We start from the raw sequence: 144,179 nt of genomic DNA, 5'->3' as shown, positions 1-144,179 counted from the left end.
CCACTGCTGCTTTCCTGCCTTCACAGCTGCCTCAGGCTGCTTTGGCTCCTCCCACACCTCCCGATTCCCATTGTTCCAAGGCTCTTCTGCTTCCTGCTAGTGGCCACCCTTCCAAGACAGCACTGTTTCCTCCCAAACTTGCACACAGACCCACTTTATTCTAGGTTACCCTCAGCACAGTTGAGGCCAGGCTGCAACTACGAATGAGACTTTATTAAAAAGTGGAAGTAGCCGGTGTGATTCTAAGAATGACTTGGGCTACAACATGGCTGCCTGAGTCTTCATGTGGCTTGCTTTGTGGACTCCGGGCAAGGCAATCCCATGAGACAAAGGAGTCCTTCCACAGACCGTTTGTCTAAGATTTGGCCACTAGTCTGGAACAACGCCACATGTAAGCCCTCAGAGTTGGGTCTTGGCTGAGTGTATCCAAACTGAGTTCAGTTCTTCATCTACAGGTGTTTCCTGTAGAGTCTCAACCCAGAATTTCTTATGAGAATCTAATTTAAGGAGAGCACGCTGAATCAACCATAATTCAGAGAGGTACTATAACTTAAATTCACACTCAGAAAAGAATAATTTATCCCCAAAGAATCATGTCTTTCAAACATGACCCATAGTTAAAATATCCATATACATACACACACACACACACACACACACACACACACACACATATATATAGTTTAACTACACGTCCCATAGTTAATATATGTGTGTGTGTGTGTGTGTGTGTGTGTGTGTGTGTAGTTTAACTACCTGCAATACATTTTGATTACTCAATTTCCAGGTACTGGCATGTGGGTCATTTCCAGCCTGGCACCTGTTTGTAACTTGCAATCTAAGAATGGGTTTTATGTTTTGAAATGATCAGTTAGATCGAAAGCAGAGTAATATTTCATGGCCCTGGAAATTATTTGGAATTCCAATTTCAACATCCATAAATGAAGTTCTGTTGGAATGCGGCCATCTTTTGACGTCAGTTTTTCAATGGCAACGCCACTGGCATTTTAAGGACTGAATTATTCTTTGTGGTGGGCATTGTTCTTTGCACTGCAAGATGGTTGGTCTCATCCTAGCCTTTACCCATTAGATGCCTGTACCATCCCCACCCCAGTCATTGCATCAGAAATGTATCCAGATATTCTCTGTGGGGCAAAAATGTGTAAGACAGAACCACTGGTTTGTGGCTTGCCCACGGCTGCTTCGGGGCTACAGGAACAGAGCTAAGTAGTTGTCACAGAGACAGTCTGCCCTCAAAGCCTAAAATATGTACATATTATATAGCTGTTTTTAAATGTTTATTTATTTTTGAGAGAGAGAGACAGAGTGTGAGTGGGGGAGGTGCAGAGAGAGGGAGACAGAATCCATAGCAGGCTCTAGGCTCTGAGCTGTCAGCACAGAGCCTGATGCAGAGCTTGAACTCATGCACTGTGAGATCGTGACCTGAGCTGAAGTCAGAGGCTTAACCTACTGAGCCACCAGGTGTCCTTACATATTATATAGCTTTTTATAGAAAAGTTTGGTGACTTCTGCTTTACTTCTATTCTATTCTATTCTATTCTATTCTATTCTATTCTATTCTAAATTTCTTTAAATAATGCTGGCCATGACTTACTAAACTGATTTCACTGCCCACTAATAAGACTCAACTTGTGGTTTGAGAAACCCTATTCCCTTTTTTTAAAGTTTATTTATTTATTTATTTTGAGAGAGAAAGAGAGAGAGAGAGTCAGTGCTAGTGTGTGCAAGCAGGGAAGGGCAGAGAGAGAGGGAGAGAACATCCCAAGCAGGTTCTGCATTGCCAGTGCAAAGCCCAAAGTGGGGCTCAACCCCACTAACTGTGAGATCATGACCTGAGCCAAAATGAAGCATCAGATGCTCAACCAACTGAACCACCCAGGTGTCCCTGAGAAACCCTATTCCTAAGCTGCTCTGAAAGGAACTATATTGATTATTAGATAAGAACATATGCCTACACCCAAGCTTGGGTTCATATTTTGACCATGTTGCTTAATACTTGTGTGAACTTGGCCAAGTTACTTGATCCTTCTGAGCTTCTAGAACCACATACATAAAGTGGGGATGATAATAATAATAATAGTTACACAGTTAATTTTTGTAAAATGATTAGAATGGTGCCTTGGTAAACAATGAGCATTAGTTGTTTGCTACTCTCATTGGTGTTTGCATTGTTCAGGGTCTTCCAGAGAAACAGAACCAAAAGGATGGGTAGATAGATGGAATGAGATTTATTTAAAGTAATTGACCCATGGGATTGTGGAGGCAGGCAAGTCCAAACTCTGAAGGGTGGGTTCACAAGCTGAAGACCCAGGAAAGATCTGATGTTACAGTTCGAATCTGAAGACCATCAGGTTGAAGACTCAGGAAGAACTGGGGCTGTGGTTCAAGTCTGGGAGCAGTCTGCTGTAAAGTTCCCTGTTACTCAGAAGAGGTTAGTCTTTTATTCTCTTTAAGCCTTCAAGGTATTGGATGATGCCCAACCACAATATGGAGGGCAATCTCTTCAAAGTTCAAGATTTTAAATATTAATCTCATTCAAAGACACCTTCACAGAAACATCCAGAAATATGTGTGACCACATATATGGGCACTGTGCCCCAGCCAAGTTGATGTGTAAAATTAACGATTGCATAGTTACCATCATGTCATGGTAAAATAAAGAAAAGTGATAATTTTTCAGAATACTGAAGAAATTGGGAAAGGATTGGAATATCTACCTGAGGTTTGCTTAGAAGACTCATTATTTTGAAATATAATATAGTAACAATAAAAGTAAAATACAAAATTATAGGGAAGATGTTTTGAATTTGCATAAAAATCACAAATAACTTCTCTCTGAATTTCTGAATGGGAAACTTGAGTTTGCTTCCGTGAGCACAACAGTTTTACTCCGGGTTTTTGGTTGAAATTACTATGAACAATTCCTGAGGCACAAATTTGAGTACTAATTTGAAAATGAATTTTTACAACATTCCTGTGTTTAAAGGAACTGAAATTAAATTTAGAGAAAGGATATGGAAGCTGGTTTTCCTTCTTTTTGACGAATTCAAGATTGAGATTTCTCGTTATAACAAAAATGGACTTCCGATTCACTCTAAGGTTTGCCCATCATGCATTTCAAACTCCGATGAACCTCTAATGTGCCGAACATTCACGTTAGGCCGTCGGGCTGCAGGTTAGACATCAGTAAAATGATAATCAGACGAAAGCTACAGATGTATGTGGTAAATATGAAGGAAGATTCGGGAACCTACATGGAGCTACATTTTCCAGAAACTCCACCAGCCCCACCTATTTACCAACTCTTGCTTGAATGCATCCCCATGGACACGTACCTGTCATCCAGCACCATGGTCCCTCATCCACCATGGGGCTGTGGAAGTGGTTGTTCAGGTGCCTGGCTTGGGCCACACTAGCATGTTGCTCTAAGGCAGAGAACAGAACTGTGCTTGTAGGGCTCAGTCTCTGTGGGGTCCATGGGACATGCCATGAGACCCTCTCTGTGTGAACTGCATGCTGAAAGATGCCGCAGGAGGCTGTCCACAGTTGGAGCCTTACCAGGCCAGGGGAACCAGCAGCCCTTTCTTCGTGGCCATATTTCTTGGCACAGCTCTACTCCACCTGCTTTTTTAATTTTGTCACCACTGTTTCCCTAGCAGAATGCCTGCTACAGAGTAGGGACTTAGTTACATTGTTGAGTGAATGACTATAAACCGTCCAGTATTTTATGTTATCATATTCATCCTTTTCTCAGCAGAAAATCTTTGCTTTGTCTTTGCATGTCTAAAATGCTGACTGACATTCACAGCAGAGCTATTTACCAGAGCCCAAAGCTGGAAACAACTCAGCCATTGAAGGATGAGTGGGTTCTGAAATGTGGTCTGTCCGTACAAATGGGATATTATCCAGCCTTGAAAGCAAGTAAGATTTTTCTACATGGTACAACACAGATGACCTTAAAGACATCACATTAACTGAAATAAAAATAAAAGGATATGACATGTTTTAAAAGCACTACATAGGGAAGAAAGGCAAAAAAAAAGAGAGAAAATAAATAAATTATCTAACTTAGTAGCAGTTATATTTGTGTGGTGAGGCTGGCCAAATATGATTTAAAAAAAATTCCATGATTATTAAAAAAAAACTACTAAAAAAACCCACAAAAAACAAAACAAAACACACGAACAAAAAAACCTCTATGGGCCACCTGGGTGACTCGGTTGAGTGTCTTGACTTTGGCTCAGGTCATGATCTTGTGGTTCGTGAGTTCTAGCCCCTTGTCGGGCTCTGTGCGGACAGCTCAGAGGCTGAAGCCTGCTTCAGATTCAGGGTCTCCCACTCTCTCTGCCCCTTTTCCCCGCTCGCGTTCTCTCTCAAAAATAAATAAACCTTAACAAAACAAAACAAAACAAAAAAGCTTCAGAGTGTCTTCAGAATGTCCAGTTAATTCTTTACTGTCCTTTTCAAGGACAGTAGCTCTCCTCTCGTTTTATTTTTAATTAAGGCTGGGATTTGAGAAAAAACCTGTTTAACCTATTTATTATTCATTTTTGGCCAATAACACAGTTTTAAGCATTGTCTGGTCAATGTCTAGACTTCAAGGATTTAATTTACTATTTGCTGATGTAAAAGATCCATCACCACTCCTGCCCCATATCTTGATTTGCCAAATTTTATACCTGAGGGCCCTGTGCCATGAATTTTTCCACCTGATGAGTTGCTTCTAAAGGTTTTTAGGAGGCTGTGGTCCTCTGGATCCTTTGGTCTGAAAGAATGTGCAGGGGGCAGAGGGAAGGAGGAGAAAAGGGGAATCAGGCTGGGGAAGTTATATGCTAACAGTTTTTATATAAGTTTGTTTTGTAAAATTGAGATCCAGCTAATACTATGGCACATATGTAAATAGCTATGTGGGAAGGTTGAGAGCATAAGGATCGTTGACAACATTGATAATGGACTGTTAATCTTGTCCCTATAAGATCAAGAAAATATTGAGCTGAGAGGATCACTGGATATGAAGTCAAAGAGTGGAGTTTTAGACTCTACCACTAACTTTCACTGTGATCCCCAGAACCTAACTTGCTTCTAGGAGGGCTTCATTTTCTTCATTAATAAAGTAGAATTATAGCCATTTATTAACAATGAAATAAGGGTTATTTATTGAAGTCAAATAGTAGAGAGATTTGTTGGCATTTATTATAACTATTAATCAAAATAACCAGAAAGATAGAGTCTGTATCCTTTGGGAATTTCCAACCAAATAAAACATGGCTAATATATAAATGACTACAATTTATAACAACATAAGAAGCAAATGGCTTAATGGAGGCTCAAAGGAAAGAAGGAAGGAAGAAAGGAAGGAGGAGATAAAGGAGGAAAAGAAAGAAGGAAGCTTCATACTGGATTAAGGGTGTGAATGGTTTCATGGAGAGGGAGATCCTTGAGATTGGCAGTGAAAGTAGGAGTTGGATGTCTAGTCATGGTGGGGATACCAGGTGGTGAGCATGGTACAAGGAAGGGCACAACGATGTGACAGAAAGGATCTGATTTAGCTGAAATTATAGGAACTGTGAAGGAAAGTGTTGGGGAAATGGATAGAACAGATAGAGTCAAATTATGGCCTCATCAGTTTGGGGAGTTGGGCATTGTTCTTTCTATTGCAAGAGGGCAACACTTATAATGGGTAGGGCTACCCAACTGGAGAGCGGGCTTAGTGGAGGATGGTCAAGAATGAGGAGTGACTGCGGGTTAGGGATCTAGTAGAATCTAGTGGAATGGCCTGGGTAAGAGGAGAGTGATGGCCACATAATGAGAACCACTATCTCTGTTAAGCTCTTACTACCTTCCAGGAACATTATGTGCCTTATTTCATTTCATTCTCCACTGCAGGCACTGCTGTTTAACCTACTGTTACGTTGGAAGGAACTGAAACAAGAGTTGTCATTTTTTTTAATGGTATGTGGTATATTTATTTTTAAAAGATCCACCTATAAATGGATCCCCAGAGTTCAAACCTGTGTTATTAAAGGGTCACCTGTATTTTAGGTTCTGTTATAATATAGAAATGTATTATATATAAATATATAAAATATAATACATTAATATTACAGTATATAACATATTATACAACATATGTAATCTTCGATATTCTTACTGTACACAGTATTTTACAGTCCATTGAATTTTCTTTTTTAAAATATTTATTTATTTATTTATTTATTTATTTATTTATTTATTTACTTTTGAGACAGAGAGAGACAGGGAGGGGAGGACCAGAGAGAGAGAGAGGGAGAGAGAATTTCAAGCAGGTTCCATGCTGTCAGTGCGGAGCCTGGTGCAGGGCTTGAACTCAAGAGTCATTAGATCATGACTTGGGCTAAAACCAAGAATTATATGCTTAACCAACCGAGTTATCCATGTGTCCCTATCAAATGTTAGCTTGCAGAGTTTATTACATAACTTAGAAATGTGTATATGTTTCCTCACCCTAACCTATGAAAGTTGACTATTGTGATTATTAGCTTCTTTTATCTACATTCACAAAGTTTACTTTTACTTGACTGGTGTAAGCCTTAAATATAGCTTTTTCAGTGTTTCCTTTTTCTTCTAGTTAGAAGTTCCCACATTTTGCTCTTTAGTCAAAATACATTGTTTTCTTTTTGTTCAATAGCCTAATTTATTCTCCACCCCCGCCCACCCCCCATCTCCCTCCTTCCGCTCCTGTCTGTCTCTCTCTGTCTTTCTCTTCATATCTAAATTGTTGCCACAGTATCACTTTATATAATTAGATGCCCCAACTGTAAATAAAACAGTTTGAAATAACGCGTTCAAGATCAAGGGCTGGTGTTCAAACCAAGAGGTGTCCGCATGCAAGACAGACGTTCTTCAACAGAGCGAAGATGGGAATTACAGCCTTTCCTACAGCTTCTGACTTTTATAATTAATTTAACCTCCTGGGCTTGCCAGATTTTGCTAAATTTGGAGTAAACTTTTATTTTGTTTTGTAGGTCAGAGGACCTCACTGCAGCAAGACAGGATAGCAATCAAGAAAATGATAATGCCAGAAAGTGGCCCTCCACCCTGCACCGACTTACAAAGGAATTGCCCACCCCCAGGGTCAGCCCTTCTTTGCTGCCTCTCCTGTGACAGGCCCTGGGACCTGACTTTCAGAGTTGAACAGCAATCATCACTTGGGAAGTTTTCTTATTTAAAATTGCCTTGATTAATTAGCTCCTCTGAAACTTGTTTAGGAGTGAAATAAATACTTTCTTTCAAGTTCGGTAATTGCCGATCTCTGAGCGCCCAATCAATCCTAATAATGCCCAAGGCATCTTGTTAGAAAGTCACAAAATTGGGTCTTGAAGCCTCAGTCTCACACTGGCAAGAAGAGTTTGTTAGCATTTTGCTGCAGTGGTTTCTCTGAAGATCTAATTACCGATTGCTCAGGCTTCAAACGCACTATCATAAAGTTTTTTCAAGTCACAAGAGATGTTAGAAGTGAAAACAACCTTAGACATAACCTGGGCTGAGCCCTTTCTTTGTCAAGTGAGGAAATTGATCTCCTCAAGGTCGTGGGGTTAGAGGCACAACTCTGTCAAGAACCTGATCTTTCTGATATTTAGAGCAATTATTCTTTGTGGAGCAGCATTATTCTTGTTCCTGAAAAAGGAAGGAAAGGAAGAAGGAAGTCAGGGCAGAAGGAAGATAATGAAGGAAGAAAACTCAAATAGCTGTCACACCGGGAGGGAGTAGTAAACATTTTATGATTAACTCATGGCTATTTCCAAAGGATCTTCCATTAAAAAAAAAGACCATTATGCTCTTTTGGAATTTTAGAAACTCATGATAGAGCAATAAAAGAATTTTTTGAAAGAGAGGCAGCACTTCCTGGTACTTCCTGATGAAGCTAACAAAGGGAAGGAAATAGTTTTGAACTCTCAGGGAAATAATGACGCTTGCCTTTGCCTCTACTCTGTTCTCTTTTCTACCCATTTTTTGAAAAATTGAATCTTTCTTGTGAGAGATATTTGATTGATATAACTCTCTTGAATAGATATAGCTATGGAAATATATTTTATGTGTTTTCTTATATATGTAAACATTGCACACACACACACACACACACACAATACAGCAAATATATGACAGAGCCAACATACTAGCCTGGGGAGGGCAAAGTCCTAGAACCATGAGATGAGAAGTTTAAATGGATATTATAGTGCTGAGGTTCTAGACAAAAGTGAGAGAGTTGCAGTAAAAAGGCACATGGAATTATGCAAAAGAGCCATAAGGGACCCTGGTCTTATAGCATATGCATTCATCCACTCAAAATAGAATAGAGACATAAATGTAAGACCCGGAACTGTAAAAACTCCTAGAAGAAATAAAATAGGGAAAATGTTCCTTGACACTGGTCTTAGGAATAATTGTTTGGATATGACATCAAAAGCACAGAAAACAAAACAAAAAATGAACAAGTGAGACTACATCAAAATAAAATGCTCCTGCTCAGCAGCTTAAACAATAAACACACTGAAAAGGCAACCTATTTATTGGGAAAAAATATTTGCCAACCACATTATCTGATGAGGTTAACAACCAAAATATGTAAGGAACTCGAACAACTCAATGGCAAACCAAACCAGACAACAACAACAAAAATTTAAAAATAGGCAAAGAACATTCATAGATATTTTCCCAAAGAATACATACAAATTACCAATAGGTATATAAAAAGATATGCAACACCACTAATCATCAGGGAAATGCAAATCAAAGAGGTGCTCTCACCACACATCTGTTATGATGGTTATTATCAAAAAGAGAAAAGATAACAAGTGTTGGCAAAGATGTGGAGAGGAGAGGACTCTTGTGCACTTTAAGTGAGAATGTAAATGGTTATAAGAATTATGGAAAGCGGTATGAACTTACTCTAAAAATAGAACTACCATACAATCCAGCAATCCCATTTCTGGGTTTCTACCCAGAAATAGAAACCAGTTCTTCTACCCCTTCTCCTTCTTTTTGTTCCTCTTCCCCTTCCTCCTCCTCCTCCATCATTCTTCTTCTTCTTCTTCTTCTTCTTCTTCTTCTTCTTCTTCTTCTTCTTCTTCTTCTTCTTCCTTCTTCTCCTTCCTTCTTTCTTCTTCTTCTTCTTCTTCTTCTTCTTCTTCTTCTTCTTCTTCTTCTTCTCCTTCCTTCTTTCTTCTTCTTCTTCTTCTTCTTCTTCTTCTTCTTCTTCTTCTTCTCCCTTCCTTATTTCTTCTTCTTCTTTTTCTTCTTCTTCTTCTTCTTCTTCTTCTTCTTCTTCTTCTTCTTCTTCTTCTTCTTCTTCTTTCTTCTTCTCCTTCCTTCTTTCTTCTTCTTCTTTTCCTTCTTCTTCTTCTTCTTCTTCTTCTTCTTCTTCTTCTTCTTCTTCTTCTCCTTCCTTTCTTCTTCTTCTTCTTCTTCTTCTTCTTCTTCTTCTTCTTCTTCTTCTTTCTTCTTCTTCTTCTTCTTCTTCTTCTTCTTCTTCTTCTTCTTCTCCCTCCTCCTTTTTAAAGAGATGAAAGTTTATTGAATACCCTGCAAGTGACTAGTGGGCAGGAGAGACTGCGACAAGGCAGTGGTGAGGGGCCACAGTCGTGGGCAGAGTGAGGAGGTGTGGGAAAGTATGAAATTCTCCATGTTTTGGTTACTGTGCCTGGTTGTAAGTAGCCCACTGGTTAGTTAGGTCTTATGGCTATTTCAAGGTGGCTCACTTAATGAGCCTATTTGCCTTCAGCTTGGTGGTCCCAGTGGGCCCTTTTGCCTTACTCAGGTTTCCATTGCTCAAGCCTGTTGCCTAAAAGTGACCTCCACATTCCCCCCTGACAGCTTGACAATTGACAAATCTTTGGCATTTGGGTGGGAGTAGCTTCAGTAGCTTCTTCCTGCTGAATGTGGGGGGGGGGGTGCAGAAATGTCCCTACCTATGAGTTAACATTGGTAAGTTAGGGAATTTATAGATACGAGTTATGAAAGGCAGAGGCAGCTGAATCCAGGGTAGACAACATGTCTTAATCTCCCTGAGTAGAAAGGATCATCTATTAGCTAAAAGATATGGCAGTGAAAGAGTTTCAGTACCAGGTGGAGAGACATCAGAAAAGATAACAAAATAAGATTATTATTATTATTATTATTATATAATTATAACATATATTATGAAATACATAATATATGATATTATAATAATATAATTATAATATAATGAGCAAAGGAAGCCCACACTGCAGCATTATTCACATTAGCCAAGACTTGAAAATAATCTAAATGTCCATCAATGAATGAACACATGAGGAAATAGTGATCATATACATTTAGTTTTAAAAATGAAAGAGATACCATCATCCATAGCATGGTTGAATCTGGAGGATATTATGCTAAGTGAAATAAGCCAGACATAGAAAGGCAAATAGTGCATAATTTTACATATATGTGGGATCTGACTTAAATACGAAATCTAAAAAATGTCAAGTTCTAAGAGGGTATAACATGGTTAAAGGGGCAGGGATGTTAGGGAAAATGGAGAGATATTGGTCAAAGAGTGCAATGTTTGATTTACGTAGGATAAGTGAGTTCCAGAAATAGGATATACAGGATGGTGACTATGGTTAGTAATACTGTATTGTATATAGGAAATTTGCAAAGAGGGTAGTTCTCAGATGCTATCACTAAACACACAAAAATGACAACTGTGTTAGGAGATGGATATGTTACTTAGCTTGATTGTAGTTATCGTTTCACTGTGTGTGTATACCAAACATCATGTTGTACATCTTAAATATACATAATTTTTTATTAAAAATCAAATTTAAAAGGTGTGTGGAGTTTTATTTTCTCATTTTACAAATCATAAAAAAATGTTAGTACCTTTCCATATATATTTGGCAATGGTTACACTATTTATTGTTCGGTTTAATGCTTTTATATTGAAAAAATAATATATGTTCATGGTAAATATTCCAGTAAAGCATATGAATGAATCCACAATAAGAAGTGATCACAACCTAGACCTGCAGTTTCCTTCTTTAAATGGATCGATATTAATAGTTCTGGGTTGTTTTCCACAAAGTTTTTATCTTCGTAGGGACACACATGTATATATCTTTGCATACACTGGCAAATGGAAAGATACCATATACATTGTTCTGTGCATTGCTTTTTTTTTAAATTTTTTTTTCAACGTTTATTTATTTTTGGGACAGAGAGAGACAGAGCATGAACGGGAGAGAGGCAGAGAGAGAGGGAGACACAGAATCGGAAACAGGCTCCAGGCTCTGAGCCATCAGCCCAGAGCCTGACGCGGGGCTCAAACCCATGGACCGCGAGATCGTGACCTGGCTGAAGTCGGACGCTTAACCAACTGCGCCACCCAGGCGCCCCTGTGCATTGCTTTTTTTAATCTAAGAAACAACTCAGAGGTTATTATGTTTCAGTGTATTAAATAATCAGTTAACTAACTTCATGAATATTTATCAAGTACTCATGTGCCAGGTGCTACGTAGAGGGCTATGCCAGGGCAAGAGTATAGTACATTAGTGAGTAAAAACAGATGTAGACCCAGCTTTCTTGGAGTTTATGGTTTAGGAAAGAGACAGGGAAATACATAGTCACAAATTCATGTAAATTTTATAGCATAACAAGTGCTATAAAATAGGGACTCTTGGTCATGGATGCTTTGGAAGGTATAGATTCTATAAAAGTTTTGGAGCAGCAGAGCCTAATGGAAGGTGCTTCTTGTTGAACAGATGTATGCATACGCTGAAAGGTGGTATTGCTTTTATCCAGCACAAGGCATCAAAATTCTCCCTGATAAGCTGAAGTTGGAATATATTTTTTGGCTGTCCACATATGGGTAAATATTTGTATAAAAAGGAAAAATTTTAAATATTCATTAAAAGTGTCATTAATTACATTTCCTATATTTTAAGTCCTGGCAAAACAATTTTTAATTATTTTTTATTTCAATGATATAGGTAATATATCTATGGATGCCTCTTGCTAAAAAAGAACGCAACATTGAGGGGTGCCTAGGTGGCTCAGTTGGTTAAGCATCCGACTTCGGTTCAGGTCATGATCTCACAGTTCATGGGTTTAAGTCCCGTGTCAAGCTCTGTGCTGACAGCTCAAGGCTGCTTCAGACTCTGTGTCTCCCTCTTTCTGCCCCTCCCCTGCTCACTCTCTCTCAAAAATAAATAAACATTAAAAAAATTTAAAAAGAATCCAACACTGAAGTAGAGAGAGGAAAAATGAAAATCCCTCAATCTTCCACTTCATATTTAACCCCCTTCAAATTCAAGATTCTTGTTATGAGATAGCAAGTACCTTCTCCTAACTTTTAAAATAGACTGTTGTTTTAGAGCACTTATAAACTTACAGCAAAATCGAGTGGGAACTCCAGGAGATAACTGCTTTTTGACACACATTTTTCCCTTTACATTTGCCTGAAAAAGTTGTATTAAAATATCTGCTTGTTGGGGCCCTGGTAAAAAACCAACTGGGTTGGGGCCCAGTTGGTTAAGCCTCTGACTCTTGATTTTGGATCAGGTCAGGATCTCATGGTCGGTGAGTTTGAGCCCTGCATCAGGCTCTGCACCGACAGTGTGGAGCCTGGTTGGTATTCTCTCTCTCCCTTCTCTCTCTCTCGTCCCCTACCCTGCTTGCTGTCTCTCTCAAAAAAAAATAAATTAATAAACTGAATTAAAAAAAATAAAATATCGGCTTGTGTTTACATTTCCCACAATTAAATTATCTTCCTCGGAGGTAGGGACTACGTTTTTATTTGCCTTTGATTTTTAACATTTGCAAAGCTGATGTAGTTGCCACATTTTAAAAACTTATTTGTTTGATTATTTTTTACTGAAGTATAGTTGACACAGTGTATTATATTTATTCAGTTTTGAAATGAGTGACACGACTCTTTTAGTAGGGATAGGCTAGATTATATTACATTCCATGTCCTTGGGACACATCATCTTTGCACTAATTGGTGACTTCAAGAAGCCAGGTTCCTTCCCTCTTTTGGTGTCACCATCACCAAAACAGGATAAATGTTGTGTATGAGGTTTTATGGACAGAAATAAGAACAGTGTGCCTCACTGTTGTTCACATCCCGCTGTTCCGAATATAGTCATGTGATCCTGGATCAACTGCACAATAGGCTGAGGGATGTGGTCTTCAGGGAGAATCTTGAACACTTTGAAGCTCATCTGTGTTCTTCTTAATGAACAATGATGCTGAAATTAGAACTCTTGCTCTAGCAGAGGCAGATAAATCCATTCAGGTGGGGGGGGGGGGGAAAGGAAGAAAGAAAGAAGACAGAAGGTTAAGTAGTAGGACTTGTAAAACATACAAAGTGCACTGTGACAAGTTCCCATTATACTGATTCTGCCATTATCTATCTTCATGGTCTTGGGCAAATCATGGAAGTTGCGATAATCACACGAAAGAATTGCTTTCCTCTGCAGTTGTGACAACCTGAACTAAAAGCACCACAAGGACCAGGAGTCGTTTTACTTTGTTCATGGTTGTATCTCTAATGATTAGCACATACTTAGATAAATGGTTCATAGGCACTTCTCAGTAAATATTTGGTGTATGGCTAAATGGGATGTAAATTATTTCTGACTCTGTTTCCAATGTGGTCTAAAATCAAATCCGTGAAAATTAAAAAGTGAAAGTTGGCTCGAAGTAATTTTATTCAATTATTCACCTCTGAGCACTGAGGTGTTCCTTCTACCATGAGACTGGAATGGAAGAAGTAGGTTCTGGAAAAGGGCATTATCAGGGCACATAAATTTAGAAATGTGGCTGTGGACACATATGTGGTTCAGGGAACATTCAATGGACAAGAGAGACACAGACTCCCTTAAAGATAGAAAGGGTTTTATCACTCATCACTCTCCTTCTCCAGCTTCCTGCCCTGAGAAAGGAAGCCATTTTATAAGTACATTGTGCAGAATAAGAGTTAACCATTCACAAATACTGACGGTCCTTATGACTTGATGAAAGAAGATACCAAGCAAATGTCCATGAAATGCACGAACATGGGAAACAAAACTAACATTTTCTAATATATCGTAATAAAGTATTTGATGGAATGGATCTTGAAAAACAAAGACTGTGAAATGCTATACAGAATTTTGACTATGTACAAATTCATACATGAAACCAATAAAAAATTTAATATTGAGAGGTGCATAATATTTCCAGCACTCCGTTACGGTTATTCATGGCTCATTCAAAAAGGGTGTTAGTTTCACAAAACCCTCTGGAGAACTTCGTGGAATTTTTCAAAGGTTTCTCTTAATCTGTGTATCTCAATCCTCTTCGAAGATCTATTGGATCGTCATCTATTTTGCTTTTCCTTTATTTAATTGCTAAATTGCTACACATCAGATCCTCATGGCTGAATAGATGCATCCACAATTAAAATATGGCAATTTTCTCCTGTGATTGGTTTTCATTATGGCTACAATGTATCCTCTGAAGATAGCATGACGAAGTAAACCAAACTCTGACCTTCAAATACATTGATCTTTTGGTTGGGTAGGCTAGCTATTATGAAGCAGAGAGGTATGTTTGAGTGTTTGGTATTTCCTCAGTTGTTATTTCTTCGAATATTTTTTGTGTTAGGACTTCTGTTGCTTAACATAACCATGCAATGATTGGGATTTGGATCGTAAATACATGTCATAGAATGTCTGTGTATATATTTCATTTCTCTCTTCATCCAGGCTCAACGCCTCTTCAATTTGGGAATATCATAGCAGAGCTTCCTTTTTCTAGTGGGTGGTTGATGGTATTGTCAATTTGTCTCCTCGCTTTCTTGTCATTATACTCTCCTCAGGGTGCTACAGGGTGAAACTTAACAAAAAACTAGTTATCAATTTCATGTTACCAGAAAATCTACAATTTCTAAAATTTTAGCGCCTTATCTCCCCAAGAAAGATGTAAAACTCACTGAAATGTTCAAAACAGAGAAATTAAATAGAAACAATATTAATATTAATTCAAAATTTATATACTGATTATTATGTATGCTAAACAAGGTTCTTAATACTTGGCATGCATTGACTGACCGAATGAGTCACAGGCTTAAATGAAGTTGCTGTTCTTTTTCTGTTTTTTAAAAACACTTTTATTTCTTAAAGAAATGTTGTCTCATACTTTTTTCATTTTTCTCCACTGCGTGGTATTTAGGATATTTCTCCCCTGCTCTACACAGGTTTTTCTCTCTTTGACTTGTTCCAAGTTTGAGTGACATAATATCCAGAAAATGTTGAACCCTGTGCCTGGTATCTTGCAAACACTTAGAATTGTAACTATTCCTCTAATTAAGAGTTGAAGATTCAGGACAAGTGTCCCTGAGGACAGGTCCCTGATGGAACCGTGAGTTACTGATGTTCCACACTGTAGTTTGTACAGAGTACCTAGCACAAAATGCAGGGACTGACTAATTGTGTTGATGGGAGGGGGGGAGGTGGGGAATGACAAATGTTAACTTTTGACTCGAAGCATATGGTCTGAGTAGAAGCATGCAAGAACATTCTAGGCACAAGGAACTGCAGGCTTGGATCCAAGCAGAGGTGGTAAGGGTGCAGGCTTTTTCAGGCAGCAGCATGAGTTCTGAGGGTCAGCGTCATCAAGGGCATGGCAACGGTGAGTAGCAGAAATGGCTGAAGAGGAAGGATGTAACTTATGACCCTTTGTGTCTTGCATCGGACCTTGACACATTATCAAGTTGCCCTATTGGTCTGAGGTTCTTGAAATGGACAGGTGATTTACAATAGGGTCACAAACAACAACAGTAACAGTTTTTTTTCTGATTTAGTTTCTACTTATACAAGTGCTAATGACCCTGCTCTAATCTGGCCAGTCACATTTTTGGGGGGGGTATCTCCCCCATCATGCAAGAGTCTCTTACTAAAGTTGAAGAACTCATTCAGTGAGAATGATCCTATTCCTTCTTTCTATCCTTCCAAAAAATGGTCTCTGGCCCCTCATTCTTGACACAGTTGGGCCAAGAAGCTGTGTCTTTTTGCAATCTCTGTATGGTTTCTAGCAATGCTAGGTGCTCTTTGATGTTTTCTGTCTCTCCCTTTACATTAGTGCCCTCTCCAATCTGTGCTAATTTGGGGACATTTTATTATTATGCCTCCACAACACTAGTCATAGTGTATAACGTCATATATTTATTTGACATCCCTCCCCCAAACTGCAGTAATTTCCACAAGAACAGGCACTGTATGTCTATTTTAATTTTTGCTTATTTTTTTAAAAAATTTCGATTGATATTTATTAAAACCTTTATATATGTTATCTCACTTCATCCTCACAACACTTATATGGGGAAGACAAATTATTTCCATTTTATCGATAAGAAAACTGAGGTTTGGTGAGTTTAAGTGCCCTGCTCCTGGTCATACAATTAGTGAGCAGTAGACCTGGGGTTCACACTTAGGCAATCTCTGTCCTGGGTTTGCTTTTTAACCCTCATAAGTTCACTTAAGTCCTTACCTTGGCTCATAGTTGTATCTCTTTCAACATCTAATTCAGTGTTGGATACACAAGAGTTGCTCAATGGATATATTTCAAATGGATGAATATAATTATGGTCTGGTGTAGAGATAAAATTTGCTGTCTCCGTGAGGCTTTGCTTCTGTTTCTCAATTTTAATTTCTCAAATGCTCTCAATTTCCTTGTTTGCAAACTGGCACATTTTATTAAGTTGTTCTCAATGTGCTTCAGAGCTAAAATTCAAAGGCCTTTTCCTTATTGTCGTTATCACCATTAACATCATTTCGGACTACAAGTAATTCTTGAGCATCTATTATGTGCAGACAATTCTATTGGTTATTCCTCTCTGCCAAATTCTGTTTGATCTCAAATACATCAATGAAACTCACAAAACAAATGGACTTTCCAGGTCAATTGGGCCAAATATATTTGTGATAAATGATCTCTCCCTTCTTTATTCCAGAAATAAAACTGAGCACTGTAATTGTTCACCTGGAACCAGAAAAGCGTATGAAGACTGGCTTTTCGTGGCATAGCCCCAAGGGAAGATCAGGCTTATATTTTGTCCTCCCATTGTTACCACTGAAAAGAGGATTCCTGTGGAATGAATAGAAGGCACTTTTTTTTTTTCCCATAAGATAATGTGAGAAATTCTGACTTGAGTTGAACTTCAAACAAAATCATTATTTATTTTCAGGAAGTAAGTATTGTGTTTAACTAGAGGAAAATGGTCAGGAAATCACTATATGGACCAACCCTCCCCACCCCACCCCCCTTTCTTGATATAATCAAACCAAAGAATAATTTGACTTTGTGAAATACAACAAGGTTTTCTTCCTTATTAAATATATTTGATGAGAAAAGCTGAAACGTTTCCAAATGTCTTATCTTTAGTTCCTGTCTTTTTCAGTGGAACAGGCAATTAGATATGTACGTGATGGATGTTTTTATTCTCAGGAACCCTCTGTAGCTAGATGTAGTTGTGTGTAGCCTGCCTCCTTATATCTTGCAGGAAACTTATTAGCCCTTAAAGTAGGTCAAAGTACAGGAATTAACTTCAGCCAATGTTTTCATGACCTGAAAATGTTTCCTTTCCTACATTAGGCAGTGCTTGGGATAGGAGTTCCTTAAGAGAAGTACAAGTTTATCTATGATCTCTCTACCTATCGTCTACCTATCATCTATCTATCTATCACTCTATCTCTCTTTCTATCTATCTACTCTATCTCTACCTATTTGTATGTAATCTATCGTATCTATTTCTCTATCTATCTGTACCTTTATCTTTATCTATTTATATGTTTTTTCACTTGCTTTAATATCTAAGATCTTTATACAGAAATATAGATATAGATATGATGGAAGGTACATTTGGCCTGGAGGGGACTGAGAATTAAGAGATCAGTTCCTTGTGGATGACCACTCTCAGACACATCTACCTCTTAGAAAGATCTCCCTATTACAGGGAGGTGTTTGAGAGCTGGGGATGGGGGACATGTTTTGTTTCTGCCCATCCCTTGGCTCTAACAAGGCTATAACCAGCTTTAAGTCTACGAATGAACACAGGTAAGGGTCAGAAAAGCTCTTTATTGTGTGTCTCCCTATATAATAACACTATTCAATATATTATGCATTCTATTTCACTCACTCTCTTCACAAGGATTCTTGGAAGAAATCATTTCAAAGTTGGTAACAAGAATGGTGATGTTTTGCCCAAACTCTTGGTTGATTTACCTGTCTTTTGGATGCTACTAATTTTATAGATGGGCTGCTAAAAAGTTTCGAGTCAAGTTTGTTGTCCCTACAGAACAGTGGGTAGGACTTTGTGCAATAGGTTCCATCCTTGCCTCTATGTTATGTCCTGGTCTTGTTTTTCCTTTGCCTTTTCTTATTTTATTATCTCATTTACCTGTGTCTTATATATCACCCTAAATGCCTTCGACCCTTTTTTTTCTCAATTTGTAAAAGTGGGGACGTACATATTCACATATGTTTATATTCATATATGTTTATTTTACATTTTAATAACTGGAGAGGCAAACAGGAGAGTTGGGAAAGAAAAGCCTCTTGCAATTCCCAATAAAATTCTGCAGTCGAGCCCAGCAATTTACCGGCTTGTATAAAAGCCACATATTGAAGAAGGGGAGGTTTCTTTGTGAGAACAAATGAAACTCTAAGGAATCATAGCATAGGTGCAATTAGAAGTCTTGGGAGGTGAAGCAAATTTTTCTGAAGGACAGATGACTGAGGTGAAGAAATTGTGAAATCATAGAGAACGCAACACATGATTTTAACGTCCAGCTTTTAAAGTGCTTAAGCACATCTGTGATCTCTTAACGGCTCCCTGAACTAAGGAGGGTAGGTGAGACAATAGAGTTTTGCAGCTTATCAGTTTATTTAACATTGTCAGCAGCAGGATCAGAACTCAGGTCTCTTGGTTCTTGGTCTTAAGCCGCTTTCAGGAACATACTTTGTGAAAATGACAGCCTTGAATTCTAAGGCAATTAAAGTGTCACTTAGTCCAAGCTTCTTTTGCTTATTACCAAGAATTCCTACTTTGACAATAATTATAGCATATGTATGTATGTATGTGTTTGTTTATGTATTTTAAAGTTAAAAAGTATAGATTCTTACCATAAAATAGATACAATTCCAAGAGAACAATTCTTTATTTTTCTAGCTCAGTTGTAAGTCCGTCACCCAGCATCTGAGCAAAATTAAGTTTTTTAATTTTTTCCCTCAAGCATAAGAGATTTCTATTTATTGCTTTCAAGGAAATCATAGTAAATATATTTCCAAGGATGTTCCAAAATATGCTTAGACTAATGAAAGTATGCTTCTTCATGTAATTCTCTAGTAAAGACAAAAGGAGACAATGACCAGAAGAAAAACCAGATCCCTCCTTCAAGCTGCCTTTTTCACATCTTTCACGGGGTGCTCAATCACCCCAAGTGCAAAGAGAAAAAAGAAACAGCTCAATTGGAGTTGGAGGAGAAAGTCATTGAAAAATCCATGGTGACAGGGAATAAAAGGCACAGCACGGTGAATATAGTAAATGGTATTTTAATAGCATTCTATGGTGACAGATGGTAGCTACATTTTTGGCAAGCCTAGCATAAGCTATCAATTTGTTGAATCACTATGTTGCACACCTGAAATTAAGGTAACACTGTGTGTCAACTTTACTCAGAGAAAAAAATACGGTGACACACACTACGTGATGAGCATAGTAACCAAACTCCCGAGTCAGCATAGCACTGATTTCTCTGTTACCTAAAAAGAGTGATATCCACTGTAGCATGAACATATCTCACAGTGAACAACGTATATGCATCAGTTGGGTTTTTCAGTGATCTCAAATGGCAAATGATAGAAGTTGATATACTGAAATGCTGACATAGTTATTCATCTTTCCACAGAAAAGGAACATAGACACCCCACATCGATGGATGAGAAAAATTTCACCAGAGTGAAAGAGTTTATACTTCTAGGGTTCACAGCAGACTTGTGGTTACAGAGAGTACTCTTTGTCATTTTCCTCACCATCTATGTCATCAGTCTGTCCGGGAACATCACCCTGATTTCTCTGATCGGTGCTGATTCTCAACTCCACACACCCATGTATTTCTTCATTGGAAATCTTTCCTTCCTGGATCTCTGGTACTCTTCTGTCTATGCCCCCCAAATCCTCATGACCTGCGCTGCGGAAGACAAAAGCATCTCCTTTGCTGGCTGCCTTGCTCAGTTCTTCTTCTCGGCTGGGCTGGCATACAGTGAGTGTTACCTGTTGGCTGCCATGGCTTACGACCGCTACACGGCCATCTCCAATCCTCTGCTTTATTTCCAGGCAATGTCTTCGAGGTTATGTACTGGTCTTGTTGCAGTTTCATACTTTGGTGGCTTTCTTAACTCAACCCTCATTACCAGTGAGACATTTACCCTGAGCTTCTGTGGGAACAATGTCATTGACGATTACTTTTGTGATCTACCTCCCCTTGTAAAGCTGGCCTGTGACGTGAAGGAGAGCTACCAGGCTGTGCTCTATTTCATACTGGCCTCCAATGTCATTACTCCCACTGTGCTCATCCTTGCCTCTTACCTCTTCATTGCTGCTGCCATCTCAAAGATGCGCTCCACCCAAGGCCGCCTCAAGGCCGTCTCCACTTGTGGCTCTCACCTGACGGCTGTCACTTTGTACTACGGCTCTATTCTCTTCGTTTACTCCCGACCAAGTACCAGCTATGCTCTAGAAAGGGATAAAGTGGTTTCAGTCTTCTATACTGTGGTCATACCAATGTTGAATCCCTTGATTTATAGCTTAAGAAATAAAGATGTTAAAGATGCCCTGAAGAAAATGTTAGATAGGGCAACATTTTCTTAAATGAAAATCTTGGGGAAACACGGCTATATCTTTTTTCTAGGTTATTCCCATGTTACTGTTACTAGCTTAGACTCTCAGGAATGATGAAAAGAAGCCAAAAATAAAATTATTGGATAATGGAGAAACACTAGACTGCAATTGTCTTTTTATGTTGGTGCTAATGTATGTGGATACGTGCTTACAATAGATGAGGCTGGGGCATTTGGAAAAACTGCTATGCCTGCCAGCTGGGGACAGAGTCCAAAATTCCTGGGATTCTGAGAAGATTGAAGGAGAACAGTTTTGTTTTGTTTCGTTTTTTAAATTTTCACTTGGCAGTTCATAAGTTACCTGTAAGTATATTTTAATCTCTAAGTGGGAATAATAAAATTGGTTATAGAATCAGCGTGATGATTAGATGGATTGAATGACTTACTTCAAATCATGTAGTTCATAGGGGAGGAAACAGGAATGCAAACCCAGAACTTCTGACTCCAAGGGTTCTTGCCCCATTTGTTGGGAGAACAGAGTTGGGAAGTTGTAAATAAAAATTATATTGTAAAATAGCTTTAGAAATAAGTTTAACTTTTCTTTTCTCATTTCCTTCCTTCCTTCCTTCCTTCCTTCCTTCCTTCCTTCCTTCCTTCCTTCCTCTTGCCATGATACAAAGATGTTCTTGGTGATATACACAGGAAAGAACAAATATCTTAGAGTCACAGTGAGCTTCCAGTGAAAGAGTATTTTCCTCAACAATTAGAAGAACTGAGGGCAAAAGAATAGCAGTTATACAGAGACAAAAGTGGAGATACAGATGGAAATAGATAAATAAAGAGATAGATTTCAAAGAGGTTTATATCCGCGAGAAGATTTATAGTGAAAATCTACTAGGGGAAACAATAATCGACAGCCGTTAGGGTTCTGCGATTGTTTCTGCTTATTTGCTGGTTCAATGTGATAAATGAATTAGTGAGAAATTAGAGAACATGTAAACATGACTTCTCACATTCCTAATTTTAAGCCTAATTTTAACTTTACATATAAAATGTGAATTTGTACCACAGAAAAAAGCCCTACTGTTGGTAACCAAGTATATTCATTTGCTAGTGTTGCCAGAATGGGTGGCTAAAACAACAGAAATGTATTTTCTCACAGTTCTGGATGCTAAAAGGCCAAGATCAAGGTGCCATTGAGGTTGATTTGTTCTGAGCCCCCTTTCCTTTGCTTGCAGGTGGCTACCCTCTTGCTTTCTCCTCACACGGTCTTTTCTGTGTACAAGAAGCCCTCTTTGCGTGTCCAAATGTCCATGTTTTCTTTTTGTGAAAACATGGATCAGTTTGGAGTAAGAGTCACCCTCAACATCTCATTTTAACTTAATCACTTCTATAGAGGCTCTGTCTCCAAATACACATTCTGAGTTACCATTAGTCAACATGTGAACTTGAGAGGGTTGCCATTTGACCCATCATATCAGGGCTTAACAGGGGGTTCCTGGTGAATGAGACAGGGAAATGTAACCTGGAAGCCTAGTGTAGACAAGGAATCATAGTAGATTCTCTGGCAGTAAATATATATGTGTGTATATATATATATATATATATATATATATATATATACACATATATATGTGTGTGTGTGTGTGTGTGTGTGTGTGTGTGTGTGTGCAAATGATACACTCTAAACATTTTTAATTAGAACATTTTGGGGAGTTTCTATTATCAGACATGTTTATGATTATATTGTGACTTCATGGTAAAAGAGTGAAATTTTAATACAATATTTTTCGTCATATCCTAATTACTATATCATCCTCATATTCTAAGCAAACTCTAATTGATTCTTTAGAGACTGAGATAGATATTGCTAGGCTGTTCTGTGGCAGAGGTCTCAAAGGGCTGTTGAGAAAATACATATATTGGCTCCAACAAAGCGTGCCAAAATATCAGAGGAGAGACAAAAGCCTGTAACTTCCAGCATCTGTCCTTCCTGACCAAGGGTAAGCAACTGGAACCAGGGGCAGTTAAGTGGTTTGGCCTCTCATTGGCCTCAGCTCAATTAGAAGGCAGATACAGAGTTTGGCATGGCTCTTAAAGGATTATGGTTATGCCAAATACCACACACACACACACACACACACACACACACACACCCCTAAATACAATTCAGATTCCACTAATGGCATGCCTAACCTTCATCTAGAATTTGAAGGTCAGTCTGGTAATTATGCCGAGTCATTGCATATTCACTTACACAGTGAGGTGAGCAGAGGAGAAGAGAGTTGACATGCTTTTGGACTCTAGTGGTCATGGCACTCTGTGCTGTGCAAGCTAATAGTGTGTAATATTTTCACTTCTTGCTCCTCATTTTCAGGTGCTAGAGGGACACATTCTTCCCCTAAATTTTTAGTGTTCCAGTGAAGGGAGGAGGGAACAGGAGAATACACGTCTTGAGAAATCATTCTGTATAGGCTGCTTTGGCATGATTGGCTCGGACTTCTTCTGTGTCTTTTATTTCACATTCATACTTTCATTGCAATTTATTTCAAATTCAAGATAGATTGTGGCGAATCTTGATGGTTATGAGTGTGATGGTTATGAGTCTTTCTTTAATTATCTTCTTGCTAAGTGATACAGTACTCTGAGTCAGAAAAGTTCAGTTGAGGGTAAATTTGTCCTGAGTAGTTTGTACTAGGTTAGAAGTAGACAATATTTTGAGGAAAACAGCTTCAAGATATAAATATAATTACTCATTTATTCATTCTAGAAATATTTATTAACTGTCAATTAGTTGCTGGAGACAGTTCTATAAGCTGGATGCAGCAATAAACGAAGTAGAAAAATCACCTTACTGACCTGTGTCTTGCATGCTGGTGGGGAAAAATGGACTCTAAACAATATTCAGGAGTTAGAAGATGACACTAGGTCTTGTGGAAAATAGAACAGAGTCTGCGCTCACACCCTCATCTCTTTCAAGTCCCATTCAAATGTCATTTTCTGACAAAGGCCCATCCTCATCCCTCTATTTTAAATCCCACACCCTGTAACCAGCAACGTCCATTGTCTTGTTTTGCTCAGACTCTGCTCTATTTTCCCCAAGACGATTTGTGTTGGTGTAAAGGCCAAAATCCTTAATATGGCTTCCATTAGGCTTTGTGAGCTGATAACTTTTCTGGCTCACCCACTCGTTCCATTTTCCACTCTGTCTTTACTTAACCTCTCAGCTCTTTGGGCTCACCAGTCGCTCTCTCATGTGAGGGCTCCGATATATGGAACTGCTCTCCTCTCTCTCCTTAGCCCTACAAGGGACTGGCACTGGGGTCACTTCTCAGGTCTCAATTTCAATATCTCTGCTTCTGTGAAGACTTTGGTCAGTAGACCAAAAAAATTATTATTTTTTTCAGTAGAAGAGTAGTAACAGGCGCTGTCAGATATTTTCATTTGTATCCCAAATTATATTGTATTAAAAATGAGCTTAATAAGGCACAGGTATTTTTCACTGTATAGACACATGATAACATAGCAGACGAAGTTCAGAGTAACTATTGAGACCGTGGACATCAGCCACAGGTTTTTATATTTCAATGTAGTAGCCATAGGTCACTGCCAAGAAAGCTATTACTTAAGCTTGAGCCAATTCAGAAAAAAGATTAGCGTACCAATGAACACCAACATAGCACTATAAACGTGAAGCTTCTGGGCTGTGAGATGTGAGATTACTAAAGATAAGTCAATTATGTGAGTAATTTAGTTTGGTTGACGTCCTAAATAAATGAAGACAAGTGATGAGAGAGGGTTGTAAGAGTAAGTTAAGCTCACTGATGGAGGCAATATACGACTAAAATATTTCTCTCTGTGCTAATGAGATAAGATCCATTATATAGTAATAGATGGAGAAATGAATGATCTTTAGGATTCCAAGCTTTATCTACCACAGTGTCACTGATTAGGTCATGTCCTCTCTGAACATTGTCAGCTACATTTGAAAGATCAGAACGCCTAATATTTAAAGAGTGAGATACCTCCCTTTCTAACAAGCAGGAACAGTAGATCTTGGGGTAGAAAGTTTGCATTTGCAGTTTATAGAGTTATAAACCACTTCGGGCTTAGCTCAAAGGAAAACGTTCTGAACATGGAGGTAAATCACAATCGTTTTTCAGTTTTAGCTTTCTCCCACTACCGTGTTATCTAAGTGACGGTCAGCTGGCTACTGGGGCATTAGCCCCAATTCTGTATGGTATTTTTTTTCTGCAAAGTTTTTATTTAAATTCACCTTAGCTAACATATAGTGTAGTATTTGTTTCAGGTGCATAATATAGTGAGTCATCACTTACATATAACACCCAGTGCTCATCACAACAAGTGCCCTCCTTAATGCCCATCACCCATCTAGTCCATCCCCCCCCCCCCACCTACCTCTAGCAACCCTCAGTTTGTTGTCTATAGCATGTTTTAAGTTAGAGTCCTCCTTCTTTAAAAACTTTTTATTTATTTTTGAGAGAGAGAGAGAGTCAGAGCATCGCTGGGGAGGGATAGAGAGAGAGAGAGAAGAAGACACAGCATCTGAAGCAGGCTCGAGGCTCTGAGCTGTCAGTGCAGAGCTCAACATGGGGCTTGAACCCACAAACTGTGAGATCATGATCTGAGCTGAAGTTGGAAGCTCAACCATCTGAGCCACTCAGGGGCCTCAGACTCCTCCTTTTTAACTTCTCCCTCAGAGCTTCAAAATAACTTGGAAGAATTCATGGCTTCTCAATAAATCCTTCACACCAAAAATTGGTTTTTTCCTAATGTTCAGCATTCACTATATCCAAAAATACCTTAGGTATTTATATAAATCTCACATCAATAAAACAAAGTGGGGGAAAACATTCTGAAAAAAAGGATTCTTAAAGATATTTTTATTAAGTCAAGAAATTCAGTTTGCCAGAGGATTATAATGTTGCCTTGGCTAGGAAAGCAAAAAAAAAAAAAAAAAAAAAAAAATTACTTACAACAGACATAAATGGCTTAACAGCTGAGGGCACATACTCTTGATAAAGAAAATTCTGGGTTCAAATACCAGCTCTGCTATTGACCAGTTCTATAACTTTGGAATTATTTCTTAAACTTCATGAGAATCACAGTAGTACCTACTTTCAAAAGTTGTGGAAAGGATTATGTGTATTGAGATTAGGATTTAAAATATTAACTGACACCGAGTAATATGTACATATGCATATATATATAAGCATATATACATACATATACATATATACACATATGTACACACACGTGTGTGTATATATATATATACATACATATACATATATGTATATATACAGTATGTTGGTATTTGTATAACCATCAGCACAATGCCTGACATGTAAATTCTCAATAATATTTGAAGGATACAGAAATTTTTTGAGCACACACTATGTACTTAACATTGGGTTGGGTATTTTCATGCATGTTTCCTTCAATCAATCCAATAACCTGTTGGGGGCTTTATTTTTCTTGTCTGTTTGGTAAGACTAAGGGACTTGCCCTGCATTCAACAATTACTAAGTGAAAGCCTTACTAATTTCACAATCAGATTCTAACACCAATTCCCGTGGTCTTCCCAAGCGACAGACTGAAGTTCTATCATTCTAGGCAATCACAAATAAAAGTCCATAGATGTCCTAGTAATTACTGACTTAACTTATACCTTTGTTTATTTATTTCAATAGAAAAATCACAAAGTGATTTTTTTTCCTCCTCAAAATCTTTACCAGGCTTTCTCCTCTGTGGACATGGAAGTAGGAAATCGCACCCTTCTGACTGAATTCATCTTGGTGGGTTTCTCAGCAGACCCACGGTGGCAGCTGATTCTATTTGGAATTTTTCTGATACTCTATTTGATGACTTTGTCGGGGAATATGACCCTGGTCATCCTAATCCGGGTTGATTCCCGCCTGCACACGCCCATGTACTTTTTCATCGGCAATCTGTCCTTCTTGGATTTTTGGTACACTTCTGTATACACTCCCAAAATCTTGGCTAATTGTGTCTCAGAAGATAAACGTATTTCCTTGGCTGGATGTGGCGCCCAGTTGTTTTTTTCCTGTGTTGTAGCCTATACTGAGTGTTATCTCCTAGCAGCCATGGCCTATGACCGGCATGCTGCAATCTGCAACCCACTACTTTATTCAAGTACTATGTCCAATTCTCTCTGTACTGGACTCGTTGCTGGCTCCTACTTAGGAGGACTTTTAAACGCCATAGCCCATACTGCCAACACTTTCCGCCTGACCTTCTGTGGTAAAAACATCATAGACCACTTCTTCTGTGATGCGCCACCATTGGTAAAAATGTCTTGTACAGATACCCACGTCTATGAAAAAGTCCTCTTGGGTGTGGTGGGCTTCACAGTCCTCTCCAGCATCCTTGCCATCTTGGTTTCCTATTTCAACATCCTCCTGGCGATCCTGAGGATCCACTCAGCCTCAGGAAGGCGCAAGGCCTTCTCCACCTGTGCCTCACATCTCATCTCAGTCATGTTCTTCTACGGATCCTTGCTCTTCATGTATTCAAGGCCAAGTTCTACCTACTCCCTGGAAAGAGACAAAGTAGCTGCTCTGTTCTACACTGTGGTCAACCCATTGCTCAACCCTCTCATCTACAGCCTGAGAAACAAAGATGTCAAAGAGGCCTTCTGGAAGGCAGCACAAACCATAAGGCCACAGAGATGAAGGTTATCTTTTTGCAGATTGTTCTTGTTGCATAATTTTCCAACTCACTGACTTACATTTATATATATGTTTCTAATCATTGCAATTTTATGTAAATACAACAAATTATACTCAAAGCAATGTCACACTGAGGAAACTACTCTTTAAGTGTTTGCTATTATTTTGTGTGATTAAACTATTTCACATCTATTAAGATTGGGTTGATTGATGTTTCACAATATTGTGTCTTTGCTTCTTCTTAAATCTAGATTTACATAAAACTTCTCTTGATTATCTTTGGGGGAACCTTGGAAAGACAAGAGAAATTGAATAGTTTTTGTGCATGCAATTTGACTTTGAACTTTGGCAAGCAAATCGCTTTTCTTTTTTAATTTTTTTAATGCTTATTTATTGTTGAGAGAGAGAGAGAGAGAGAGAGAGAGAGAGAGATTGAGAATGAGATAGAACATGAGCAGGGTAGGTGCAGAGAGTGAGAGACACAGAATCTGAAGCAGGCTCCAGGCTCTGAGCTGTCAGCAGAGCTCAACGCGGAGCTCGAACGCATGAACTGTGAGATCATGACCTGACCCAAAGTCAGATGTGCAAGCAAATTGTATTCTGTGGGGAAAAGATCTAGAATGGTTAAACCTCTGGAAATTTACTGAAGATTTTACAAATATTTATTTTTAGTAAGGCATTCTCTCACTATTTCTTCATAAAGCTCCAAGTGAGTAGACAGAAAATATCCTTCTCAACCTTGTGTCTTCTACATCAATTTAATATTGGGCAGTATGTTTAAAAGTTGCTTAGGACAAGCAAACAAACGAACAGCCAAAATATTTTCTCTACGTGTTTGGAGAGATATGTGTCTCTGGAATTGTGGTGTATCGCCCCAAAAGAGTGGTCTCTCCATGGAGAATAGGATGAGTACTCTGCTTTCCACTCCTTCATTTCTACCACTGCACACTCCCCATGACGGAAAAGATGAACACCAAGTGGAACAAACCAAACAAATAAATAAACCCACAAAAGCCCCACTGTCTTCTAGACACAATTTTTCTCCCCCACCCTCAGAAGATTTTAAGCACAACGAAACTTACAGCTGAATATTCAGAACATGGCAGAATTAGCTGATTTTTTTAAATACTCTTTACAACCACAGTGAAAATTAAGGATTATTAACTACATTTGACAAATGAATAGCCTGTGACTCACAAGTTAGTACTTTATTATTGAAAGACTATAGCTACTGTTGTAGGGAGCTTATTTATTTATTTATTTATTTATTTATTTTTAAGTGCATTTATTTAAATTCAAGTTAGTTCACATACAGTGTAGTCTTGGTTTCAGGAGTATCACCCAGTGATTCATCATTTACGTATAACACCCAGTGCTCATCCCAACAAGTGTCCTCATTAGTGCCCATCATCCATTTAGCCCATTCTGTCACTGATCTCCCCTCCAGCAACACTGAGTTTATTCTATGTATTTAAGAATCTCTTATGGTTTGCCTCCCTTTCTATTTTTATCTTATTTTTTCCTTCTCTTCCCATAGCTTCCTCTATTTGGTTTATAAATTCTACATATGAGTGAAGTCATATGATGTTTGTCTACTGACTTATTTCATTTAGCATAATACATTCTAGCTCCATCCAAGTTGTTGCAAATAGCAAGAATTCATTCTTTTTGATCGCTGAGTAATATTCCATGGCATATATACACCACATCTTCTTTATCCATTCATCAGTTGGTAGACATTTGGGCTCTTTCCATATTGTGGCTATTGTTGATAGTACTGCTATAAACATTGGGGTGCATGTGCCCCTTCAAATCAGCATTTTTGTATTCTTTGGATAAATACCTAATAGTGTAATTGCTGGGTCATAGGGTAGTTATATTTTTAATTATTGAAGAACCTCCATACTATTTTCAAGAGTGGCTGTTTGCATTCCCATCAACAGCAAAAATGTTCCCCTTTCTCCACATCCTCACCAACATCTGTTGTTTCCTGAGTTGTTCATTTTAGCCATTCGGACAGGTGTGAGGTGGTATCTCATTGTGGTTTTGATTTGTGTTTCTCTGATGATAAGTGATATCGAGCATCTTTTCATGTGTCTGTTAACAATCTGGATGTCTTCTTTGGAAAAGTGTCTCTTCATATCTTCTTCCCATTTCTTCACTGGATTATTTGTTTTTTGGGTGTTGAGTTTGATAAGTTCTTTATAGACTTTGGACTATAGACTATAACTTTGGGTTATAGACTAACCCCTTATCTGATGTGTCATGTGCAAATATCTTCTCCCATTCCATTGTTGCCCTTTAGTTTTGTTGATTGTTTCCTTTGGCGTACAGAAGCTTTTTATCCTGATGAGGTCCCAATAGTTCATTTTTGCTTTTGTTTCACTTACCTCCAGACACAAAACTTGTAAGAAGTTGCTGTGGCTGAGTTCAAAGAGGTGCTTCCTGTTTTCTCCTCTAGGATTTTGATTGGTTTTTTGTCTCATATTTAGGTCTTTCATCCATATTTAATTTATTTCTGTGTATGGTGTAAGAAAGTGGTCCAGTTTCATTCTTCTGCATGTCACTGTCCAGTTTTACTTCACTATTTGCTGAAGAGACTGTCTTTTTCCATTGAACATTCTTTCCTGCTTCTTGAAGATTAGTTGGCCACATATATGTGTGTCCATTTCTGGGTTCTTTCTTCTGTTCCATTGATCTATGTGTCTGTTTTTGTGCCAGTGCCATACTGTCTTTGTGACTACACTTTTGTAATATAACTTGAAATCCAGAATTGGGATGCCTCCATCTTTGATTTTCTTTTTCAACATTACTTTGGCTGTTTGGGGTCTTTTCTGGTACCATAAAAAATTTCAGAATTGCTTGTTCTAGCTCTTTGAGGAATTCTGGTGTTACTTTGATAGGGATTGCATTGGATTTGTAGATTGGTTCGGGTAGTGTAGACATTTTAACAATATTTACCCTTCCAATCCATGAGCATGGAATGTTTTTCCATTTCTTTGTAACTTCTTCAATTTCTTTCATAAATTTCTATGGTTTTCAGCATACAGATCTTTTACCTCTTTCATTAGGGTTATTGCTAGGTATGTTATGTGTTTTTTTTTTTTTTTTTTTGGTTGCAATGTAAATGTACTAAATGCTCCCAAAGACAAAGGGTATCAGAATGGATTAAAAAACAAAACAAAACAAAACAAAACAAACAAGATCCAGCAATAAGCTGCTTACAAGAGACTAATTTTAGACTTAAAGACACCTGCAAATTGAAATTAAGGGGATGGATGACCATCTATCATGCTTGTTAATGGATGTCAAAAGAAAGATGTAGTAGTGATACTTATATCAGACAAACTAGATTTTAAAACAAAGATGGTAACAAGAGATGAAGGAGGCTATTATATCATAGTTAAGGTCTCTATCCATCTAGAAGACCTAACAATTGCAAATATTTATACCTCTAATTTGAAAGAATACATATATATAAATCAATGAATAACAAAGACAAAAAACTGGTTGATAATAATACAATAACAGTAGGGGCCTTTTACCTCACTTACAACAATGGACATATCCTCTAAGCAGAAAATCACAAGGTACAATGGTTTTGAATGACACACTGGACCAGGTGGACTTAACAGATATTCAGAACATTTCATCCTGAGTACTCATTCTTCTGAGTGCACCTGAAACATTATCCACAATAGATAACATACTGGGTCACAAATAAGCCCTCAACAGGTACAAAAATACTGAGATCATACAATGCATATTTTCAGATCACAATGCTATGAAACCTTTCAATTACAAGAAAGAAGTTGGAAAACCCTCAAATACATGGAGGTTAAAGAACATCCTATTAAAAAAGGAATTGGTTAACTAAGACATTAAAGAATAAATTAAAAAAAATACTTAGAAGCCAATGAAAGTCCAAGATAGTCCAAATACTTTGGGATGCAGCAAAGGAAGCCCTAAGAGTAAAGTAAATTGCAGTTCAGGCCTATCTCAAGAAGCAAGAAAAGTCCCAAATAAACAACATAACCTTACACCTAAAGGAGCTAGAAAAGGAGAAGCAAATAAAGCCTAATGTCATCAGAAGTGAAATAATAAAGATTAGAGCTGAAATAAATGATGTAGAAACAACCAACCAACCAACCAAACAAACAAAAAAACCAGAACAGATCAATGAAACTAAATGCTGGTTCTTTGATAGAATAAACAAAATTGATAAACTCTTAGCCAGACTTGTCAAAAAGAAAAGAGAAAGACCCAAATAGATAAAATCATGAGTTAAAGAAGAGGAATCACAACCAACACCACAGAAATACAATTATAAGAGGATATTATGAAAAAATATATGCCAATAAACTGGACAATCTGAAAGAAATGAACAAATTCCTAGAAACTCATGCACTCCCAAAACCAGAAAGAAATAGAAAATTTGGACAGACCTACAGACCTATAACTAGTAAAGAAATTGAGTCAGTTATCAAAAATCTAACAAAGAGTCCTGGACCAGGTGGTTCCCAGGGGAATTCTACCAGACATTTAAAGAAGGGTTAATACCTATTCTTCTCAAAATATTCCAAAAAATAGAAATGAAAACTTCCAACTCATTCTATGAATCCAGCATTAATTACCTTGATTCCAAAACCAAACAAAGACCCGTTAAAAAGAAGAATTATAGGTCAATATCCCTGATGAACATGGATGCAAACATTCCCAAAAAGATACTAGCAAATCAGATTCAATGCTACATTAAAATAACTATTCACCATGATCAAGTGGGATTGAATCTGGAAGGGATCTGCCCCTTCCCTGGCTGCAGGGCTGGTTCAATATTCACAAATCAATCAATGTGATATACCACATTAATAAAAGAAAGGATAAGAACCATATCTCAATAGATGCAGAAAAAGCATTTGACAAAATACAGCATCCTTTCTTTATAAAAACTCTCATGAAAGTAGGTATAGAAGGAACATATCTCAACATCGTAAGGCCATATATGAAAGACCCACAGCTAATATCGCCCTGAATGGGGAAAGAACTGAGAGCTTTCCCCTAAGGTCAGGAACATGACAGGGATGTCCGCTCTCACCACTGTTGTTAATCATAGTACGGGCAGTCCTAGCCTCAGAAATCAGACTACAAAAAGAAGTAAAAGGCATACAAATTGGCAAGGAAGAAGTCAAACTTTCACTCTTCTCAGATGACATGATACTCCATGTGGAAAACCCAAAAGATTCCACTAAAAAACAATTAGAACTCATACATGAATTCAACAAAGTCACAGGATATAAAATCAAAGTACAGAAATCAGTTGCATTTCCACACACCAATAATGAAGCAGCAGAAAGAGAAATGAGGGAATTGATCCCATTTACATTGTAATGGGCACATTTATAAAATGCATTTAAATTAAAATTTTAGGACAAATATGTGTATTCACTTCAGCATTTGTATTGTCTCTGACACTTTTGATCTTTCTTTTCCTCTGCATTCATCAAATAATGCCTCACTGCCTTCTCTTTTCATCACACTATTCTTAATATTTTTTTAATTCTTCTATTACAGAAACTCTGGATAGCATAAGTCTCCAGAATTTCTTCACATTCCCATAAAGCACAGTGTGCAGGGGAAAAAAATAGGTAATCTTAGGAGAGATAGCAAAGTAAAGCTTCATCTTTTGTGATATTATAAGCAACATATGCATTTCTATTTTGCATTAAAACCCAATGCTGCTTTTTAAAACACTATGTTAATATTAGATTGAACCAATATTTTATAATATATAGTCTGATCACTAGAGTAAATCAAACTAATATAAATAAAGCTTTTTCACTGGATTTCTTTGAGTAGAAAAAAAAAGGTGGTTTTTGTTTTGTTTTTAAATTTTTTTAATGTTTATTTTTGAGAGAAAGAGAGAGACAGAGCACAAGCGAGGAACGAACAGAGAGAGAGGGGGACACAGAATCCCAAGTAGGCTCCAGGCTTGTGGGGCTGGAACCCACGAATGGTGAGATCATAACTTCAGCCAAAGTGGGACACTTAATCGACTGAGCCACCCAGGTGCCCCTTGTTTGATTTGGTTTGGTTTGGCTTGGTTTTTGTTTTTTAAAGCCAGTTTCTCAAGCTTCCCCTGAAGCAATGCATTTTCCCTGAGCACTGATTGAGAAATATATGTCAATTCAGACTTCCAAATGTGTTAACCGAAAGAGTTTTTTCAGAGCCTCTTTCACATCCTTATTCCTCAGACTATAGATCATGGGGTTCAACATAGGGAAGAGCACAGTATAAAATGTGGACACCATTTTGTCCCTCTCAAGGGAATAGCTGGAACTTGGGCGAGAATAGATGTAGAGAATGGAGCCATAGTACAAGGTGACAGAGACCAGGTGGGAGGAGCAGGTGGAGAAGGCCTTGCGGCGGCCCTGGGCGGAGCGAATTCTTAAGATGGCAGCGATGATGAACAGGTAGGAGGCGAGGATGAGCGTCGTGGGGGTGATAACATTGGAGGCCAGGAGGAAGTAGAGCACAGCCTGGTAGCTCTCTTTAACATCACACGCCAACTTCACCAGAGGTGGGACATCACAGAAAAAGTCGTCAATGACATTGTCACCACAAAAATCCAATGTGAATGTGTTGCTGGTGAGTATTATTGCATTGACAAAACCTCCAGTGTAGGAATATGTAACCAAACAGATGCACAATGTCCTTGACACGGACTGAGCATAAAGCAGAGGGTTGGAAATGGCTGCGTAGCGGTCATAAGCCATGGCAGCCAACAGGTAACACTCACTGTATGCCAACCCAGCAGAGAAGAAGAACTGAGATACACAGCCAGCAAAGGAGATGCTTTTGTCTTCAGAGATACAGGTCATGAGGATCTTTGGGGTGTAGACAGAGGAATACCAGAGATCCAAAAAAGACAGATTCCCAATGAAAAAATACATGGGTGTGTGCAGCCGGGAGTCGTTACAGATCAACACTATGAGGGTGGTATTCCCTACCACAGTCAGAGAGTACACACCAAGGAATACCCCAAACAGGACCAGCTGCATCGTTGGGTCTGTGGTGAAACCCACCAGAATGAACTCAGTCACTGTATGATTGCTTCTTTCCATGACTTAAGGAGATACCATCTACAAATGAAAGAGTGAAGAGTTTAACACCCTCAGCCGATACTACAGGAGATCCTTCTCTGTGATAGGACTGCGAGATGTGGTCAAGGTTATGGATTTTAGGGTAAGGGATATCAGAACAGGAATCTTGCCTGGCTAGGGCAGGTGATGGGAGTTTTTGAGTCTCAAAATATTCATTTCAATGAGATGCATTTAACAATAGGAAAGCTTGAGTGATCTTGGGAGCTTATTCATTTTTTTAAGAAAATAGTTCTTGAGCCCCAGGTTCCATCTGAGCATTGGGATATAGCAATGAGGACAATAGGGCTGACCCTTATTCTATGGAGACTTTATTTAGAAGGGAGGCATACGTAATAAATAAACAAATAAGTGTAGAAATATTTTCAGTTAATTTTAGAAATATTAAGAATATAAAACTGGATGGTGGAGTGAAAATGAATTGGGAGAGGAGCTAATTAAACTTAGACAGTGAGAGGAAACATTCCTTTCAAGTTGTTCAAAGTCCATGGGAGATGGGAAAGTCCCCGGGGTTTGGAAGGTGGTGACATTTGAAAAACGGCACAATATACGACCCCAAAATATGGCATTTTGGCATATTTTTCTTTTTCATTAATGTTGTAGCATGTATCATTACTTTGTTTTTATTGACAAATAATATTCCTTTATATAGATATACCATATTATTTTACCCATTCATCAATTGATGTATGTTTTACTATTAGTAATTTTTGCCAATTATGAATAATGCTGCTATGAACCTTCCTGTAGAAGTTTTGTACAGACATGTGTTCATTTATAATTGCTGAGTCACATGGTGTATCTATATTTAACATCTCGAGAAACTATAAAACTGTATCTCAGATTAGCCCTGCCGTTTTTCAATCACATCGGCAAAGTACATGCATTCCAATTTTTCCTTATTCTGATACAAGTTATTGTTTTTTTGATTTTAGCAATCCTATTGGGTGTGAAGTGGTATAATATTGTGGTTTTGGTTTACATTTTCTTTCTTTTTTTTTAATGCATAATTTATTTTTGAGAGAGAGACACACACACACATACAGTAGGAGCCAGGGAGGGTCAGAGAGAGAGGGAGACACAGAACCTAAAGTAGGCTCCAGCACAGAGCCTGACATGGGGCTCAAACTCGTGAACCACGAGGTCATGACCTGAGCTGAAGTTGGATGCTCAACCCACTGAGCCACCCAGGCACCCTTGATTTACATTTTCTCAATGACTAATGATGTTAAGCATCTTGTCAAGTGCTTATTGGCTGTTTATCTTCTTTGGAGAAAAATATTCAAATCTTTGCTCATCTATTAACTAGTTGTGTTTTTTTTTGTCTTTTCTTTGTTGAATTGTAATACATCTTATATTCTGGATACAAGTCTGTGATCAGATATATGATATGCAAATATATTTTCCAATTCTCTGTTATCTTTTTATTTTTTTCATGGTCTCCTTTGATGTACAATAGTTTTTAAATTTCATAAAGTCTGATTTATCTTTTTTCTTCTTGTTTGCTCTTGGTGTCTTATTTAAGAAACCATTGCCTAACCCAAGTTCATAACAGTTTGCTCTGTTTTATCCTAAGTGTTTTAGTTTTAGTTCTTACACTTAGGTCAATGATCCATTTTGAGTTAATTTTTGTATATGGTGTGAGATAGGGGTCCAACTTCATTCTTTTGAGTATGCATATCTAGTCCCAACAGCATTTGTTGAAAAGACAATTTTTTCCCCACTGCATTGTCTTGGTACCCTTGTCAAAAATCTGTTCATCATTATATGTTTCCTATTGTCCTTGTAACAAATTACTTTACACTTAATGGGTTTAAACAACAAAAATATATTATCTTGCAGTTTTGTAGATTAGAAAGAAATCCAACATGGGTCCAACTGGGCTGAAATCAAGAGGTAGGCAGGGCTGTATTGTTTTCTGGAGGCTGTAAGGGAGGATCCATTTCCTTGTCTCTTCCAGCTTCTAGAGGTTGCCCACATTCCTTGATTCATGGTTTCCCTTCTCCATCTTCAAAGTCAGCACCATTGCATCTATATGGCCAGTCTTCCATAGTTACATCTTTTGGCTCTCAACTCTTGTCTCTTTGTACTTTTAAGGACTCTTGTGATCACATTCAGCCCAGGTGATTATCCAGGACTATCTATTTTTTTAATCAATTAATTAGTTTATAACAAGATTTAATGTACATTTATTCTTAACATATAGAACATACAAATATTTTTTACTGAATAAATGATATTCATTAAGCCAGAGGAAAAGGAGGAATTTACATGAAGTTTTTTTCTCTACTTTTTTTTTAACTACATTATCTTGAAATACGGCTGTGGATTCTTAACACTGAAAAATCTGTGAAGCTGTGTTTTTTTCCTTTTAGTTGCATTTTTTTTTCCTTTTTTGCTTGTCCTGGTAACTGTTTTATAAATCAATCACTATGCAACCATTTCTACGTCTTGAGATTCATGAAGAAAGTTGTGGTCAGCTGCTCTCTTGAAATACAGCATGACTTCATACATACAGAAACTTGTACATTACCCTCTTTTCTTCTTTTTATTTTTGTTTTTGTATTTTTTTCTCGTGTGTGTGTGTGGGCAGGGGGGGACATATGGCCCTAATGAAAAAGAAACTAAAAATTCTGTACTTAAAAAAAAAATGAAGGTATATTTAATGTGCAACTTGTATACACATCACAGCCAATAAGCAGTAAAAATAATTTTTTTAATGATTATAGGAATTGTAAAGAACTGTCATGTAAAAGGTCAATGGGTAACAGACATGACAACAGTGGTGAGATAATCAGGATAATCTATTTTAAAGTCAGGTGATTTGCAACTTTAATTTCCACTTCCATGTACTCTAACATATTCATGGATTCCAGGGATTAGAACATGGGCATTCTGGGGAGACTTTCCCCTACCTGCCAAAACCAGAGTGTAAAGATTTATTTCTGGGTTCTCCATTCTATTCTACTGATCTTTATGTCCATCCTTCTGCCGGCACCTCGCTGTCTTAGTTACTGTAACCTTACAGAAAGTTTTGAAATTGCTCTTAGCTTTCCTCTTTAAAGTAATTCTTGGGGCCCCTGGGTAGCTCAATCGGTTAAGCATCTGACTCTTGATTTCAGCTCAGTTCATGATCTCATGGTCTGTGAGACTGAGCCTCAGGTTGGGTCTGTGCTGTCAGCCCAGAGCTTGCTGAAGATTCTCTCTCCTGTCTGTGCCCCTCCCCCGTGCATGCTGTCTCTCTCAAAGTAGGTAAATAAACATTTAAAAAAATAAAATAAAATAATTTTTATCTTCCTTCGGCCACCCCATATGCTTTAGTTCTCTTCCACAGTTGCTTCTCTTTGTTCAAACTTGCGTAGAAAAAAAATTAGGTTTTCTCCCTTCTTGAGATCTTCATTTCCTTATGAGCACCACGTCCTGTAATATTTATATTAAATATATTGTATGCTTTTGTTCTGTCAGTCTGTCTTATGCCAATTTAATTCTCAAGCCCAGCCCAAAACCCTCAAGTAAAATTTTGCCTCTCCTACACAGTTTTCTTCCACAATCACAGACAGAGGAGCCTTTGGCACGTTTATCATGAGTCCCAGTGAGACAAACAAATTGAGAATCAGAGAGAAATTTCAGAGTGGAGATCAATACATTAATCCATCTGGTTATGTCAGGTAACAAAATATGTGATGTCATCCTAAGTCTTTTAGGTCTAAAAGCCTGGGACTTAACATTATTCTCTAGATTTTATAACTAGCCATGTACAATGTTTAAAAAGACACTTATCTGGGGCGCCTGGGTGGCTCAGTCGGTTGGGCGGCCGACTTCAGCTCAGGTCATGACCTCACGGTCCGTGGGTTCGAGCCCCGCGCCAGGCTCTGTGCTGACAGCTCAGAGCCTGGAGCCTGTTTCAGATTCTGTGTCTCCCTCTCTCTGACCCTCCCCCGTTCATGCTCTGTCTCTCTCTGTCTCAAAAATAAATAAATGTTAAAAAGACACTTATCCCAGCTTGATATCGTTTGTAGTAATAATTCTCAATTTTATCACATTCAGAAACTTCCACTTTAAAACAAACATTTAAAATACTTTCTTTTTACGGTCTTAAAATGAAATTTGCAATTAATATAACCTATGTACAACATATGTGTGTGCACGTATATAAAATATGCCAATTCGAAGGTAAAGCGATAAAAAAAGAAAAGTAGCTCATAATGTAACTCTGATAATAATTATAGGATTTATTCCAAAATAATGTGAATTTCAATATGTAAATCCTGGAACACTTGGCGAAATAGAATCATCACATATGTATTAGTGATTCAGATATCAAGAGTGACATTTCTATTAGTGGTAAGATTTTTTTGACAAGGTGAATAATTCTTGATAAAGTTCCAAACAAAATTAATGGCAATCTTCCCTCAATTTTGAATTCTTAGGCGGGTTGACTTATAGTAAAACCTTGCAAAATATAGTGTATACTTGTAAAGTGGGGTAGATGTCAGACTGACGTAATTATAAAGATCTTTTTTCAAAGCACAAATGTCCATCAAGACACCAGATGTAAAGAGTGGGACAGTTGATTTGGTTGGAAGTTCCCCATACATGCAAAATATTTTCATCCTTGTCTGCCGCTTATTATATAGGGCCTGTGATCTTTGTGACAGTCAAGAATCCAACCACACATTTCGAAAATGTGCCTTAAAGGATGTTATCACTCTGGGAAGAAACTCCACTACTCCACAGCTTTGTATTTTACTTTGTAGACTTTTGTACCTTTTTTTTTTTAATGCTTATTTATTTATTTTTGAGAGACAGAGAATGCAACCAGGGGAAGGACAGAGAGAGAGAGAGACACAGAATTAGAAGCAGGCTCCGGGCTCAGAGTTGTCAGCACAGAGCCTGATGTGGGGCTTGAACTCACAAACCGTGAGATCATGACCTGACCTGAAGTCGGAGGCTCAACCGACTGAGCCACCCAGGTGCCCCACTTTGTGACTTTTGTAGGATTCCTCTGGGAAAATGTGAAGAAATGGAAAATAACTGGAGAATATCTGAGTGGTAAATTTCCACTTTTCATGGGCCTACAGGGTTACTGGGGCCACACAGAGATAAGAGCCCATTAAGATATAAATTTCATGAGAGCAGGGATTATTGTCTGTTTCATTCATTATTATATGCTTATAACTAGAATAATATCTGATATATAATAGACACACAATAAATATTGAAGGAATGAATGAATGCATGAGGAGCCCTGAGTTGGAAAAAGAAACAAACCAAAAGAATTGCTTTTCTGGGTGGCTTCTAAGAAATATCGGTGATGTTATTCTCACTCTTTATCGCTGGAGTCTGCCTGCCGTTGCAATGTTGTGAATCCTCCGGGAGTTGCAATGTGTTGCCTAATGTTACACATTTAAGGAGAGGAGCTGTAAACAGATCTACTCTGCATGCTGATGCCAGTGCAAAAACAAGTAAGGCACACGTTTCCTTGGGTAGAGAGACCGGCCTGAAGAGTTGAGTTCTATTTTTCCGACCAGACCACAGTCATCTGGCTAATTAATTGCTAACCAGCTAACATGTTATTCTTCCTAACTAAAGTTATGCTTTCCTATTATACCGTAAATCACATATTTCCACCCGTAATTACTCGAATATAAAGTGTGTGTTTAGAGAGATCTCCTTGAATTCTTCTCAAAAATGCCATCTGATGCTATGCTTCGTTAAAGCATTTCAAGCGGGAAGAAATTTGACCTTTTTTGGATGCCCTTGGCCTTCAAGAATCTCTAATAATCTCTGCTACTTCATTCTGTTGCCCCAGTAGCTCTGTAGATACTAAGAATGTTTTTCTTTCCCTTGTCCTTTCCATAAATGCTGATCACCTTTTTTTTTTTTTTTGGTCTCATACTAAGATATGCTTTTTCTTCCTGTGAAGTCAGCAGTTTCAGAAGCTACGATAGGAAGGTGGTGAAGATACTTCAAAAGAGGCTTTCTCTTTAGCATTTATGATATCTTAGTATGCATATGACCATTGCCCTGGTTGTGAGGAACAAGAGAAAATTTCCATCTACCTCTAACATCTGGATCAGACAACTTACCTAAAATTATCAGCGACACCGTCATTTCCACGGGATTCAAATTGGCTGGCCTCAGGCACTTTTATCTCGCTTTCCGAATCCCCAGAGTTGTAGACTCCTGTAACCTCTCAGGATTTCATAAGCTTGAGAAATAACAAAGAAGACAATTAAACAAAATTGTGTGTTGACAAATTGGGTATTATTTAATATTGGAGAATTCATTTTTTGAGACTGGGATTCCCTGGTGAAAATGTAATCAGTCATAACTTGCATTCTCATTTTCTCTTGATTTGAGTAGAAGATAAACTAAGCCTATATGTGCACATATATTACATGTAAAATATATATTAATATACATACATCTGCATATTAAAGCACCTATGCTCAACAATACTGATATTTTTGTTAAGTGTTGAATACCTTTCTTTTGTCCTTCCAAATCCATTCTCCATCTTTTTAGACTCCTCTTTTGCTCTAGGATACTCAGCCATATTAACTGTATCGGTGGGCTTCTTTGTTGTCTGTCTACTTCATGGATTTAGCCAGTGGTTATCCTTGGTGGGGAACAGAGTGAGGTCCGAGTGGTTTTCTCCGTCTTCGTTCTTGCAAAGATGCCACAGCAGGCTGCATCCCTAGACCTGGATCATAACTCCTGCCAGGTGACCCGTTTCAAAGCCCTTCCTCCGTTACTCAAGACTTTTCTGACTTCATGCAAAAATAAAAAAGGTGATAGATAACTCTCAGAAGTTACTGGTTTTAGAGTTAGTACACTATTCTTTGGGAGTTCCTTATACCATGTGCATTTCTTTGTAATAATCCCTTTTTAAACCCTCCCCAAATTAATCAGTTTATGTGTCCATCTGTTACTTGCCAGATACTGGTCCTAAAAGTAGTATCAGGAGATAATACAATTGGGATTGGGTTGTTCATGTATTTGAAGGTTGGACAGATAAACCCATCGTGGTGGGAAATGGGACAGCGGTAATCTATTGCATTTAGTAGCATCAAACTTACTTAAATGATCACCAGTGGCATCATGGAAAAAAGGACAGGCAGAGGGCAAGGCATTTTTTTCTGTGGCACAGAGGCATGCAAATAGACATTATAAATACCACGTGGTGATTTGGCTTCTGCTGCAATTTAAACCTAGACTATCTAACTAAAACACAAACAGGTAGCCAGAAGGCCATATTGCAGTGAATAACTCTCAGAGACAAGATGGCAGCAATTTCCAAATATACCACAAACTTTAGGTGGTACCCGAGTATTTTGCTCAGACATTTGTGGCAATGTCTCATGGATTGGGTGGTTCTTCAGATGTGACGCATATGGGAAACCAACCAAGGTGAAATTTGTCTTGCCAATAAAAGTATTTTGTTTTTACTCGGATAAAAACTATTTCGGGATGTTCTAATAGGGAAATACAACTTACAGAATTCTCTGACCTAAGCTGGTTTACAGCCACTGAAAACATTGACTAATGGTGAGGCACGGTTACTCTGAGGAAAGCCCCTGAAACTGAGCCAAGGTTTACACCATACATCTTCCTCCAAGACTTCTTGTGAATGGCTTGCAGCCATTTATGATGGTAATCCCACATTAGGAAAACAGAAGTACCCAGATCTTGTGTGGGATGTTAGATATGGTTCTGAACTGACACTAATCTGCAGAGATGGAAAACACCTGAGGTACATACTTGCCAGGGACAGTAATTCAGACGACATCAAAGATAACTTTGGCCTGAATGCATCTTTCAGTAGGTCCGGGGGAACTTGGCATACAGCTGATCGTTATTTACCCAGACCCAGAAATAATACTGTTATAGATATACAAAGTGAAACATTTTAGTTACATTCGCTAGCTCTTGGAATGAAGAGTTATTAAATTCTTCATTCTTGGAATGAAGAGTTATTAAATGAAGGTTATTAAATTCAAGCTTCAAGGGTCAAGTAGAAGCTGAAATTGCTCTGCTAAATCAGTAAAGAAAATTGCAACCTGAGGGGAAGTACAGAGATTAGTGTTTCCATCAAAGACTTGGAAGATACATGGGGGTGGGGATCCCAATTCATTACTCTTAAATCTTTTTTTTTTTTTTTTGGTCTGGGGGGAAAGGGATTGAGAATCTGCAAGGTGGAGATCATGAATGAGCACATTACGCATAGACATTTGGAGATAAGATGCAGAAAACAGTAATATTCCCCTTGCAAAATAAAATGGAGGGAGTCATTTTGCATTAAAAACAATTTGGAATCCTTGGCCTCCTCGGTGGCCCAGTCGGTTAAGCGTCCGACTGACTGTAGCTCAGGTCTCAAGATTTGTGGGTTTGAGCCCTGCCTCAAGCTCTGTGCTGACATCTCAGAACCTGGAGCCTGCTTCAGATGCCGTGTCTCCTTCTCTCTCTGCCCCTCCTGCACTCATGCTCTGTCTCTCAGAACCAAATAAACATTAAGGAAAAAAATTGTATCCTCACAAATCTGTACTACTGAACAGGCTCACCCTGGCAGGAAGCAGATGTCACCTGTGAGGGATAAACACTGTGTTTCGACATCACTGAGTTTGTGGGAGGGCCTGAGAGACTGGTTGGTTTCATTGTACCTGCAGGTGATAGATTTTGTTGGAAGACGTCGTAAACCCCTTGCGTTCACACATATGTACATGATTCTACCCACACGTGCATGTATTGGTTGGGAGGCTGCCACAAAGCAGGTGGCTGACGTGACATGCTCTGTGAACGTTAGTCCACTTTTTTCTCCACACACTCCAGTTTCTGCTTCACAGGCCCTTGCACAAATGGCAAGAACAGCTGGAATGGCTTAACAAGATGGCTTCTTCACCAAGACTGATTTGGCTGCTTCTGCTGTTAGGTATCCCAAATGCCAACAGCAGAGATCACAACTGTGCCTCTGATATGCCGTCATTTTCTGGAAGGATTGTGAATCACTTGGGTAGCAGGGTGATTTGGTTAGACTGCGTCTTCCTAATCCAAAAGTATAAAGTTAATGGCTTTCTTTCCAGGAATAATCACATTTTGGGAGATTTATTGGCTTTATCCACCCATTTCCTGCCAGTTTTTTTTTCTTGCCAGCACCTGTAGATGTAGCCTTTTTCATGAACATGATATGTCACCAAACATTGCCTCTACCAAGAAAAAAAACATTAAATGGCAAAGGAATAGTAACAATTTCCTCCAATCCACAGAAATAATTGGCTTTACTTTCTGCCCCAACATTCGGAAGCAATTGTCCTGATCAAATCTTTAAAAGGCTAGATGAAAGCTCAGTCGCGGTTGGTAAGGTGTCCTCGCCTGTTTTAAAACAGCGGCCAGGAGATGGCTTCATTTTTCCCTTATCAAGAATGTACATCTCTAGGAACCAAGGGGACGAGGTTGGCACGGTGCCTGTGGTGGCCAGGAAAATGAGCCTTTCAAACTCCAAGTATAGCAAGTAGAAGGTCCTGGCTGAAATACATTCCCTCATTTGTATCAAGGTCATGCTCCCCACAGACTGCTCCCAGCTGATGGCCGAACACAGCAGGGATATCAAGGTAAGACTGTCTCTCTTAGGCACTGGATTCCTTTGATGGCTAATTTTGGCTCAAGTACCTCCTAGTAACTTTAATGAGCTTATCACAGATGGATCTAGGTCTAGGACGCCTTTTCCTCTCTTTCCTTGCCTCTCTTCTTCACTTGCGTTCAGATTTGCCTTGTTATTTAGTGGTACTTCTCACTTCTGGCTCCTTGCCATTTTCCCTTACACAAGCACACCTATTTCCCCTAATAAAATCCTGGGACTCTTAATTCTATCTCAGTGTTTGCTTCTTGGAGGGCCCTGACTACCACAACTTCTTTTACTGTGGCATAAAACAGCACACAAAAATTTAATTTCCCTACTCATAACTTTATACGCATTATATTTGGAATCAGCGTCCACAAGGGTGGAATACCCCAAAGGAACACCCAAATGCCCCAGAGGATTTAGCGTTATATTTCATAGTATCCCCTGGGCCTTATCTTTCAAAGGAAAAGTACTGCAACCAAATAAAAAGAAGATGACCAAAGGCTCAGACCTAATAGGAAGAAAATATAGACAGCTTACCCGCTAACTCTCATCCAGCTGAGGTGTTGAGAAAGAGTGAATGAACCAGAGTAATGCAAGAAGTGAGGTAGAAAGTTGACTTTTACAAAATATTGGATTTATTAAAATGTGTTTATCGAAATAATACATCTTAGAAAGCACTTTCTTTTAAACTTCAAACTTCACTTGTGATTTGAGTAATGAGACTCCCTTAGGAATACGTAGTGTAATTATAAGTTACTATGGGAGATTTTGAATGTTTCACAGTCATGAACTGCAGATGAATCATTCCCTCTGTGATTAAAAAACCTTCCTGCCAAACTTAAAAATATTCGAAAACATTTCCTGAAACACCAATGCCTCATATTTAATTACATGTGTATTATGTGTATAATTACATGTGTATTTGTATGTCTCTCTAAGATTATTCCTAGCTATGCTTTACCTTCTTACTAGGGCCTTACTGGTGTCATTTAGGCTTGATTCTGGAGTCGAGATACTTTTCCGTACACATTATGACTCTACAATTAGGCCAATGAAAATTAACGGTATCTGGGTATACCAATTACATTGGTAATTATTTGGAGAAGAGGACTTGATTGCTTCTCCTCAAAGGATTAAAATAGGAGTTCTTGATAAGGAGTTTGAGCATTTTTATCGCAGTTAAAAATCGGGATTTGTGACATTAGGATGTCTTTGTTTTGTTTTGAGAGAGAGAGAGAACACACACATGCATGTGAACGTAAGTGGGGCAGGGACAGAGAAAGAGGGAGAGAAGGAACCTTAAGCAGACTCCATGCTCAGCACGGAGCCCGACACTGGGCCCAATTCCTGAGATCATGATCCTAAGATCATGACCTGAGCCAAAATCACGAGTCAGAATTTGAACTGACTGAGCCACCCAGGTGCCCCAACATTAGGATGTTTTAAGAAGGCTTATTGAATGATGTATTTTCTAGCTTCCCTTGATCAGCATGCAACAACTGACTTTCTGTCACTGTAATACACCGATCAGATCTGGTAAGATTACTCCAAAATAATATGATTTATAGGAATTTTACTATTTTTCGTGAGAAATAGAGATTTTTTAGACAATGAGAGTCTGAGTTGGCATACATAGCTTTCCATTTTAGAACACTGTCAAAGTCAAACATGTTGGATCAGTCTTTTCTACTCTGCATGGAGCTCTTACATTTTGGGGGACTGCTTGCCAGAATTTCACTTTCTTGCATTTTTATCTTTACCACTGCTTATCCCAGTAGAAACAAGAATATATTCGTGTTTCAGCGACATGAGTTATATTTACACCACCTCACTTTTAAAAAATCAAAATTAGATGCAACTCATCATATTTACCCTTTTGCTTTATTGCTACCTGTGTGTATCACCCGTACAAGTCTTTAAGTAGTGGGTAGTCATAGACTTTTATTTCTCAAATCGGTTCATCTTACTGTAGTTATTATTCTTTTTCATAATAATTGTGTTTTGATGCTCAGGATGTCACAATTTGGATGTAGAAGTCCTTGCAACTTCATCCTTGTAAAATAAAAGAGGAACTCTGGTAGGTATACAGAAATTTACAAAAATCGTATCTACGGAAACTTGACTGGTTTTTCCTTAATTGAGGGACACATGTAAGAAACATGGATTGGAGAGGTCTTGCTTGCTGAATTTTATTGTGCCAAGTTATTTCATGGGTGACTCTAGATCGTTGCACTAATGCTTGGGGGCAAAAAGTACATATATAAATGCTTAAGAAATTCTGTTAAGGGAATAGAAAGTGATAATTTTAACTAATTCATTGTCATAAAAAGATACTAAAAATTAACTTAGCACATTTGTTCCTGTTTTTAGAAAATAAATATTTAGATACTATTCTATATATATCAATCAGCCATAAATATTCTCATGCTAATGGAATGAGCTGTTTTCTCACATTATGAAAGTAGAGGAGAGTTTTTGTTTTTAAGATTTTTATTTGTTTTTAATCTAAAGTAACATGAAATTCAATACAAGTTCTTATATTTTATGTTTAAATTCTGTCTCCTAAGTTCCCCTAATTTTCTCTTAGGTCTCTTGAATTGACATGTATCAGGGTGCAAATTCTTTAACTTGCATTGTGAGAATTCTTCATCATGATGGAACACGATGGCAGCTCTTCTTGAAATATAATACCTGATCAACAATTGTCTTTGCATCTCCTCCGAAAGAGAGAGTCTTGATTTATTTAATGAGTTTATCCAGAGCCTCTTTTACATCCTTATTTCTCAGGCTATAGATCATGGGGTTCAACATGGGGAACACCACAGTGTAAAATGTAGAAACTATTTTGTCCCTGTCCAAAGAATAGCTAGACTGGGGACGAGAATAGATGTAGAGAATGGAGCCATAGTACAAGGTGACAGAGATCAGGTGGGAGGAACAGGTGGAGAAAGCTTTGAGGCGGCCCTGGGTGGAACGGATCCTCAAGATGGTGGCAATGATGAACAGGTAGGAAGCGAGGATGAGCACTGTGGGGGTGATGACATTGGAGGCCAGGAGGAAATAGAGCACAGTCTGGTAGCCATCTTTTTTGCCACAAGCCAACTTCACCAGGGGAAGCAAATCACAAAAAAAGTCATCAATGACATTGCCACTACAGAAGTTCAAGGCAAAAGTTCTTTTGGTGATAATAGAAGAGTTAATAAAGCCACCAAGGTATGAAGAAGCTACCAAAGATGCACATAGCTTTACGGACATAGCCTGAGAATAAAGCAATGGCTTTGAGATGGCCATGTAGCGGTCATAAGCCATGGCAGCCAACAGGTAACACTCACTGTATGCCAGCCCAGCAGAGAAGAAGAACTGACATACACAGCCAACAAAGGAGATGCTTTTGTCTTCAGAGATGCAGGTCATGAGGATCTTTGGGGTGTAGACAGTGGAATACCAGAGATCCAGAAAAGATAGATTCCCAATGAAAAAATACATAGGTGTGTGCAGCCGGGAGTCTTTACAGATCAACACCATGAGGGAGGTATTTCCAACCACAGTCAGAGAGTACACACCAAGGAATACCACAAACAGGACCAGCTGCATCGTTGGGTCTGTGGTGAAACCCACCAGGATGAACTCCGTCGCTGTGTGATTGCTTCTCTCCATGGCTCACCTAAGAGGAGAGAAAAATAGATTTCAGCTTGCCTTATTGTGCTGAATAAATGGAAAATATACCGAATAAATGAATTATATATACTAGAGTTTAATTTTTAATTTTCATTTTTTTTTTAATCTCCTGACCATTTCTCTTCCCTGGACTCCAGACTCACAGATCCAAATCCCTACTTAGCATCTTTTACAGGAGTTATACTGGAAATTTCAAAAAATACTGAATTCCAGCAGTCCTTCCTCAGCCTGTTTTGCTCTCAGACTTCTCCATTGCTGTGGAGAAGTAATGTAAATGGCGTTATCCCTTTTTAGGGAAAATCAATTACTACTCTCGACTCTTCTCTTCCTTTTACACTGTAACCAACTAATCAGCAACATCTTGATTCTACCTTCACAATGTATCTAGAACCTGAAGAGTGTTTCCAAGCTCCAGTGGTTGCTAGGCTAAAACCACTCTGACCTCTCATGGGTGTTACCACAGAGCTTCTAATGGTTGCCCTGCTTCCTCCCTCCTTCCATCCTTACCCCACTTGGCTCTCTGAAAGAGGCAGGCAGAGTGATCCTGCTAAAAGACCGGTTAGGCCATGTTACTCATCTGCTTCAAACACTTTGGTGATTTCTCAGCTTATTCAGGGTAAAGCCAAAATCCTTACAAAGGTGGACTGGCTTATTGCCTCTCTGCTTCTGACTCCTACTGTCCGCTCCAACCAGGCCACCTCTTTTTAATTCTTAGAATAAACAGGGATACTCTGAGGCTTTGGAACTGCTTCTCCGCATTGCTAGGATGCTCTTCCTCAGTCTGTCTTTATAGCAAACAGTTTTCAAGTGTTAATCACCACTGAAATTACCACCGTTTAGATGTTCCTGATCACCATATTGCAAGCTACTCCCCCGGCATTTCTTGCATCCCTTTCGTGCTTTATTATTCTCCCTAGCACTGCTCATTATCTAATGTTATGTACGTCTTTTCTCTTCTCTACAATGTTTTTAAAAAAGAAACAACAAGCCAAAGAAAGGGTTGTTTACCCCCTGGGAAGCAAATCAAGATTTAATTACCGTTTCAACATACCCTAGGGATGTGACCTTTAAATTTAAAAAATACATACATTCTTGACAGAGAGAGAGAGAGAGAGAGAGAGAGAGAGAGAGAGAGAGAGAGAGAGAGGCAGAGCATGAAAGGGGGGCAGGGCAGAGAGAGAGAGAGATGGATACTTAGAATCTGAAGCAGTCTCCAAACTGTCCCCACAGAGCCTGACATAGGGCTCAAACTCATGAACCATGAGATCATGACCTGAGCAGAAATTTAGAGGCTTACCCAACTGAGCCATTCAAGTGCCCGGGAATGTGATCTTTTCTTTTAATGGTCATTCTGAAATTCCCCAGATCAGCACTAGTGAAGTCGTCTGCATGACAAAAGCCCTATTTTTCCCTTTTCCCCAAAAAAGGTGTTCTTGCCTAACACAATCCTTTCTTTCTTTTGCTAATAACTTCCTTGCCCCACCCTCCTTCCTACAAAAATGTTCCTTTCTGGGCAGCTCCTGGGAGCCTCCTTGTACTTGCTGGCTGGGTTGCTACTTGATTCGTGAATCTTTTGATAAAGCCAATTAGACCTTCAACTTTACTCAACTGAATTTTGTTTCTCAACAATATACCCTTTCCTGCCTGTTTTTGATGGAAAAAAAATACCAATTCAATGTTTATCTCATATTCACATGTAGGTTATTATGACATTTTATAGGCTGTTTTAAACGTGACACTTAATGCAAATGGAGAACAGTTGTACAGCTGGGCAAAATCTTTGAAAACACAGATCCATGAGACCTAGAAGAGAGTTTCATGTGGGAAATGCTTGAAAACTCCCGGACTCAATCTTCAACTTTCAACTTATTTTCTTTCTTTCTTTCTTTCTTTCTTTCTTTCTTTCTTTCTTTCTTTCTTTCTTCCTTCCTTCCTTCCTTCCTTCCTTCCTTCCTTCCTTCCTTCCTTCCTTCCTTTCTTTCTTTTCTTTTCTTTTCTTTTCTTTTAAGTTTATTTATTTATTTTGAGAGACAGAGAGAAAGAGGGAGAGAGAAAATCCCATGCAGGCTCAGCACTGTTAGCACAGAGACTGATGCGGGGATGAAACTCAAGAACTGTGAGATCACGACCTAGGCTGGGGTCAGATGCCTAAGTGACTGAGCCACCCGGGTGCCCCTCAGCTTAGTAGCTTCTAGTTTGATCGTTCTCTGGTTGTCATCATTATTTCAAAATCTGATTGTTTCTAAACCTAATGGTGAACAATATTCAATATTTTATTTGGAGTCAAGCACTGTTGTTAGTGTTGCATGTACATTACTTTACACATTCTCATAACATCCATCAGAGGTATATTGAGAGATTAATAGCAGCAATTTACAGACGACCAAGTTCGGTGCAAATAAATAGCTAGTAAGTATACAATTAGTAAGTGGTGTTGTCTTACTCCAGAGACTGCTAAGCCATCTCCTTTCATATTTGATATTAGTTAACAGTTGCTTGTGGGATCCATGGGTCTCTCTTTTTTTGGTTATAACACCTTAACTCCAAACCAATAGGACAATGCTGACAGATTCAGATGCTGTCACACGTCGGGTCAGGTAAATGCTTCTAAGTAATACCCAAATCACCTGGCAGAGTCCTTTATCTCATATTTACAGGCAATCCTGATTATGAGCATAGAAACCATCTACTTACCTTGCCCAGAACCAAGGCACTTAAACTCACAGGCCTGAAACTCAGTCACAGCCAACAAAGGACCATGTTGTAGATCCAAGTATCTTATATTTGCTCAGGATCCCCAGTGTATTTGATTCCTCAAACACCTCAGGGGTTTAGGCTTTGAAAGTGACTAAAAGGCAATTAACCAAAAAGTGTATTAACTTTTGTAGTAGATTCTTTTTTTTTTTAATTTTTTAAGGTTCATTTATTTTTGAGAGAGAGAGAGACAGCACAAGAAGGGGAGGGGCAGAGAGACTGGGAGACACAGAATCTGAAGCATGCTTCAGCCTTTGAGCTGTCAGCACAGAGCCTGCTGTGGAGCTCGAACTCAGGAACTGTGAGTTCGTGACCTGGGCTGAAGTTGGGAGCTTAACTGAGCCACCCAGGGGCCCCTTCATGTAGTAAATTTTTATTTAGTGCAAAAAAAAAAGGGAATGGTTTTAAAAGTAATCATAATTATTGTAATATTTTGAGAAACTACTCTTTGTAAAACTCCTTCACGGGAACTTTATTTGATTGTCAAACAACTTTATGAGGTAGGTATTACAGTTCCTATTACAGACAAGAAAATAGATCCAGAATACTTAACCAACTTCCCCAAGGCAAACTTGGAAGTCAGATAAGTCAGGATTTAACTCAAGGCAGCATGACTATAAAATTCATAGGCTTTCCCCTATACCAATGTGTACTTTGGAGAAACATAATCTTTGAGTATCTATTCAGCTATGACCATAAAGCTTTAGAAGAGGACTTTATTATCCTGAGTGTTTATACAGATGGATTTTGCAACAAATATCTCCAGTCTCATTTTTCATCAACTTGTTACTCAATTTTTAAATGACAAGAAAGGTGTCATCTTGTATTGTCCCTAAAAGCAACATGTCAAGTTTTTCCATTATCATCCTAACAATATTTGCTGAATATTTAGGATTTCCCAGGCACTCCACTGAGTGTTTTATTGTATTTTTAAAATTTGTTTTAGCTTATCTATTTATTTTCAGAGAGAGAGAGATAGAGAGAGAGAGAGAGAGAGAGAGAGAGAGAGAGAGAGAGAAAGTCAGGGAGGGGAAGAGAGAGAGGGAGAGAGAGAATTCTAAGCAGGCATTGCACTGTCAGTGCAGAGCCCTATGGGCAGCTCACACCCATGAAGGATGAGATCATGACCTGAGCTAAAACCAAGAGTCTGATGCTTTACCAACTGAGCTTCCCAGGTGCCTCTCCACTGAGTGTTTTAAAAGTCATGTCAGTTTAACCTTCATGATGATCTTGTGAAGTAGGAGTGATTACTATTCCCATTTTACAGATGAGCTATTTGAGATAGAGGAAAGAGTGTACATACTTTGTTCAAGGTTACAAAATTTGAGGCTTAGAGAGGCAAGATTCAAGTTCTGTCACTGCATATCATCCATCCCCAAATCTACATAGCTATACAGCATTTACTATGTTCTAGATGCTCTGTCAGGCACTATGGACAAGAGAGAGAACTAAGGGATGGACCTGATTTCAAGAAAGGTGTAGTTTATTGGGAGAAACCCAGTCTTTGAAAACAAAGAATCGCCATAGGTTCTAATTGGATTATCTATCATCACTGATAGTGGGAGGCAGGCCAGACTGGAGAGCTGGGGCGGGGCAAAGAGGGAAGTGTTATGTGTATGTGCTATGGTAGGTTTTACACATGAGGGAGGAACATATTTCTTGGCTGAAGATGCATGGAGACTTACCATGTGTGAGGAAGGGATTTCTGGTAAAGAAAAAGAACCTACAATCAGCAAGGTATAGAGGCAGGACGTGGAATGGAGAGTGGAAAGTTGTCCAAAGTTTGTCAAATCTGTCCAGAGTGTCTTTTTGTTGGAATGATGTTAGATGAGATTGCACAAGGCTAATGCCACACTCAGAACATTCTTGAAGACAATGGCTTAACCTGGACCGGTGTTAAAATGCTTAAAATGTTAGAGGCTATGGCAAAAACTTGGTGGTGTTCAGGAGGCAACTAGCACTGCCTGAATCAAAATGTGCCCAGCAAGTACAAATAATGAATGCATAGATACTCCACTCCACCCAAAATTCAAGATCAGAAAAATGAAGAGAGGGTGGCCCTCCTAAAAGCGAAAGTGATGAGGGGCACCTGGGTGGCTCAGTCGGTTAAGTGTCTGATTTTGGCTCAGGTCATGATCTCCTGGTTTGTGAGTTCAAGCCCCACGTCGGGCTCTGTGTTGACAGCTCAGAGCCTGGAGCCTCCTTCAGATTCTGTCTCTCTCTCCTTCTCTCTCTGCCCCTCTTCCACTCACTTGCACACACACACACACATTCTCTCTCTCTGAAAAATAAATAAACATTAAAAAAATTTTAAAAATGAAAGTGATGACTGGAGATTATAAAGCAAATCAGTGGGCATGGCTGAGTCAACAGTCAGTGCTTCTGACTCCATGTTCTGTGTTCTTTCTACTACAGTAAATTCCTGCTAAACATTCCCCCACCATGACAAAATCCGTCCTCCTTTTAGGCATTTTTTCTGTTAGTCATATCATGAAGAGAAGGGGCAAATAACTCTTGACTTCCCAAACTTCATGCCCTAACCCACCCAGTCCTCCGATAAAGATGATTGGTAACCTAGTGAGATGGGGCGTGGGTGGAATGGAGACAGTTTCATAGTGCAGTGGGACATCGGTACCCCAAGGGACACATTTTGGCTAGGGATGTCTATGTTTCTCCCCATGAACTCTGCACACTCACATATATGCATACGCTTCATTTGCAGTTCAAAGGATGTTCAATTGTGAGATATTTACACTTGCTGTTCATTCTGCTTAGAACATTCTTTGCCTCCTTTAGCTGTGCAAAATATATCATCTTCTTAGAAAGGTCTTTCTTGATCACCTTCTTCAAAATTGTGCCCTGTGCACACCGCTCCCCCCTCCCCTCCCCCCTCCCCTCCCCCCCCCCCCCCAGCACTTTCTATCCCTTACCCTGCTTTATTCTTCAGAGCAATTACCATCTGGGTTACCATACAATCGACTATGTTATTTCCTGTCTGTCTCTTTCCACTAGGATGTGAATACAAGAAGGGCTTGTTCTGTTGCTTGTTTTTTTTCACTGCTGGATGCCACTGCTTAAAACAACATCTACCACAGAGAAGGCATGAATAATATTAGCTGAATGGATGAGTAGACAGACTCCTCTAATTCTCAGAAGCATGTCAATGAAATCCACATTCTGGTTTGCCTTAATGATGGCATTTAAGCCTTCGAGGACTTCTTTGTCATTCCACATGACCTGTAATCACAGAAATCTCTGAGCATTCTGTGCTAGTCACAGGCATGCAAAGAAAAATCAAGGACAAATAGTCAAAGAATACACAGTCTGACCACTGAAATACATACATTAATGGCACTTCAAAATAGAGTGTATTCGTGAGAGGGAGGGTTGTTTCCATTTAAGCAGCAAATTCTTTCATGTTGAAGAGCTACAAGGAGGCATGTCTTTGAAATGAAAGGTGGCCACGATTTGGACGGTAGTCCAAGCAGAGACAGCACTGGGCCTTTGGGCTGATGACAGGGAGTCAAGTTTGATTTTACTGCTTACAGTTGTTGGAAGACCTTATGCAAGTTACTGGATTATGCCAAACCTTGTAAAACAAGACTTTTAGATAGGGCTGTTGTAAAGACTGAAGAATATAATGTTTTTAAGCTGGTATTGGAAGGCCGGGCACATGAAAGATGCTCATGATGTCAGTGGCCCTCCAATTCAGAGAACTTAACTATCAACTGCTATAGAGCTCGGCTGTAGTTTCTCTTAGACAAATTTTAGTAAGTCAGATCTTATTAGAATGCCATTATTAGAACTTACTAGAACTGTTATTAGGCCAGCAGTCCTCCTTTACAGAGCTGTGAAGATGAAATGAGCTAATATATATTTGTGCAGAGGCATTTTGCAGGAGAGCATATCTGGGAAAGCAATATGGGCTCTTGAGCGTGAAATACGGGGTCACACAGACTTGAGCTGAGTTCTAATTCCAATCCTTTATAACCTGGTCACCTTTGAACCCTTAGTTAATCCTCCTGAGAATCAATTTCCTCATGTGTCGTGTAACACACTTTTTACCTGAAATAATGCATTTCTATAAGATTATGCAGATATTTCTGAAACACAATGTATTTTTAAGGAAATTAGAAGGTATTTGACATCCGATAATGGCTATTAGGGGTTGAGCATTGAATATTACATTGGTTATTGATGTCATATGATTATGAAGTAGCAGGATTGTCAATATTATGCAAAAGAGTAAAGAGAATACAATTGGTGGCAATATAGCCCCTCATTACCTTTGCTGTTTTCCTCTGCTAGTCAAGCATACTCTCCTCGGGCACGAGCCTCTCTTGGTGACTCTGGCTGTCCTCCCTGTTCTGTTGACTTCTTTATTTCTCTGTCTTACGCACCATTGCTTTAACAATAATTATGGATGTTTTGGGTCATTGGTATCTTTGGGAACCTGAACTCTGTGGGTCTTGAAAGTACTCAAACCTACAACACACACATGTACAACAAAAGAGTGCACATATTTCCATTGTGTTTCCCTGGAGATTAAACATGGACTGTAGGTCACAGGTTCAAGTTTTACTTTAAGAAAGGACTTCTCTGCTGGCCAGTCTTATGCAGAGGCTACGGCAAGCTGCCAGTAAGCATAAGCTGTTATCTAACATTCTTTTTAAATGGATCTTCTGTCTTTCCATTCCTTGGGAAAAACATAAGTTTTAGAAGAAATTACACTTCTCATGATTTGCTTTGAACCTGAGTCTAGGGGGTTCTCTTATTCTGCCTCTAGGGCTCTTGAGGGCCTCACAAAAACTTACTTCTTTGGGAAACAGTCTCAAAGTTATTTTTTTTTCCACTTTTGTGTCAATTATATAGTTTTATTTTTCCATTTCTTCCTTTATTGCAAATTTCCCTTTATCACCACAAATAAGAGAAAAAGCTGTCTTATTTATTTATTTTTTTCCTCTAGCTGTTTCAGAAATTGCTATAAAATGAAGATAGGGCACGAAAATGAGGCTTTGGACTTCCTACCATATATAACAGAATGTAAACAGCTATTGAACTGTTGTGGGAAAAAAATAAATTTCTATGACAGCAGGAATCACTGAACCGCACAACTTATCAAAATGCATGGCAAGACCCTATTCCAACATTCTAATATTCAAGTCAGTCAGCTAGTTCTCGAATTTTCTACAATAGTTGGTAGATCCTGTTAAAAGAAAACCATAGGCCCCAAATGGAGTCATTTATGTTAAGGCCCCATGTCAGCAACCAAGATTCGATACCTAACCTAACTACAGTTTCAACTCTACTCCCCCTGCATCAGAAGGTAACCTTCAACTAGTCAGCGTGAAATTACCTGGTCAGCATTAGTGAGATACTCCTCCGGATAGACTCCTTCTCTCCATTCCCCATAGGAAGGTGACCTTGCCTAAAACAATATATTCTTTGCTAATAGTTTCCCTTTTCTACCTCCTTCCTACTTTTAAACACTTCTTTTCCTACAGCTTGACAGAGCTCCTTTCTATTTGCAAAGTGATATGCTAATTCATGAATCATTTAAAAAAGCTAATCTTTGATCTTTCAAATTACTCAGCTGAATTTTTGTTGTTTCACAATCTCAGGGGGTTTATATCCATGGAATTCCTCATGGTTTTGAAGCTTGGGGGAATGGCAGACAAAGCAATTAAAACTATGCATGGGCAAAGTCAGGTCAACCTTATTTAATAAAGACTCAAAAATGTTTTTTTAGAGACTGTAATTCCCCAGTGATAGATTTATTTGACCATAGTTTTTCTTCACATTCTATATTGAGTTTTGCTGAATCCATCCATATATGTAAAACAGATATGATCCATATATATAAATATAATATATATATTTATATTTATATTATTTATTTATTTATTATTTTATATTTTTATATTTATATATTATATTTTATATTTATATTTTATATTATTTATTTATTTATAAAATATTTATATATAATATTTATATTATAAATATAAATATTTATAAATTTATAATTTATATAAAATAAAATAATATAAATATATTACGTATTATAATATAATATAGATATATATATTTTATATACAGTATATATTATATTATTATAATAATATTATTAATATTAATTATCAATTATCAATATTATTAATATTATATTAATATATTATAATATAATACATAATATAAATATAATATAACATTATTATTTTAATATAATATATAATATTAATATATATAACATATAACATATAATATTTATATATATAATAGTATATATAATATAAAATATATAATATATAATATTAATATATATAGTAATGTATATTATATATAATAATATATAATATATATATTAATATATAATATAATTAATATTATAATATATATAATATATAATATAATATAATATAATATATTTTATATTATATTTATAAAATATTTTATAAATTTTATATTATAAAATATAATATTTATATTATTTATAAAATATATATAAATATATAAATATAAATAAATAAATAAATAAATAAATAAATAAATATATATATATGGATCGACTACTGATAAACACACAGGTACCGATTTTGTAAGCAGCAGAAGTTAGGTCCCAAGATGATGAAAGACACATAGCTTTCTGGACATAAGAAAAGTCATTTTAGGCCTCTGGTTATCTTGTTAAAAAATCTATAAGTCATTGTGTTCTGCTAAACAGTCATTATCAGGCCGGGAAATAATCTAATCATGCCAGGGACAACAAATCAGTGGTAAAACTCCCAGTGCTGATTCAAAAGTGAAGACTGCCCTGATATACACTCTTGAATTATCTTTTCCAGATTTGTACCCCTGTGAGCCCTCAGATACCTCAGATACCCAAACAACTGGAGCCAGTATATCGATGATGCAGACCTTTGCCGGCTCTTGTGACTTTGGCAATCTTATGATTGCCACCTACCCCAATTCCACGTTGGATTCCCCATTGCATAAGCCCCTTGGTGAATGTGTAGGCACCCTTAGCTTAGAACGTCTCCATTTTTGTAAGTCCAGGAGGCACTGCTTTGGGAAAGACACCTGGTGTTCTCCTTTACTTGTTACAAGTAAAACCCTTCCTTTTGCTACTCTTCGGCTTTGCTGTGTTTTTTGGCTTCACATCCACCAAGAGGCTGACCCAGTTTCGGGTAGCAATATTTCCGTAGGCAGTATACTAAGTATATTTTCCATTTTCCCTTCTACATGGACTGCCATCCTTTGCCACTCTATCTTCTGCTCCAGGAGACCAACCAGTATGAACTGTATCAGTCAATTTGGCCACTGGGGGAAGAGCTAACAGGAGAAAAGAGATGGTTTAGAACGTGTATTCCCAGACTCTGTCCCTGCACAGCCAATCGAGGCCACATTAATCCCTAGATCAATGCCACAGTTTTTATCCCATCTTCCTCACGAAAAAATCTCTCTCTCCCTCTCTCTCTGTGCTCTGATAACGGCTCTTTCCCCTTCTCCTTTCAGGCCCACATGTAGTAAAATTCTGTGTCAAAGGACTAGTCTGTCCTTTGTGGCTTTTCCATACTCCATTCACATCTTTATAAATAGTCCCTCTATTAAGTCCTCTTCAATTTGGGCCATCTGATTCCTGATACGACTCTGACTGATATGGTAATTAATATGAGGAGTAGCCTAAAATGATACCCTTAAACTGGTCGCTGAGATTAGTTTGATTACATATTTAAAGAATGTGCAGATACATCATTTAATAGGGAAATGAGACACTGGTAAGCCATGGCATGTAGTGGCATCATGATAATTTTTTACGTTATTTTTAATTTAAATTTTAGTTATTTACCATAAACAATGTTGGTTTCAGGAGTAGAACTCAGTGGTTCATCACTTACATTCAACACCCAGTGCTCATCACAACAAGCACCCTCTTTAGCACCCATCACCCATCTAGCCCATCTCCCACCCACCTCCCTCCAACAACCCTCAGTTTGTCCTCTATCATTAAGAGTCTTTTGTGGTTTGTTTCCCTCTTTACCTTTCCTCGTCCCATATGCTCATCTGTTTTGTTTCTTAAATTCCACGTAATGAGTGAAATAATGTGCTATTTGTCTTTCTCTGACTGGCTTATTTCATTCTTTCTTAGAGCTGAGTAATATTCCATTGTATATGTGTGTATATATATGTATATATACAGACACCACATCTTGTTTATCCATTCATCAGTCGATGGACATTTGGGCTCTCTCCATAGTTTGGCTATTGTTGATGATGCTGCTATAAACATCAGGTGTTGTAGGCTCTAAGTCTCAAGCTCTCTTTTGTGTAGCAAAAGAGCGGGACGCAGGATGAAAAGTGAGAGATGGCTAATGTCCCGGAAAAGATAAGAGCCCCGAACAAGGGTCTTGCCCCATATTTATTAAGATCAGAAGGCTTACAAACATGATGGGCATGCACAAAGAGACAAAGAAGCTGGGAACATTAAGTTGGGGTTTTGAATATATATGGTGTTTGGGGTTTGGGTCAATATAAAACAAAATCCTGGCACTGGGAAGATGGGCAGATGGTTCTTAATGGCATACAGGAGGCACCATGTCTGTTACCTTAGCTAGCTTAGGGGATAAGACAGATAGGGTAAATAACTTCAGGGTTAACAAGGCACCTTTTCTGTTGTTAACCATCTCCACTCTGGGCTGCTTTACCTTCAGCACAGCGGTCTATAACTCAATTTACCTGTTTACCTAACTTGGTCCTTCCCTCCTGTGAAAGCAACTTTCTGCTATGGTGCTAAATTGGGGTGGGGGGGGCGGGGCGCTTCTGCCCTGAACGCGTAATCTTGCTTACCTCATATACCTTTGTATTGGGTGCCTTTGTGCCCCTCTCTATTCTGGGGACTCTGCACCTCCCTATTCTGGGGTCAAACTCTGGGTTTGAGTTTACCCAAACTTGGGTGTGAGCATCCTATGACTTTCTACTCCTTAATGCCTTGTTAACCCATTGGTATAAGCCCAGGGATTCCTAAGCTTATTCCCCACAATCAGGGTGCATGTGTCCCTTTGAATCAGTATTTGTGTATTCTTTGGATAAATACCTAGTAGTGCAATTGCTGAATTATAAGGTAGTTAGTTCTATTTTTAGTTTTTTTGAGAACCTTCATATTATTATCCAGAGTGGCTGTGCCAGTTTGCATTCCCACCAACAGTGCAAGAGTGTTCCCCTTTCTCCACATCCTCACCAGCACCTGTCGTTTCTTGTGTTAATCATTACCAGCAATGTCACAGCTTGAAGTGCAGTAAAAGAGCAAAGCACTGAAAAATCAACTGGTGTTAGGATTGATCACAACCACAATAACATTGATTGGAAAAATCATAGGGTCTTTTGAACCCCAGACTGTGATTACCTGATTCTTTTGAACCCCAAACTGTGATTACCTGATGGTAAACATGAAAGTGCATTTGGAAAGCTTCCACTGTGGGTTTGAGGGAGTTTCCCATTTCCATTAGTCTTTTAGGAAAGATATGGTTGAGGTCCAAGCCAGGGACTGATTGTGAGGGCTGCAGAGAAACAATACCAATGACATTGACCTTTGAACAACACATGTTTGAACTGTGTGGATCCACTTAACATGCAGATTTTTTTCAATGAATACAGGACAGTGTTGTGAATATATTTTCCCTTCCTTGTGATTTTCCTCATAACATTTTTTTCTCTAACTTTATTGTAAAAATACAGTATCAAATACATAGAACATACAAAATATGTGTTTATGTTATCACTAAGGTTTCCGGTCAATGGAGGCCATTAGTAGGTAAGTTTTTGGGGAGTCAGAATTTATATACTGATTTTTGAATATGTGTGGGTCAGTGCCACTAACCCCTGTGTGGTTCAAGGGTCAACTCTAAATACTAAACACTGCCAGAGATTTTATGGTAAGCTAAAATAATTGATGGAGAGAAGAATTGCGACCATTAAGCAATGGGATAGTGATATTGGGTAGACAAGGACAGATCCCAAAACAAAAATCCTTGCTTGAAGAGACAGTCCCTAACCTTGCCCACTTGAGGGAAATAGCTTTTCTCTGGACAAGTTTTCCAATGACTATGCTTAAGAAGTTGCCTCATGGGGGCAGCTGAACGGCTCAATCGGTTAAGCATTGGACTTTGGCTGAAGTCATGATCTCATGGTTTGAGCCCCATGCCAGGCTCTGTGCTTACAGAGTCTCTCCCTCTCTCTCTCTCTGTCTCTCTCTCTGCCCCTCCCCCAGTTGCATATTCACTCTCGTTCTCCCTCAAAAATAAATAAATGAATTAATTAATTAATTAAAAAAATTTAAAAAAAAGTTTCCTTATGGACTTATGTAATTCTCAACACCCAAATTCACCATACCACATTGACTCTGCAATGAAATTAAATATCATTAGCCCAGATGAAGAAATCAAAGACTTTCTCTTAGAGGAAATTTACACTAAGAAATTTATAAGATCCTCCCTATCTGTATTGGCACAAATTGAGGAAGCATGTAGGAGATTGGGTTCTAAAAGTGATAAACCAAGGAGACTGAAACATAAGGATTAATCAAGGCAAACTTATCACAAGTGGACCCATGAAGGATTCAGGAATTCATTGTGTTTCCTCAAGAACCCTAGCAATTTATGGTATAATTAAATACTCAATAGAATTGCTTTTTTTCCCACTGATTACTTACTGAAGAGAAGACATTCCCAATGCAGTGATGACAAAATATGTGGTTAACATCAATACCATAGGTTTAGTTAATTTCTTCATAATGTTTATATTTAGTGTGCTAACTTCCTAAGATTACTTATATGCTTATTGTAATCTTTTCATGTTGTAATAAACTTATTTGGAAATCTCCTCAAGGTAAATTTACAAAACAAAAATGAATAAAAATATCTTCTCAGGCCAGCAGTCATTTCTTATTTGGAAAATAGAACAGTTTTCCTAAAGTAAATAAAACAGGAGAAACATGTCAAATGATTAATTCTCCTCTTTTATTATTAAACTTTTAATGTCAATATGACTTTTCAAACAGAAGTGGTTTTTTTATCTTTTTTTTTTGAAAAATGATACTCCTTCTAAAATTATTTTTTCAATTCTCAGCCAACATTAAATAACCTGTTTTATGTTATTATTTTGCATCAATTTAATACATGAGAATAATTTAAGAAAAATTTAATCTTATGATAACTTTATTCTAGTTAGTGAGTGTATTCAATCTTCATCTGTTAAATCAAAGATTGAATCTGCATAGTTAGCTTTTCATTTAAGAATTATTATCTAATTCAGAATATTAGAACTACCCTTTTTCAATTGGTTATTCTCTGGTGTTATAGCTGCTACTGATTATTATTAGTAGTAGTATTCCTCAGTGCTGACTATTTCTTTCTGATCTTTGTACAACTCCCAGTTTTACTGGCACTATTTGGAAAACATAGATCTTTATAGTTATTATTTGCTGCTTATACCAATAAAACATGGACATACTGATATTTATTTGGATTTCTATATATTTCTATGTATTTCTCTCTCATATTTAATCATATTGCTATTTTTTAAAACCCAATCAAAATGAATATTTCCCTTTCTTTTGTTTTATTGCTACCTTCTTTTTTATTTTTAATTTTTTTAACATTCACTAGTTTTTGAGAAAGAGAGAGAGAGGGAGAGAGAGAGAAAGTCAGGGAGGGGCAGAGAGAGGGAGACACAGAACTCGAAGCAAGCTCCAGGCTCTGAGTGTCAGCACAGAACCGACCGTGGGGCTCAAACTCACAAACCACGAGATCATGACCTGAGCTGAAGTTGGACACTTAACCGACTGAGCCACCCAGGTGCCCCGATATCACTACATTCTTACACTCTCTCTATATACTTCTCTTTTTATGAGTATCCTGGACTCCTTGGATTTCATTGGTTCAATATATTGCAATAAAAAGTATACTATTCTGGTTATTATCATGATTTTTCTTTGATACTCAGAATGCCACAACTTCAACCATACGGGACCCTTTAAGTCGGTTCCTTTTGTCCCTGTCCTTATTGTTTTAGAAGCATCTATGTTTTCTAGACACAACAGAGTATTTCAGGCACAAGTTATTTATTTTCTCACTCTAAAACATAGACTGTCCTCTAAGAATTACTGATCCTTACGTGGGCAGTAGTAGTAAGGATACAAATTTAGATCTTAAGTGTGTGAAAGTCATGCAAAATATCAAGCGGTACAATGGATTGTCTTCTCTGAGCATAGAAAGAGTGGCAGTCTGAGGGGTATCTCTATACTGTTTTATCAACAGCGACTAGTGGATGGACTAATTGAGCAGGGACTGGGAATAAGACTGGAAAGTTAGTGACAAGGAGGTCTGAGAGAGTATATGGATGGAGCTCTTGGAAAGGACAGTGTGAAAGTTCTCGTGCTCCATCACAGATGTGAACTGCAGGGCACTGATTGCAGAAAAGGAAATCTGCACTGAGAATGTTGGAAGCCTGTTTCCCTATGTTTTCTCCTCACAGCTTTACAGTTTTAAGTCTTACATGTAAGTTTTTAATCCATTTTGAATTGAGTTTTGTATACAGTGGGTAATTAAGAGTCCAGTTCCACTCTTTTGCATGTGTATATCCAGTTTTCTGTATGTTTACTGAAGAGACCATCTTTCCCCATTGTGGGTTCCTTTGCACCTTTGTTGAAGATAGGTTGAACTTCGATGATCAGCCTTTTCTGGGCTCTGTATTCAATTCCATTGGTGTACATGTCTGTTTTTAGTCAAGCACCATACTCTTTAATTACAGAATTTGTAATCAGAAAATATGATGCCACCAGCTTTGTTCTTATTCAAGACTGTTTTGGCTGTTCATGGCCTTTTGTGGTTCCATATGCATTAATTTATATATATATATATATATATATATATATATATATATATATATCTGGGGAAAATGCCATAGAGGTTTTGATAGATTGAATCTGTAGATTGTTTTGGGGCAGTATGGACATTTTAAAGTAGTATGGAAATTTTAACAATCTTTTTCTTTCTGACCCATAAAAAGTGGCTTTCTTTTTCATTTACTTTTTTTTTTTTCAATTTCTTTCATCAATGTCTTTTAGTTTTTAGTGTATAGATCTTTTACCTCCTTGGTTAAATTTATTCCTAAATATTTTATTTGTTTTGATGCTAGGGTAAGTGGGATTTTTGTCTTAATTTTCCTTTCAGATAGTTTGTTGTTAAGGTATATAAATGCAACTAATGTTTGCATGTTGATTTCTTTTACCCTGATGCTTTATTAAAATTTTGTAATAGTTCTAACATGTTTCTGATGGAGTCTTTTGGGTTTTCTCTATATAAGATCATGTCATCTTATCATCAATAGGATACCATATTGCTTCAAAAAACCTCCGGAATTTAGCGGCGCCTGGGTGGTTCGGTCGGTTGAGCGTACGACTTTGGCTTAGGTCATGATCTCACAGTTTGTGGGTTCGAGCCCTGCAACAGGCTCTGTGCTGACCGCTTGCTCAGATCCTGGAGACCGCTTCAGATTCTGTGCCTCCTTCTCTCTCTGCCCCTCCTCTGTTCACGCTTTGTCTCACTCTGTTTCTCAAAAATAAATAAATGTAAAAAAAAAATGAAAAAAAACCTCCGGAATTTATAATAGGTCTTTGTGCTGACCATGGACCCAGACAATGTACATATTAATGTGAGAAAACTTTCAGCGCTTTTCGTATCACTTGTAAACTACACAAACCTATGAAAGTAATTGCTCCTTCTGGATTTCAGTCTAGTGGAGTCCTCTCTGTTTCTCAGAGTTGTGAGGCTCAAATATACGATAACAGATATGTTCCATGTATTGATTTTCCTTTGTATACTGAGCAGCTTCAATTGCAATTCCAAAGCCAATGCACTCTGAGAGGTTGACACCTGGTAAGGATCTACTCTGGGAGTCTCCAGCTTTCTCAAGGTAGAATTGGACATTCCAAAAAATCTTGGATGCAGTACTTTTTAGATTGTTTTCAACAGTAGTTCTTAAAAGTTGGAATACAGTAGGGAAAAAAGTGGAAGCAACAGTATGAAACTCCCTAAGAGGTTCAATATTTTGGGCTGTTTTGTGTAAATCCACAAATGTATCTTTTTTTCCCACTAAAAATGTTGGAAAATCAGGTGTTAAGGGCTCACCTGGAGAGCTTTTAAAAGTACCTATATCAGAGTCCTATCTGCAAGGATTATGATTTAATTGATTCAGGGTAGGTCTGGGCATTGATGAATAAATTGATAAATGAAGCCAAAGAAACTACAACAGCCATTCAGGATTTGAGAATTACCAGATTAAGTGATATCATTATGTGAAGGCATGATTTGACTCAGCTGGCTCTTTGTACATTGGAAGGACTTAACTAATGTTAACTTTTTACTTCCCTCCCTTTCTCTCTTCCTTCCCTATTTTCTTCCCCCTTTTTTTTTTTTTCACTTCTTCCCTTTGGTTCCATAACAAGGGAGGAATATAGTGGTCTAGACTTTTTGTGTCCGTTTTAAAGACGCATAAGCTGAGGCTCATGAAAGTGAAGTGATGTGTTTGAGGTCACATGTAGGAAGTTCCCACGCTGGCCCTACTGTTTCCCTATAAACAGTTTGTATTTCATCACTATGCAATAGTACATGGTTCCAGAGTTTGTTATGATCATGGAAAGGGGAACGTAGGGTTCACATTTGCTATGTGGATAGTTGAGAGTACACTAGCATCATTAGCATCCCTAAATTCCAGTAGGTTCCAGGAAATGACTCTGTGTTTGGTCTCTGAACCCTAGATTTTACGTTTTGCTCTTCTTGGAGTGAATGCACTCACTCATATTTATGATGACTGGTATTAGGCAGTACTGAAGGATGAGGACACCCTGATCACTTGGAAGGGTCACTTTAACCTTGATACAGGTTCATCTGCAGAGCAGGGAGGGGAGGAGGAGCAACCAACAAATGCATCAACCAGGAATACCTCGGAACACATAATTAAGTTTTAATTACCGATCTGGGACATTATCCCTCAAGAATCTCAAATTCAGCCAAAGGTCCCAAAGCAAGGATACTCAGATGACTTAGGGGCTGCACTCTGTATGCATTCATCATCTTTACAAAAGGGCTGAATGGGATTATAGCACCATCTCTCATCAGTTTTTGTGTACATGAGTATGTGGTGCGGAGAGGTATGAAGCAGGTTATTGCATTGGTTATGGCCTTCGGGTAGGTTTTATCTGTTGTGCCTATGATTACAATTGTCTATTAGATGTAAAAGAAAAAAAGGAAGAGTGAAATAAAGCTATCAGTTATTTAACTAGAAGATTTTGGAATTAGGCAGACTAAAGTACAAATAATGGCTCAGCTAAATGCTCTGACTGAGAAAACGGCATAGTTTCTCTCAACTTCAATTGTCTCCTCTTCAGAAAGGATCTAAGTACATTTTGGAGTTATTGTAAGGATACGATTTAATACCAGCAAAATACCTACAAAAATATTTGTCATGCAAATAGAGAATTATAATGCACAGAATTAATATCATTTTCTTCTTGGGTGATTTTTTCCTTTTCCATAAAGAAGTTTTTGTTTGTTTGTTTTGTTTTGTTTTGCAGGTGGGGGTGGCAGGGGTGCCTGTTCTGAATATCACCATTTGTTAGCTTGTGTTATTGATGTTTACTAACATGGTATTCTTGCTGGAGTGTGGGGTTGGCTCCCTCTCAGAGCATGGCCTCCTTGGGCCCCTTGCTTTCACATTTTCATATTTGCCTCCTTCTCCTCCATGTTGCATCAAACCCAAACCCCCATTATTTGTTTAAAGGACTTTTTGAAATGGATGCCTGAGTGGTTCAGTCAGTTAAGTGTCTGACTCTTGGTTTCGGCTCCGGTCATTATCTCTGGGTTCGTGAGATTGAGACCCATGTCGACTCTGTGCTGACAGCATGGAACACGTTTGGGATTCTCTCTCTCCCTCTCTTTCTGCCCCTCTCCTGCTTGTGTTCTTTCTCTCTCTCAAAATAAATGAATAAACTTAAAAAAAAGACTTTGTGTAGCTAATTTACACTAAGTGGTAAATTATCATCTACAGTGCAGTTCATAAACAATCTTAGTAGTGCTTTTGCAAAAATATGATTAATTCTTTTTCTAGTATAATTTTCAAAACTCACCAATGGATTCACTGGCAAAAATATTTAAGGTCTTCCTGGTTAGCTTTTCCTAAAGTTTTTCCCTAACTAGGTGGGAAACAGGATTTTGATGCTATCTTTACTCTTTTGGTTAAAAATTTTTAATGTTTATTTATTTTTGAGAGAGAGAGACACACAGTGCGAGTGGGGGAGGGGCAGAGAGAGAGGGAGACACAGAATCCGAAGCAGGCTCCAGACCCTGAGCTGTCAGCACGGAGCCCCATGTGGGGCTTGAACTCACAGACCACAAGATCATGACCTGAGCCAAAGTTGGATGCTTAACTGACTGGGGCCCCTATGCTATCTTTATTCTTAATTTTTTAAACTTCTTAGTCTTTAATCTTTAGCAATAAATTTTGTTGATGGATGAGCTGATAATGGATGCAAAGACATTACAAAGTTCGGCAATACTACACACATGAAGGGACTATGTAGGTTTGTGTAGGTTCTAAACCTTCCTATAGTGATGTATCAAAAAACTTCCAATATAATTATGTCTAATAGTCTTTTCACTTTCAGAGCACAAATTTATTTATAGCAAATTGGTTATAAGCCTGGAGTTTATATAATATTGTGAGCTATGATTTCTTAGGTTCTATGTGTCAGATACTATGCTAAAATTGCTAGATGGACTTTCTAATGTAATCATTAAGATAATCCTATGAATTAGATACTAATATAGTTCCCACTTGAGCTAGGAGGAAAAAAAAAAAGGCTTAGAAAAGTTTTGAAACTTACCTGAATGACCCACCAGAGAGCCGGTAGAGTCAGAATTCATATTCAGGTGGTCTTTTTCCAGAGTTGATTTCTACCCCAACACTACGGTGCCTTGCAACATTAGCCCTGGAAAAGGAGGTATGGATTGTGAAAGACCGATAATATCATTGCTACACATCAAAATCTATCCTTCAAACTTAATAAACAATTTGCAGCAAAAAATGTTTTCCATTGCACACATGATTTATATGGCAAAGATTAAAGATGTAGCTTTTAAAAATCCTGAATTTATGAAGGAACAGTAGATTTCTCCAGCATGATGTAAAATATATTGTAGATTTCTTCCTGTGACTTGCAGAACAGAAAGAGCAGCCATTTTTTCTGTGAAATACGTAACATGACTGATATCTTGTGTCTGTATGAAGATAAAATAACCTGAGCTTAAGTAAAGTATAAGTTAGCACACGTTGTACCTTCTTGGTAACAAGTCACATTAACTATTTCTCTCTCTCTCTCTCTCTCTCTCTCTCTCTCTCTCTCTCCCTCTCCCTTTTCTCCAAATTGAATTAGGTGGCTTTTTGAGCCTTAGGAAGTATTGTTTAGAAAAATAAGTGATTTGGTAGTAAATGATTTTGCCGGACTCTATTCTTCCACTAAAATTACGGCTCAGATTTATTCTTCATCTGAGCTCCAGACTTAAGAAAAATAAGAAATAAGAGGAGTTTATTTGCGTTTTATCAACATTTGAGAGTGCTTATTATGTGCCAGGGAATGGCAAAACATAAATAAACCTAACAGCATTCCTAGAAACCCAAAGTCAATTGGAGAGATAGACTCACAACTTTGTATTCACTCACATAAGGACAACAATCAATTATGTTCAAAGGATGAAAAAGGTTCAGCAGAGGGTGCTCTCGTTAACTTTGTTCGGATGAATTAGATTAGGGAGAGTTTCCAAGATAATGTCATACATGCCTAGTATTTAAAGGGCTGAATAGAACTGAGTTTTCCAGGAAGAAAAGTTGGAAGGAGACATTTAGCAACCGTAGCTTTTTGCCTTGAGAGGTAAGACGGACATGTGCAGTCAGCTAGGGGGTTGGTTGCTTGCTTGAGATGGCTGTATAGAATCTATAGGTAATTACCAACTATCCAGGGCTTTTCAACCTATATCCCAACCTAATTCACCCAACCTAATTGGGTGAGCTTGCTTCCTATTATAGGAGGTACGTTCATCTGCAAAAGTGTCTTTATTCCTCTTTTCCTTGTAATGGACTTGCAACTCTGTGTTCTGATAGGAATAGAAACAGATTTGTATCCTGGAAAGTGACAATTGAATGGATTCTAACTCACTTTCAGCAGCTGTAGCCATCAAGTAACTAAAAATGCTGTTTGTGCATGTAAAGGAACTAAATGTGGAGCGAGTATACTTATGTTCCTTTATGTGAACAATTCTACATATGCATACATGCCTAGGGAACCAGGACTGTTACATTTGCCGTGGTTTTCTCACTGTAGACACAGCTATATTAGACACATGTGTGTTGTATATATATTCAGTAATTCAGTGATTTAGGACAAGTTGTTTAGCGTCTTAAAGACTTAGTCTCTCTGTCATTTAGGGGAGTAGGTGAAGAATGCCAATAATTCATGATCTGTGCACTTGACAAGACTCTTTAGTGAGAATCACACGAATCATAATGATAATAGTTAACATATATTGAGTTCTTACCATATATGTCTGACTCTGTTTTAGGTGTTTTACTTGCATTATCTCATTTATCTCGTCCGTCAATTTTGAGGAGCGTGCTCTGCCCCAGTCCCACAGATGAGGACAGTTGGGCACAGGCCAGTGTCATGAATTGTGCACAGGCACGCGGCGGACACACACGCGTCATCCTGCTCTCCAGTGGCACACCCCATCCACCTCACTACTAACGGTGTGATCTCCTGAGTGTGTGTCACTTTGTCAACAGAGAAACTCACTGTGGATGTCATTTACTGTCATAGTCACTTCTAGAATCACCAAAACGTTTCTTCCTTGCAACAGAACTTTCTTAGTGCTGTTTGAAGGGCCTGGGAGGAAGCTCTGAAACTCCTGCTCACTCTGTTTCCTGCTGCTCCAGGTGAACACAGGACTGTGACCTGACTTCTCCCTCCTCTTTCCAGGTCCGCCCCTCCTGTATCCCTAGACTTCAGATTTTAGATAATTTAGTGTACCAGTTCACTGAATTATTTGATTTGAAAAGCCCTGATTCAAATCAAAATATAAGAAAGCCCTTTAAAAGACATTACATGTGACTCGATACTATTTGAGAAAGGATGTATTGCATAAAGTGGTCTTTTTCATGACCCACAACTACTTGGTTCTTAAAGGTCTTCCTGGTAAGATTCCCCATGCTCTCAGGGATGGGGCTGTTTTCTTCATCACAACTTGCCACTCGACTCTGAGCTCTGAGACTGTCGAAAATGTCTATTGGGTTTACTAGTGTATGCCCAGCATCTGGTACATTCTAGATTATTATAAAGGCATTTTTGAAAAAAAAAAACGAAAAAAAAAGGAAAGACAAAAATGAATGAACAAATGAGTGAATGAATGATTGGCAGTTCTTCTGGCTGCTGTAACTGCGCCTGTCTCTGGGACACTTTCTTACCCTATGTATCTGCCTTAAGTCACTGCTTTTGATCTGCTCATGGCTGCAAGTCAGTTAGCCAAACACGCTAACTTAGTACATAAATAAATTTAGAGTAAGTAGGCACAGGGTGGGAGATGAGGAGCTCTCAATGAGTAGACCTGGTAACTTTAACTTGTCTGGATCTTTTTCATTCATATGACTTCTCTGAAACAGTTTTTATTACAGAAGTGAATTCTAGATAAATGTAGCTTCACTGTACATTAGTAGAACAATTAATACTGGATGTTATTTGTGGATTGGCTCTCGCATGTAGATATGGTCTTAAATTCTTTGTACACATCATTTAATTTAATCTGCAAAAAATCAGTTCTCCCATTTTTTTTACCTAATGAAACTATCCAAGACCCCACAATATGGAGGTGGTGAGGCTGGTAGAATTGGCCATTTGTGTGATCCATGACTGGTTTTGTTGGTGTGTGCAGTCTTCGTTCTTCGGGTGTCCGGGTGTCTAAGCAGGAGAAGGTTGCCTCAGAGTGATACAGAAGAATGTATCTGCCAATCTGTTCCTGCCATTACTTTTAGGTTAGCACAGGAAGCTATGCCCTTCCTTGAGTTTTACTTAAGTTCTACGTCATGCTGCTCTGTTGTTGGGTGTGGAGCAAGGACATAATTAGATCTTTTTAAAAAGGTAGGGCATGAGGAAGGCTTTGAAGAATGAGTAGGTTTTGAACAGATTATAAACCAACCAAAGAGCATATTCTTGGAGAAAATTCAAGTATATCTGCTTAACTTAAAAGAGTCGTTGAGTTTGGAAATCTTAACCTCATCAAGAGAATATGGCCTCCAAAAGTAGAAGAAAAGCTTTCCATTTGTAGTACAACTCAGATACTCAAGATATGATTCCAGGTCAAGACTTTTCTTTGCTTTCCTATTTATGTCTTAAATTTCCAACACTTAGATATAGGACATTTGATGTTTGTCTTCAAGGGGATGCTTCTGTAAAAAGGGGGTGGTTTGAAAAATGGATATGATAAAAACAAACTTCACTGTGACTGAATTTGTGTTCCTGGGCCTCTCATCTCAGCCAAAGATGCAGCTCATTCTTTTTATTATGTTCTTGTTTTTCTATTTATTAACAGTAGTGGGGAATATTACAATTATCACTGTTATTCAGATAGAACCTCGTCTCCAAACCCCCATGTACTTCTTCCTCACTAATTTATCCTTTCTAGATATCTGCTATACATCCACCAATGTCCCACAAATGCTGTCCAACATGGTGGGGAAAAAGACCATCCCATTCTCTAGCTGTGCTACTCAGATGTACTTCTCCCTCTCCTTTGGAATGATTGAATGTGTTCTCCTTGGGGTCATGGCTTATGACAGATATGTAGCCATTTGTCACCCTCTTCATTATACTGTCATTATGAACCAAAGTGTCTGTGTCCAATTGGCAACCATTTCTTGGTCCATTAGCTTCCTGAGCTCCATGGTTATCAATGTCCTCACCTTGAGTTTGCCCTACTGTGGGCCCAATGTCCTGAATCACTTTTTCTGTGAGGTCCCTTCTGTCCTGAGGTTGGCTTGCACTGACACCTCATTTACTGAGCTGGTTGTTTTCATCTTCAGTATTATCATCGTCTTCATTCCTTTTCTCCTGATTGTTGTTTCCTATGCCCGAATCCTTCTATCAGTCCTCAGGATACGGTCAGCCTCTGGAAGGCACAAGGCACTGTCCACCTGTGCCTCCCATCTGACAGTGGTGGCCTTGTTCTACGGAACTGCCATCTTCATGTACATGAGACCCCAGTCGAAGTCCTCCAGGGCTGGGGGCAAGATCATTGCAGTGTTCTACACTGTGATCACACCTATGCTCAACCCCTTGATCTATAGCCTAAGGAACCAAGATGTGAAAGGAGCTTTAAGGAGAGCTATTGCAAAACAGAAGACAGGAGGGGTCTTAATGGGACATAAAGTTAACTGTTAATCTAAGATGGCTGACTTCTGGATATGAAGTAAGACAATAAATAAGACCTTGAACCGTCAGTGTTTGTCCTGCCATTCATAAAGAACACATAAAGCCAGCTGCAAACTCAGCAGGAACACATATTCTCCAAGGGCAAATTGCAGCTTTAATGTGCCAAAGTAACTTCTTTCATTGGGTGACTATTTGCTTACTCACTATGAAATTTTAGTTCTCTAAAATCATAGACTATCTGAAATTAATTGCTTGACGTTATAACAGTAAGATGAAACATCTTATTACTGCTGGAGGATCTAAAGCATATTCATATAGAGAAAAATCCTAAATTTTTAACTCAGGTGGAGAAATTCAGATAAGGGATTTTGGACATAACATTTCACATCTGTGTTAATTTGGTAGTGAACAAGGAAACAAGACTTTGCATCTACTTTGTGGTTTAGACCAATTTTGACTCCTTTACATACATACAGGCTTGCTTTGTAACAAATATATCAAAATATTGCTTCATTTAAAGTTCATGAGGCAGCCAGATCATGCAGGGCTGAGATGACTAATAAGCAGTAATGACTTATTCTTAGTAAAATGTGACACACACACACACACACACACGCACACACACATTTGTGGAAATAAATGTTTCCTGTATTTTGAAGCTCTAAAAAGAATTGTTTTTTAAAATAATTATTCTTTGAATTAAGAGAATAGAATATAATTTAGCATTATTATGCTTAATAACCATATATATGGCCTTTGATTAACATGCCATTAAATTAGCTACTCTATTTCAAAAATTTCCTCACTTATGTTTTTTACAATTTAGAAGAAAATAAAAGTGTAATTCCACTCTCAGATATTCAACCACTAAAATGCAACCATTTCATCTACCTAAATATGAAGGTCTTATAAAATCAGTAAATGAAGCATTCTTGATGGACTGGTTTAACATTGATTCAAAAAGTAAAAGGCAAAATCAGTAACCAACTAGTCAAATTCATTATAAGCAGGGTGCTTTTTTTGTGTTATATGTGCCTTAATTTATAACTTTATATGTTTGCTTGAGACATGAATAAGGATTAGAAACATCTACTTCTAATCAACTTTCTTCTGAACAAAAGTAAAATTTGAAATTCGCTCAAATATTACCAAATAAGAAATACAACAACATACTTGGTTGGCTATTTATGAGTTAGAAACAATATTAAATTCGTTTTGATAAAGGAACGCGAAATGCCCAAAGGTACATCAAATGGAAAGCTTATTTTTTGCTTCACAAAAATTACCCATCCATTTTACTCTTCGGCTCCATAAATGAGTGGCAAAGTTAAAAACGCAGAAAACATTTGCAAAACCATTCTCACAAAGGAACACATAGCTGAAACATGTAAACAAATGGAAGTGAGTATTTTTGTGTAGTTTTCCTAAAATTATTTTTAGACCAATTGTTTAGATCTAATCAACGTTTATTTATTTTTGGGACAGAGAGAGACAGAGCATGAACGGGGGAGGGGCAGAGAGAGAGGGAGACACAGAATGGGAAACAGGCTCCAGGCTCTGAGCCATCAGCCCAGAGCCTGACGCGGGGCTCGAACTCACGGACCGCGAGATCGTGACCTGGCTGAAGTCGGAGGCTTAACCGACTACGCCACCCAGGCGCCCCTGTTTAGATCTAATCAATGTGTTCTGATTAGTTTGTTTTGATCAGTAGCTTGGAGTTGGGCGGACAAAGGGTGGTAAACAGTTCACACAGCCCACGCCTAATTTAGTTCCCATCCAGACCTTTTCAAGCCAACTTTCTTCCTTTCCTATGTTTGCTTCTTTTGACAGAAAAGGAAAATGTAACACTTAAAGACATTTAACTGATAATTCTATGTACAATAGGTTACCTCATTACTAGAACAAACAACAATTTATTTTAAGATTAACACAAATAGGGGCGCCTGGATGGCTCAGTAGGTTAAACACCTGACTTGGGCTCAGGTCATGATCTCACGGCTCATGAGTTCGAGCCCCGTGTGGGGCTCTGTGCTGACAGCTCAGAGTCTGGATCCTGCTTCCGATTCTGTCTCATCTTTCTCTGCCCCTCCCCTGCTTGTGCTGGCTCTCTCTCAAAAATAAATAAACATTTAAAAAATTTAAAAAAAAGAGTAACACAAATAATCATGAACCCAATTATTGGTCCTTCACAACATCAAATGTCCCATTGAATTACTTCCTCCCTACATTTGTTTGGCATGATGGTAACATGATGACAGCATAGCTAAGAAAAATACTAACTAACACTTTGTTCATATGTAAATAAAATTAAAGCCTAGAGTAAACAAAATAATCAGAGAATGTACTGTTATCATGAGCTTCAGTCTCTCAGTACTTGATTAATCAGTGCTTAAGGTATTATTGTGTATTATAAGGGACTACACTTGGAACGAGAATAATGAAATTACAATCGCACAGTTTTAATTTAGCTACGTTAATAGGAACAAGCTATTCCATGGCTGTGAGCCTCATTTCCTTCATTTACCAAATGAGATTGTTGTGGGATTGGATCATCTTTAAGTATCCATCAATCACGTCTTATAGCTAGCTACCTCTTTCTCTCTGGAATAGATGTATTCTAAGTTTATCATCAAATTTATGTATAATAAACCTATCAGAATCTCTCCTGCGATGACATTATATTTGCATTTTTTGGATTTGGTTGATTTGTTTTAAGGATAATAATGTAATGTTGAAAGACTTAAGGTCATCATGGTAAAACAGAGGATATAATAAACCCTGTTGTCCTACGTCATGTTACCAGCTTTCTTAATGAGTATCTTTTCTCTTAAAGTGAAAAACATTAATTTAGTGTTCTGGTTGGTAAAGGGCTGGAAGGGAAACACTGGAAGGGAAGAAAGTCACAGTGAAACTGATTATTCCTCCTTAATACCATTCTCTCAGTGTCATACGAAAGCTAAACTATTTCTTTGACACCATTTCCTATTTTGCCTCTTTCCCTTGCTTATTCGTGATACAGTGACTCCTCCGGCCCATCTGACCTCGTGAAGATTCAGCTCACTGGGGTCGTAGGCAAATGTGAGTCTCTCAACAAATGCTTCATAATACAATCCTGTCTAAATCCCAACTAATCAATCTCACCAACTCATCAGACTTTATGTAACCAAAAACCAGAGCTTTATACCGGTTCTCCAGTTCTAATTATGCCTGTCACTTTCTACAGGGCTCTACGCTTCTCTGTTTTATAAAACCCTGGACTAAGAATAAAAAAAAAAAAATTCCAATCTCAGCCACTACTTACACGCTAGGAGCACATCGGCACGCCATCTAAACGTTTATAACTCCAGTTTCATCATCTTAAAATATGAGGTCAGTAAAGTAGTCCTGTGAATTTCAAGATCTTATAGATAGTTTCAGTAGGTTTCCTGAGACCCAGAGTTGGGGCTCAGTTTTGGCAGTTCTCTAGTCCGGGAGGGCGTGGTCATTCATTTGTTCAATGAGCATGTGTTACTTACTTACTACCTTCCAGCGTTTGAGGACAAAAAATGAGACTACCTTAAAGTTTCACAGGCTCCCTAGGAAGCCTGTATATTAAAGGACTATGTACACAGTACCACACTAACACGGAGGAAAGCTATCATTTATTAAGCCCCAAAGTGCTTAAATACCCTACTTAGATTTTTCTTATATTTTAATATCTGAACAAGGGCATTTTTAAGAGTGAGAAGTAACCGTATTGATACTTACTCCAAGATAAAAACAAAACTGCCTTGTGCCAGAGGGACAACTGGCCACAAGAATGCTATTCTTTTGTTCGTTCGTTTGTTTGTTTTTTGAAATATTTTTAAATTTAAATCTAAGTCAGTTAACATATAGTGTAATAATGATTTCTGGGAAGAATTTAGTGATTCAGCTCTTACGTATAACAGCCAGTTCTCATCCCAACAAGTGCCCTCCTTAATGCCCATCACCCGTAACACTATCCTTCTTAATTCTCACTGCAACCCGATACATTATTGGCACCATTTTGCAGATGAGGAAAAAGTGAGTCCAGGAAAAACCTACAGAAGTGATGATTGATTTGTGACATAAAACAGTGTTTTCTAGGTGGGTTAGTGGCCTTGGAAGCATTGGACTGGTTTTAGTGAAAGTATACAAGGGGGGAAATTGTCTTCAAACTGAAGACACTGAAGAGAGGGGTCTTGTCAAAACTCACATACCCTGTTAGCAGCAGAGCCCAGGTCTACAGCTCTTATTCTCGGGCTTTGCATAGCTCTTGATTTGGTTATTGGTGGCGGCAGTTTCAGAGAGATAATATAGTAACTGGATGTATGATGCACTCCTCATTGGCAGATGCCTGTCTTATATTTGTGTCCTCCAGAACCTGGCATACATCTAGCACTTACAAGTTTTTGCTGAATATATGAAGGGATGGATCCTGGGCTGAGTTAAGTCATCCCTTATACCAGTCCCATTCCCTATATATTTAACTACATTTTCTCTGACTTATCTTCAGAGTAGAGAAGCTTGCAACATTTGGACCTGTCATTCCTCATGACCTTGAAAAAAATACGCTTTGGTGCAATTGGCTCTTTATTTCCCCTTTCAAGTTTCGTCTCCCTTTCCAAGCAACATGTGAGACAATTTTAAATAAAAAACAAAGACATCTTGCTCAGCATGCTTTTAAAAAATATTAATTTATATTTCCTTCATATCAGAGCATTAAAGGTTACAGATAACCCTACAGAATTTAAGATTGATGCAGCGAGTGGATGATAGCTTGAGTGGAGTCTGTTGGAATGGCATTTGCATTTTCTATCTACCATCGCCACCCTTTTACTACTGCCATTTTCCTGTGGTAATAACAACTTTCCATGTTTTGTCACTACTGAGGTTTCCTTCCAGTTAGTTTTTTGAAAGCAGCTTTCACGTCCTTGTTCCGTAAACTGTAGATCAAGGGATTCAGCATGGGGATGATAATAGTGTAGAACACAGAGGCCCACTTGTCTTGGTCCAGGGAGTAGCTGGATGTTGGCCTCAGGTACATAAACATGACTGTGCCATAAAAAAGGGTGACGCCAGTGAGGTGAGACCCACAGGTGGAGAAAGCCTTATGGCGGCCTTCAGCTGAGCGCATTCTGATGATTGCTACGAGGATGAAGGCATAAGAGATGAAGATGATGAGGATGGTGCTGAATTCAATGAAGCCACACAGACTAAAGAGCAAGATCTCGCTGATGTAAGTGTCTGAGCAAGAGAGGGCTAAGAGAGGTGGGATTTCACAGAAGAAGTGGTTGATAATATTGGAACCACAGTAACTCAAACTGAAGGTGAGGGAAGTGTGGGCTACTAAACTCACCAAGCCAGCCAGGTAAGAGCCCAGCATGAGAGCTATACAAACTCTCTTGGACATGAGAGTGCTATAGTGGAGGGGTCGACAGATGGCCACGAAACGGTCGTAGGCCATGGCGGCCAAGACATAGCACTCGGCATCCACGAAACCTACGAAGAAAGCAAACTGGGTGGCACAGCTGGAGAAGGAGATAACTTTGTGCTTTGTTAAGAAGTCAGCCAGCATCCTGGGGGCGATGGCTGAAGAGTATCCCAGGTCAACGAAAGAGAGGTTACACAGGAAAAAGTACATGGGGGTGTGAAGCTGAGTGTCTGTTATGATCAAGATAATCATACCAATGTTCCCCACGACATTGACCAGGTAGATCAAGAGGAAGACCACAAAAAAGATGGTCTGCAGCTGAGGGTCTTGAGTGATGCCCATAAAGATAAACTCGGTCACCATTGAGTGGTTTTCTTTATCCATCTTTTATATTTTATGTGTGCCTGGATTTGCTTTACTGTTTGAAGTGATTTTTAGAAATCTTCCCAGTAATCAGGTTCTATGACCCATAGGGTAACTCAAATGACTTTAATGAAAGTGATGGATATGTGCTCTCTCCAGGTACCCAGTGAACATAGAAGATGGAAAATTCTGCTTCTCCAAAGACCTTGGTGTTCTGAGGTCATTTATCACATGCTACCAAATGTTTGACCTAATCTGTTCAGTTATCTGCGTTATTAATTAGTAAAGAAAAAAAGTCTTGAATGTCCCTTCCTTCTTCCTAAAACAAAGCAAATATGGACACAGATAATGAATAAACATTAACACTCATTACAAATAAGCACAAAAAGAAACTGAACAACTGAGGGATCTCAAAGTATAACATATCTCTCACACACACACACACACACAGAGAGAGAGAGAGAGAGAGAGAGAGAGAGAGAGTAAAATACTTGGAGCAGAAGGTTAGCAATATTAAAAAAAGCAGTGGATAATATTTTTTAAAAAGCCAGGAGTTACTGAGTGTTAACTATATGCCAGAACGTTGAGTGTTTCCACACATTACAAAATTTCATTCTCACAACAGCTCTGTGAAGTAGGTGCCTCTGTCATCTCTATCTTATACCTGAAAAGAATAAGGCTATATATTAAGGAACTTCAGCAAAGTCAGCAGCCAGTAAGTAGCAGAGCTGGGTCTGTCTGACTCTGGGGTTCACTTCACTTTATTGTGAACATGTGATATAATGTGATATAATGAAGTCACATCTCTTTATTTTTGCACCTGCATTTCTTTTTCCTGTCTTGCATACCATGCACAGACACAGAATTAGTCCTTTAGTCTCCCTAATATTTAGAAGCATCCAGAGATTTGGCATGGGAGTAATCAGGATGAAAACACAGCTGTGTCTTTGGACAATTCTATTGACTAATGAACGGGTTGTTGCATAGCTCAGTTCAGAGTTAAGATTCAAGGATCCTTCACTAAGGGGGAATGGAGAAAACATTATCCAACTCTGTGGTCAGAAAGCTGCATGTATGAACTTTTTGTGTATGTATGTAGTTGGATTTATATTTGGCCCATTGAAGAATTCTGAGAAGGAAGTGAGCAAAACCATACCAATCCAAACCAAATGAAGCCAAAACATGAGGTAATTTAGAAATAAGTAGGATTCTCTACTAAATGTGAGAGAGAAGTCAGAGTGTATCTCCTTTAGTTGGTTTACTGCTTAAGAAAGACAAGAGCAGAATAGTATAATGTCTTTCATTGGAACATGGAAATTCAGAACAGGTTATCTTAAATCCTAGGGTGGTGGAAGCAATGCCTCCACCTTTCAGTTTCTGCATAGAATATAATCAGTCACAATAAAGAAGGGGTCTAATAATGAATAATCAATACCATATATTTTCCTAAAAGTGTACAGTTTATAAAGTACTTTTTGATTCATTCTTAATATGTTGTTGAATGTGTGCATTGTTTCACACATTAAACCAATTAGGAAACAAAATGAAAAGATAAATCTTGGAGAAATTATTTGAAAAATATATTTTCACAAAGAATTTCTTTTTCCTAAGAAGGCACCTGGGTGGCTCAGTCAGTTAAGCATCCAAATCTTGATTTTGGCTCAGGTCAGCATCTTATGGTTCCTGAGATGGAGCCCCACGTTGGACTCTATGTTGACAGCCTGGAACCTGCTTGGGATTCTCTCTCTCTCTTTCTCTCTCTCTCTCTCTCTCTCTCTCTCTCTCTGCAACCCCCCCCCCCCAACTCATGCATGTGCTCTCTTTCTCTCAAAATAAATAAATAAACTTAAAAAAAAACTTGTTCCCATAATATAAAAGGAAACTTAAAATTCACTAATGAGAAAACAAACAACCCAAAAGTAATGGGCCAAACACTTGAATAGACACTTCACCAAGCAAGATACATGGTGGGCAAATAAATGCACGGAACATGCTCAAATCACTTGTATTAAGGATACACAAATTAAAACCACAATAAGATATTTCTACACATCTATTAGAATGGTTAAAATTTAAGAAGATGAACCATATGAAGTGTAAACAAGAAAGTAGAGGAACTGGAAATTTCATTACTGTTAGTAGGAAGGTAAAATAGTACAACAACAACAAAAAATAGTACAACCACTTTGGAAAACACTATGGCAGTACAAAATTAAATATACACATATCTATTGTATGATCCAGCCATCCTCCCCCTGCAAAACAAAACAAAACAAAACAAAACAAAACCAAACCAAACCAAACCAAAAAACACGTGGGAGCAACCCAAAGCCCCATCCATAAGTAATAAGAAATAAGGATAAGCACATTTTAGTATGTCCATAAGAGAATACTACTCAACAATTAAAAGAAACAAACTATTGATACATTAAACATGATGGATGAATCTCAAAAGAACTAGGGTGAGAGAACATACTTGATAAAAGAATATAGCTTATATGATTCCACTTCTAAAAGTCTAGAGACTGCCAGCTAATCGATAATGACAGCCAATCAATGGTTGCCTGGGTACAGGTGTGCGTGGGGAGAGACAGGAGGGAAGGATTACCAAGGGGCATAAGGAAACGTTTTGGCGTGACAGATTAGTTGACTATGTTGATTACGATGATGTTTCATGGCGTATATACATATACTAAAACATTAAAATTTTGGCTTTAAATATATTCAATTCATTGTATGCCAGCTATCGCTCAATAAAGCTGTTAAAAAAAAGGTACTTGTCCTTACCTCAATTATACTCATTCTCATTACCTGCGGATGTGTATGTCACTTTGTAGGTTCTGTTAATGAGGAAACAAAAACAGGCAGAAGGGACCTGCAGTCACACAGTGAGTTAGGTGCAGAACTGGCAATTGAGTCTAGGACTGCCAATTTCATACACAGTGCCATGTTCATTTTTTCCCTCTCTGCTTCACACTGGAAGGTGAAAATAACCCATCCGGAAAAGAATATAAGAGGTCTCTGAGTGCTCCCATTTCTCAGTGTATTGTTTTACTTTGGCAAAAGGGAAAATATTCCTATTATTGATACTGGGATGACTCATTCAGTCTAACCTCATAATTTTATAGAGGAAACAGATGCAAATCAAGCTTGAAAGTGCAGGACATTACCAGGAGTTACAGGGGTGAGGGATGCCCGCTCAGAACACGGCACATGGGGCAGGGCTGGCTGATCTTCAGCTTGGCATGTGGAGACCAATTCATTTCACTCACTTGAAGAATGGGATTAGAAAATCATTCTTTGCTCCCTTACGGAGTCAAGGTTCCAGTTAAAAGAGGAGTGTATGGGAAGGGGTTTCACCAATCATAAAGTGCTCTGCCTGTTCTTGCTTATAGTGGACAGACAAGTCCAGGCTTTGCTACCTGCATTTTTTTTTAATTTCTAGCATATTACTTATCTTTTTTAGAGTCTCAGTTTTTCATTTATTGATGAGATTAATGCTATATTAATATCTTATTAATGCTAACTTTCTGCAAGAAAAACACATCAGTTAGAGTGCATGTATATTCTATTATCTATCCATCATCTATCATCTATCTCTCTCTCTATCATCTATCTATGTCATCTATCTATCTATCTATCATCTATCATCCATCTACCTACCTACCTACTTACCTATCTATCACCTATCTAGTGCTAAGATCAGTATCTGTCATATGCTACACGCTTAATGCATTTGGCAATTATGTCAGTGTTAATTAAGTTAATTGTGTAAGAGGATTTAATTCAGTAGATAATTTTGTGCTCACAACTCCCAGAAAAAGAGTTCCAATCCTTATCCACACAGGTGATGTACCATGGACTGCTTTAACTTTTAGTGAAGGAGTGATTTTTCCACAACACTTCCATTAAGTGCTAAACCAAGCAGAGACAGATGAGGCTATAAAATTCAAAATCAGAGTAAAGATCAAATAAAACCATTATATATATATATATATATTATATATATATTATATATATGTGTGTGTGTATATATGTATATGTATATATGTATGTATATATGTATACACACATATGTATATATGTATACTCTCATGAGAATACGTGAGACTATATATATACCAGTCTATATATATGTGTATATATATATATATATATATATATATATATATATATATGGCCTACGTGACACTGGTATATATGTAGTCTCATGTAGTCTCATGTAGGTAAACTTCAACTGATCTGACTCTTGAAGAAATGGTGGAATATTGAATAAATACGAATATTCCATAGTTAAACTCTATTAACAAAAAAGACCAGCAAAAGTATTGTCTTATGCAAGCTAATACAGGTCAAATATATTTTAGATTTCTATGTATCATCTCTTTTTGCATGTTCACATGAAAAGAATTCTAGAATAAGAGTCTGGGATCCTGGTTGTTATCCTGTTTTTTCCACTAATTAGGTGTTCAAACTTGATGAATTGTTGCATTAGATGCAGCCTCCTTATCTGTGAAAGGAATAGGGTGAAGAATCCAAACTCTACGTGACTTTTCTACTCTAGTATTTTCTGAGTGCGTACTTATTGTGAAGTATCTAAAAGCCAAACCCATAGTTTATGTCTACTTTTGAACATTTAAAGTGGCATGGCCCCAATGCCAAGTAAAGCCATGCTCAGAGGAGCACAGGCAGGGTCATGCCCCATCCCTAATGGTCATGTCTTTTGGCCATCTGTCCCCATACTGACCTGTGCCCTGATTTGTTTTCTACCAGTTGGGGATAATGTCTCCTCTTCATTTGATGGGTACAATGAGCAAATATTCTGAAAAGAATCCAAAGGTGGTGACTCACGCTGGCAGCAGTCCCTGAACTCCTAGCTCAGCCACCTTTGCTCCTGTGTGCAGGAGGTTTTATCAAGTTTCAGAGTCACACGCTATCCTCAGAAGAAAAGAGCTGACATGATTTCTGCAGTCACAGGAGACTGGAAGTTCTGATGAACGTCACCCCTAAGGAATTTCACTCCTTCCTCTTTCCATCGTAATGATAAAAAGAAGGAAACACAAGGGACTTCTTTTCTGCCGCTCCAGTGTGGTGACTGATTCAAGCAGAAATGCATGCACTATTTTTCCAGCCCAAAGCTGCCTACTGGGTATGATTTTGATGCTAACTTAGGTCTGTTTGTTGATGCCTAAAAGTCTTTTCACAGAGGATGATAGCTTCCATGTGATATGGATGGGCCATCTTTAAACTGGACATGAAGGCAGTCTGGCATAAGGGTGGCATACAAGTACATAAGATGCATATGAGAGTTCACACACAAATTGTTTCAGTTTCCCATTTATATAAAGAAAAAGAAAATGAACAGTTATAAGATTCTCACTGCCTACCTGATATTTTGAAAAAATCTGCTTTATTTGGAAATGCTATTTGACTTGAGATAAAGTTTCATCCTAAAAGAAGAGATTCAAGAATAAAATTTTTAAAAGAATTAAAAAAACCTTTGTAATATCTTTTTCCATTTTTTGACTTTCAGTCCATGTATGTCCTTAAACCTGAAGTGAGCTCTTATAGCCAGGAGATAGTGGATGTTGTGTGTGTGTGTGTGTGTGTGTGTGTGTGTGTGTGTGTGTGTGGTTTGTTTTTGTTGTTTTTGTTGTTGTTATTGTTATTGTTGTTTTATCCAGCTTTGTACCTGTATTCTTAAATCTCATTTTATGATTAAAATTTAATTCCTAATAACATTGACATGTTCACTTTTTTATAAGATTTATTGATAAGTCAAAGCTTGATTTGAAATAAATATTCTCTCATTTCTCCAACTCATAATCCATTATATGGATGTAACATTGCTTATTTAAAGTATCCTGTTGAAGGACATTTGAATTGGTTCTGATCTTTTACTATTAGAAGAAAAAAATGCAGCAATCAATATCCTTGGGCATATCCAGTTGTCTCAATAACATTTCTTTTCTTTTCTTTTCTTTTCTTTTCTTTTCTTTTCTTTTCTTTTCTTTTCATTTGCTTCATTTCATTTTGTTTTATTTTATTTTATTTTTGAAATGTTTATTTATTTATTTTGAAAGTGAAAGAGCACAAGCAGGGAAGAGGGCCAGAGGGAGAGAGAGAGAGACATAGAGAGAATCCCAAGCAGACCCCATGATCAGCGTGGAGGCTGATGTGGGGTTAGATCTCACAGTTGTGAGATCATGACCTAAGCTGGAATCAGAACTCTGTCACTCAACTGACGGAGCCACCCAGGTGCCCCAACATTTATTTTAAAAATTATCTTTTCCCAATTTTTTGAATTGAATTTTCATTTCATAGAGTCTATATTTGTATTTTTCTGTTCTATTCCCTTGTTTCTTCACCATTCTATACAAATCATTCTTCAATAATTCCTTTTTAAATTATACACTCCCTTATATATTTTACAACAGCAAATCTAGTCCCACCTCCACTTGTTTTCTTTTGTTTTTTTTTTCCCAGGGTTGTCATGACTATAATAGAATTTTTAAAAATTTTTCTACATAAACTTTATAGTCAACTTACTTAGGGAAAAAGTCTGAGGATATTTTTGAGACTACATTACATTAATAAATTAACTTAGGGAGAATTGCCACATTTATTCCATTAAGTCTTATTATCAAATAGTGTGTATGTCTTCATAACTTGTTCAAGTCTACCTCTGTACCTTTCCGTTACCCTGCTTTGAACATTTTGTACTTGGTTTATGCTTAGATCTTTGGTTCAGCAATCAAAAAATGAATATCTTATCTTACATATAAACTTTCTAACTGGAGGTTTGTTTGTTTATATGAGCTTATTAGGTTAATTTTACTTTTTACCAATTTACTAAATTTTATCTCTCTCTGTTTTTTTTTTTAATTGATAATATGATAGTAGGAGTAGAAGTAGTAGTTTTTGGGTATGGTGTGGTAGAACGTGGCTACATCTAACACTGTCCTAATAAAGATTTAGTTAAAATGAAATGAGCCTCCAAAGCTTAACAAGGGAATTCTTCTTGGTTTTGCCAGATGATATAAGATCTATTTAGATGAAACTTTTGGTGGCTTGTGAGTAGTATGTAGGTATCCTCTGGAACAATGGATATATATACTCTCTCAGACCCCAATGACATATTTTTATAGCAAGCAGCTTATGTTGCCCCCTCTGTGTTCCTGAAATGACATTCATGAATAATTTACCTACACACATAATTTAAAGAGGAGAAATAAAAAGAAGAGAATTTGCAATTTACAATAAATAATTTAGCATTTATTTCGCCATGTATTTATTTATGTATTGAGTATCTTATACCTGAAATAAACTTGAATACCCTGGGACATGGAGAGTTCTTTGTTGTTAGGGACTGTTTTGCACTTGGCAGGCTTTTAGCATTTTTGCCCCTTACCTACTGGATTCTATCCCCTTCATGTGACAACCATAAATTCCCATAATGTCCCCAGAGGAAAAACACCACCTCCATTGAGAACTTCTTGATTCCAAGCATCTGATATTAATAATAATTCTCAATTAAGGGGTGATATAGTTTACTACATTAGACATCTAGCTTTACACTTTTCCCCTAATAACTGATGCATTCTTTCTTTTGGCAAACAACACCGCCAAGACTACTGTGCTGGTCAGAGTTTCCCAGAGAAGCAGACCCAATAGGAGATGGATATGTAAATCTAGATAAAAGGGGATTTAGTGTAGGAATAGGCTCATGTGGATATGAAGGCTGAGAAGTCCCACGATTTGTTGTCTGCAAGCTGAAGAACCAGGAAAGCCAGTGGCGTAATTGAGTTTGAGGCCCAAAGCTTCAAAATGGTATGGGGGTGTGGGGTAAGGTGAAGTTTCTGGTCTGAGTTTGAAAGCCTGAGATTCAGGAGTGCTGATGTTCCAGCAGGAGAAGATAGATGTCTCAGCTCAAGCAGAGAGAACAAACTCCCTCTTCCTCTGCCTTTTTGTTCTGTTCAGGCCCTCAAAGGATCAGATGATGCCCACCCACAATGGCGAGAGTGATCTTCCTTACTCACTCTACTGATTCCCATGCTAATCTCTTCCCAAGAACCCCCCCCCCCCCCAGACACATCCAGAAATAATGTTTTATTAGCTTTGGGCATCCCTTAGCTCCGTCAAGTTGGCTCGTCAAATTAGCCATCAGAAGTATCATATGCATTATTCCCGATTAATTGATCTTGTCCAGAGGGCATCAAATAAGTCAATCGTCATTATTGTAGTTTATATGTTATTTACATTTATCACAGAAGGATATTTTTCACAAACTCTTTGCTACTTTTGGGCTGTGATGACACAAAATGGTTAGCAATGCTCATTCTGGAGTAATAAAAAAACATGTTTGAGTCCCAGTTCTGGTGTGTATTAACTATTTGGACAAGTCACTTCTCAAGTCCCCAGTTTACTTATCTGTGATGGGGGTGCTTAATAGAAATAAAAAAAATGCATGTGTTTAGCAGGACCCTTGGCAAATAATACTCAGTTAATATTAGTCGCTATTATTGCTTGGCTCTACTGTCTTCTGATTACGACCCAGGAGATGACCAGCTGGTTCATAATCCATATTAATATGTAAGCTCCTTTAAAGGGGAGGTCACATCTTTACAGGTTAGTATGGTTTCTGTTAGTTGATCAATAAATGTTTGTTGCCTGCTTACTAGGCTTTAGAGTCCCATGGTTCTTCATAAAAAGTTCATTGCAACCTTATCAATGGGTATCTTTTATGGCACCAACTTCACATTCCAGTATCCAGTGTTAGAATAATCTGAGTGCTCCATGGAGATCACTTTGCAGCCTAATTTCTGATGGTCCCCATCATGGTAGAAGAGAGATAGAACATCATCTGGTACCTCCTTGAATGACAGTCAAGTGAGGATTAGAAATGAGTTCTGTTCTTATTCTGAAGCTCTTTGAGATTTCCTGCTCCATAGTTACCTCTGTGTGTTTCCTCCAATCAGCCCCTCACCATGATCCAGCTAGCATAAATTCTTGTAAGTACCCAAAGTCCTTCCAGAAGGCAGAGGTAGAGCTAACCTACTATTTTGTGGATTCTTTCAATGCTCCTAAGGGAATCAGACCACCAGCTGTAGGGGGAGACAGAAGAAGAATGTTTAGTGGGGGTTAGAAATGCAGAACTGGAAATTCATTCTCCACTAGGCTTAGGTATCCCTAGGGCAAAGGAAAGAACTGTGAAGAGAAAATATGATTTCCTTAGCTTCAGAGGGAAAAAGAGTAGATTAACATGAGATGACACGACACAAGGGATGCAGTCCCCAGAGACTGAAGAACAAGAAATATATCCTATTGAAAATAATTCAGAATGCTTACTCCAGTCTTATCCAGAGACTCTACAATTGGAAATAATTGCAAACAATATTACAGCCTCAGTGCAGCAATATATTTTATATTTTAAAATGTATTTTACCTTGATATAACAAATTGCAGTACTTATTGTTAAGGGAAAGTAGGAAAGAATGCAAAGTAACTCTCTTTTGACAGGGAAGGTTATAAAGGGTTTTTTTCTTATCTCTGTAATGAATGATGCCGAAAGTCTATTCTAACTGTGCCTACTGCTTAACTTGGGAGCATTGATGAATGTCTTCTCTGAGAAAGTTTGATGTGTGTTTCTTTTTTTGTTTTTGTTTTTTGTTTTTGTTTTGTTTTGTTTTTGGAGAATTTAATCATTAGAAACAAGTAAAAGGACCAAATAGAAGTCAAGCAGTCCACAAAGGTCAGGAAAAGATACAAAGGGTTCTGCCTGTTTAACTTACTGACCTGAAGAAAAATCCACAACTTTGTACATTTCTCCAATTAACCATATACCCAAATCTCCAGGAGCACTGAGAAGCTAAGAAGGTATGTTAAATAAATTCTCTGTTCAAATGGTATTTTGCTAATCAATAAAGCAAATTAATGAATGTAAATTCTAAGAAAGACAATTTTTAGCAACTATATTTTTGGCAATTATATTTTCTCTTCAGGAGATACACAGACTTTTTTTCTATATGTAACTAAACATATTCTGGCATATTACTGAAGCTCTGATAATTACAATATCAATTCCTCTGTGTATTAATGCTCACATCTGTTATTGAGGAGGTCATTCTCAATGATCTCAAATGTTAGGAGAATGAGAGTCGCATTAGCTGGGTATAAATTAGACTCCATTGGTTTAAATCTGTGACTCTGGGAGAGTCACAGATCTTTTGCACCTCCCATTTCTCATGTAAACTGAAGATTATAATACTGCTTTCCTCATAGGGTTTAAATAAAATATTTCAGGAAAAATACTTAACACAGTGCCTGTAAAGCATAGGGAATGCTCAACACATTTTAGTATTTTAGTACTTTGCTCGTCATTACCTTTCTTTGTGTCTCTGCCGTGTGCATGCACACACAATGTCTATAGCATTTTATTTATTTATTTTTCACTGTTTCTGATATAATAATCCTCTCAGGGAATTTTTTTTTTTCAACGTTTATTTATTTTTGAGACAGAGAGAGACAGAGCACGAATGGGGGAGGGGCAGAGAGAGAGGGAGACACAGAATCAGAAACAGGCTCCAGGCTCTGAGCCATCAGCCCAGAGCCCGACGCGGGGCTCGAACTCACGGACCGCAAGATCGTGACCTGGCTGAAGTCGGACGCTTAACTGACTGCGCCACCCAGGCGCCCCTCAGGGAATTTTTTTGATTGCGATAAGAGAAAAAGATCCATTCCTCCTTTTTCTAAATTTTTTTTAAACGTTTATTTATTTTTGAGACAGAGAGAGACAGAGCATGAACGGGGGAGGGTCAGAGAGAGAGGAAGACACAGAATCTGAAACAGGCTCCAGGCTCTGAGCTGTCAGCAAAGAGCCGGATGCAGGCTCGAACTCACAGCCCGCGAGATCACGACCTGAGCCAAAGTCGGACGCTCAAATGACTGAGCCACCCAGGGGCCCCCCATTCCTCCTTTTTAATTCCTTCTGGAGATGCTATTCTTTGAAATTTAAATAGTAAGATTATTTCAAGGAAGAGGACCAGGGCTAGACATCTGTACCATGAAATAGGGAGGGGGCAACACAGTGTTGAGAAACAGCAAGTAATTTGGCATCAACCCAGCGTCATTCTAAGCTCCAAATTCACCACCAGTTAGCTGAGTTCATTACCTCATCTAACAAAAGGTAATCTTATTAACACTCTTAGGGTAATATCTGCTTATCTCCACTGATTTGTAGTGATGCAAGGATAAGATAATGGGTACAATCACAGTTAGAAACCATTACAATACTGTCTGACAGACAATGCCAGGTTTATCATTGAACCCCTATTCCTATTCCAATGGAAACTAGCTGGAGCAGAGCATGGATAGGCACTTCTGAGTATCACACTGTCTGTGAGAATGGGACCAGCTCCTGTGCTCTCTTCTCCCCAACTGTGCTCAAGAGATCCATTATCTCCAGTGTTAGCAGAGATACTGGGTTACTTTCGTCCCATGTTTTAATTTTAGACAGTATCAAATAACTTCCTGCTGTGAGTGAGAAATGATTTAACACTTTGAACTATGATTTTACAGCTAGCCCAGCACAGTTTTATCTATTGTTTAATACTCTGAGGTCATGGAAGGGGTAGAGGATTGGGCTGGGAGTGGGGAAGAATTTCACTGGAGCTGTTTGTTACCTAAACTTTTACTTGGAATCTCTAAGCTGGGTTTTCTTTTTCCTTCTCTTTTCCCTTTCTCCCTTTCTTTCTTTCTTCCTTCCTTCCCGTCTCCTTCCCTCTCTTCTTTGTTTCTTTCTTTGCTTCTTTCTTTCTTTCTTTCTTTCTTTCTTTCTTTCTTTCTTTCTTTCTTTCTTTCTTTCTTTCTTTCTTTCTTTCTCTTTCCTCCTTTCTTTCTCCCTTCCTTCCTCCTTTCTTTCTTTCTTTCTTTCTTTCTTTCTTTCTTTCTTTCTTTCTTTCTTTCTCTTTCCTCCTTTCTTTCTCCCCTCCTTCCTCCCTTCCTTCTTTCCTTCCTTCTTCTTTCTTTCTTTCTTTCTTTCTTTTCTTTCTTTCTTTCTTTCTTTCTCTTTCCTTCTTTCTTTCTCCCTTCCTTCCTCCCTTCCTTCTTTTCTTTCTTTCTTTCTTTCTTTCTTTCTTTCTTTCTTTCTTTCTTTCTCTTTCCTCCTTTCTTTCCCCCCTCCTTCCTCCCTCCCTCCCTCCCTCCCTTTCTTTCTTTCTTTCTTTCTTTCTTTCTTTCTTTCTTTCTTTCTCTTTCCTCCTTTCTTTCTCCCCTCCTTCCTCCCTTCTTTCTTTCTTTCTTTCTCTTTCCTTCTTTCTTTCTTTCTTTCTCTTTCTTTCTTTCTTTCTTTCTTTCTTTTTCTTTCTTTCTTTCTTTCTTTCTTTCTTTCTTTCTTTCTTTCTTTCTTTCTCTTTCTTTCTTTCTTTCTTTCTTTCTTTCTTTCTTTCTTTCTTTCTTTCTTTCTCTTTCCTCCTTTCTTTCTCCCCTCCTTCCTCCCTTCCTTCTTTTCTTCCTTCCTTCCCTCCTTCCCTTCCTTTTTCCTTCCTTCTTACCTTCTTTATTTCTTTTGCCTGTATTTGGCTTTTTTACACTTTTCCAGGAGCGAATCTTATTTCCAGTTAAATTATCTGGCAGTGTGTGATTCCCCCAATACAACACTGTAGCTGGAACATTCCATGTGTTGCTGCTTCTCATGCTTTCCAGTTCTGGTGTGATCCTGGGAATCTGAATGTTAGGTAGAGGGTCTCACTGCTGTGGCTTGCTCTATTACTTTCATCTGGGATGTCTATTAATTCTTACAATCTGATTCTCTAAATATTGGAGGGAATTATTCAAAGTTCTCAGTACTTAGAAAATACTTTTTTTCCCCTCTGTAGATACTGATACTGGAAAATTCCAGTAGGTTTGCAAACATGCTAGTTGCATGGGGATTTCCTCTTTTTTCCCCCTTAGCTATCAATTTTTAAAGTTCCTCCCATCCCCAGGAGATTCAACTCTTTTCTTTTTATTTGGTACTTTTAACTAATTTTACTAGCTTTCACTGTTTTTAATTCATTCCATTAATACTGAGAAGTAGGAAGTGGTCTGAGTTCATTTGCCATCTTTCTCCAGAAGTTGTGTCCAGACACTATGTGTTAATATATCAATTAATTTATTTATCATAAATAATGAAGAGAGATACATCTTAAGGTTAAGTTCGTATAATTATCCAATAAACAGTTAATGCTAGACATGAGCTAGGTTAATGTATATATTAAGTCACTCAACTCAAGGTCATTAGTTAGTAGGCAGTACACCTAGAACTTAGCAGAGTCTTTTGATGTCTTTTGACTTGACATCAGTCCAACACATTTTTGGAATTTCTGTACATACATGTCAATAAAACGATGTTTATGTCTCTTTCGTGTTTATATCTGACCAAACACCATGCTTCATCTTCTTGCAGCTGAAATGAGAAGATATATGAAAGAGGTTCAAGGACGAAATCAAACAGAAGTGACAGAATTTATCCTCTTAGGACTCTCAGACAACTCAGATCTACAGAGTGTCCTCTTTGGATTGTTTCTGTTAATCTATATGGCAACCATGGTGGGTAATTTAGGGATGATGGTGTTAATTAAGATGGATCCTTGTCTCCACACTCCAATGTACCTCTTTCTCAGCAGCCTCTCTTTTGTTGATGCCTCTTACTCTTCTTCTGTCACTCCTAAGATGCTGGTGAACCTTGTGGCTGAGAACAAAGCCATATCTTTTAATGGATGCGCTGCCCAGTTCTACTTCTTTGGTTCCTTTTTGGGGACTGAATGCTTCCTGTTGGCTATGATGGCATATGATCGCTATGCAGCCATTTGGAACCCTCTGCTGTACTCAGTTCTCATGTCTGGGAGAATTTGTTTCTTGCTAGTAGCTATGTCTTTCCTAGCAGGCTTTGGGAATGCAGCCATACACACAGGAATGACTTTCAGATTGTCCTTTTGTGGCTCTAATAGGATCAACCATTTCTACTGTGACACCCCACCCCTGCTCAAGCTGTCTTGCTCTGACACTCGCATCAATGGCATTGTGATCATGGTTTTCTCCAGTTTTAATGTCATCACTTGTGTTATGGTTGTTCTCATTTCTTACCTGTGTATCCTCATTGCCATCTTGAGGATTCCCTCTTTAGAGGGCAGGCACAAAGCCTTCTCCACCTGTGCCTCCCACCTCATGGCTGTCACCATATTTTTTGGGACAATTCTCTTCATGTACTTGCGCCCTACATCTAGCTATTCAATGGAACAGGACAAGATTGTCTCTGTCTTTTATACAGTAGTGATTCCTATGTTAAACCCCCTCATCTACAGTTTGAAAAATAAGGATGTGAAAGGGGCCCTAAAGAAGATCTTACAGAAACACATGCTGTAAAGCCATGTTATATATCATCCTGTTATGCAGAAGAAAATACGTTTTCACATTAATTTTATTGTCTGGTTGCTTAAGCTTTGTGTGTTTGTGTATATTAAAGTTGATTGTTTAAAATGGGGGTATTCTTCTAAATCTTCTGGTTTTTTAAATGTGTATTCATGGGCCTATAGGATGAATAAACACAGTGGGGGGAGGTTGGTGCTTGGTAAAGTATCAAAATACTTAGATTTGGCTGACTTGGGCTTACGATCCAATGTCAATATTTAGCTTTTCTTGATCTGATATCTATAATATGGGTACAACTGCAATAACAGAGTAGTATTTTCCTGATTTTGTAAATTAACTGGAACATTTTGAGGGTAATGATTCAACGTACTTTAACTTTTAATCTTCACTTCTCCCAGAGTTTCGTATAGTTTTCAATAAATGTGTATTGAAAGTAAATTACCTATCTTTTGTTCATGGTAGTGGGGCAGGGCACTGTCAATGTAGGAACAATGGGGGAACTGCCTTCTTCCATGAGATGGCATGTCAAAGGAGGCCGATGATTTGGAATCAGGTAAATGTCTACTCCCTATTTCTCTCCATCTCACTATCCCTTCGAGACCTTGAGGGAGCACACCAGTACTTCTCATCCTCCAAGTAAGATCACCTCACTCCCCACCTCCCAAATTGGTTAGAGACCACAAAAATGTGTTAATTCACCATGTCCACTCTGAATAGTTCCATCCCCCTATAACTTCCACTTTCAAGTGTTAATCAACGTTTCTCTCAAAGATATTCAAAACTGTATCATGCTTGGTATCCTCCTTCCTGTTCCCTTTTATTCTGACTCATATGCTATAATATCTGTCCTTCTGTTGCTTCTTGAATAAGTACAACCTGAGACGAGTTGCCCTTGATCAATATTCATCGCTACTCTCAGTGCCCAGCTGAAATTCCATGGTCCATCAAACAACAACTCATCCTCAATCACCCTCAATTCCATGCTCTACTTTCTCTCCATTCTGCACATCTGACTAAATCCCAACTTAGTGAAACTAAATTGTTTCTTTGTTCTGTCCTCCCTTGAAGCTGCTTAGTACAATTAGAGAACACCTCTCAGCATGCCATTCCTTGCTGCCGATCTCGTGTCATACTTCTTTCTTCAAAACAAAAACATTTAGACAAGATCATCCCCATCTTGCCGTCTCTAATCTTTTTACATATACTCTTATTCCCACTTGTCAAATGGATATTGTATCCCTTGCTTGTCCCTAAACCCAGTTCTGGCACACATTTGGAGCTTTCCGTAAACTTTACTTCAAAACACTCTACTGGAATGTTCTCATTTGTTTATAAGCATCTTCTAGTATCACCCTTCTTAATAATTTCTTTGGCTGAAAGTCTTATCCAGTCACCAACTTATTTCTCTGCTCTCTTTACAATGAACGTTTTCAAAATAACTACCTGTACCCCTCGTCTCTACTTTCTCAAATCCCACTGCATGTTCCAGTTGTATTTCTGTACTGCCTCTCCATTGAACCCAGTCTTGTCAAGGACACATAAGAGCTTCACATTACTGTCTCTAAACATTGTTCTTCTGTCTTACGTTTACTTGGTATTTCAGGAGATTACAACTTTGTACTACTAGGAGGGTCTATATCTTAGCTTCACACCTATGTATCTTTGAGCTTAAAATATCTTTTTCCACATTAAGGTATAAATTGTGTTTCCTGCTACTTGTCCATAGTTTGTGCTTAGAATAAGGAAATACACACCCTTTACATCTTGAGCCATAATCCATTAAAAAATTGTTCATAGATATACAAAACTCTGCCCACATTTAATGTATATACTTTGTTGCATCTGGGCACATGTATACTTCAATAAAACAGTCAAAAAGCTATTAATGGAAAAACTAGCATGTAACTCGTACTGGAGATATAGCAGGTAAAAAATTAAAGGTTCTAATCTTCCCAAACTTATATTCCAGTGAGGAAGACTTTATTTTCTATGCCAAATGTGCATGTATGTGTGTGTGTGTGTGTGTGTGTACATGTGCACGTGTTTGACATGGGTATGAGTGGTATTTTGAAGAATAGTAAACCAGGTATTAGAGTAGGGAATGGTGGTGTCAGAGAAGAGTTCTCTGTGGAAATAACATTTGATCAAGGCTTGAATAAAGGTAATATCATCTGAATGTCTGTGGAAAAGCATTTCAGGTATACTTACAGTAACTATAAAGGCCCTGAGGCAAAATTCTCCTCGGTTTGCCAAAGGAATAGCAGGAGACACGTATGTGTGGACCAGTATGAACAAATGAAAGGAGGAAAAGACATGCAATGAGGAAGGTGTTTGAGAAGAAGTGATTGATCAAACAAGCCCGGTAGTTCACCAAGTGTCTTTGGACTTCACTTTTTCTGATCACCCTGTGATAACTGTCCACACCCCGACTCCAGACTGCAAGCTGAATAAAGGATTGAACAAGATAGGTTTTATTGGCTACTCTCTCAGTACCAAGGATACTGGTAGATATTTGTTTAATTAATTAATTAATTAATACACCGAGAGAGCCATATTCTAGTAGAAATGAAGAGCGATCCCATTTTAAGTGGAATTCTGAAGTGTAGAGGCTGGAGCTGGGCCATTTCATACCGTTTAATTTAGTGTTATGCTCCATGGAGTCTCAGGACCCTGCAATAGCTTCTGTACTTCTCTACGTGCCTAAGTTACTCTCCAGGGTATAAGTTGTTCACTGGGGAGAAAGTAGTTTAATTACTTCAGTGAAGAGCAAATGTGTGTCTTAATTTTGGATTGGCACCTTTCAAGCTTTTGATTTTTAGTGTTTTGCAGAGACTAACTCTCAAGAGAATCATCACAGACTTGATAAGGTGGACCGTCTGCTTTCAGATTCAAAAGCAGCATTTTCTACTCTTCTTTGAATTAACCGTGTCTTAATTCTGTCATAGCTGGATCTCTTCCACCGCTTGCATTTTCATCCCAGCTACAAATTTCACATTGTGAGACAGAAAACTGGTATACCTCCCAAAGCAAGAAAACAAAACTAAAAGTAAAAACAATTACTTTTAGTGAAGATCTCTTAAGGCCAAAGGTAAGACGGTTTAATTTATCTGAAAGTGTTCAGATATCGAAAGGTTCTGAGACAACTCAAAAAACATTCAAATAGTTAACCATCTCAACTATGATATGTCTGAAACATTAAATTTAATGTTTCAACTAAATTAATTTGGATTTTGTTTTTATTTCGATTTCTTTGTTAATGTTTTTACTTTTTTTTTAATGTTTTATTTATTTTTGAGACAGAGAGAGACAGAGCATGAGCAGGGGAGGGGCAGAGAGAGAAGGAGACACAGAATCCGAAGCAGGCTCCAGGCTCTGAGTGGTCAGCACAGAGCCCAACACGGGGCTCGAACTCACCAACTGCGAGATCATGACCTGAGCCGAAGTCGAATGCTCAACCGACTGAGCCACCCAGGTGCCCCTGTTAATGTTTTTAATGTTTATTTATTTTTGAGAGAGAGAGAGAAAGAGCAAGCAGGGGAGGGGCAGAGAGAAAGAGAGAGAGAGAGAGAGAGAGAGAGAGAGAGAGAGAGAGAGAGAGAGAATCTGAAGCAGCCTCCAGGCTCTGAGCTATGAGCACAGACCCCATTGCGGGACTCAAACTCACAAACCATGAGAGCATGACCTGAGCTGAAGTTGGACACTTAACCGACTGAGCCACCCAGGTGCCCCCTGGATTTTGTTTTTAGAAGACAGGGATTTAGGATCACTAATAACAAATCAGAATTTTATAGAATTTTCAGTATATACAGACACATACATATATGGATGTATATATACATGTATATCCATGTGTATACATACTTGTGTATGTGTAAAACAGAGAAAATTAATTTTTGTAGCAAGAATGCCATATTATGCTTGTATATATACATATAGGCATAAAGTAGAGCTTTACAAAATTTTTGAATTGGTTATTTTATAGGGTAGGATTTCATCCGAATATAGAGATAGACCTGTTAAAAGACTGTTGTGATAATCCAGGTGAAAGATAATGTTGGCTGAGGTCTTGGTAGGAATGGAGGTGGTAGGAGGTAGTTAATACAAATATTTTGAAGGTAAACCCAACATAATTATCTGATGGACTGGTTATATAGCGTGTGAGAGAGAGAAGAGATCAATTTCTTCAATATTTATTGAATTGCATCTGAGCAAATGAAAGTATAGAGTTGTCATTAATTTGAGATAAGGAAGGCTATGTTTGGAGCAACTTAGGGAAGGGCCTGAGAAATTCAGCTTTGGGTTATGTTGAGCTGCTCTTTGATATTAATGTGGAGATGTAGGCAAGCAGTTGAACTACAAGTCTGGAGTTTGGAAAAGAGGTCAGGGCTGGAGACACAAATTCAGGAGTTTTAAGTATATAGAAGGTAATTACGTTGGCAAAATTGAATAATCACCCTGGTAGAGTGTAAATTGGAAAGAGAGAAAGATTGAAAACTGAGCTCCTCCAACCTTAAGACTAAGAAAGGAGAGGAGGAATAAGCAGACACTGAGAAGGAACAATCCATTTGGTAGGAGGAAAACTCAGAGTCTGGTGTCCTAGCAGATGAGAGAAAAAAGTCTTCTGAGGAGTAGTAAGAAATCAGCTCACTCAAATGTTATTGATAGATCAAAAAGATGAGGAATGAGAATTGACCATGGGGTTGACAATGTAAACATCCCTGACGTCTTTGGCAAGAAGTGTTTCTGTGGAGTGATAGGGTGCAAGCCCAATCAGAATGGGCTTAAGAGAAAACAGGAAATGCAGTCTTGCACACAGCAAGGATATTCAACTGTATCGTATGTTTAATTGCCAAGGCCAACGCAAAGGAATTGGATCGTAGGAAGTGAAGGCAGTAGGGGCAAGGGGGGGAGGAGAGAAAAGTTGGAAGTTAGTGTAGGATATGTATAAATAGGGTCAATCATCAAAGACTTCACACACACACACACACACACACACACACTTTACTTTTAAAAAGAAAATAGGTTACTGAGTTTAGTTAAGGAAGTTTTCTTCACTGCAATAAGCAAAAAAAGAGGTTTAATACACAGGTCTTCTGGGCATTTAAGAACTAATCTTAGGGGCGCCTGGGTGGCGCAGTCGGTTAAGCGTCCGACTTCAGCCAGGTCACGATCTCGTGGTCCGGGAGTTCGAGCCCCGCGTCGGGCTCTGGGCTGATGGCTCAGAGCCTGGAGCCTGTTTCTGATTCTGTGTCTCCCTCTCTCTCTGCCCCTCCCCCGTTCATGCTCTGTCTCTCTCTGTCTCAAAAATAAATAAAAAATGTTAAAAAAAAAAAAAGAACTAATCTTAATTATAGCAGAGGATGAACTATTTTATTTTCCTGGTATTTTTTTTTCTTTGTGCAACTTATTTTCTCGGTTTCTTTCTTATCTTAGCAAACCAATCATCCATTCTGAGACAAAGATATGAGCAACCATACAACAGTGGCTGAATTTATTCTCATGGGATTCAGGGATCATCCAGAACTACAGTTTCTTCTTTTTATGGTGTTTCTAGCCATCTATATGATAACTGTGTTTGGAAATCTTGGCATGATCCTATTAATCAAGAGTGACTCACATCTCCATACCCCAATGTGCTTTTTCTTCAGTAATTTATCCCTTGTTGACTTCTGTTATTCTTCTGTCATTGCCCCTAATATGCTAATGAATTTCTGGCTGGAGAACCCAGTCATTTCATTTAGTGCATGTGCCACGCAGTTCTTCTTTTTTGGTTCCTTTGCTGGAATTGAGGGCTTTCTGTTGGCTGTGATGGCCTATGACCGTTACGTGGTCATCTGCAAGCCTCTTCTTTACACAGTCACCACGTCCCTGCGTCTTAATGTCCTTCTGGTATTGGCCGCGTATCTTGCAGGCTTTCTGAAGGCTGCCATTCACCCAGGCTTCACCTTTCAGCTGTCTTTCTGCCACTTGAATGTCATCAACCACTTTTTCTGTGACACTCCACCCCTCCTGAAACTCTCTTGTTCTGATACACGTGTCAATGAAGTTGTCATTTTTGCTTTTGCCAGTTGTAATGAACTGAGCTGCCTCATGATTATTCTCAGTTCTTATCTGTACATCCTCATTGCCGCCTTGAGGATCCATTCTGCTGAAGGGAGGCACAAGGCTTTCTCCACCTGCGCTTCCCGCTTGATGGTGATCACCATTTTCTTTGGCACTATTCTGTTCATGTATCTGCGCTCCAGCTTCTGCTACTCAAGGGACCAAGACAAAGTGGTATCTGTGTTTTATACAGTGATCATTCCCATGTTAAATCCTTTCATCTAGAGTCTGAGAACTAAGGACGTCAAAGCTTCCTCAGGTAAAATTTTTAAAACAACCTATTCTTCTGTACTTAGAATCAACAAAGTGTGAGATTTTAGAACTCTGAAGGAACGTAGAAATGACTAAATCCACCTCCATTCATCCTGGTTCCACTTCATTCTGTCATGAGTTTTGTTGTTGCTGTTTTTGATAGTAGAGTTGGGCCGAATGTCTCGACATCCTGGGGAATATGGTTAAACCTCTATATGAATCCTACTAACTCCACAGAGCCTTTATGCTTGAAACTAATCAGCTGTCACAATACAACTCCCTGTTCAGAGACATAAAACCCAGTATAAAAGTAAATGAGATAAAGACTGAATAGCAGAAGGAATGACTCTTTTTTTCCAACTCTACAGCTCCATGATTGAATGGTGATTTATGTAACTTCCAGAGGACAGGTGATAAGGGGTAGGCTGAGCCAGAATTTGTCCAGAGGACTCGAAGAGGGCTTAGAGACTGCGTTTTATCCCCAGTGAACTGGAAAAAATCATAAAAATATGACATCATAAAAATATGATGTCACATACGTAGATTGAGAGGTCCTCAAAAAAAGAAAACTAATGGGGCACCTGGGTGGCTCGGTCGGTTAAGTGTCTGACTCTTGGTTTCGGCTCACGTCATGATCTCACGGTTGTGAAATTGAACTCCACTTTGGGCTCTGCCCTGACAGCATGGAGGCTGATTGGGGTCCTCTCTCTTCTTCTCTCCCTGCCCTCCCCTGCTTATGCATGCTGTCTCTCTCTCTCTCTCTCTCTCTCTCTCTCTCTCTCTCTCTCTCTCTCAATAAATAAATAAAACTTTAAAAAAAAAAGAAAAGTTATTCTCTTATATCTGGTTGGATGATCTATTGGATGATGTTTTATTCTTCTTAAAACAAGTCATCTTGTTTGAAATTAAACATTTCAAATGATCAGCGCCCCCTCCAACTAACAATGTTAAAGTGACTACATTTTGGCTACTTACTCTAATATACTGAAAAACAAAACCAGAAGCCAGAAGCTTCTTGGTATGTTTGTGATAGTTACAAATAAATGTTTGGATTAAAATAGCAGGCAGACCTTCCTTAGGGGGTACAGGATCAAGAAAAAAAATCTGGCCACAAGGCAGTACAGAAGCATGACTTATAGGCTAAAACCTGTGAGATGCTGCTCTTGTTCCTTTTGTTTTTCTATAGTTCCTAGATTTGAGGGTTTTATGTGTTTTCTTCCTTCTGTTTTTGTCAGATGCCCTAACATAAACAACATCGTCTTTTATTATCCTGTTCGGTTCAGTGTACCTGATCCTCTAAGAATATGCAATTTGTGATGATAGGAATTTGAAAATTAAATGGTCCTATCCGGCTGGGTAAAAACTCTTTGGGCCCCTATTCCAGAGAGAAAGCCGATAAATAGTTGCCTTGACAGCTCCTATTCGCTACTGAGAACTCTATTTAACTACTTCCCATCTTCCTCTGTTAGGAGCCAAGCTCCTAGGCCCTATGGAATGAGAGTTGGCGCAAAGAACCACACGGCACTCCGATTTCGGCAGAGAGTCTTTACTGGTGCACCAGGGCTCCCCAGTGTTAGAAAGCGGGAGAGCCCCGATATACGGGGTTACAGGTCTTTTATACCATTTTGAGTTACATTTGCATACAGGCTGGTGGTAGGCTCTCTGCTCGGTGGTGGTTAGGGTTGGGGGTAATTTCGTCCTGGGAAAGCTTGGGAAATGGAGTTTCTCTCGGCAGATGCAACTTGGAGCCCGGGTGCGAAGCGGCAGGGGACCTCCGGTTTGGGAGCGTAAGCAGGTTTACAGAAGCGAGATGAAAGCGGTCATCGTTATTTATGTGACAACCTGTTCCTGTCTTGCGTAGGGAAAGGTGGGGGTACAGCTCTCCCAGGGTACGGATGTCTAACTGCAGATATCCTGTTTGTCAACTGGTGGAAGTGCAAGCCCTGCAAGTGAGGCGTTACGGAACTGAAGATAGGGTGGGGGTGTGTTATTAAGCTAAGCAGGGGTCTTTCACCTCTTCTTCTTTCTCTTTCTCCTCCTTCTCTCTCTCTTTTTTTTCCTCTCCTTGTTCTTCCCAGGCTTCAGTGACCATAGAAACAAAGACAAGAGAAGAGCTAAGAGATAAATCAGATAGTTTAATGGGCTCCATCTTTTCTTTTGTAAGTTTATTTATTTATTTTGAGAAAGAGAGCGAAAGTGATAGAGAGAGCAGGAAAAGGGGCAGAGAGAGAAGGAGAAAGAGGGAATCCCAAGCAACTCCCTGTTCAGAGACATAAAACCCAGTATAACTTCAGAGCCAACTCAGAGCACTGCCAACTCAGAGCCCAATGCTGGGCTTGAACCTGGAACGGTGAGATCATGACCTAAGCTGAAACCAAGAGTGGGATTCGTAACCACATCAGCCACCCAGGAGCTCCTGGGTTCATTGATGTAATTGTTAAACAAATTTCTAGTAGAGAATGGGTTTGAGGAAAATCTTAGCTTTCAGTACTAAAGCTTTTTGCTCCGCATGTTTATAATCTATAGTATAAGCTGGATCTCATAACATCATACTCCGGTATTAAACATGGATAATTTGATCTGCTTGATTTGAAAGCCAAGTTGATTGCTCAGTCATATTTTTGAAGGTAAATTTATTCCCCAGGAAATGTAGAAATTTGCAGTGAAGGTTCAAGGCAGGCTGACCAATGAGTGCAGCCAGAAAGTTGCAATTCCGGTTTTCAGGGCTACTGTACAACTGGGGAGCTCATCCTTCCCATCAAGATCCCCTGCCGTTTTTCTGGAACAAACACTCCCGGGATTGCTGCAAGCCTTTGGTTAAGTCCCAGAGTTCTATCAACGTTGATTTGGATGTCTTTTGCCAGTATTCTTGTTTCTTTTGCAGAGGAGCAGGGTTGGGTAGTTCATTGCTCTATCTTTCAGGCAGTTGATCCCTCTCTCTGTATTTTTGAGATTCATTTACAATGTACGCGCAGTGTGTTCATTTTTATTTCTGTGCAGCATTCCATCGTATGGACATACGACCCTTTGTTTATCTATGCATCTGCCAGTATACACTTGAGTTTCTTTGAGGGTATGTGTCTTCTTTTCTCTTGGATAAATACTTCAGAGTAGAATTGCTGGGTCAGTTTTGTAACAAGGTATAAGTTCCTCAGTGAATTTTATGAGAAATAACCAGTTTTCTAACGTAGTGAAATTATTTTGCATTCCATCAAGTGGCATATCATGAGAGTTCTAGTTGCTTCCTTTTGTCACACTCAATCGTTTTAGTTCTTGCCCTGGAGGTGGCAACTATCCAGTTGCAGTTATAATCTGCATTTATTTGAAGATGATAGGTAACTGAAATTATTTTCTCGTGATTTTTGACTATTCACGTGTCTTCATTTATGAAGTGTGCTTGCTACATTTTGTTGTTTATTTTGATCAGTGAGTTGTGGAGGATATTTTTATGTTCTAAATACAAGTCCTTGTCAAAAATATTTCATACGAATATTTTTTTCTAGCTTGTGGCTTACCTTTTCATTATCTTAACATTATTTTTGAAGAGTGCATACTTTGAAATTGGATGGCATAAAATTTATATATTTGTTTCACAATTAGTGATTTTTCTGTCCTTCCTAAGAAAACTTTGGTAACCTTTAAGATCATGAAGACATTCTTTTATTTTTGTTCCTGGGAACTTGTAGATTTGGTGTTTACATTTGGTTCTATGATCCGTAACAAATTAATATTGGAGTATTGGAGTATAATGTGATATAGGAATTGAAGTTAAATTTTTCTACAGATTAATTTTTCCAGTGGCATTTTCCACTGAAACACCTTCATACCTTTGTTCAAAAACCCACCGACTATATATGAGTGGATATGATGAAATTTTGGGGTGATGGTGGGGTTCGTGGAGTCTGGAGCCAATGGCCAAGAAAGAATTCTTAACTGACATCTTTGGTGCAAAAAGATTTTATCAAAGCAAGGGACAGGACCCTTGGGCAGGAAGAGCTGCACAGCATGCGTGGGGGTTGACTGTTTTATGGAGTCCTGGGAGATAAAGTCAAGAGGAATTTCCAAAGAGACTTTCATATGCTAGAGACTCAAAGATTACCGAACGCTTAGCTATTGTCAAGCCAAGGTTGTTTTTCCCTCTAGCAGAGCATTAACATTAAGACAGAAGGGAGTTCCTGGACTTTAGACCATTGATGGGATTGCTTTTTTCTTGTAAACCAGGAGAGACTCTTATGGGTTTAATCAGTTGTTTTTTGTCCTTTCCTTCGTCAGTCAGCAGCAAACCTATTCCTGGTGGGAGTGGTGTAGCTTGTATTTTGCCCTCAGCCTGCCTTACGTTCTCTCACCAGATACAGTTCTGGATCCTTTGTTCTGAACAATTAATCTGTTTGTTATCTTTAGATCTACACATTGTTGTCAGTACAGTAAGTTTTTATTAAGTCTTAAGATTGGTTAGGCTAGATCATTCGATAATTTTTCTTCACTCTCAAAATAGCTTCGGTTCATCTAACTATTTTTTTATAGTTATCTCTCTACATATTTTGGAATCAATTTTCAAAAAGATAAGCTTGCTGCAAGGTTGACTAGACTTGCATTAAAACTATTGATCAAGGGGCACATGGGCCTTGTCGTTTGAGCCTCTGACTTCAGCTCAGGTCATGATCTCACAGTCCGTGAGTTTGAGCCCCGCATTGCATCGGGCTCTGTGCTGATGGCTCAGAGCCTGGAGCCTGTTTCAGATTCTGTGTCTCCCTCTCTCTCTGACCCTCCCCTGTTCATGCTCTGTCTCTCTCTGTCTCAAAAATAAATTTAAAAAATGTTAACAACAACAACAACAAACTATTGATCAATTCAGGAAAAACTGACAACTTAACAACATCAAATTGTCCAATCCACAAGTGATATATATCTTTCCATTATTTAAGTCTTTATTCCCTTTGCAGTGTTTTGTGATTTTCGGATTAAATCTCATGTGTAGTTTTTATTATATTCAGTTCTAAGTAGTGTATGCTTCTGATGTTATTATAGGTAATATTTATTTATTTATTTTTAAGTTTTTCAGTTGTGGTTGTGTTAACAGAGTTAGGGGTCCCCAGAAAAAGAAAACTTTCCTGACACAAGAGAAGTCATTTTAGGTCCATGATCTGTGCCCTACAAGCTCTACTTACCCAAGCATACTTCTGTTAGAATACCCAAGGAGGTGATAGAATAACAAAGAAATGCAAAAACCCCAGTAGTTAAGGATTTTAAGGGAAGAAAGGGAATGCAGAAACTAATAGTCTCTACCAGGCCAGGAAATAGCCTGGCCACATGAGAGACTGCAAGTCCATTGTAAAATCCCAGTGCTGTTTCAAAGGTACAGATCCACATAAAGTGCATTTTGTTGTTGTTGTTGCTGTTTACAGAGAGAGAAAGAGAGAGAGAGAGAGAGAAAGCACGACGCGACGCGCGAGCGCACGAGTGAGGGGTAGAGAGAGAGAATCCCCTAAGGGGTGGAGAGAGAAAGAAGCAGGACTCACCAGATGTGGAAGTGGAGCTCATGTTCACCTGTGAGGCTAGAACTCATGAACTGTAAGATCATGATCTGAGCCCATTTCAGATGCTTAACCCACTGAGCCACCCAGGCGCCCTACCTGAAGTACATTCTTGAGTTTTTTTCTGCAGGACTGAAACCATGCCCCATAGGGTTAATGAGGTTGAAACTAGCAGAAAATTTAATTTTTTTTTTTTTAATTTTCATTTTTGAGAGAGAGACAGAGTACGAGTGGGGAAGGAATAGAGGAGACACAATCTGAAGCAGTCTCCAGGCTCGAGCTGTCAGCACAGAGCCCAACGCCGGGTTCGAACCCATCAACCGTGAGATCATGATCTGAGCTGAAGTCGGACGCTTAACCGACTAAGCCACCCAGGCGCCCCAAAACTAGCAGAAAATTTAAAGCTTGTTTTCTCAGGGAATTGATTTGGTTCTGTTGTCAAAAACTGCCCTCTGTGCTCCAGAGCCAAAGTATGTAACACGAAGACAGTTTGGAGATAAAGAAGGAAGATAATTTTTTATTTTGCCAGGCACAGGGGCTGCAGCAGGCTAATGCCTCCAGGACTGCAAGCCCACCGGGGGCTAAAGGCTAAAGGGTTTTATAGGAAAACACAGGCCACTTGAGTCTTATTACTAAGTATACATTGAAGCCAGCGAGGTGTCAATATCCATACCCAGTTCCTGGAACAAAAGATTGTACAAAAAAGCAAGTGACGGGGAGGGCAAAGCTTCAAGAATGAGGAAGGGAAAAGTTTAAAACAAAGCCTTGCTGAAGTCCAAATGTGTCCATCTTTCCATCTTTATGTTTCTTTCAAGATAAAAAAAAAATGTTTATTTATATTTTAGAGAGAGAGAGAGAGTGCAAGTGGCGAGGGGCAGAGAGAGAGGGGGACAGAAAATCCAAAGCGGGCTCTGTGCTGACAGCAGACAGCCTAATGTGGGGCTCAAACTCAGGAACTGTGAGATCAACCTGAGCTGATGTCCGACGCTTAACGAACCGAGCCACCCAAGTGCCCCCATCTATATGTTTCCGTAGCAGTTTCTGTTCCAGTCAATGAACAAGCAGGACGCTGCATTTCTTAGTTGAAATAACAAGCCCATCCAGTTTATACCAGCTCTCAGAGCAGCGAGTAGCCCCTTAACCCTGGTCAGACCCTGGCCTCTGCTTCATCGTAATGTTAAATCTCTTTCCTAGGAGGAGCACAAGCATCGCGAACACAGCATTCAATGTGTCTCGGCATGTTTTCTAAATACCCCTGTGCAAGCTTATGGCTGCTTTCACATGCAATTGAGTGGGGAAAGAGTTAGTATTAGGCAGGGAGAGATAAGGGACCCACAGGGAGGCAGTGTGCACCTGCAAGCTGGAGGCTGAAGGGCCAGCAGGGGTTTGGGGGAAACAAACAAACAAACAAACAGGATAAAGATATTCCAGACCCACCTGAGCTAGGTGCCATGCATGGAGCCTCACAAACTTTCTGATAAGGTCTCAATAAAAAGTCGGGGACAAAAATCCTTGCGGCAACCCAGTCGGACCCCGCTCACTCTTGAGAATTTTATACTTTTCTCTCAATAAACTCTGTAGCTTTGCTCACTTTCTGTGGCCCCCGAGATTTGTTCTTTGACCCTGTCAAAGCTGGCGTCTCACCACTGTCCTGTAAAACAATGACAAGTTCCCCTTTTTGAATAGTCATCCTAAACCCTAATTAAAAAGAACCCCCGCTAACCCTGCTCACAGAGTCTCCGTGATCTCCTTATGTGAGGTAGATAGTTTTTGTGTGTGTGTGTGTGTGTGTGTGTGTGAGAATGTCATCTGATGTAATCTCTATCTGTAATTCATGTACTTTGGTGACAATTGGATTTCGCATCACAGTATAAATGATTATGTATATTGATCTTGTAATCATTTGACTTTCCCAAATACACTCTTAACTGTTTTTGAATATACATAAAACATAATTATGACTTTATATATACAAAATACATATATATTTAGTTCAGACGTACAACATAAGATTCAATATTAATATATATTGCCAAGCAATCACCACGATGAATCTAGTTAACATTTACTTTGCACCTTTTGAATGGAGATTCAATGCAAACTGTCATGTGATCTGTGAATAGCACAATTTCATTTTTTCCTTTCCAATCTGTATAACTTGACTACGTTAAATTTACAACTTCCAGCATAATGTTGGATCTGCTATAACTTGTCAAAAGATAGCCAATGGAAAAATCACAAAAACACAAGTAACAAATTTATAATGTCAGCAGGATGTTTTCAACCATCTGACTATTGTAACACTTTTGTATCTATGTCTTTTTATTTTTTCTCCTTTTTTTTAAAAAAAATTAATGTTTATTATTTATTTTTGAGACAGAGAGCACAAGCAGGGAAGGGACAGAGACTGGACTGGACTTGGCTGAAATTTTGCCAGTTTGCTTGTCCCAGATTGCAATTCTCTTTGTTTCCCGAATAAACCCACCTTTTGCTACTAAAATAACTGGCAGTGTCTATTTTTAAGATTCACACCACGGTTTGGACATCCGAAAATCGGAGCTGCCTCTCCTGTCTTTGGACAGCCTACACTTTGATTTCTTGGATTGTATTGACTTTGATTCCTTGGATTGTGTTGATCTGGAACTAAGTGTACTGCAAGATATAGGCTTGTGAAAACATCTCTAGATTCTTTCATTCTCTAACAAATGCAGTGGTGATGTTCAAATATTCTTTATTCTACTTTCAACCCTCCTCGTATAATCACCAGTTTTACGAACCATCAATTTTATGAATGATCCTGGCTCTCAGACCCATCTTTGATTTTTACCATGTTGATGAAGTTAACTCAATGGGGCAGATTGGTTCCTGTATGAACCCTTGGTGTCTGCCCTTTAAAGGGTCCTCACCCCTGAATGATGCTTCTACTTCCTGTCCTTGGTTATGTTACTCTTCTGCCTTGTATATTCTTTCTGCTTCTCATCTCTCTCACTGACTCTGCCTTCCTTCCCTTTGCTCCCATTAGATGACTTAAATAAACTCAGTGTCTATAGACACTGACGTCTTCTGATGAGAGTCCTCTCATCTTTACTATACAAAGAATACAAAACTCATAGACTCATATTTTCCTTCTTCTATGGTATTAAAGGTGATGGCTGATTTCATTATCACTACTAAAGATCTCAGTACTCAGTACCAAGATGGACATAGATGTTAGGCAGAGCTTTGGGCCTCAAAGGAGAAAGTAGGATCTCAAAGCACCAAATTAAGGCTGTGCTCCTGAGGAACAAAACTATTTTAATTAGTTCTTCAGCATTATTTCTGAAATACTCTAGAGAATGTACCTGAGATATACATTATAAATGTTTCCACCTTGTTTTTACAAAATACAGAAAGTCAGCTTTTACAGGTAGGTCATTTTCTACATTTCTTCAGTAAAAATATGTTTGTTCTTGTGTGTGGAGATGAGTGCCAGTGTGGACCAAAAAAATTAATTTCCTCAATTGTACTTGATATTTCTATTCATATGCTAATATTTTGTAGTATGTCTAAAAATTCAATTATTATTTTTTTTGTTCTAATTTTTTTTAATGTTTATTTATTTTTGAGAGAGACAGAGACAGAATGCGAGTGAGTTGGGGTGGAGAGAGAGGGAGGCACAGAATCTGAAGCAGGCTCCAGGCTCTGAGCTGTCAGCACAGAGCCTGATGTGGGGCTCGAACTCACGAGCTGTGAGATCATGACCTGAGCCGAAATTGGATGCTCAACCGACTGAGCCACCCAGGCACCCCTAAAAAATCAATTACTTTATTGAATATATAAAAATAGTTTTAGGGAACAGCTCTTGAGGCACATTGTTTTCCGGTCATACCTTATTTTTGTAAAACATTGAGATATAATGGCTCCAGCTGGAAGCGAAGGCCACATTTAAACATCATTTGTGCTTTCCAAAACAAATATGTTCATATATGTGTTTGTCGCTCAAAAAATGGAAACAAACAAACAAGCAGAGAAATCCCACATTCTTCTCCATATACTTGGGGTTTTTATTTACTGTTTAAATTCTACTTTCTCGGAAGAGACTTCTCTGAGTATTTATCTAAAAGCATCCCATCTTCATATTTCTTTATACTCCTGGCTTCTAACTGGAATCACATTCTATAGGCTTGTCTATATGTTTAATATCTGTTCCTTCCCTACAACATGGGCCTCATGAGGATGGGGAATTTGTTCAATGTTGTAAACCCAGAATTTAGAGCAGAAAAAAAATATATTTTCAGTCATGTGCATGTATATGTAAATGAGTGAGCAACTTTATTAAGCAGAGGGAATGATTCTTCATTCAGGACATGACTTGCCATATACCAAGAGATAAACCTACTAATTCAATGCTTTCTGAATAAAATGAAGACAGACCACAATGGGTTTCAGGTGAAAATGGTGTACTAAATATTTCTTCTATTTTGTATCTAAAATATAGGTTATCAGATCGGGGGAGACCCTAGAAACCCAACTTCCTTTATATTTTCCATTTGAATGATATAAATGACTGGCTGTTTTTAATATCTGCTTTTAATTCCTGTATTTTTCTTTTTATAAAGTTTGAAAAAAAAATACCCAATATGGAATTTTCTCTTGCAAGAAGGCAAGTATAAATGTGATTTCACACACACAAGTGAGAGCAAGAGCAAAAGTGAGAGAGAGAGAAAAAGTGAAAGAGATCACACGAGAGATACAGGACAAAAATATTTCTGTAGATGTTCTGATGTGTTTGTTAAAAGAGAAAAGAAATTTCCCAGTAGATGAATATATCAATGAGTACATGATAAAATGGGTGGAATAAATGCAGAATCTGGATCAGATGGAACTCCTCACTTTCTTTAAGACTATCAGTTTTCAAGGGAGAAGAAAATGTCTTCCCCAAACCACACTACAGTGGCAGAATTCATTCTCTTGGGACTCACAGATGACCCTGTCCTGGAGAAGATCCTGTTTGGAGTGTTTCTGGTGATCTACCTGATCACGCTGGCAGGCAATCTCTGCATGATTATGCTGATCAGGACCAATTCTCACCTCCAAACACCCATGTACTTCTTCCTTAGCCACCTCTCCTTCGTGGACATTGGCTATTCCTCCAATATCACTCCAAACATGCTGCACAACTTCCTCTCCGACCAGAAGACCATCTCCTATGCTGGATGCTTCACACAGTGTCTTCTCTTCATTGCCCTGGTGATCACTGAGTTTTATATCCTTGCTTCGATGGCATTGGATCGCTATGTAGCCATTTGTAGCCCTCTACATTACAGTACCAGAATGTCTAAGAACGTTTGTATCTCTCTAGTCATGGTGTCTTATACTTGTGGCTTCCTTAATGGACTCTCCCAGACACTGCTGACTTTTCACTTGTCCTTCTGTGGCTCCCTTGAAATCAATCATTTCTACTGTGCAGATCCCCCTCTTATACTGTTGGCCTGCTCTGACACTTATGTCAAAAAAATGGCAATGTTTGTAGTCGCTGGCTTGACTCTGTCAAGCTCTCTCTTCATCATTGTCCTTTCCTACCTTCTCATTATTGCAGCCATCTTGAGGATCCGTTCTGCTGAAGGCAGGCACAGAGCCTTTTCTACTTGTGGTTCCCACTTGACAACAGTCACCCTATTTTATGGAACCCTCTTCTGCATGTACTTAAGGACCCCATCTGAGAAGTCTGTGGAGGAGTCCAAAATAATTGCAGTCTTTTATACTTTCTTGAGCCCAATGTTGAACCCATTGATTTATAGTCTACGGAACAAGGATGTGATCCATGCTATGCAGCAAATCATTCAGGGAAATCTCTTTCATAAAATTGAAATTTGGTTATCTGTTCATTTGAAATAAGTGTCTGTGATAATATGGGGATTAGAAATGAGTAACAGAGGGGTTCTTCCTGTGATAGAGTCTCCATTCCAATTTCTTTTTGAGGACCAACATCATTTAGTCTGTGGAACACTTGGTTAACTTAAAACAAACTCTCTTTTTTCTTAAGCAAGGACTTACGTTCCCATTCCTAGGAATCAGAATGTTGCTGATATCCAGATTTAGAATCCTAATTGAAAAAGTGTATTTGAGAATCACTGCAAAAGTACTCTCTATTTTGTCTAAATAATCGTATGCTTCCTTTTAAAATTTTTTAATGTTTATTTATTATTTTGAGAGAGAGAAAGAGAGAGAGAGGGACAGAACTAGATTGGGGAAGGGCAGAGAGAGAGGGAGAGAGAGAATCCAAAGCAGGTTTCAGGCTCTGAGCTGTCAGCACGGAGTCTGATGTGGGGCTCAAACCCGCAAACCATGAGATCATGACCTGAGCCAAAGTCAGATGCTTAACTGACTGAGCCACCCAAGTACCCCCAAATTGAGCTAGTCTTTTTTTTTTGTTTCTAATTTTTTTAATGTTTATTTATTTTTAAGAGAGAGAAAGAAGCATGAGTGGGGGAGGGACAGAGAGAAAGGGAGACAAAGAATCCAAGGCAGGCTCCAGGCTCTCAGCTGTCAGCACAGAGCCCGACATGGGGCTTGAACTCAAGAACCTGGAGATCATGACCTGAGCCAAAGTTAGACACTTAACCTACTGAGCAACCCAGGCACCCCTCCTTTTATTTTTTAGTTCTGAGAACCACTATGGCTTCCAGGAACCAATGTGTAAATTTCAGGAACCAATCTGTAAACTCAGTCTTGGCAAATCTCTTAAACCAAATGGTTGACCTCTCTAGCCTTTCTTTATATGCTATTTATTTACTTCTATTTGTGATTTATTTTTTTCATTGTTAAACTCCTTGGGTGAAAGCCTCTTCAGAGGTTCTTTAGAAATAGGATACAACAAAATCAACATGCACAAAAATAATCATATGTGTCATACAGCTGTACTTTACTGTACATTTATATATATATAAATGTATATACTATTTATTTTAATCTTCAGATAACAAATCTGTGAGAAAATTATGCTCTCCATTTATACCATTTGGAGTCTTAGGCACAGAGAGATTAAATGGCTTTCTACAGCCATTCAGCCACTAAATAGCAGAAAGGCAAACCCCTTGATTCCAAATATTCTCTCTTTCCTATTCTCATTGTGGTTAAATTCAGCAAGCTGTAATGCTGGGGGGAATGTTGGGGATAATAAAGGGATGAGGTTACTGCACCACATGAAGTCATGGTTATTATCATGAGGGTGTAATAGCTAATAATAGCTAACATGCAATTCCTCTCACATTCAGGTAAACATGATAATTTGTGTGCAATAAAAATAGAATTGTCTTAGTGTTTCATGGAAATCAGGCAGTTTTGATATATGGTAGATCTATTTAGACTATATTTTATGAATATGTTTTCCAGATTATAAAAGCACACATGTGCATTATAAATAACTATAAAATAAAGACAGATGTGAATAAATAACTTTTATCAGTGATATGTCTAAACCAATGGATAATTTGTGTTTCTGGTTTCTGTTTTTCCATGTTTCTTCTCAGCAATTTTAGATGCATATATATTATGATAATTTATAAGACAAAATTGGAATCCTATTCCAAATACAAATTTGAATGTTGACTTTCACTTGATAATGTAAAGTTTGCATTTCCTGCAGACTAAATATTTTTGATGAATACCATTTAAAAAGCATTTTTTTAGTGTATTTATTTTGGCGGGAGGGAGAGAGACACAGAGCATAAGCAGTGGAGGGGCAGAGAGAGGGAAAAACAGAAACTGAAGCAGGCTCCCGGCTTGTAGTTGTCAGCACAGAGCCTTGACACTGGGCTCAAATTCATAAACTATGACGTCATGACCTGAGCTGAAGTCAAAGGCTTTGAGCCACCCAGGTGCCCCCACCCCCCAAATTTTTTTAAGTTTATTTATTTTGGGAGAGAGAGAGAGAGAGAGAGAGAAAGAGAGAGAGAGAGGGAGAAAGAGATGAATGGGGGAGGCGCAGAGAAATGGAGAGAGAATCTGGAGCAGGGTCCTTGCTGTCAGTGCTGAGCCCAACAATGTGGGGCTTAACTTGCAAACAATGCGATTATGACATGGGCTGAAATCAAGTCAGGCACTTAACTGAAGGAGCCCCACAAGCACCCCAAGTAAATACAGTTTTTAATGTAGCTTAATACTCCATAATTAAATTATACTTGAACTTAATTACAAACATAACACATTGATTCTAGAAAAGCAAATTGAAAAATATGGAAACATCTAAGGAATAAACGCAAAATTTACCTTTGATCTCTTACCTAAGACAGCTGCTTTCAACATTCTGGTGTGTTTTCTTCCATTTGGATTATCTTACAAACCATTATTTCATATCTATGCATCCTTTTGTTTTTAAGACTGACTCATATCTCTATGTACATATGTCTCTGATTGTTTCTTTACGATCAGTCTTAGATGTATGATTGTTGAATTACATGTTTTGAACAGTTTTCAAGCTCTTGCTAAATTTTTTGATGTGTAGATTTCCCTCCACAAAGCATCAACCATTTATACTTATGAGTAGTCATGTTTGAGAGTAAATATTTCACTATGTTGTTATTAACATTAGGGAATATCCTCTGAGGGTATTTACTTCTTTGTTGTCTCCATAACAATTCTTGGGAAGGAAGTCTGTTTTATTTTAACAGAATATTATATATATATATATATATATATATATATATATATATATATTTCCAAATATTCTGACTACTTTACTTTTACCTTCATTTCTCTAAAACATAAATACTATAGACACAACTATTATTACATCCATGAATAATCTTTCTGAGTGATGGAATAAATGCAGATTTCCGAGATGGGCTAAGTCTATAAAACCTAGCTCCATGTAGAAATACATCAAAATGATAGCATTGGTTGAATTATGGAGTTGTTATCTACACACAGCATGTTTATAGGCAGGTAATCTTATAACTTGCTATAATGTCATTTTAGAACTTTGGGAAACAATACAAATGATTAAAATTTTATCAAATTATGTCCTATAAGTATAAATTTAGTACATAAATGCATGCATTTATTATTATTATTTTTTCTTTCCCTTTTTTTTTAATTTAAATTCATGTTAGTTAATATATAGTGCAGTGTTCATTTCAGGAGTAGAATTCAGTGATTCATCACTTATCTACAACACCCAGTGCTCAGTCCAGCAAGTACCCTCTTCAATGTAAAGTATATATTTAACAAATAAAGAGACTACATCAGATTCCCTTTTACTTCTGATGATTCCTCACATGAAGAATATTTGCATTATTATTTGGAAAAAATATATATTTTTTTGCTTTGTACTGTTCTCCACCTTAAATTTAAATAAAGTTATATCTCTATTATATTTTTCATTGCCATATTTTATAGGACTATATTGAATTATTCTTGGTACAATTCTGTTGTATGTTGTAATATCATATGTACCTCTTTTCCTCACATTTTAAAACCATTTCCTCCTACTAGCTATTAAGCAGCCCTTTGTTTTTCCATTGATTTGTGACATCACCTTTATTGCACACTAAGTGAATCTATTTCTGGCCTATTCTATTCCTTTGATCAATTTGTACATACATTTTGAACTAAATTCATATAATTAATGTAGATTTAAGAAAGTGTTCATTTCTGGTAGACAAATTTCATCTTCATTATATGCATGTCTTTCAAATTCATGATAGGATAATGCAAATCAAATGCTTCTACCTAACATTTTGTAACCAAGAAATTATGCATATGATGGCTCAATCTGGATAGCAGGTGCACCCATACACATGATTTCAAATATAGTGATATATGCAACACATATTCCTTGTAAATTATTGGAAACCATGGAAAAATATTTTAGTCTTCATAGTCTACATAGTCTACATAGTCTACAAAGTAGAGAGATCTACTTTGGGATGAAAGGTTACTGGTGGGTTAAGATTGTTGTTTTGTTTTGTTTTGTTTTGTTTTTGCCAGAAAAGCAAAGAGATTATAAATGAAAAACAAAACATTTAACTTTGGCATATTAATATTGTGTATTTTTTAACATTTTTACACAAATGTTTATTTTTGTACCATACCAGTGTCCATAATGCAACATTATTTTTCAGTAAAGATATCTTAACACAGAATCTTATTCACGATTAGGTTGTCCTTTGTCAGCAACTGTCCCCTGAAAGACTGATGTGCCCACACATACTTCTCAACAGTGCATCATTTCAAACACGGCGGAAAAAAAAAAAGCCTACGTTGATTTTAATTAAAGTATTAGGGAAGCCTGGGTGTTTCAGTCAGTGAAGCATCAGGCTTCAGGTCAGGTCATGATCTCAGTTTGTGAGTTCAAGCTCTGCCTTGAGCTGTGTGCTGACAGTATGGAGCCTGCTTAGAATCCTCTCTCCCTTTCTCTCTGCCCCTCCCCGCCTGCTCTCTCTCTTAAAATAAATAACCTTAAAAAAATAAACATTAAGCTTTTAAATAATCAGAAGAAAACATTTCTGAGGCAAATTGCAGTGGAGAAATTCACAATGGAAGACTGTAGAACTATCTAAAATCAAGAGGCATATTATATTTCGGGAAGTATTTGCCCCAAGTAAGATAAAGTGGTAAAGGTATTAACACATGATTCAAAGTACTAAAACACCATCATATAAATAAATGTTGAAGGCTATATGCAGAAAATAGGTAAAAATACAAAAATGCTAAAAAATTAATGAGTAAAAATACTAGTAACTAAAAATATGAAACAAATGCTCCAGTGCCAATTTGCCAACTTCAAACCCAAAATACAATAATATGTTAAGATATTGGAACTGGGGTTCACCTTCGTTGGTGGGAACTCCCACACCCCCATTCAAATCACATGTCAGAACTGGAGAACTTATCAGTTTAGTTTAGACGGGGTTGTCTTTACAGATGAGTTGGAGCTGACCCCAGAGAGCCAATTCTTAAATATTCCGATTTGAAAGCCAGTTGGTAAATGGATCCTCTTGGAATTGGCAGGGGAGTGGGAGTATTTACAACAATGAAAAAATTGGCTAATGCTACTGATCAGGACTCCCCACTCCCCACCTTATCATTATACCAATGGTTATGCTTTCAGTATTTATCAGATTAATCTTATGTAGTTTGTAGTTTAAGGGATCATGGTCCTAACTGTGTCTATAGATAAACCTAAGGCACTAATCAATCATCGATAAAGAAATGATGATAATTTCAAACAAAATAATTGAAATAAGATACTTTTGTGGATTTATCTTTGATTTCAAAAACGACTGGCACGTTCTACATTATGGGTGTCAAGAAAACGATAATACAGTTTTTCTGAAAATCAATTGAACATTATGTTTTCGGGAGTCTTAAAAATGTATAAATTTACTCAGTGATTCCAATTTTAGGAATGTGCAAAAGGCATACTAAAACACTTGTGTGGAGAATTTGATGGTAATGTTTGTTTTATAATTGAGGAAAAAGAAATGAATGGCCTATTAAATACAGGCAGCCCTCACTTTGCGTGGCACTGTGTTAACTAAAACTTGTGCTGAATTCAAATGCAAACTGTTTTTAAAAAATAACCTTACCACCTCTAATCCGGAAGCTTGAAATGTTAGAGTTTGTTGAAGGTCTTTGGCAGAAGACTTTAGAATATACAGAATTATCTTATTCTCTCCAGAATGTCCATTATTTTCTCAGAAGGCACATGATACCAACTTCATTGAGCCAGTGATGGTGGCTACAAGATGGAGAAAGACATAAGGTACTTATAGTCTATATTTGGTCCCGTGTCCACCCTCTTATTCTGATACTTGCCACTTCAGATCTTCCTTTCCTAGGTTTAACATAGTTTGCAGTTCGTCATAAGTTTTGCATGCCTTGATCATCTCTTGTGTCTTACCCAAACTGGGCCACTTTCCAAACTGGAAGCTGCCATATCCAGATTTAAGAGTTCACAAGGAAAGTAGCAACAGAAGTGAGGTGTTGTGTTACTTTCCTCTTCAGGCATTACAGGTGGTCCGTTGCCTGCAGGATAATTTGTGTATCCATCCATTTCGTGGTACCTTACTGCTCATCTTTGGCATTTTCTCCTGAGACATACAAGGTTTGGAAATCAATGGTGTTGAAAATTACTCTCAAAGGAAACGGGAGCTGAGCAGAGCAGGGTCTTATGAGATCAAGGTCAATCCAGTTGATTTTTTATTTTAAGATTTTCAGTATCCTACAAATGCTTTACTGTTTCAAATATAAAATCTGAGAGGGATGCTTGTGGATTTATCAATTTCTCTTTGTAATTTTTGCGTATTTTATTAGCTCCTGTCAGCTAATGAATGAGGCTTATCCCTTTTAACATTTTGTACGTTCTCTCCCAACTTTGATGATTAAAACCTAAATGTGCATTTTGCCTGATATTCAGATACCTTCAGCAGTATTTTTTATTCTTTTCAGTTAGTTGATGCCTATTATGTTCGTTTCTACCCTGACTTTCAGGCCCTGAGTCCTTTCAGTTACTGAATTTCATAGTTTTATGAATATACATGCTGACGAATACTTTCTAACAGTTTATTTTGCACCTAGAAAGCATTTACTGTGTTTTCTCCCCTTTCTAACACGAATTAAATTGTGTTCTCTAAACTTTTTTTTTTAGTTTTTTGTTCTACTTTTTATTTGATTAGAATACATTGTACTTTCTACTTTTAGTAAAGTTTTAAAAATTTGGAGAGATATAATGATTGAACAAAGTCATTAGTCATACTTTTCTTGGAATAATAAAAGGATTATAGAACATTTTAACATGGATACTCCTTCTATCTTATATGGTGTCATGAAGAATGATATATGATTGACAATAAATTATCACTTAATAATAAACTGTTTAAATATTACCTGTTATATATGACTACAATTATAATTATATTGAATATTTATCTAATTTATCTAATTTATCTAATATTTATCTAATATTAATGTTCCTTTAAAATTAGCCATTTTTGTCAATGACTCACTGTTCTCTTTGTATCCCCTTTTTATCCTGGGTCTAGTTTTCTTCTACATGATTTATACCTTTAATTAGTCATCCTCAATGACCGTTTGTTTGTGTGAGAGAAATTCTGTTTTTATTCGTCTGAAATTGCCTCGTTTTTACTTTAATTCTTTTGTTTGTTTTCTTTTTTTTTTCAACATTTATTTATTTTTGGGACAGAGAGAGACAGAGCATGAACAGAGAGACAGAGCATGAACGGGGGGAGGGGCAGAGAGAGAGGGAGGGGCAGAGAGAGAGGGAAACACAGAATCGGAAACAGGCTCCAGGCTCTGAGCCATCAGCCCAGAGCCTGACGCGGGGCTCGAACTCACGGGCCGCGATCGTAACCTGGCTGAAGTCGGACGCTTAACGACTGCGCCACCCAGGCGCCCCACTTTAATTCTTGATGAATAACTCATTTGGTTATGGATCTGGATAGACTCGTATTTCCTTTCAGTACATAGAAAATTATTCTTTTTCAGGTCTGTCTTAGTGTGTTCCACAGATTTTATTACCAGATCCTCTGTTATTTCTCTGTAGGTAAATTTTCTTCTTATGTCAAATTTGGTGTGATTTAGTCTCAGTTTTTTTCTTTGCTGAGTAAGCCCTATCCTCTGGGTATATGCTCGCATAGTATCACGAACCTTTAATGCATAGGACTTTTCACACCTCTAAGTTAATACTTGTATGATATTTGTGTGATTGATTCATGATTGTATCATAACCAGATTGTTGGCCCCAGAGGGCAAGGTCCATATCTATCTGCTTTTGCTCACTTATTTTAAAGCCAGTATTTTCCCAAACCTAGAACAGATGATTCTCAATAGATCTATATTGAATTAATAAACTATCATTATGCTCATTGCATTATAATTATGTCATTACAAATTCTACCAGTTTTCACCATGATCTTCACAAATTCTTAGCAATTGAAAACCTCACTGCGCATCTTTTCATGTGTCTGTTAACCATCTTCATGTCTTCTTTGGAAAAGTGTTTATTCATGCCTTTTGCCCATTTATTCACTGGATTATTTGTTTTTTGGGTGTTGAATTTGATAAGGTTTTTATAGGTTTTGGACACTAACCCTTTATCAGATACATCATTTGCAAATATCTTCTCCCATTTTGTAGGCTGCCTTTTAGTTATGTTGATTGTTTCCTTCACTGTGTAGAAGCTTTTTATGTTGATGAAGTCCCAATAGTTCATGTTTGCTTTCATTTTTCTTGCCTTCTGCAATGTATCTAGAAAGAAGTTGCACTGGCCAGTGTCAAAGAGGTTACTGTCTGTATTCTTCTCTAGGATTTTGATGTTTTCTGGCTCCCATCTAGGTCTTTCATCCATTTTGAATATATTATTGTGTATGGTGTAAGACAGTGGTCCAGTTGAATTCTTCTGTATGTCACCACCCAGTTTTCCCAACACCATATGTTGAAGAGACTGTCTGTTTTCATCTTGGTCAAAGATGAGTTGACTATATAGTTTTGGGTCCGTTTCTGGATTTTCTATTCTGTGCCATTGATCTTTGTGTCTGTTTTTGTACCAGTACCATACTGTTTTGATGACTACAGCTTTGGGAGATAGCTTGAAATCCAGAATCGTAATGCCTCCAGTTTTATTTTTCTTTTTCAGGATTTCTTTGGCTATTTGGGATCTTTTGTGGTTCCATACAAATTTTAGGATTGTTTGATCTATCTCTGCAATGAATGCTGGTGGCATTTTGATAGGGATTGCATTAAATATGTAGATTCCTTGGATAGTAGGGAAATTTTAACAATGTTTGCTCTTCGAATCCATGAGCATGGAATGTTTTCCCATTTCTTCCTGTCCTCTTCAATATCTTTCATAAGTTTTCTATAATTTTAAGAGTATAGATTTTTTAACCTTTTTAGTTAGGTTTTTTCTTAGGTATCTTATTGTTTTTGGTGCAATTGTAAATGGGATCAATTCCTTGATTTCTTTCTGCTGCTTCGTTATTGGTATATAGAAATGCAACAGATTTCTGCACATTGATTTTATATCTTGTGACTTTGTTGAATTCATGTATTAGTCCTAGCAATTTTTTAGTGGAGTCTTTCGGGTTTTCTACATAAAGCAAATAGTCACAGTTTGACTTCTTCCTTGATGATATGTATACCTTTATTTTTTGTTGTTGTTGTCTGATTGCTGAGGCTAAGGCTTCCAGTATTATATTAAGTAATAATGGTGAGAGTGGGCATTCTTGTCTTTAAAAAATAGCCTCTCAGTTTTTCCCCTTTGAGGATGATATTAGCTGTGGGTCTTCAATATATGGCTTTTATGATGTTGAAGTATATTCCATGTATCCCAACATCCATGGATGTTGAGGGCTTTTTATCAAGAATGGATGTTATATTTTGTCAAATGCTTTTCCTGCATCTATTGAGAGGATCATATGGTTCTTATCTTTTTTTACATTACATTTTTTACATTAATCTATCACATTGATTGATTCATTGATTGATTTATGAATATTGAACCAGCCCTGCAGCCCAGGAATAAATCCCACTTGATCATGGGGAGTAATTCTTTTAATGAACTGTTGAATTCAATTTGCAAGTCTCTTGTTGAGAATTTTTGGATCCATGTTCACCAGGGATATTGGCCTGTAATTCTCCTTTTTAGTGGAGTCTTTGTCTGGTTTTGGAATCAAGGTAATGCTGGATTCATAGAAGGAGTTTGGAAGCTTTCATTCCATTTCTATTTTATGAACAGTTTGAGAAGAATAGGTATTAACTCTGCTTTAAATGTCTGGCAGAATTCCCCTGCGAAGCCATCTGGCCCAGGACTCTTATTTGTTGGGAGATTTATGATAACTGATACAATTTCTTTGCTGGTTATAGGTCTGTTCAAATTTTGTGTTTCTTCCTGTTTCAGTTTTGTTAGTGTGCGATTTTCTAGGAATTAGTCCATCTCTTCCAGATTGCCCTTTCTTTGGCATATAATTTTTCATAGTATTCTTTTATAATTGTATTTCTGTGTGTTATTTGTGATGTCTCCTCTTTCATTGGAGATTTTTATCTATTTGGGTCCTTACTCTTTTCTCTTTTATAAGTCTGGCTAGAAATTTATCAATATATTCAGCCATCCAAAAAAATAAAAAAAGCAGAGAGAGAGAGAGAGAGAAATCTTGCCATTTGCGATAATATGGATGGAGCTAGAATGTATAATGCTAAGAAAAATAAGTCAACTGGAAGAAGATAAATATCGTATAATTTCATTCCTATGTGGAGTTTAAGAAACACGACAGATGAACAAATGGGATTTGGGAAAAGAGTACAAAGGGAAACAAACAACAATAGAGTCTTAATGACAGAGAACAAACTGAGGGTTGATGGAAGGAGGTGGGCAGAAGATGGGCTTAATGGATGATGGGTATTAAGGGGGCACTCGTGTGATGAGCACTGGGTGTTGTATGTAAGTGATGAATCACTGACTTCTACTTCTGAAACCAATATGGCACTGCATATTAATTAAATAAAATATTTAAAGAGTACAAATTGGAAGAAAAAAGAAAACTGCACAGTGAAACTTTGCATATGCTTGCCTCATCCCTCCCACCACGGAGTAGAAAGTCTTTAAGGACACAGATAGTTTGACTTTCTCTTATACTCTACATTGACAGTACAGTGGTAAGCACAAAGTTTCCCCTAAATGTTTGTCAAGCCAGTGAATGAATGAATGAATGAATGCCAGTAAACCTGGAGAATGTTTAGTATGATGTGAACACGTCACATTTCGTTGTTAAAGTATCAACAACATGGTATTAAAGACTATTGAATGGCCTAATTGAATGCCAGGCTCACCAATTATTATTTGCATCTACCAGGGAAAGCTACGTAATCTCTCCTTGCTTCAGTTTACCCTCTGTAAAATGAAGAAAATGGTGCTAGTGTTCTATGGACTTGTGTGAGGAATAACTAAACTAAGGATTGTAAGGTGATTGCAGCGCATAGTAAGTGTCTCATGCCTATCACCTATATTTAATGACCCTCATTGTGAGTTGTTTCCTTTGGGTCCTTAAATAAATTCCCCACTTATTCCACTTTGGCTCCCCGCAGTTTTCATTTTTGAGGGCGAAGGAAGTATGCTCAATAAAAGCGCAAGTACCAGGGAGGGGATAACCAAGAGTTGCTGTGGATTCGCAAAACCAAAGAACACACGGCCCACTTCTTAAGTCATCCAGCAAGTATCTGTTGATCAGCGATCATATCCCAGGGCCTGTGCTAGCCGCAGAGATCACAGTTCCTGCCCATAAAGATGCAATGTAGTGTTGTCAAGAGAGATATGGGCAGTAAATTAAACAGATTGTGTTAGACAAGGATGGGGGCAGGGCGCTAAGAGCACATGGAGGAGGGAGGTCAAACTCACTTCTGCGGAGGTGGAGAAAGCATCTTTTGAGAAGACATCCATTTGAGCCTGTCCTGCTGCCAGAAGCAACTTGGATCTGCTGGGAATGAGCAAGGTGTCAACTGTAGGGGAAGCTCAGTGAATATTTAAAGCCAGAGATGGACAGAAGGACAAAGCGTGACTGCAGGGTGAGGAACGGCAGCGACTTTCAGTTGAAAACAGAGTCCAATCTGGGGGTGCCTGGGTGGCTCAGTCGGTTAAGCGTCTGACTTCGGCTCAGGTCATGATCTCGAAGTCCATGAGTTCGAGCCCGCCTCGGGCTCTGTGCTGATGGCTCAGAGCCTGGAGCCTGCTTCGGATTCTGTGTCTCCCTCTCTCTCTGACCTCCCCTGTTCATGCTCTGTCTCTTCCGGTCCCAAAAATAAATAAACGTTACAAAAATTAAAAAAAAAAAAAAAGAAAAGAAAACAGAGTCCACTTGGTATGTGACGATAGGCATCAAACTCTACCCTGCCACTTAGGTACTACCTGGTACTGGGACGTTAGTCCATCCAAGCTCCTTTAGTAGAGCCTCTGTCTTTTCTTCTGAAAGTTCAGGATGGAGTCCCTTCCCTTCAGGGTTATTTTGATGACATTAAATTACCTACTTGAAAGTTGTCCACACAGAGGAAGTCCTCACCAAGGAGTTTGCCCATGACCTGTGTATGTTACAATGCTGTTTATGACTGACCTTCCCCAAGACTTCGATGTTCATCAGCGGGGACATTCTGAGCGTTCTGGATTTAAGAGAGGAAACAGTTTCAGTGTGAAAGAAAAAAAAATGGAAAATCAGACGGTTGTCAAAATTTGAAGATGAAACTTTTCGTGTGCCTTCCCCAGAGCTCGTAGGGCAAATAGGAATTCTGACATTAGGGAAAATAAGGTTGAGTCATCTGATTAGCTTTCTGATCCCAGAGTGTCCCGATTAATCCCCACAGGCGTGATTCCCCATGTAACACACATCGCTGCTATTCTTAAATCCTTCTGAGACTTGCTTTAAGACCTGCCCTTACCTCCCACATCCTGGTATAAATGCAACAACATTTTACAGATTGGAAAGGCCTCAGTGAACTTCCTCAATCAGAGCTGAAAAAATAGTGCATTTCACAATCAGAAGTAAGTCTTCGTGTTTTTATGTTCTTTAGTTTTAGTCAGGAGGAAATTACTTAAAGTGTCAAACTAAGGCACAACAGTTTGCTCCTTGTTTGCTTGAAATATGCCCATGCCATCCCTTCTGTTCTGAGGTCCTGAGTTTGAACCTCACTGAGTTTTCCTGATGAGGGTCATTGACATTTCCATTGATCTCCCTGGATAACATTTTACAGAGCTGTCACTGGTGCAAAAGAACAAAGAAAGGTAAAAGGTCTACTATCATAGAAAAATGCAAGGACATTTTCAGACATGGGGTGGAGCTTTCCCTAAGAGAAGAGTTCTTGTAGTTAGAGCGTGGCAATCTATGAGCCCTTTACATCTATCTATCTATCTATCTATCTATCTATCTATCTATCATCCATCTATTTTTTGTGGGGGAAGATTTTGAGTTTGTGTATTAACTCTGGTTGAGGATCCATAGTTTCAATAAATATTTCATGAGATTTATATTTTAAAAAGGAGGAAAAAAGAAGCTTAAGTTCCATTTTTTTCAATGAATTCTCGCTAAGAGTTTTATTTCCTAATTTACAAACTTTTTTTGAGAAAAAAAATCTTCTGTCGTTTACCTATAATTGAATGGGCTACAAAATTACTCTAGGGGCGCCTGGGTGGCGCAGTCGGTTAAGCGTCCGACTTCAGCCAGGTCACGATCTCGCGGTCTGGGAGTTCGAGCCCCGCGTCAGGCTCTGGGCTGATGGCTCAGAGCCTGGAGCCTGTTTCCGATTCTGTGTCTCCCTCTCTCTCTGCCCCTCCCCCGTTCATGCTCTGTCTCTCTCTGTCCCCAAAATAAATAAACGTTGAAAAAAAAATTTAAAAGAAACCTGATTCTCTTTAAAAAAAAAAATTACTCTAGACAACTTGCCCATTGAGTTCTGTTACCCTCTAGTGCATTCTCTCTAGGGCTGAATCCTTGCCTGGGTGTTTTGTTTTGTTTTGTTTTTCTTTTTTTTTCCTTAGTCTTTTTTTCTTCTTTTCACAGGAGTGAGGGTGATCTCCTTCTATATCCCCCGTCATCAGCTCTGTTAGTCTTTGTGTTCCAGGACCCACTCTGAACCCCCTGTTAAGAATGTTCCCCTTTTGCTCTGGCCTTATACAGGCAGCTGGGTCATCTGTGACATTCTTTCTGTAAGCACACGCTATGCTATTCCTTATCTTTTTATTTATTTTTTTCTTCCCATTTATCAGAACTTCTGCTCTACTTTCCAGTGGGTATTTCTGGATCCCACACAAGTCACCATCTCACGAATCAAGACTCTTTCAGTTCCCACAGGTATTCATTAAGTGACATGCGACAAATGAGTTTTTCTACAAATGAAAGCCTTAAGTCCAAGTTCTATAGTGTCTATAAACCTGAAAAGCTCACATTCTGATCTTTTACTTTCCATCTTTCTCTGTCCTGGGGACCACTATCTACATCCTTTCTGAGGGTTCCTGGGTGCAAACAGATGTGAAATCATCTCCTAAGCCACCCTACTGACGTGTGTCATTTAAAGAAATACATTGTTTAGAGGGCAGTCTCCGGCTGGCCACTTCCTGAAGAGACACTGCCACTATCCACAAAGAAAGATCCCACACGGTGACTTTGCCTCTGTTCCTTCTCCTTCCTAGAACACCCTTCGTAAAGTAAGATTATTGCTTGTTCTTGTCCTCCTTCAGTTTGTTGTCAAAAAAGGTCATCTTTTCAGACGTACTTCCCTGATGTTACTACTTAAAAGCTGAACACCTGCTTCACGAAACTCCATTTTTCCCCTCCCTAACAATGCCATTTGAATCACCAATTACTTCCTTGCACTAATCTATGTCTCCGTCCACTGTACGTGAAGGTCGGAAGGGCAGGGATTTTGAAGGTGGTTTTGTTCACTTTTGCATCGGCCGTGCCTCATCACAAACTAGATGTTTATGAACATCTAGTTTGATATCCACAATGACCCTTGAGCGAGGTTGAACAGATATCATCATTCCCACTTACGAATGAGGAAATGAAGTAACCCACGGTTAAGGATCATTGCTCATTATCAGCAAGTGTTGTTAGTGTATTCAACAAATGTTAAGTACCTACTCTCTGGATAAAGGAGATAAAGCACAAAAAGACATTGCTGTTGTCTCTCTAAAACCTATACTAAAGTAAGTTTCAGTGACTCATTTTGAAATGAGACAAGAATTGGGCAGGGTTCAAAAAATTGAATATGAGAGGAAGGGCAAGAAAAAGAACATTTGAGAAAAAGGAAGATGAAACTAAGCACTGGTTATGATGTAAAGGAGAGCAAAAAACCCATAGAATTTGTCCTACTTCTGGATAGGTAGAAGTTGTGATTAACAACTTAAATACTAACCATGCAAAACTTACTTACTTATCAGCACATTATATATCTATATTGCTGTAGACTGTTCTCAAAATAATGAGTGAGAATTCATTTGATTAGATGATTCTTCACTCGTTTATTTGCTGTAAGTTTATTAGACCAAAGTGATTGTCCTTTTTAAAATTGTGAATCTGGGAACATCTGCATTATAATCTCCTGGTTACTTGTTACATATGAAGTTCCCCATATCCCACATGAAAGTATCTCACATAAACTTCCTGTAACTTTTCTTAAGAAGTCTTCTCAGCAATTGTTTTGTACACTAAATTCAAAAAGCTCTTAATTCTCCTGAGGGCACGACATCATGACAAGCTCCATTGGGATGCAGAGATGAGTAAAACATATGTAATTAATCCATTTTTCATGCTTCCACTATTCTTTTCTTTCCTTTCCTAAAATTGAATCTGTAAATGTGCAATTAGAAGTCACAGTTCGATAATGAGCTGGACTTTGTCCCTGTCCCAGAGGAAGGAATATATGAGGAGTGGAAAGTAGATAGAATGAGCAGAAAGGTGATAGAATGTGCTACAGAGTGAGTCAGAGGTATATAGGGTGTGCTGGATGCATAAAACATACTGAACCTTATCGGATAAGTACAGTTTGAGAGGAAAAAATTTTGAAGGGGGAGAGGGGACGTGTAGCTCAGTTGTAAACATGGATAACGGAATAGGTATTATGTACAGTTATCTATAGGTATAGCTATAGGTGCAACTACAGTTATACAGAGAGAAATATAATAGTAATTCCATACAAAGACAAATGAAATAATGGCTTAGCAGAAGCACAAAGTCTGTTTATGGTAACGTTCATTTTGAATGACACATGGAGATATTGAGGAAAATCATTTCAACAGTCAGAAGTAGGATTTGTACCTTTCTGTCTGCTTGACTTCCATTGTTTCCAACGCAGGTCCAGACTCTCAGAAAATGTCCATCTCAAATGCCAGTGCAATAACAGAATTCATTCTCCTGGGGCTCACAGACCGGCCTGAACTCCAACTTCTCTTCTTTGTGCTGTTTCTGGTTTTGTATCTTGTCACCCTCTCGGGCAACCTGGGCATGATGCTGTTGATCAGACTGGACTCTCACCTCCACACACCCATGTACTTCTTCCTCACTAATTTGGCCTTTGTGGACTTGTGTTACACCTCAAATGCAACCCCACAGATGTTGACTAATTTCTTATCGGAGAAGAAGACCATCACCTTTGTTGGCTGCTTTACACAATGTTACATTTTCATTGCGCTTCTCCTCACTGAGATTTACATATTGGCGGCAATGGCCTATGACCGCTACGTGGCCATATGTAACCCTCTGCGCTATAGTATGAAAATGTCCAGGCGCATCTGCCTCTGTTTGGCCACATTGCCTTATGTCTATGGCTTCTCAGATGGGCTGTTCCAGGCCCTCCTGACCTTCCGCTTGAACTTCTGTAGATCCAATGTCATCAACCACTTCTACTGTGCTGACCCACCACTGATTAAGCTTTCTTGCTCTGATACGTATGTCAAAGAGCATGCCATGCTCATATCAGCTGGCTTCAATCTCTCCAACTCCCTCTGCATCATCCTGGTGTCCTATGCCTTCATTATTGGTGCCATCCTCCGGATCAAATCGGCAGAGGGCAGGCACAAGGCATTCTCCACCTGTGGCTCCCACATGATGGCTGTGACCCTCTTTTATGGGACCCTCTTCTGCATGTATGTAAGACCACCAACAGATAAGACTGTAGAGGAATCCAAAATAATAGCTGTCTTGTACACTTTTGTAAGTCCGGTGCTTAATCCATTGATATACAGTCTGCGGAACAAGGATGTAAAGCAAGCCTTGAAAAATGTCCTCAGAGGAAATAGGTCACTAACATGGGACTGACCCTGATTTCCAATGAATCGTCACTAAAACTTGGGCTCAATATCTTTGTATTCTAATGATGTATTTTTATATTCTCTATAAATAAGTCTCAAATATCTCAGCTAAAAATCTCAAGTCTGGGGAAAAGATGAGCTTCACTTATAAATCTGCATTCTTGCACCTCAACATGTGGTCCATACACCAGCAGCAACAGCATCACCTTGGACTTTGTTAGAAATGTAGGAGCACCACATTCTGCACCTTAGATGCACTATATCCAAACTTGTGTTTTAATCAAATCATAGGTGATTTGTAAACACATTAAATTTGAGGAGCACTGTTCTAATTGAAAACTCCCACTCAGTATGGCATGGAACATTCCCATGCTCTTATTGTTTACAATGATGACGAGATAAAGATGTTCTCAGTTCCACTCCTTACATTTGTTCTATTCTCATTATTATCTATCTTTTGGGGCTAGGAGTGTTTGTGAAACACATCCTTCTGTCCTTCTCCTCTAAGTTACTAAGTTAAACCAAAAAGCACGGATCATGATAGTCTTCCTGTTCCTTGTGAATGTGCTTATATAATGGTCAGTATGGGAATGGGGAAGAGAGGAATAGGGTGACCTTTTTTTTTTTTCCCTAGCTCTGAGTTTGTGGATCCAGTCTATGACCTCTGAACTATAGGGACCTACTTTTTCCCTCTGATCTGCAAGCCTGAATCTACGCACCCAGGTCTAGGAAAAGAAAGAATGCTTTCAGTATCACTTTGATGTGAAAAGTTTAGAAATGCCGGGCAATGTCTTTTTTCTTCATTTCTAGTTTATAAGTGAAAATTTGGATTATTGATTTGAGTGTTGCTTTTTTCTCATATAAACATTTTATATCCTTTACCTAAACACCACTTTAGCCAAAAACTGCCAATTTTTGGTAATTTTTACATTCATTTTGCAATATTTTCTTTTTTTTCCAGCACCTCTTCTTTAACCTTTGAGCTATTATAGAAGATAGTGCTTAATCATTGTATATTTGAGAGTTTAAAAGATATTTCATTGTTACATATTTGTCATTTCGTTCTGTTGCCAGAGAACATATGACTTATGATTTTAATCTTGGAAATTTACTAAGTTTAGTGTTTTATTTATAAAATGAGATAAATTTATAAATTTTATTTACAAAATGAGAGATAATTGACATATAACATTGTGTATGCTTACGGTGTACATTGTAATGATTTGATACATGTATATGTTATGAAATGATTATCGCAAGACTGTTTGTTAACACATCTATCATGTCCCATAAACACATTTTTTTTTCCTGTGGTGGTCACGGTGAAACATTTAAGATCTACTCTCTTAGCATTTTCAAGTATACAGTACAGTATTGTTAACTACAGTCACCATGTTGTACGTTAGAGTCCCTTGAGGTTATTCATCTTATAACTGAAGGCTTGTAGCCTTTGACCAACATTTCCCCATTTCCCACATCCCCCCCACCTGACAACCAGCCCTGTACCCTCTGTTTATGTGAATCTGACTTTCTTAGATTCCACATAAAAGTTAGATCATACTGGGCACCCGGGTGGTTCAGTTAGTTGACCATTCAACTTTTAATTTCAGCTCAAGTCATGATCCCTCGGTCATGGGATTGAACCCTGTGTCAGGCTCCATGTTGAGTGCGGATCCTGCTTGAGATTTTCTCTTTCTCTCCCTCTGCCCCTGGCTCCTGCTCTCTCTCTCTCTCTCTCTCAAAATAAATAAACACATTCAAAAAGAAGTTAGATTATACGGTCTTAGTCTATCTCACTTATTTCACTTAGTATAGTGCCCTCATCCAATATTACAAATGGCAATTTCCACTTTTTAAATGATGGATTAATATTCTGTTGTATATAAATACCACATCGTCTTAACCATTCATCTGCAAATGGACACTAACATTGTTTCCGTGTCTTGAATCTTGTGAGTTTTGCTGCAATGAACGTGAAGGTGCACCGATCTCTTCAAGATTATGATTTCATTTCGACCGGCTGTACATATCCCCAGAAGGGGGCTAACTGGATCATATGATAGTTTTATTTTTGGTTTTTTGAAGAAGCTCCATACTGTTTCCATATTGTCTATATAGATTTATGTTCCCATCAGCAACGCACATGGGTTCCTTTTTCTCCACATCCTCTCCAGCACTTAGTATCTCTTGTCTTTTTGATAATAGCCACCTAATAGCTGTGAAGTTTATCGCGCTGTGGTTTTCCTTTGCATTTCCATGATGTTTTGCGATAAGCAGCTTTTCATTACCTATTGGCCATTTGTATGTCTTCTTTGGAAAAATTTCTATTCAGGACATCCGCCCACTTCTAAACAGGCTTATTTGTTTTTGTATTAAGCTGTATTTTTTGTTATATATTTTGGATATTAATGTCTTCTCTGATATATTGTTTGCAAATATTCTCTCCCAACCCGTAAGTTGTCTTTTCATTTTGTTGATAGTTTTTTTTTTTTTTTTTGCTGTGCAGACTTTAAGTTTGAAGCAGTCTAATTTTTGTTTTCTTGCTTGTACTTTTGATTTCACATACAAAAAGCCATTGCCAAGACGAATACCAAGGAACATTTTTCCTATGGCAGGTTTTATGCTTAAGTTATTAATTTATTTCAAGTTAATTTTTTATGTGTGGTATAAAATAGAGCTCCAATTTAATTGTTCTGCATGTGGTCATCCTCTTCCCAGCACCACTCACCGAAGAAGCTCTCCTTTCCACATGGAGTATTTTTTAACTCCCTTGTCAAATATTAGTTGACCGTATACGCACGGGTTTATTTCTTGGCTCTCAATTCTGTTTCTTTGGTCTATGTGTCTGTTTTTGGTACCAATACCATCTTGTTTGTACTGCTATAACTTTGTAAAATAATTTAAAATCAGGAAGTGTGATGCCTCTGGCTTTGTCCTTTCTCATGATTGCTTTGGCTATTTAAGATCTTTTTGTTGTTGTTGTTGTTCCATATGAATTTTAGGATTATTTGCCTTGTTACAGTGAAAAATGTCATTGGGTTTTTTATTGGAATTGCATTAAATCTACAGATGGCTTTGGGTAGTATGCACATTTTAACAATTTTAACTCTCTTTCAATCCATAAACACCGGGTATCTTTTTGTTTATGTCTTCTTCAATTTCTTTCATCAAAGACTTTTTGTTTTTAGATTTGCACAGATTTCTTTTTACTTTATTTATTTACTTTGAGAGAGAGAGAGAGAGAGAGAGAGAGAGAATGAGAGAGAGAGGAAGAACTGAGCATACAAGTGGGGGAGGTGGAAAGGGAGAGAGACAATTCCAAGCAGCTCTGCACAGTCAGCAAGGAGCCATGTGGGACTCGAACTCAGGAGCTGTGAGATCATGACACGAGCTGAAACCAAGAACTCAATCTACTGATCTACTCAGGCACCCCAGTGGACAGATCTTTTCATGCTTTGGTTAAAATCATTCCTAAGTATTTTATTGATCTTGGTGCTATTGGATTTTTTTCTTTATTTTTTTCCCAAATAGTACATTATTAGTATGTAAAAACGCAACTTATTTTTTACTTGTTGATTTTGCATTCTGCATAAACTTACTGAATTTATTTATTAGCTCTAACAGTTATTTGGTAGTGTCTTTAGGTTTTCCTATGTATAAGATCTATCGTCTGCAAATATAATTTTACTTATTTCTTTCAGATATTGGATACTTTTTTTTTTGCCTAATTGCTCTAGCTTGGACTTCCAGTATTTTGTTCACTGGGAGTGGTGATTGTGGACACCTATGTCTTGTTTTTAACCATAAAGGAAAGGTTTCACCTTTCCACCATTGAGTATGATGTTAGCTGTGGGCTTGTCATATATAGCCTTTATTATATTGACGTATGCTCTTTTTATACCCAATTTGTTGAGAGTTTTCATGATAGGGCATTGAATTTTGTCAAATGTTTTTCTGCATCTATTGAGATGACCATATAATTTTAACCTTTTATTCTATTAATGGATACATCTATTTTTTTTCACAAACAACTGATCCCTGTGGAGACAGTGAACTACAAGAGGTAATGGGCACACATGTGTCCATTTTAAGTACAATTTGGGTGTTTTGACAAATGTGTATCCATAGGACTGTCACCACTATTGATTGACATATACAGGATTTCATCACTTCCCAAATTTCCTTTTTATCCCTTTTATGACAATTACTTCCCTGCATACCCCGCCTTTGCTAATCACAGATATGCCTTTTTCTTGCTATATTCATATAAATAGAATCAAACCATATATAGTCTTTTGTGTGTACATTCTCTGAGTTGCCAAAATATTTTGGAAAATCATCCAGTTGATGTATAGATCCATAATTTGATATATTTTCTGTTATTGAGTAGCTTTACATTTTAAAAATGTACCACTATTTATACATCTATGTGTTATCAGAATTTGGGTTGTTTCATTAAGTGTCAGACTGTCTTCAGTATCAGGCTTAATTAAAGTGTAATGTCCAGGGCAAAAGAAAATTCTTCTACCAACCTGTTATAAACTCACACGGAACAGATGTGATTGCAATTAAAAATCATGACTTACTTTGAAAGACCTCTTTTTTATTTCTTCCTCCCTAGATCTAGTCACCATGGATATAAAGTCATCACATATAGGTTATCTTGCCAGACTTTTTTGCAGGTAGAAGTGAACATTTTCTGTATTATGTTCCTATTCTACTTTGTAACTGACATTTGTGTGCCTTTCACACTATATTCAATCATAAGGCCAACAAATGAAATCAGGTTGTGAAGTTAGGATGATGGGTTAGAAGATAATAAGTTTAGACATCTTCTAAAACCATAGAGCATTTGCCTTTTAATGGATGAAACTGCTACTCAGGTCTCATCATTCGCTTCCATACTAGAATGCAAGCCACGTGAATTCAAAATATATTGATCTTTAGAAGAATTTCATGATCTTGCAAGTAGTGCAAAATGTGTCAATTTGAGAACATCATGTCAACTAAAAGATATTTGTGGGTGAAATCCTACTCTATTTTTTTTCAATAAAGTCACTCAATATGTATTTATGACTAGCATGTTCTAGTCACTGTGCAGAGTGTTGTGTATATAGTGAATTAAAATTTTAGTTTCTTACACTCTTGGAATTAATAGTCTGGAAGGGAAGACAAATCTTAAGGAAACAGTATTCATTGTACAGATAGATCAAACAATTCTAGAATTAGTATGGAACCACAAAGGACCTGAAACTGCCAAGACAGTCCTGAAAAAAAAAAAAAACACAAATCAAAACTGGAGGCATCATGATCCTGGATTTCAAACTGTATCATAAAGTTGTAGTCATCAAGACAGTATGGTACTGGCAGAAAAACAGACACATAGATCAATGGAACAGAAAACAGAACCCTGAAATAGACTCACAACTACATGGTCAACTCAACTTTGACAAAGCAGGAAAGAATAGCCAGTGGAAAAAAGACAGTCTATTCAACAAATGGTGTTGGGAAAACTGGACGGTGACATGCAGAAGAATGAAACTGGACCACTTTCTTACACCATACACAAAAATAAATTCAAAATGGATGAAAGACCTAAATGGGAGCCAGGAAACCATCAAAATCTTAGAACTGCTTTGCACAGTTCTCAAAAAAATCTGTTATCACAGCTGCCCTGCATTTTGTAACAGTTAGGCATAAGCAGTTGCCAGAGAGAAAACTGGCTGTAAGTAACCAGGGCCTCCATGAGTGTTGGCTATATCATAAAGGAGAATTTGAATATCATGTGACTGATTTTTAAATTATAATGTTCTACAGACATCAAAATAAAGAAATTACCATTTAAGGACGGGGAAAATGATTTTTTATAGCTTTTTATGAGAAAAGAAGGGTGCATTAATATATACATTATGATGACTTTTTTATCATAGAATTAAGGAAAAGTAAATCTTGTTCCTTGTATCTATGTACCAGTTTTCCTTGATGAACAACTATCTTTTTTATAAGAAAACAAGCAAACAAAAAAAACTACATATTTCCAGTATGATTCAGATCTCAGTTTATAAGATTAAAAGACCCGTATTTATTAATGTCAGAATTTAGAAATAAAAGTAGGAAAAGTACGAGTCGGACTGTTCTATCACTTATTGAATTGGAAGTTCATCTAGGTTCTTTTTACTTCAAATTTTATTACTTTTCTCCTTAAAAATGTTGTGCTTTTGAATATATTGAGATTCTTCAGGGGTAAATAGAACCAGGCTGATTTGTTAGGAGTGGGGTGCAAGGAAGTCAATATCAATCTCTGTCTACAGAGTTTTAATGTGGAAACAAAACAAAATTTGTATTTAATTCTGAAGTTTGCTTCTTAAAAGACAATTTCTTGAAATAAAGGATTTTTTTTTCTTCTTGAGCTGTAATGTTATCATCATAACATACTGTGACATTGAGATTAAGTGAAACACATTTTTGTTCCAATAAATTGTAACTGATGGATCAGTGTTTTCTGATGTTTTTATACCTACTATATTTATACACACAGACAACGAAATGAACATTCCCAATGCTATTGGGGATGAAGGAAAACTTGGGTACCCATTCACTGAGAGTTACTGTACACATCAAGACATCTAAAAGAAAAGGAAAAAAAAGTCGGAATAAAACTGAAATTCTACCCTAATAACTTTCTGTCAGAGGAAGAATACAAACTGCCAAAATATTAAAAGGAAGAGATATTAAATGTGTCACACTAATATCACGCTACATTATGCACTTCAGTAAAGACCAATTTCAAAGAGTATCAAATAATCTGGAATAATCCTATGCTACAATTTAGTTGTAAAATACTAAAACCATGCTTATTAGGGTAGCTGTTATTTTACAGTAGTTTGTGGGTAGACAAGAGCCGAAAGGTAATATGTAGAATTATAGAACAAATTGCTGTCAATAATGAAGGGACAAAATGATAAAAGTGTCTTATGTAAGCAATAAAAATTCTAAATCAGGAAATGGGTGTTGTTTCCGTTAGAACTCACTTAGTCCCTTTCTGCTACTTTATTCTTAGTACATAGAAATGCGATGGATTTCTGCATATTGATTTTGTATCTTGTGACCTTACTGAATTCATTTGTCAGTTCCAATAGTTTTTGGTGGAGTCGTTAGGGTTTTCTACATACACTATCATGTCATTGTCAAATGGTGACAGTTCTTCCTTACCAATTTGGATGTCTTTTATTTCTTTTGCATGTCTGATTGCTGTGGTTAAGACTTCCAATATTATGTTGAATAACAGTGCTGAGAGTGGACATCCTTGTCTTATTCCTGATCTCAGGGGGAAAGCTCTCAATTTTTCGGCATTAAATATGATATTAGCTATGCGTTTTTCATATATGGCCTTTATTATGTTGATGTGTGTTCCCTCTAAACCTTTTTGTTCAGGATTTTTATTATGAATGGATGTTGTACTTTGTTAAATGCTTTTTCTGCATATATTGACATGATGATATGGTTTTTATCCTTTCTCTTGTTGATGTGATATATTACATTGATTGATTTGCAAGTATTGAACAATCTTGCATCCAGAAATAAATCCCACATGACCACTGTGAATAATTTTTTAATGTATTGTTGTATTTTTGCATCTATGTTTATCAGAGATATTCTGTAGTTCTGTCTTTTTTTGCAGTGTCTTTATCAGGTTTTGGTATCAAAGTAATGCTAACCTCATAGAATAAATTTGGAAGCTTTCCTTCCTCTTCTATTTTTTGGAATAGTTTGTAAAGAATAGGTATAAACTCTTCTTTAATTGTTTAGTAGAACTCATCTGTGAAACCACCTTGTCCTGGACTTCTGTTTGTTGGGAGTTTTTGATTATCAACTCAAAATCATTGCTAGTAATTGATCTTTTCAAATTTTCTATCTCCTCCTGATTCAGTTTTGGGAGATTACATATTTCTAGGAATTTATCCATTTCTTCTAGATGTCCAATTTACTGGCATATAGTTTTTCATAATATTCTCTAAAAATCCTTTGTATTTCTGTAGTATTAGTTGTTACTTTCCTCTTTCATTTATGATTTTGTTTATTTGAATCCCCTCCTGCTTTTTTTTTTTTTTGATGAGTTTGAATAAAGGTTTTTCAATTTTGTTGATCTTTTCAAAGAATCAGCTCCTGGTTTCATTTTGATCTGTTCTAGTGTTTTGTTGTTGTTGTTGTTTTAGGTTCCATTTCATTTATTTTTGCTTTAATCTTTATTGTTTCCTGCCTAACTCTGTTTTTGGGTTTTGTTTGTTCTTCTTTTTCTAGCTTCTTTAAGTGTAAGGTTAGGTTGTTTATTTGAGATTTTTCTTCCTTCTTGCAATAGGTCTGTATCACTATAAAATTCCCTTAGAACAACATTTGTCACATCTCAGAGATTTTGGACTGTTGTGGGTTTTTTTTTTTTTAAGTTTATTTACTTATTTTGACAGAGAGAGTGAATGCGGGAGGGGCAGAGAGAGAGAGAGGGAGAGAAAGAATTCTAAGCAGACTCCACACTGTCAGCACAGAGGCCAACGCAGGGCTCGAACTCACGGACTGTGAGATCATGACCTGAGCTAAAACCAAGAGTTGGATGTTCAACTGACTGAGCTACTCAGGCACCCCCGGACTGTCGTACTCTCACTGTGATTTGTTTTATTTATTTATTTATTTATTTATTTATTTATTTATTTATTGTCATTTTTATTTCCTCTCCTATTTCTTGGTTGGTCCGTTCACTGTTTAGTAGCATGTTATTTAATCTTCATGTGTTTGTGTTTTCTCTAGATTTTTTCTTGTGATTGATGTCTAGCTTCATAGAGTTGTGACCAGAAAATATGCGTGGTATAACTTCAATATTTTTGAATTTTGAATTGAAGCTTCTTTTGTGGCCTAACATGTGATCTATTCTGGAGAATTTTCCATGTGCACTTGGAAAGAATGTGTATTCTGCTGTTCTGGGGTGGAATGTTCTGAATGTATCTGTTAAATCCATCTGTCATTCAAAGCCATTTCCTTGCTGATTTTCTCCTTGGATGATCTATCCATTGACGTAAGTGGGGTGTTAAGGTCCTCTGCTATTATTGTATTACTATTGATACTTTCTTTATGTTTGTTATTAGCTGCTTTATGTATTTGGGTAGCACTGAATTGCTCAGCACTTTGTCTGTGTTGTTCCCTGAAAAGCTTTGGCTGGTAGGCAGGGCCTATGGTTAGACCCAGTATCTGCCCCCAGCTCACTCCTGGGGAGGCAGTAAGACTGGTGTATGTGCTTATCTTGGCCTCTCCCCAGAGCAGGAGTCACTTTGGTGTGGGGCTGGTTCCCATCAGGCTGCGTGCACACTATTAAACTTGTGGCACCGCTTTGGATGGACTGTGGCCAAGAGCATATTGAAGTGGGCAGGTTCAGGGGCTCCTGGGTGGCTCAGTCAGTTAAGCCCCCTTCTTCGGCTCAGGTCGTGATCTCACTGTTTGTGAGTTCGAGCCCCGCGTCGGGCTCTGTGCTGACAGCTCAGAGCCTGGAGCCTGCTTCGGATTCTGTGTCTCGCTCTCTCTCTGCCCCTCCCCTGCTCACACTCTGTCTCTATCTCAAAAATAAAGCATTAACAATTTTTTTTTGGAAATGGGCAGGTTCATGGGAGCAGGGTGCCCGGTCCCAGCAACATCTGAGCCAGTCCACTGCAGGAGGAGACCTGAAGCCACCTGGGAAAACTTTTTCCCAGGTCAGAATGGAGGTGCTCATCTGTGGCAGAGCATGGGCGTGGAACACTGTTAGCAAGCTGGGTGGCGAGTGTGCCTGCTGTACTGGTTCCCACAGGTGCCCATGTATCTAGACTCGGGTTGGGGAGGGGGGAGGGCAGTGATCTCCACCAGCTCTTAATGTTTTTGGAGCAGTCTCCCAAATATCGCTGTTCCTCCAACACATGCTCTGAGATCAGTAAATAAATCTTCCCTTATACCCCACGCATTTTCAGATTGCGGCTTCTATGCTGTCTCTCAGTAGGGATGTTTGTTATGATATCTTTTTAAAGGCAGAAACTCAGTTTTTTCCTTCCCTCCAACCCCCCCCCCCCCAGAGCTGAATCCCTGATTTTTAAAGTTGTAGATGTTAAGCACCCCTGATTATAAGAACTCACTAAGTGAGGCCCTTTAGATTTTCAAAGCCAAATATTATGGGGATTCATCTTCCTCATGTGGATTTCCCATGTCTGAGGGGTCTGGTGTGGGGGGTCTGTTCCTCTCACCTCTCCCTTTCTGCCACATCCCTCCATCCTGTGGACAGTCCCACCGGTCCATTTGACTCTGGACTGTATTTTCCACCCTTCCTATCCTCTCTGATGTGGCTTCTTCTCTACATTTGGCTGTGGAGAGTTTATTCTGCCAGTCTTTGGGTCATTTTCTGGGTTATTTCACTGATGAGGCTATAATCTAGGTGTATCATGGGTTGAGGAGAGCCTAGGACCCTACTATGCACTGTCTTCCCAGAGAGTCACTGTCATCTTTTTAATTCCTGCCATTGAGGTGGCTGGGAAGTAGTATCCAGCTATAGTATTAACTTGCATTGTCTTGACAATTATAGATGTTGACATTCTTTTTCTGTCATTATTGGCCATTCATGTATCTTCCGTGACGTGCCTATTCACTTCAGAATTTTTTTGAAAATGGGGCCGGTTATATTTTCTCCCTGAGTTGTAGAGGATGTGTATGTGTTCTGAATGTAGGTCATTTGTCAGGATTACTCGATGTGAACATTTTTCCTAGTCTGTGGTTTCCCTGGTCTTTGTGCTCCTTAAATCTCTCATATATCTTAACGTCCTCTTCCTCACTTTCGTTAGATGATGCCTCATGTGTAACACCTCAGTGTTTACAGGGAAAAACAGGCTTTCTAATAGGAATTCTCACTTTACTATATTAAAAAAGCAAAACTAATCCACCCTTATTTTATACCTTCCACAGTATTAAAACAGATAGCTAATTTTTCTAATTGTGCTAAAGATCTCATGCAGAGAACTAAGCAGTGTATGTATATGTTATGTAGGGATATTAACCCCAAAGGAGAATTCAGCTCCCAGAGCATTAAATTAAGGTTATGCCCATGAGGAACAAAGACTCTTTTCATTGGCTTTTTGGAATTATTTTGTAAATACTCTACAGAATATACTTAAGAAATATATTATAAATCTTCCCACCTTGTTTTACAAAACGTGGCAAATCAGCTTGTTACAGGTAAATCGTTTTATACATTGTTTACTAAAAATATGTTATGTCCTTTCGTATGGATATTAGTATCCCAACAATATGGAAAAAATTGCATCTACACGCATTCCATATTAATTTTTCTTCATAGCATTTGGTTGTAACCAACATAATGACAGATATCTTTGTCTATGTACTTAAATCTGTCCATTCTCTTACTATATATGCTCCATGAGGTTGGGATGTTTGGTCACTGCTATAATCCCAGAACCTAGAACAGAAAGAAAAAAAAAACCAGTCTTTACAGTGTAAATGAATAAATGAATGTGTGAATTTTCAAAGCAGCAAGAAGCATTCTTTATTCTGCCAACTCTTAGCTAAATATCAATACACAATATTTATTTCACTCAAAAATTTTCTGAATGGAATTAAGCTAGATAGCAACGACTTTCAAGTAAAGTGCTGTACTAAAGATTTATCTTCTAGAATATATCTGAAACAATAGTGTATGAGAGTTGGTGGTACTCTACATATCCAAATTCCCTTTTTGTCCATTTGAATGATGTCAATTGCCTGTGGCTTTTCATATCTGAATTTCATTCCTTTGGGTTTTTTTCTTAGTGTGTAAAAATCAAATATGCAGTTCTTCAGGAAATTGGGTATAAATTTATGAATATGTATACAAATAAAATATGTAATATTATTACATTATTATGTATTAATTAGTATAAAATATGAATATACATATATACACACACACAAACAAAGGTGACAGTGTGTGTGTACATGTGTGTTTGAGTTACAAAGACAAAGAGATAACAAGAGACACAGAATAAAAATATTTATGTAGATAATGTAATGTATTTTTTAAATACGGAAAATTCCAAGTAGATGAATATACCAATGCCTAAATGATAAAATGGGTGGAATAAATGCAGAATCTGGATCAGATGGAACTCCTCACTTTCTCTAAGACTATCAGTTTTCAAGGGAGAAGAAAATGTCTTCCCCAAACCACACTACAGTGACAGAATTCATTCTCTTGGGACTCACAGACGACCCTGTCCTGGAGAAGATCCTGTTTGGGGTGTTTCTGGTGATCTACCTGATCACGCTGGCAGGCAATCTCTGCATGATTATGCTGATCAGGACCAATTCTCACCTCCAAACACCCATGTACTTCTTCCTTAGCCACCTCTCCTTCGTGGACATTTGCTATTCCTCCAATATCACTCCAAATATGCTGCACAACTTCCTCTCCGACCAGAAGACCATCTCCTATGCTGGATGCTTCACACAGTGTCTTCTCTTCATTGCCCTGGTGATCACTGAGTTTTATATCCTTGCTTCGATGGCATTGGATCGCTATGTAGCCATTTGTAGCCCTCTACATTACAGTACCAGAATGTCTAAGAATGTTTGTATCTCTCTAGTCATGGTATCTTATACTTGTGGCTTCCTTAATGGACTCTCCCAGACACTGCTGACTTTTCACTTGTCCTTCTGTGGCTCCCTTGAAATCAATCATTTCTACTGTGCAGATCCTCCTCTGTTAATGTTGGCCTGCTCTGACACTTATGTCAAAAAGATGGCGATGTTGATAGTCGCTGGCTTGACTCTGTCAAGCTCTCTCTTCATCATTGTCCTTTCCTACCTTCTCATTATTGCAGCCATCTTGAGGATCCGTTCTGCTGAAGGCAGGCACAAGGCCTTTTCTACTTGTGGTTCCCACTTGACAACAGTCACCCTATTTTATGGAACCCTCTTCTGCATGTACTTAAGGACCCCATCTGAGAAGTCTGTGGAGGAGTCCAAAATAATTGCAGTCTTTTATACTTTCTTGAGCCCAATGTTGAACCCATTGATTTATAGTCTACGGAACAAGGATGTGGTTCATGCTATGCAGCAAATCATTCAGGGAAATCTCTTTCATAAAACTGCAGTGTAGCATCTGTTCATTGTAATTACTGAGTGTCTGTAATAACATAGTGGTCCCTTCACAGGACAAACCTACTACTCTACAGTCATAATGTAGCTTCATAAACTGTCAATGGCATTAGCAAATTTCTCCTCAAAATTAATAGCTTCAGGACAAATTGTTTTCATAGAAACTGTAATATTGAAATTAAACACCATTTTCCTTAGCAAAAAATATCAGAATATAATTTGGTGTTATTCCAATAATTACATAAAATATTTCAACGTCTTTACTTATTTTAGGGTAAGTATTAGAATTAATTCAGTCTGATAGGAACACTGGAAATCCATCTTCTTTGATCATATGGTCTACAGAGGCTTAGTAAGGTTCAAACTGGAGGTTTGGGTTTATACTTAAAAAGAATATGAGAGGTGTCTGGGTGGCTCAGTCCGTTAAATGTCTGACTCTTGAATTTGGGCCAGGTCATGACCTCATGGTTGTGAGGCTGAGACCTGCATCTGGCTCTGTGCTGGGTGTGGAACCTGCTTAAGATTCTCTCTCTCCCTCTCTCCCCTGTCCCTCCACTACTCTTGTTCTAGCTCTCTCTTAAATAAATAAATAAATAAATAAATAAATAAATAAAAATAGAATAAAAAATGTGAAATAATCTATTCTTCAATGAGTGATATAGAGCAATGGTTCTGAGGCCTGAGGAATCACTGGACTGACCTTGGGGAAATTTTAAATATATGGATCCTTCATTGTATTATGCTTTCTATGTATTTTTCCTAACCAATTTTGTAGACATCCTGAGAAACTTTTTGTCTTATTGTAAATACTGTTTATGCTCCTTAATCTTGAAAATAAACTGTGAATACTTGCTTGTAAGTTTCCATAATTATGGATCCAAATCTATCCTAGTATAATAGCAATGTAGGTATATTTTTTCATGTAGTAATTCTGACATAGGTATAATTTATTCAGAGTTAATAGAATCTATCAATTGGCTTTTATAGACCTGAGAATGCCTTGGAACAGTCTAAAGATGAGTGGCATGTTTATATATTTCTGGAGGAAAACACCTGATGTTTACTTTGCTTCGTAAAAGTGTCTGTGACCGATTATTTGGCAGAGAAGGCTCTTTACACTGGTTCTCAAAATTTCTCTTGTGAAAATTAATAGTAAAGGAGATTATATGAAGAGGTACCTAATTCATCCAGATTAACACATGAACCTATGCGTTATTAATTGTCTTAAATGTTTGGTATTCTAATATTGTGCACTCTCGTTTTAACTAAGACCACCGCACTAAACGTTTATATAAAACAATTGCTGTATTTACGGTAATGTACTCAAATGGTTTTCCAGAACCATATTTAAATGACCTGCAGTTTTAATAAGTTAGACTCCATTTCTTCCATCTCTTTGGAGTGAATAAGGCTGGTATTATCAAACATGGTTGCTGTACCTAAATAAAAATATAGACAGATATTAGGGAGCAACATTTATTGGTGAGATGTCCTAAGCCAATGGGTGACATCTGTTTGTATTTTGTTATATTTTTCTCAATGAATTGATATTCATACATGTTCTTATAATTCCACATACAAGTTTGAACACTGATTTTCACTTGATAGTATAACGTTTGTATTTTCATATACACTGAAGATTCTCAATGAACATCACTTTTAAAGTAGTATAAATCATGAAATTCTATCATACTTGAACTTCGTTACAAAAATATTACATACCAATTGTAGAAAAGAAAGTTAAAAAACACGAAAGGATTTTTCCATTTTGGAATAAAATTCAATTTCAATTTTGAAATAAAAGCAAAATTTACTTATAAACTCTTACTAAAAATGTATTTGGTGCACTTTATCTGTATATAGTTTGCTTTGCAAGCCATTATTCCATCATATTGTTGTATCCTATTATTGTTAAGACTGACTCATATCTCTACGAACATACCTGATTTTTTCTTAGAATGGAGAATTGCTGCATGAAATGCACCAAACAATCTTAGAGTATATCATTTAAAATTCCTTGCTCCTTCATTGTTGCAACTGAAACTCTTAGGAAAGGATCTGTTTTAATTGGAACAGAAGAAGAATTGAAATACACATTTAACTAATAATAAAGGAAATGATTGCTGTTGGTGTTATTTCTGATGATTCCTTAAATGAAGATTATTTACCTTTTTATTTAGAAAAAGTTTTGAATTTTATTTTGCTTTGTGGCTTTTTGCATCCTAATATTAAATGTTAGCATCTCTTGTGTGTTATTAATAGTATTTCATGGCCATATATTCTAGGAATATCTTAAATTATTCTAAATACAATTTTGTTGCATACTGTACTATTGTATAACCTTTTCCTTTATATTTTAACCCATTTCCTCTTAATACTTTTAAGAAACCCTTCATTTATTTATTTATTTATTTTTATTTTTTAACATTTATTTATTTTTTTGAGACAGAGAGAGACAGAGCATGAACGGGGGAGGGTCAGAGAGAGAAGGAGACACAGAATCTGAAACAGGCTCCAGGCTCTGGGCTGTCAGCACAGAGCCTGACGCGGGGCTCGAACTCATGGACCGTGAGATCACGACCTGAGCTGAAGTCGGTTGCTTAACCGACTGAGCCACCCAGGCGCCCCAAGAAACCCTTCATTTTCCAGGAAATTTGTGATTTTATCTTCCTTATATAATTAGATGCATCTGTTTCTATTTCTTCTTTGACATACCTGTATATGTATTTTAACTTCTTACAATTAATGTAGGTTTAAATGTTTTAATTCCTGATAAAATAAAATTCCATCTTCATTATTTTTCCCTTCAAAAATTATTACAGGAAATGAAAATCAGATGCTTCTAGTTATCCAATATATATATTTTAAAAGATAATTTATTTATTTGAGATATAGAGTGCGAGCATGTCTGCGAGCAAGGGAAGGGCAAAGAGAGAGAGAGAGAGAGCATCCTAAGCAGGCTCAGTGTTGTCAGTGCAGAGCCGATGTGGTGCTGGATCCCATGAACTCTGAGACCATGACATGAGCCAAAATCAAGAGCTGGGCGCTTAACCGACTAAGCCACCCAGGTCCCCATAGATAGCCAATATTTTTAACCTAGCATTTATGCATATGCTGAATTAATTTATGAAATATATGAGAACATATAAATAAAAATCAAATGTGGCTATACATATAATACATATCCCTTTTAAATTGTTTGAATAATGTGGAAACACGTTGGTGTGAGTAGCCTTGTTAAAGTCTGATCCCCGTGTCTGATCGGAAGATGTAGGGAATTATAGCATAGAGAGGTCTGCTGAGGTGTAAAAAGGTGAGTTAAGTTTTTTTTGCCAGAAAGGCAGAGAGGTGCTGGTGGCCTATAAATGAGGAGCGAGAATGTGGTTTTATATATAAACACTGTGCGTTAATTAATATGACTTTTAAATGTTTATTTTTGAAAGACAGAGAGAGAGAGAGACAGAGAGAAAGAGAGAGCATGAGGGATGGGGGGCAGAGAGAGAGAGAACGACCCAGAATCTGAAGCAGGCTCTGGGCTCCCAGCTGTCAGCACAGAGCCCCATGAGGCACGAGAATCCACAACCACGAAATCGTGACCTGAGCTGAAGTCAGATATTTAACCAACTGAGCTACCCAGGTATCCCCATTAACTAACACTTTTACATGAACCTTAATTTTTGTACTGTACCAGTGTCCAAAATGCTGCATATTTTTCAACAGATCCATAAACACAGAACCTTATCCTTAGATGAATTTTCCTTTTGCCAACAAC

The 144,179-nt window shown here is 38.0% G+C and overlaps 10 protein-coding genes and 2 long non-coding RNA genes across 13 annotated transcripts; 7 read left to right on the top strand and 5 right to left on the bottom strand.

Annotated features, from left to right (window-relative positions):
• Positions 1 to 20,002: 20,002 nt before the first annotated feature.
• LOC102899058 (olfactory receptor 1013) lies at positions 20,003 to 20,938 on the top strand. The gene has a single exon (XM_006937320.1). It carries the CDS (start codon positions 20,003 to 20,005, stop codon positions 20,936 to 20,938), a length of 936 nt encoding a protein of 311 aa, XP_006937382.1.
• A 5,731-nt stretch (positions 20,939 to 26,669) lies between these two features.
• LOC101087007 (olfactory receptor 9G4) lies at positions 26,670 to 27,623 on the top strand. Its single transcript, XM_011286874.4, has one exon. The coding sequence runs from the start codon at positions 26,685 to 26,687 to the stop codon at positions 27,621 to 27,623; it is 939 nt and encodes a 312-aa protein (XP_011285176.1). The 5' UTR covers positions 26,670 to 26,684.
• Positions 27,624 to 33,805: 6,182 nt separating this feature from the next.
• Positions 33,806 to 34,741, bottom strand: LOC101086751 (olfactory receptor 1013-like). The gene has a single exon (XM_003993355.1). The coding sequence runs from the start codon at positions 34,739 to 34,741 to the stop codon at positions 33,806 to 33,808; it is 936 nt and encodes a 311-aa protein (XP_003993404.1).
• A 12,225-nt stretch (positions 34,742 to 46,966) lies between these two features.
• LOC101086504 (olfactory receptor 9G1) lies at positions 46,967 to 48,184 on the bottom strand. The gene has a single exon (XM_023239021.2). The coding sequence runs from the start codon at positions 48,057 to 48,059 to the stop codon at positions 47,142 to 47,144; it is 918 nt and encodes a 305-aa protein (XP_023094789.2). The 5' UTR covers positions 48,060 to 48,184; the 3' UTR covers positions 46,967 to 47,141.
• Positions 48,185 to 71,406: 23,222 nt separating this feature from the next.
• LOC101086255 (olfactory receptor 2G3-like) lies at positions 71,407 to 72,372 on the top strand. The gene has a single exon (XM_003993353.2). The coding sequence runs from the start codon at positions 71,407 to 71,409 to the stop codon at positions 72,370 to 72,372; it is 966 nt and encodes a 321-aa protein (XP_003993402.1).
• A 4,876-nt stretch (positions 72,373 to 77,248) lies between these two features.
• LOC101085496 (olfactory receptor 1019) lies at positions 77,249 to 86,221 on the bottom strand. Of its 2 annotated transcripts, XM_045038159.1 has the most exons (2): positions 85,531 to 86,221; positions 77,249 to 78,171 (listed from the first exon to the last, which is right to left on the bottom strand). In XM_045038159.1, exons 1-2 carry the CDS (start codon positions 85,556 to 85,558, stop codon positions 77,249 to 77,251), a joined length of 951 nt encoding a protein of 316 aa, XP_044894094.1. In that variant the 5' UTR covers positions 85,559 to 86,221. The 2 variants fall into 2 exon arrangements, with proteins under 2 accessions (XP_044894094.1, XP_003993400.2); XM_003993351.3 differs by lacking the exon at positions 85,531 to 86,221 and having other exon boundaries at positions 77,249 to 78,425.
• A 169-nt stretch (positions 86,222 to 86,390) lies between these two features.
• LOC123380609 lies at positions 86,391 to 117,591 on the bottom strand. The gene is made up of 4 exons (XR_006586622.1): positions 116,028 to 117,591; positions 105,895 to 106,108; positions 91,532 to 91,604; positions 86,391 to 87,264 (listed from the first exon to the last, which is right to left on the bottom strand). It is a non-coding gene; the product is annotated as an uncharacterized LOC123380609 (long non-coding RNA).
• LOC101085240 (olfactory receptor 5AP2) lies at positions 91,610 to 92,563 on the top strand. Its single transcript, XM_003993350.4, has one exon. It carries the CDS (start codon positions 91,610 to 91,612, stop codon positions 92,561 to 92,563), a length of 954 nt encoding a protein of 317 aa, XP_003993399.3.
• Positions 97,963 to 98,896, top strand: LOC101086004 (olfactory receptor 1020-like). The gene has a single exon (XM_045039299.1). The coding sequence runs from the start codon at positions 98,033 to 98,035 to the stop codon at positions 98,894 to 98,896; it is 864 nt and encodes a 287-aa protein (XP_044895234.1). The 5' UTR covers positions 97,963 to 98,032.
• LOC101085748 (olfactory receptor 5M11-like) lies at positions 109,366 to 128,205 on the top strand. The gene is made up of 3 exons (XM_045039300.1): positions 109,366 to 109,961; positions 118,712 to 118,726; positions 126,332 to 128,205. Exons 1-3 carry the CDS (start codon positions 109,366 to 109,368, stop codon positions 127,254 to 127,256), a joined length of 1,536 nt encoding a protein of 511 aa, XP_044895235.1. The 3' UTR covers positions 127,257 to 128,205.
• LOC123380608 lies at positions 121,153 to 142,105 on the bottom strand. The gene is made up of 5 exons (XR_006586621.1): positions 141,764 to 142,105; positions 138,454 to 138,731; positions 126,258 to 127,184; positions 122,479 to 122,607; positions 121,153 to 121,928 (listed from the first exon to the last, which is right to left on the bottom strand). It is a non-coding gene; the product is annotated as an uncharacterized LOC123380608 (long non-coding RNA).
• On the top strand, positions 139,461 to 140,408 carry LOC105260988 (olfactory receptor 5M10). The gene has a single exon (XM_011286829.3). The coding sequence runs from the start codon at positions 139,461 to 139,463 to the stop codon at positions 140,406 to 140,408; it is 948 nt and encodes a 315-aa protein (XP_011285131.3).
• Positions 142,106 to 144,179: the final 2,074 nt, after the last annotated feature.

This window comes from Felis catus, chromosome D1 (assembly GCF_018350175.1).
Source record: "Felis catus isolate Fca126 chromosome D1, F.catus_Fca126_mat1.0, whole genome shotgun sequence".
In the NCBI taxonomy this organism is placed as follows: Eukaryota; Metazoa; Chordata; class Mammalia; order Carnivora; family Felidae; genus Felis; species Felis catus.
Note: the sequence above shows the minus strand (reverse complement) of the source record. Positions and strands in the feature narration are given on the sequence as shown.

Coding starts and splice junctions, on each gene's coding strand:
- LOC102899058 (XM_006937320.1), top strand. CDS start 20,003: ATGGATGAGAAAAATTTCACCAGAGTGAAAGAGTTTATACTTCTAGGG.
- LOC101085240 (XM_003993350.4), top strand. CDS start 91,610: ATGAGAAGATATATGAAAGAGGTTCAAGGACGAAATCAAACAGAAGTG.
- LOC105260988 (XM_011286829.3), top strand. CDS start 139,461: ATGTCTTCCCCAAACCACACTACAGTGACAGAATTCATTCTCTTGGGA.
- LOC101085748 (XM_045039300.1), top strand. CDS start 109,366: ATGTCTTCCCCAAACCACACTACAGTGGCAGAATTCATTCTCTTGGGA.
- LOC101086255 (XM_003993353.2), top strand. CDS start 71,407: ATGGATATGATAAAAACAAACTTCACTGTGACTGAATTTGTGTTCCTG.
- LOC101085496 (XM_045038159.1), bottom strand. CDS start 85,558: ATGCTAAAAGCCTGCCAAGTGCAAAACA. Junction 78,172..85,530: donor AGCCTGCCAAGTGCAAAACA/GTCCCTAACAAC, acceptor AGATGGATAAAG/AAAACCACTCAATGGTGACC.
- LOC101087007 (XM_011286874.4), top strand. CDS start 26,685: ATGGAAGTAGGAAATCGCACCCTTCTGACTGAATTCATCTTGGTGGGT.
- LOC101086004 (XM_045039299.1), top strand. CDS start 98,033: ATGAGCAACCATACAACAGTGGCTGAATTTATTCTCATGGGATTCAGG.
- LOC101086504 (XM_023239021.2), bottom strand. CDS start 48,059: ATGGAGAGAAGCAATCACACAGCGACGGAGTTCATCCTGGTGGGTTTC.
- LOC101086751 (XM_003993355.1), bottom strand. CDS start 34,741: ATGGAAAGAAGCAATCATACAGTGACTGAGTTCATTCTGGTGGGTTTC.